The sequence below is a fragment of the Rhinolophus hipposideros genome (assembly GCF_964194185.1).
Source record: "Rhinolophus hipposideros genome assembly, chromosome: 20".
NCBI classification, from domain to species: Eukaryota; Metazoa; Chordata; class Mammalia; order Chiroptera; family Rhinolophidae; genus Rhinolophus; species Rhinolophus hipposideros.
In genome coordinates this window covers 26,887,549-27,019,317 of record NC_138066.1, presented here as the reverse complement: position 1 = coordinate 27,019,317, position 131,769 = coordinate 26,887,549, and the positions used below count along the sequence as shown (strand labels likewise).

General features: G+C 45.4%; 3 protein-coding genes across 11 annotated transcripts; 2 read left to right on the top strand and 1 right to left on the bottom strand.

The window, feature by feature from the left end:
* Positions 1-2,141: 2,141 nt before the first annotated feature.
* COIL (coilin) lies at positions 2,142-19,145 on the bottom strand. 3 transcript variants are annotated; one of them, XM_081027654.1, is made up of 7 exons: positions 18,873-19,145; positions 11,127-12,234; positions 10,916-11,002; positions 10,448-10,495; positions 8,499-8,568; positions 5,538-5,626; positions 2,142-3,761 (listed from the first exon to the last, which is right to left on the bottom strand). In XM_081027654.1, the coding sequence occupies exons 1-7, from the start codon at positions 19,115-19,117 to the stop codon at positions 3,678-3,680; spliced, it is 1,731 nt and encodes a 576-aa protein (XP_080883780.1). In that variant the 5' UTR covers positions 19,118-19,145; the 3' UTR covers positions 2,142-3,677. The 3 variants fall into 3 exon arrangements, 2 of the variants coding, with proteins under 2 accessions (XP_080883780.1, XP_080883781.1); XM_081027655.1 differs by having other exon boundaries at positions 11,127-12,156; positions 18,873-19,141; XR_013991876.1 differs by lacking the exon at positions 8,499-8,568 and having other exon boundaries at positions 2,817-3,761; positions 18,873-19,141.
* Positions 19,146-24,162: 5,017 nt separating this feature from the next.
* Positions 24,163-52,288, top strand: SCPEP1 (serine carboxypeptidase 1). Its single transcript, XM_081029249.1, has 13 exons — positions 24,163-24,299; positions 26,774-26,922; positions 29,785-29,874; positions 33,377-33,532; positions 33,884-33,958; positions 38,369-38,441; positions 41,910-41,947; positions 42,459-42,587; positions 43,376-43,469; positions 44,418-44,531; positions 46,548-46,685; positions 47,696-47,859; positions 51,535-52,288. Exons 1-13 carry the CDS (start codon positions 24,227-24,229, stop codon positions 51,595-51,597), a joined length of 1,356 nt encoding a protein of 451 aa, XP_080885375.1. The 5' UTR covers positions 24,163-24,226; the 3' UTR covers positions 51,598-52,288.
* An 8,646-nt stretch (positions 52,289-60,934) lies between these two features.
* Positions 60,935-117,478, top strand: AKAP1 (A-kinase anchoring protein 1). Of its 7 annotated transcripts, none has more exons than XM_081029247.1 (11): positions 60,935-61,200; positions 103,845-105,450; positions 107,984-108,117; positions 109,758-109,884; positions 110,461-110,588; positions 111,820-111,997; positions 113,542-113,692; positions 114,145-114,212; positions 115,597-115,670; positions 115,872-115,934; positions 116,475-117,478. In XM_081029247.1, the coding sequence occupies exons 2-11, from the start codon at positions 103,869-103,871 to the stop codon at positions 116,547-116,549; spliced, it is 2,580 nt and encodes an 859-aa protein (XP_080885373.1). In that variant the 5' UTR covers positions 60,935-61,200; positions 103,845-103,868; the 3' UTR covers positions 116,550-117,478. The 7 variants fall into 7 exon arrangements, with proteins under 7 accessions (XP_080885373.1, XP_080885368.1, XP_080885374.1 ...); XM_081029242.1 differs by having other exon boundaries at positions 61,006-61,431; XM_081029248.1 differs by lacking the exon at positions 60,935-61,200 and adding an exon at positions 69,290-69,452.
* Positions 117,479-131,769: the final 14,291 nt, after the last annotated feature.

Below are 131,769 nucleotides of genomic sequence, written 5' to 3'. Positions count from 1 at the left end.
GAGCTGCTGTTCAACGGGTATAAAGTTTCAGTTATGCAAGATCAGTAAGTTCTAGAGATCTGCTGTACAACATAGTGACAACACTGTCCTGTGCACATGAAAAAATGTGTTCAGACAGGAGGTCTCCTGCTAAGTGTTCTTACCACAAAAACAAAACAGGGCACGAGGAAGCTTCTGGGGGAGATGGATGTTTATTACCTTGATTGTGCTGACGGTTTCACGAGTATATGCACATGTCCAAACACATCAAACTGAATACATTAAATATGTGCAGTTTTTGGCATATTGACTACACCTCAATAAAGCTGTTTAAAAAAAAATTTTAATCCAAACAAAAAATAATAAACTTTTAATTAAGAAAAAACTTAGTGGTGAGTAGACAACCTGAAGATGGACAACACTGAGTCATGGGGGCAGAAAGGTAATCAGAAGGTTCACGTTTCCGAGGATAAAGGCAGCAGTGGGGAGGTGAGAAGCAAGGGCCCCACAGCTATTCCCACGCAGACCAGGACAAAGCCACTTTAGGGGTAGTCACCAAAACATCCCAGGGGAAGAATACTGCTCAGAAAGTACACTAGATTCTCCCTCTTCTAGTTGGGTGGTCTTTGGCAAGTTATTCCATACTGAGCTGAGAGAAGTTAGATGAGTTACTACTTTACGCCCATAGCACAATCCTATAGTAATCATAGCTGGCATCTGAGTACTTGCTGTTTCCCTCAACTATAACTGCTTCTGGACCAGCCCAGGGGCTGTGAGGTAAAGATTTAGGCCCTGGCATGTACCTTTTGCCTAACACCTTTGTTTTCATCTCCCCTCTTCTCTCACTCCTGGAATAAATGGTATAGTTTAGAATTTCCACATCTGACAATTATAGCTCTGATTTTAAGCAGTAAGAAATACATTTACAGTTTACATACCATGTTTCCCTGAAAATAAGACCTATCTGGACAATCAGCTCTAATGTCTTTTGGAGCAAAAAGTAATATAAGACCCGATATATTACATATTATATCATACCATATTATATTAATTATATTATTATATATTATATTATATTATATTATATTATATTATATTGTACTATATTATATTACCTGGTCTTATATTATAGTAAAATAAGACCAGGTCTTACACTAATTTTTGCTCCAAAAGACGCATTAGAGCTGATTATCCAGCTAAGTCTTATTTTCGGAGAAACACGATAGTGACCCAATACACACATAGCTACATGTAAATTGTTTTGTAAAGCAAACTTAAAATTTCCTGGATATGGTGCACTATTTATTGTTCTCTTCTTTTGTATTTTTTATCTTTCAAAATGCAGGCCATGACCCCCTAAATTGATATCATGACCCTTCTAGTAGACTGCTATTTATAGTTTGAAAAACACCACTATTGAGGAAAAAGGTGTCATAAAATTGGTTATAATCTGAGGAAAACACACCCGAGTTCAACACTTCCCTTTGGCCGAATCAATGTTTATTTACTAGTTTTGTTTTTTGGGGTTTTTTTAGGTATAATCAACATACAACATTGTATTAGCTTCAGCTGTACAACATAATGACTTCATATTTGGATACATTGTGAAGTGATCACAATAGATGGTCCAGTTAACATCTGTCACCATGCAGCGTTCCAAAATTTTTTTTCTTGTGATGAGAACTTTCAAGAGCTACTCCATTAGCAATGCTCAACTACAAATACAGTACTATTAACTATAGTCACCATGCTGTATATTACATCCCCAGGACCTACTTATTTGTATACAAAGGTACAAACTGGAAGTTTGTACCTTTGACCCCTTTCGCCCGTTTTGACCACCCATGACCAATGGCAACCACCAATTAGTCTCTGTACCTGAGTTCAGTTTTTTGTTTTTGTTCTTTTAGATTCCACGTGAGATCTTATAGTATTTATATTTCTCTAACTTATTTCACTTAGCAAATGCCCTCAAAGCCCACCCATAGTGTTGCAAATGGCAAGATTTCATTTTTTTATGATTGAATAACTACATATATATAACAAATTTTTATCCATTCATCTATCGATGGACACCCAGGTTGCATTCCATATTCCAAATAGTCCATATTTACAATAATGCTGCAATGAACATAGGGGTGCATATATCTTTTTTTTTTTTTGCATATATCTTTTTGAATTTATGTTTCTGCTTTCTTCAAATAAATACCCAGAAGTGGAACTGCTGGATTATATGGTTCTATTTTTTAATATTTTGAGAAACCTCCACCGTTTTCCACAATGGCTACACCAACTTACATTCCCACCCACAGTGTACAGGGCTTCCCTTTTCTCTACATCCTCACCAACATTTGTTGCTTCTTGTGTTTTTGATGATAGCCATTCTGACAGTATTAGGTGATACCTCACTGTGGTTTAGCTTTGCATTTCCCTGATGATTAGAGATGTTGAGCACCTTTTCACGCACCTGTTGGTATTGACTAGTTACCTTGTTTTCCAAACCCTAAATAGAAAGTGTGCTGCACAAGAACCCTAGTGCCAAGATCCCAACATTCATGTTAATCTTGCTCTTTCTGGAGTCATACTTCTCTTTACAAATAGCCACATTTCAGTCCATCCACATTTTGATACACATCAATGTCATGTCAGTTAAAACTGGACAGCATCTTCATTGGTCCCACAGCTCCCAGATCCAACAAACTCCATTTGCCTAAACTTTGCAACACCAGACTCTTGTTCTGGCAAGCCTTCTTGGTCCAGAAAACTTGCATCTCTCACATTATTGCAAAACAAGACAGTGACTTGCAACACTCAACTAAATGTGATGACTCAACATGGAAATTTAGTTCAATACGATTTTATTTAAAAATCTGCAAAGCTGAAGGAGGGATCTGATCTTTTGTTAGAAGAAAGTAATTTTCACAGTATATATTTAGCCATTTTAGCTTTGTGTTGAATAATAACAGAAGAAGTTTCTGTTCAAGATCCTCACTCCAGCACACTCAGCCAGGTGCTTGGGAGCTGATAGCAAGATAACACATTCCCTGGTCTGAATTCCTAGCAAATCCTCTCACCCAAGTGCAACACCTGTTCTCTCCCAGGCACACACACCACAGCTCTTATTTTCACTGCTCTATACAGAGCACTGAGAATCTTGTAATTTAAAGTTGAGAAAAATGTTAAGGGATTTCTTAATACTCGTTATTCTTGACAATTAGAAGTATAAAATACTTGAAATTTGTAAGATGTTCCACATTTAATAGAACAACTCAAATGTAAAAAATTAGTTCAAGTAACATGCTTTTGTGTTTTAAAATGGTACTTAATAAAACTTACAGAGACAAGATATGCAGCACTTTTTTATACTTGGTATTATAAACTCCTACTGACAATGGCTACCTGATGGTCAAAAAAAAAGGAGAAGAGAGAGAGAAGAAACCATACATACTGGCATATAACAATGCCTGCAGGGAATGTCATGTTTTAAATTTTGTTACTGAAATTAAACCTGAAAAAAAAGGTCTAGAAAGGCAACACACCCATATTATTTTAAATGATGAGGTAGACTTTTTCCTACGCAGTAAAGTGAAGATAAAAAAATGCATACAACTTTCAAATCTTTTTTTTTTTTTAAAGTTCAGGTTATAGTCACTTTCACAAACAAGACATTTATAAACTATGAGGTGGCGAGATCATACTCAGGCAAGCTCTGTACTTGATTTGTTACTCGGAGATTCGACAATCAGTCTTGGATCAATCAAATCTCTCCAAAAAACAGTGATCTAAGGAAAAATACAAAATATTCAGTTTAGAGACTTCATTTTGAGGTCACATAGGTTTTAAACAGTTAAAAACCTCAGTCAAGTAAATTTCCATTTGTGTAGAATGATTGAAGACCTGGAATCATTTGAGTCCCAATAAACTGAGTTTAATTAAGCTATAAAAACTTGTTTACCTCCAATGCAGCTAAACTTTACATTAAACATAGTTCACCTTTTTCTCATTTAGAGCAGGGGTTGTGGAGGGTGGGGTGGGGTGAGGAGTAGCTGATTACAAAGGGTCAGGAAGATGTGCCCAACCAGCCTCTGTGGACAGGCAGCTTGCAGACCTCTTAGGAGGCAGATGAGGCCCAGAAGGTTTAGCACTAGACTGTTGCTACCCTCTTGGGCAGCTCTGTAGTTCTTATCCTATGTTGCCTAAAAATAGGGGGTATTCTACACTTTACCAAGAGAAAGCAAACTCTAACACTTGGTGGTATGGATGAATGATGAGGGCCAACTAGTGTCCAAAAGGTCCCTTACAGGCTCTGCTTCAGGCCTGTTTAAAAAGGCATAGCCTGGGAAGTCCGGTTAGCTCAGCTGGTTAGAGCAGCTGGTTAGAGCACGGTGCTGTTAACAAGATTGTTGGTTCGATCCCCACATGAGCCACTGTGAGCTGCGCCCTCCACAACTAGATTGAAACAACTACTTGACTTGGAGCTGATGGGTCCTGGTAAAACACACTTAAAATAAATAAAAAATAGTTTTAAAAAAAATGAAACCGAATTTTTAAAAAAAGGCACAGTCCTCAAGGTTGGATTTTCGAACACAGTTTCCAAGAATACATTTCAACAAAAAAGTGGGGCTGAATATATTGCAAATAAAGAAGGACAGGAGACTGTGCCAAATCTGCTGATCCTCCACAAACCCTAAAAATGTGTTTTTGGAATAAATCCCTAAGAGTCTCATCTATCTTAGAGACAAAGAAAAACACAGCCTCGTTAAGGTTTCTACATTTCGGATACAAACTGTGAATTTGCGATACTGAAACTTAGAGGATAATCATATCCATAACATTTCAAATATAAACACCTTAAGAGAAAGCACTTTTTAAAATACAAATTCTATTTACTTGAACGCTAGCAACAGCCTAATAAGCCAGCCATTGGCAGCAACTGTGGACGTCTGGCTGCCTAAAAAGCTCTGAGCCACACAGTTCCCAAAATGTCAATGTAAGGATTTATACAAAGTCAAAAGACAGAATCATCATTTTATGTCCTTCTTCCACACTATCTATGCGGTTATAAGCCAGAATCGTGGTTAACGTCTGAGGGGTAGTCGTGACTGCAAGACATGATGGAAATTCCCGGAGGGGGCTGTTCATGTCCTCCATCTGGGTGCTGGTTACACGAGTGCGTTCATTTCTGAAAAAATCATTCAAGCTCCATACACTTATATGTACTTTCCTGAAATGCATACATCAACAAAAGGCTTTTAAAATAGGCTCGTCTTTGCTAATAAAACCTTTATAGCACTATTTTATGCCAACGTTGTATTCTTAAAAAAGAGTGTGTGATCTGTGTATCCTGTCACGTAGGCTGTTGGAAGTCCAAGGTGGCGCCCTAACTTGGTACTCAGCACTGATCCTGCCACCTGTACGTAGGTCCCCCGCCAGGCCCAGATCCTCCATGATTTTCACATAGGTGGCTCAGGAAGCTGCAGTGCCACCTTCCAGACCGCCAGTAACCCATCGAGAGCGAATGGCGGACCAAGCAACCCCAAGAAGAGAAGCGTGCCTACCCTCTTCTCCTGTGTCACAGCGTACTCCACTACCTCAGTTCCATTTTCGTTGTGATAAACCAGATCAAATTTCCCAGGTTCTTTCACGGCTGAAATCAGACAGCAGGGAGGAGAGACGATAAGTCATTTCCCAGGAGTAAAAACGTCCCTCTACAGGGAATTTATATCATTAGAAAACCAACTACAAATTGGCCATTGATGTGAAGGTTGGGTACACACATGAAAGCACAGAGTGCCCAGTGACAGGAGACCCTGAGAAAACCCTGCACCAGCAGACAGGAGCGTCTTGGCCATTTAGGAGACACGATCTTTCCTTCATCAAAAAGAAATGAACTTGATACACTCCCACTAGCACTTCCTCAAATGAATGTACAACCACAAGCTAACCTCAAAAGATAATTGATAGGTTTCAACAAGGGAAGGAAATCTGAATTCTGCAAAATTCTAATATCATGCTCTGCCCTCAGAAATCACGCACTTACTACATGCTAATGCAGCAGTCCTCACTTTACACAGTAGTGTGGGACCACAAAAATGACCATGCAGGCTGAAATCATATAAAACAATCTTAATAATCAACGGGAAAAATTATGATTGTTTCACAATTTTTTAAAAAATGTGTCAAAGCATTAAAACCTTTACTGTACAGGGAAATGGAAATGAAAAAAGTAAAACTAATATTTATGTAGCATACTATAAAAAACTACAAACACTGAGAATTAAAGTCTTCTATTTCTTTGTAAGAAATTTACCAAGGGTATTTTGAACAAAATATGCCTTGTCAGACAACAATGATACAGAGACTCTTTCCTATGACCTGCAGAACTGTCATACTCATTTCTAAGTTTGAAATAGCTCTGAGAGTTTGTTTCTTTTTCACAATTCTGGGAAATTTTTTGCTGATGTCATCTTCATTTTCCAAGACATCTTCATTCCTTTCGTCACAGCCACTTTCCTCATTTATGTCAAGAAGTTCTCGTAAAGCTCAGTGTCAACATTCCCATAGTTAGCTACTAATATTTCTTCTATAATTTCACTTAAACTTCATTTGGATGTCATTTTTTGTTTCTTTGTTGTGTTTTCATCTTTGTTGGCCAATTCCCTATTTCAATGATCCATTTTTGTAAAATGTCGTGGGTTTATCACTGAAAGACCAGGAAGCAGCACAACTACACACTCTACTGTGTGTATGGGAACTGAGTTACAGAAGTACAGTGACCACGGGGCAGCCAGATGGCTGTTGGTTAGAGGGCGAGCTCTTAACAACAGAGTCCCCGGTTGGATTCCCACGTGGGCCAGTGAGCTGCGCCCTCCACAAGTAGATTGAAGACAACGAGCTGCCGCTGAGCTGCAGCTGGGACAGCAGGATGGCTCAGTGGGTTAGAGCGCAAGTTCTCAACAAGGTTGCCAGTTCAATTCTCACATGGGATGGTGGGCTGCACCCCCTGCAACTAAGATTGAAAACGGCGACTGGACTTGGAGCTGAGCTGCGCCCTCCACAACTAGATTGAAGGACAATGACTTGACTTGGAGCTGATGGGCCCTGGAAAAACACACTGTTCCCCAATATTCCCCAATTAAAAAATTATTTTAAAAAAGTACAGTGACCAATTACCAAGAGACTTGGAAAGAAGTGGCATGATTGGTCACTGTTCATGATGGGCATCTGTTAATATGTAATGATTTGTGGACTAAAGAGCTGGCAGTCCTTACTGCCATTACTCATAGTTAACAGTTAATATACCCAATATCATTGGACGACTGGTGTTACTTAACTAAACTGTGGTAACTGAAGTTCATGTATATCAGAACCATGCAAAGCAAGGACTACCTGTATTTCTATCAGAAAACAGATAAAGCCATTTCTTGATGCCCCAAAGAAAAGTTCTAATTCCATGTCATCACTGTCAATCACCTGAGAAGCAGTGCTGAGGCTATGGCCCCGGAATTTGACCATGGACAAGCTTCTCTGTCCACCATTCCTAAGAGGGATTTCTTCAAATGAAACCTAATCAGAATAAAGCTGGAAAACCAATGTAGGTTACATATAATCATTTACTTAATAACATAAAGAGACTTTATTGAAAAACCCTTTTGGCTAACTTCTGTGTACTGAAGTTTTGATTCTTTTACTCACTACTTTACTTAATGACAAACAGAAACTACTTAATTGCCTTAGGGTCTGCTAGAGAAAAAGGGATCTCCCCTGCTTTCTGGCCAGGGACCCCTACGACCCAAATTAAGCCATATACAGTAAAAGTCCTCTCTTCAGGATTTCAGGACCAATAATGGGTGGAGTGAATCACGGATAAAGCAGAATGTGTGAGTATGCATACACACAAATACTTCCGACATTTTATTTTGATGTAACACACAAATATGTTCATTTGTCAATCTTTTGAAATAGAACAGAGTAGATATCATGAGTACACCGATTAGAGTTGTCTTTCTTTTATAAACCATATCCTTAATGTATGTCTACAATTTGCACAATTTTCCAGTTTTGAGGTTTTTTTTGTTTTTGTTTTTTTTAAAGTTTTGCTAGAATGCAAAAACTAGCCTGGCAATCTAAGTGCAAATTCCTCCCAATCTCTTACAGCTGACCCACTGACCCATAACTCAACAGCAACTTTTTTAGTAAAACTCCTGAGTCAGCATTCAACTTGGGTTTCACAGAAATAATTCTTTTTGCAATCAGTTTTCATTGGTTTGTGTAATTTTTAGAAATTACGTAATTACAGTAATAAGAACAACTGGTCTAACAGCTTTGGGAACAAATTCGACTACTCTTAGCAGACACACAACTGTGCTAATGGGAACACAGGCCCCAGCTGTGTGCTAGCAGAGGTCGTGGAGAAGGCCGGCTACGCATGGAGGCCAATGAACACAGCAGCTCCTGTTTAGAAACCAATGCAGATATAAGAGCCTAAAAATTTTCAAATTCTTTTCTAGAACACTCACCAGGTAAAGATGAAAGAATTTCTATATCTACTTGCTGGGTCTCTGGATTGTGGCTTAATATTTTTCCTTCCTTTCAAAAATAAAAGTCCAAGTCAAAAATCAACATGTGAAACATTATGAATACACTAAAACCACTGAATTGCACACTTTAGTGAAAATGGTGAATTTTATGTTACGTGAATTTCATCTCAATAAAACATGTTTTTAAACAAATCAGCATATAGGGGAAATGAAACTCCCCCACACCAAGCCAGTATTTCCCAGGGTCTGACCTACCCAACGGTCAGGTACCACAAAACTAGAACAGCCCCGATAGGCCAAAGCCTGCTCATTATTCAAACTAGCCTACCCTAAAGTGTATGCCCCACCCTGCCGTGCCTATCCTCAGGAGACCCCAGTAAAGGCTCTGGCCTAGGCTTTCTCCTTATCCTGCTTCTGCCTCCTGGCCACACCACGTGCTTTCCCCTGCACCCCTCCTCTACAGAAATGTAAGTAATACATTCCTCTTTCGATAGCATTGGCTTCTCTATGTCAGCACTCAGTCACCTCCATTAATTAATCACATGGGAACAAACACGACAGGGTCAGATGAAGAGACTACATTCTTTGACGAGGGATCCGACAAGTTTAATGAACGAAGCCGGTGATCAAGCAGGGTAAACAGCACTTGCAGTCAAAGCAAAAGGTGGGGCCTATTTTCTCTCTCAAAATGGTCTTGAAAGCAATTTCAAAAAAGTTCTACCAGAATATAAGGTAAGCAAACCGCTTTCCAAGGTAATAACTATGATGACCAACATCCATTTAATGTGAATTTTTAAAAATGTATATCATTTAGAATCACAATTTGTAGAGGCTGTGGGACGTATCAATTCTATATTTCCATTTCCTCATATATCACAAAATGTAATTCGCCATTTATGGTAGAGTGACAAAACATCCTGGTTTGCCCACGACAGGTCCATTTCTATTTCCTTCCAGTATAATTATCAATATAATATTAATTCTTTTCACTCACAAGTATCTTGATTTAGTGATAAATTATATGGTCACCTATAGTAAGGGGCTAAGAAGATGAAAAATATGATAAAATACAAATTATCCAGAACTGACCCACCTAATCCATTCGTGAACAGATACTTCTTGGAGTCTGCTTTTAAGGAAAGGCTCTTACCAAGATTATAAAAGTCTTCCAAGGTATCAACTCAGATTAAATCAAATTTCCTTGTACTTTATATTTCACACTATATTAACATTACCAATTATTACCTTTAAAATGGACTTATAGTCTGTATCTTATTACATCAAAAATATGAAAGTATGCATTTTAACAAGATTTTCAACAACATTTTGAATGAGTGAAAAGGGAAGGAAACATGTGATTTTGTAATCCCATTGACTGAGGCAAGCTTTTACTAAACTGTGGTAAAGCTCAAATGCCAATGATGACCCATGTGGACGTTAAGTGAGTAAATACCCAGAATATTAGTGAATTATCTGCGATTAACTGATAATGCAAAATAAACCATATTAGACCATAATAACCAGCAGTCATTCACAAATATATAAAATAGATTCTTATGATGAAAATTACCAAATTTTCAGGTGGAGAGCTATTCAGTATTTTCTTTGAAAGTTTAGGATCATGGGGGAGGTGTACTCAAATAAGTTTGTGTCAAATACGTTTGTGTGTCAAATAAGTTTGTGTCTGATTACAAAAAAAAAAAATTAATTCATCATTCTCATTCTCTGATCTTCCCAAGTGTAAGGAAGATCACACTGGGAGACTTCACAATAACGCTATTAACAGGTTTATATTTTGGTCATGTTTTCATTTTCTACTTTCTGGCATTATTTACTCAAAAAAATCTACATTATCCATAATAACAGTATTAAACATAACTTTAGCTTCTTTAATATACTGACAATTATTTTTAAATAAAAAGCCTTACCTTGTAGTCAGAGACATCAGGAGAATAATCAGATGTTAGTTCCAGAAGCTAAAAAAGAAGAAAAAGTCCACAAATAAACAAACCCTGTGGCTCCTTTCCCCTACCTCTAAGAAAACATGCAGAGCCTAACCATGAACCTGTGGCAATACAGGGGTTCCAGTGGAAAAGGTTTTCTTGTTTTTGTTTGGTTTTTTAGAGGGGAGGGGTGATATGTATAGTCTTCTTTTACTGTGCACTTACTATGTTCCAGACACCAGGCTAAGCAATTTTTATTCATTCAGAAAACAATGACTGGGCACCTACTACATGCTAGGCACGAAAACACAAAAGATATAATCCAGAAAGGGTGTGTGTGTGTGTGTGTGTGTGTGTGTGTGTGTGTGTGTGGGTTTGTGGGTGTGTACTGTTAACAAGTAAGTTTATTTGGAGGGGGAATAATCTTTTTGTTGTAGTTGTTTTAAAATATACCTTAAATGCAATCCTTTCTCCAATTTGGGGGGCAGCTGCTAACAGCGGTAACAGGCTGTAGTCCTTCTTGTGTGTCTCTACTGGATTCTGAAAAACAGTAGTAAGTCACGTGACTTTGTTACTGGTGAGAAAATGTGAACTGATGACATCATGTCCAGACACGCGATGTGGGGAAAGGAGAAACGGTAAACACACAATAGAGACTACTTGCCTGGATGATAGTAGAGGAGTTTGTTACCATTTCATTTAAATGCTGCTGCTTCAGATATTCAGCGTTTCTGTTTAAAACATAGGGAACAGCAAGCCCTCGTCCTCGACCTCGACCCCGCATGCCCCGACCCCTAGCTCCCTTCCAAGAAAGAAGGTCCTCTCCTCTACCGCAACCTCTTCCCAGACTGGTAGGGAGAGTCACGCTGGGAGGAGGACCAGGGGCCTGTCTGCCACCGTTGGAGTCAGAATGCTTCCATCCAATAGCATTTAGAGTCTTTGGTGACGGTCCTGGACCTACACAACCTTTTCCTGCAAAGAGACCCACTGTCTTTAAGAAACCTGCAGGCCGCTCTGGTGTGCTCTTTGACATCACGCATTGGTCATCTAACTCCGAACTAGAGTCTGAACTAGAAGATGATGTTCTGTTTGTCTTGTCCTTGATGGAGGTGGCGTTAAAGCCAGTTTTTGTAGCCACTTTGTTTGCAACTGTGTTTTTTATGGTGGGTCCTTCCTTTGATAAAGCAGCTGATATTTTCTCTGAGGAATTTCTGACCTCCAAGATGACATTGCTGAGACCATCGCTGGTTGACCCATGATAAGATTCAGACTCTGAGCAGGAACTGGGACTATCTTTTGCATGCATGTCCACACCACCTTTCCTTTTGGCTTTCACAAGGCTGCTTCTAGCAGGAGAACCTTTTGGAGGACCACACTTCTGGACGGTCCATTCTTTCACTGGCTGTGCTTTAGAAGACTTGGAATTCTTTGTCTGTTTTTTATATTGACATTTCTTTTTCTTTGGTGATTTTCTTTTGGTCTGTTCGTTGTCATCATCTACACCACCACAGTTGGCTTTGTTTTTCCTCTTGTTTTTTTTCCTCACACTCTGATCTGTGACAGCTTTTGGTTCTCGAGCCAAGATAATCTCACTGTGGTCGTTCTCTTGCCTCTTCAAATGCTTCTTTGAATTTCTGTAATCTAGTTCAATTTCTTCATCCTCTTCTAACTTAAATGACCTCTTCTTTGCTTTTCTAGGTAAGAAATGAGCACCGTCACCGTTACTCACTATTACAGGATTCTCAGCGCCTTCTCTCTCTTCTAATTTAACTCTATGTCAAAAGAACGAGAGAAAAAACTAGAGTGAGTAACTATGTCTCCTGCTCACAGTAACATATACTGAAGTGATTGCAAGCAGCTGTCACTGCCACCAGTCAATGAAAAAAATGTTAAATCATTTAAGGACAAAAGGTTCTTTTTTGACAAAATGGCTTACATGGCATCACTTACACTCACCTTTCAAATGACTGGTTTTATTTATTGAATATCTACTGCATCCCAAACATTTTCTATACATTTTCTCTAATCTAAACACCATCATGAAGTAGGTATCTCTCATTTTAAAATAAATCACAAAATTACTTCAGAAAAAAACTTGCCCGAGATTCACTGCTAATAAGCAGCAGAAATGGGATTCAAACCTTAGTTTGTCTAACTTCACAGACTTTCCACTCCATTATGTTGCCAACCCCACCCAGCAAATATGCCAAGTGTCCATTTTTGTTTTTAAATGTGGGCTGCTTTTTTTAAAACCAGATTTTAGTTTTATTTTGTTTACATTTAGGAAAATACTGAACAATGTATGTTCTCTGGGGTAGTGACAGACATTGTAAAATTCCACATTTTGTGATTAATTTTATATGTCAACTGGATTGGGCCATGGGGTGCCCAGATTTTTGGTTAAACATTGTTCTGGGTGTAGCCGTGATAGTGTTTCTGGATGAGATTACCATCTGAATCAGTAGGCTGAGCAAAGCAGATCGCCTTTCCCAAAGTGAGACGGCCTCACCCAATCCATTGACGGCCTGAACAGAATAAAAGGCTGAGCAACGGAGAATTCGCTCTCTTCCTGACTAATCTTGGAGCTGGAACACGGATCCTCTCCTGCCTGAGGTCTCAGACTAGGACTGGAACTTACAACGCTCCTGGTTCTCAGACCTTAGCACGTGGACTGGAACTATGTCATGAGATGAGATTTCTTAAGTCTCCAGCTTGGATCTTGGGACCTCTCAGCCTCCATCATCTCAGGAGCCAATTCCTTATGATAAATCTCGTATCTATATCATCTCCTATTGCTTTTGTTTCTCTGGACAACCCTAATACACACTTCATCCAAAATCATTTCACCGTAGAAAAGGCATTCTGGTCCTCCATGAACTGGCAACAGTGAATTCTAATACGTGCAGCCTGATGATGGAAAGCTGAGTGTCGCCAACGTCAAGCACATAGTGGATGTTCAAAACTGCCTGCTAAACACACGATACTTCCAGCTACATATTTCATCAAGTTTTTGTTGTTGTTGTTGTTTTGTGTGTGTGTGACAGGGAACGATGCAGACAATCGTATTTGAAAATAAAATACAACTGGTGAATGAGAAGATATAAGCATTCTATAAATTTTTTTAAGCTATAGTAATCCTGTGGATTTATCTTGATGTGGTAATTGAAAAGCATCCTCAAGTATCCTTCAGGATACACGAATACACAGACCCATACAAATCAAGGTAAAAGAAAAGCTACTGATACCGGGAATGGGACAAAGAGAGACACAAAACTCTGAAAGATCAGGGATTTAAATTATGAAAACACATGACCCTCTCTTCTGAGCTGTGGACGTCAGCATCAGGCAGCAAGGAAGTATTCCTTAGACGGCAAAAGTTAGCTCGGCACCCTGTGAATCGAAGACTTGCTGGGGAACTTCTAACATATCAGACCGTCCCTTGTTATTCGTGATCAATTTGTTTTCACTTAACAGCAATGTTATGATTCAAGTTTCCAGTCTGAGATGACTAACTAGGACCAAACTTCCCATCAACTTTGAAAATGGCTGCAAGACTTTCTGTTCAGTCACTGTGGTTTATTAAAATCACTGGAACACAGCATGTACTGCATCCACTATATGCAGGATCCCTGCCTTTCAGAGGAGCTTGCAATTCTGCCGTGCTTTCCAAAGCAGCCCTTGGCATCATTTCACCTGTTTTGAAGACAATGGATCTGCGCATGAAGGTATGGCCTGTGATTGCTGCAGTGTGTTCACTATCTGCTATTCCTGAAGAGAATAATCTCAGTTTGGAACATATTAAGATTGAGAGACAAAACACCATCCAGAGAACAAGAAATGGTTCATTGGGGTCTGCTCACTTACCATTCCTTTCAGGGTGTACACTTTCCCTGGCAATATTCTTCATTTCTCTGCTTGGATCACAGACAACAAAGGTAGTTGTCCTTTTACAAAGAGAAGTGAATTACCTGCATGACTGGCAATGAAAGAGATTTGATTCCAAGAAATATTTAAATAGACTCTCCACTGTTCATTCAAACTCTTTGCAGGGCAAACTGGGAAGTAGTAACAAAATGCAATGTATTTCCCTCAAATCTGCAATTTCACTTCTAGGATTCTGTCATACGGAAATACAGATATAGGGCCGGCCCAGGGGCTCAGGTGGTTGGAGCGCTGTGCTCCTAACCCCGAGGTCGCCAGTTGGATTCCCACATGGGCCAGTGAGCTGCACCCTCTACAGCTAACATTGTGAACAACAGCCAACGTGAGCGGCCATGAGCTGACCACCAATGACTGGTGACCGAAAGCCTGGGGAGGGGAAGTGCAAGGCTCATAATATCAGCATGGGTGAGGGAGCTGTGTCCTGCACAACTAGACTGAGAAACAACGGCTTGAACCGGAGTGGGGGGGAGGCAAAAGGGGGGGATAAAGTTTGTCCCTAAAGACACGGAGAAAGTTCAGGGGGGGAAAAAAAAGAAATACAGATATGCCCATCTACTATGCCTGATACTTCCACCAACTGCCTGCTAAGGCCAAACTTGCTGTTTGGGTTCAAATTTGCCACTTTAATTAAATGTTTTAAATAACATGACCTCAACCTTTCTCATTGGAGATGTGGTAATAACTATAGTACATATGTTATGTATTATATGTATCTAGAATTAGAGCAGTGTGGGGCTCAGAGCAAGTGTTAGCCAAATGTTAGCTCTAATTTTGATTAATACAATGAATGTTGTTAGTCCTCAGGGCAGGCGTGGTGGGTTTTTAATGTCATGTCCCATCAAATGAAGGTGGAATTTAGTAAGGAGGGTGAAAGGATGGACGTGCAACCTCTTTGAGTCCCATCTGTTCCCTGCAGACTCCCTCCTGTCGGGCTGCGGCTGGCAGTGGCCTGCATTATCACTTTCAGAGAGGTAAAGTTACGTGACCAAGGGCACACAGTTACAATCATTGAGCTAAGATTCAAACGCAGGGTTCTGACTCCAGACCCTGAGCTCTTAGTCACTCTGCTCTATCACCTTTCATACAGTAGTGAACAAAAGTAACGTATATATTCTTGGCATAAATACAGACCCGTACAACTTTTCTGAAGACCAATTTGACCAAAGAGCACCTCCTCTAGGAATGTATCCTACTGAACCATGGCTTAAGTACACAAAAATATACAAGAGGGGCCAGCCCGGTGGCTCAGGCGGTTAGAGCTCCGTGCTCCTAACTCCGAAGGCTGCCGGTTCGATTCCCACATGGGCCAGTGGGCTCTAACCACAAGGTTGCTGGTTCAATCCCTCAACTCCCGAAAGGGATGGTGGGCTGTGCCCCCAGCAACTAAGATTGAACACGGCACCTTGAGCTGAGCTGCCGCTGAGCTCCCAGATGGTTCAGTTGGTTGGAGCGCGTCCTCTCAACCACAAGGTTGCCGGTTCGACTCCCACAAGGGATGGTGGGCTGTGCCCCCTGCAACTAGCAATGGCAACTGGACCTGGAGCTGAGCTGCGCCCTCCACAACTAAGACTGAAAGGACAACAACTTGAAGCTGAACAGCACCCTCCACAACTAAGGTTGAAAGGACAACAACTTGAGTTGGGGAAAAAAAAAATCCTGGAAGTACACACTGTTCCCCAATAAAGTCCTGTTCCCCTTCCTCAATAAAATCTTAAAATACACACACACACACACACACACACACACACGAATATTCACCATAGCATGTTAACAGTGAAAACCAGAAAATAACTGCCATGGAATGTTTATATCCCCCCAAAATCCGTATGCTGAAATGCTAAGCCCCAATGTGATGGTATTAGGAGGTGGGGCCTTTGGGAGGTGCTTAGGGCACGAGGGTGGAGACCTCGTGAATGGGATTAGGACTCAGAAGAGACCCCACAGAGCTCCCTAATCCCCTTCGACCACCTGGGGACAGTGAGAAGGTGTCATCTATGAACCAGAAAGCGAACCCTCACCAGACACCAAATCTGCTGGCCTCAACTGTAAGAAATAAATTTCTGTTGTTTAAGACACCCCATCTGTGGTATTATATCGGCGCCAAGAAAATGGGAGCACTTCCTCCTCCCAGGAGAGTTGGAGACCCTTCGGAGCTCACTGTCAGCACTGTCGCTGGAAGCCGAGAATGGGCAGTGAGGAAAGGGCCATGGCATACAAGTGTGAAAATGCCTCTCTAGCCTCTATTTCCCACATTGGCTCCTGGCTCCACTTTCCCTCATTAGACTTCTCCCAGCAATCCCAACAGGATCTTTGCTACAGAATCTTTGCTGCTCAGACTCATCTCTTTATCAAGTCAGGCTAGTTTTTTGTGTGTGTGTATGTGTTTTTTAATTTTTCATTGGGGAATACTGGGGGAACAGTGGGTTTTTCCAAGACCCATGAGTTATTGTCCTTCACTCTCGCTGTGGAGGGTGCCACCGTTTTCAACCTTAGTTGCAGGGGACACAGCCCACCATCCCATGCGGGAATTGAACCGGCAACCTTGTTGTTGAGAGCTCCCGCTCTACACAACTGAGCCATCCGGCCGCCCCAGCGGCAGCTCAGAGGCAGCTCGTTGTCTTCAATCTAGTTGTGAAGGGTGCAGTTTACTGGCCCATGTGGGAATCCAACGGACAACCCTGCCATTAAAAGCTCGCGCTCTAACCACTGAGCCATCCGGCCGTCCCAAGTCAGGCCAGTTTTTGCCTCCACAACTGTACTGGGCCATCTAACATTTCCAACCCCTCCTTTAAGGTACTGCTCAATTCCTAAGCATTTGTATTCCATGATGAACTCGCCTCTCTCAACCACCTCCGGCACTTCACAGCATACCCTAGTGTCATCATCCAGTCTGCCTGCCTGCATCACACAATACACCGGAGCACGAAGCTCGTTATTTTGATCTACTCCGACAACATTAGGTAACTTTGAGAAAAGAGACTGTTTTCTTCTGTAGCTCCGAGGAAAAGTGAGTCTGTCAGGGGAAGCCAGAGAATGACTGGGGACATGGCACCACAAAAACATACAAAACTTTTACCAATTCAATTGTTCCCTAAGTTCAGCCCCCTGTACCGCCGAAGCCAGCTGCAGAGGTTATTTCCTGCCATACGACATGGTGCATTTGAAGCATTTAGGAGGCATTCTACCTGCTGGTGTGCTGTAGTTGTTTCTTATAACAGCTTTCATCGTTTGTTTTGTTATAGTGTTACTGTCGTTATAAAGAGCGTAACTCCCAGATGACTCATTCATTGAAGCATAACTGCAGTTAGCTAGTAACAGGTTATTAATGATCCGGCAGGAGCTAGAAAGGAAACGTAACAAGAGAAGATGCAGTCCTTACAAGCGTAACACTATTTAAATAGCCGCCGAACTGGAGAGAATGGCGGTCCATGTCACGGTGAATAAAAAGGAAAACCACCAACAACTCTTTGAAATCTGGGCTACTTCCAAGCTGTCGTGGGAAACAGCTAAACATTAACAACGTTTATTAACAATCACCGCGTTTCTGATTTGAAGAGAAACGCACACAGACACACACACACACACACACTCTCCAAGATGGAGAAATCGTGCCAAATTCAAGTCCCTGATGTTCCGAAGAAATGTCATGAATCGGGCAGGCCCCGGGGGAAGGACAGCCGACCGAGCGGCGAGCCAGAGCGGGGCAGCCTGCTTCACAGCCACGAGGTTTCCCCGCGGCCAGGAGCAGCTTGGAAAGGGGACTCTGCACGAAACCACTCCAAGGCGTGCGTCCCCGTGGAAAGAACCAGGCCAACGTTTCACTGAGACAAATCAACCCCATGGGGGCCGTTCCTACCCCAATTGCTCCTCCGTACTCCGTATCACTTTTTTTTTTAATATCCAAAGACACATTTAAAACTATTTTGTTCCCCAATGGACAGCCCCCCCCCCCAGGTCCCAAACCCCCGTCTCCCGTGAGCCACGAGCCGCCCAGGTGAGACACAGAACGACCCCCATCAGCCTCAGGGGATGTGGCAGGAGCGCGGAGGATGGAGCGCCTGCACCTCACGGAGGAAACGAGCCTGTGCCTGGTCGGGGCCTCCCGCCCCCGCCCCTGCGAGCCGCCGGGGGTGGGGGTGGGGGGGTAAAGGGGGCGGGTCTCAGGCTCAGCTGCAGCCAGCGGACGTCACTCGGTGCCCAGCTAAACACTGGCCCCGCCCACACACGGGAGCCCGAATAGGGCTTTTCCAAGTTTGCACCAAAGCATCCGAGGAAGGGCGCTCGTTACAATGCAGATTCCCGAGCCTCACGCCTGACTAGCATCTCGGGGGGGTGACGAATGAGCAGTTGGAGAGTCCCGCCCCATCCCCGCCCCATCCCCGCCCCCACTCGCGGGGCCCGGGGACCGCAGGCGCGTCCCCGGCCCGCCGCCGACCTCGGCACCCCCGCACGCCCGCCCCGCGCGCACCTGAGGCAGTCGTTGTCGCGCACTAGGCGCGCGCTCTCGCCGGGGGGCAGGAGCCCCTCCTCCAAGTAGAGGCCGAGGGGGGCCCCAGAACTGAAGCCGAAACGCTGGCGGATGAGACTAATGAGATCCGTGACGACTCGGCATCTGTTCAAGTCGACCAGAAGCCAGAAGGCCGTGCAGTGCGGGGTAGCTGGCGGCGGGTAATCAAATTGAAGCCGTAGCCTAACCGTCTCGGAGGCTGCCATCTTGCTCGGTGCTCAACGGAAGCCGAGAGAGACCACAGCGCTCCCGAGAGGCGTGCCCCGGCGGCCCGCCCCCTGCAGCCTTTCGGCGTGTGCCCCCTATGGGTGGCGAGGGGCTACTACAGGAGCCGTGATGGAAAGAGCGCGGAGCGAGGCTGATGCCATCCTGTTCGTGACTGGGCGAGGGAGGAGGGCTTAGACATGAAATGCCTTTATTCCTTTCCTGCTGAGCGCTGTGTAGGGTCCGAATTTAGGCAACTCGCTAGATAGACAAGCAGTTCTCAACAGTGGTATGTAAGACATTAGCTTACATACGTAAAAGAATAAAGAAACTCCCAACACGTTTAGTTGACAAAATTATTCCTGATAAGGAGTTGCAAAAGATGTCATTCCTAGTGTATTGTACATGCTGACATTTTAAAAATTAATCACTCTTAAATGTATTCAGTGTAATTTAAATACCTTAGCAGTCTAATACCTGCCACCATCCACATTAAAATATGAAAAGAAGCTATTTTATTAACCCCTGGGTAAGTAAATCAGAAATTCCAATTTCCATTCCATTCTCCCACATAATATATTAACTCCTTTAGTTTTCATGCCAAAGGTATGAATTACGAACCCTTATTCCCATTTTGAAGATGAAAAAAAACCAAAGTTCAGAGAGGTTAAGTAACTTCCCCAAGGTCACGGGGCCAGTAAGTGGTTGATACCCTGGAGTCAGCAGACACATTGAAACTTTTTAAGTTTTATTTTCCTGTGACCCTAATACTCTAGGTCTTCCAACTGAGTTATCATTACTATTATTAGTGGTACACAATTGATCAAAATAGCATAAAACATCACATATTTTGGTGCATAATTATTACACGGAAATAAAGTGGACATGGAAACATCTATTAAGGAAATAAATGTAGCTGTGTGTTTGTGTTTTTTTAATTAATACAAGTCTCTGTGGATAAATATTGCTAAATAAGACAGGGCTCCCCATCAATTCTGGACCTATTTTTTGTTGTTGTTGTTTCTATAAATGTAAGGTCCTCAGAAAACTTGTTCATTCATATAAGGAGATAAAAACAGAGGATTTATATTATTGACAATGTCAGTCGATTTCCTTAAACTCCTTCCAAGTTACGTGCTAAAATCACCTAGAGATCTTTCTTTAAAATTTATTTTCAATACTACATCAGCCAAAAATTCAGTTAGGTTTAATAATGTTAAAAACAAAGAATTGGGAATCACCTGACTTTCAAAAGGAGTGTTTACCCACTCACCCGAGTTTTTCACTTTCTCAGTATCTGGGAAGGCTCTACTAAGACTTAAGTGATTATTATACCACTTACTCTTACATTTAGAGATGCCTGGTTGATGGAGCTAAAATTAGATGAAACTGGGGTAAGAAATGACAATTCCATAAAAGTGGGGATTGTGATCAAAGTCCTGAATATAAGTGAAAGATGGCTAACGAGATGAACATTTGTGAACTGTTATATACAAATTTATTAGCAATTTAATCTGATAGTTGAAATCAATTATGTTTATTATTACACAACAGAATTGGAAGAGTAAGTATATCAACATCTAAGAAAGAAGAGTTAATTCCCTAAAATGCGGCTGTTTTCTCAAGTTCAGAGTATTGCTAGATTTTGTATATCAATGATTGCTGCTATGTGCCTTACAGTAGAAGCCACTATATTTTCCCTTAAAGTTAATTTAAATTTAATAATATCTGGTAGAAACAAATAAACCAGTGAGGTAGTTGCCAGTGAAGCTATGTAGATGAGGGGCAGGGGTAGAGAAGAGATGCATTTCCTTTTTGGAAAATAAAAACACACACATTCTCAGGCAATCAGCTTTAGGAAAGACAAGTGAAAGAAAGAAATGTGGAACTCAATTCTCTTAAAACCATTCATTCCTGTCTACCCTTAGAAAGTGTTGGAGTACTCCTCAGGCTATATTTACTCCCAGTCTGAAGACTGCTACTCCAAAACATGGCAAGTTACCTAAGCAGTGAATGGTTTCTAAGTGTTTACCTATCTATTCTTGTTTCCTTCCTTAGAGAAAGGCCCTGGAGGACAAAAGATTACATCTAAACCACAAATCTAAGAGTCAGATCTCATGTAAAGTCTGATTTTAGATCTAATCTGATTAGGTCAAGTTTAATCTAAGAGTCAGAACCAAAGTGTTAATAGTATTTTAATTAGGCTGGGTGGTAGGTACACAATTCTTTGTGCTTATCTGTATTTTACAATATTCATGATTGCCAAAATTTCTAGAAAGGATCTATTCTTTGTCAAATGACTCTTTAGAGACCTCTAATGGGTTATTTGGCAACATTTGACTAAATTATAAAAGCATGTACCCTTTGGGGTCCGGCCAGGTGGCTCAGGCAGTTAGAGCTCCATGCTCCTAACTTGGAAGGCTGCAGGTTCCATCCCCACATGACCACAAGGCTGTCAGTTCAACTCCTCGAATCCTGCAAGGAATGGTGGGCTCCACCCCCTGCAACTAAGATTGAATTTGGCACCTTGAGCTGAGCTGCCGCTGAGCTCCCAGATGGCTCAGTTGGTTGGAGCATGGGTTCTTAACCACAAGGTTGCTGGTTCGACTCCCTCAAGGGATGGTGGGCTGTGCCCCCTGCAACTAACAATGGCAACTGGACCTGGAGCTGAGCTCCACCCTCCATAACTAAGACTGAAAGTCAACAACTTGACTTGGAAAAAAAGTCCTGGAAGTACACACTGTTCCCCAATAAAGTCCTGTTCCCCTTCCCCAATAAAAAATCTTTAAAAAAAAAAAAAAAAAGCACGTACCCTTTGACCTAGCAATTCCACGTGTAGGCCAGGATGCTTTACCATCTCTTGATTACTGTCAATATATTCATGTGACGTGTTTGTGTCTTGTTTTGGGTAAAGACTAATTGCTAATGGGAATCTCAGAAGAAAAAGCCACGAATACTGGTGGGGACAGGTAGAGCACCTCCCAAGCTCCGAGAAACCCAAAGGCTTAGCTAACAGAAGCGGGATACTTTATATCTAAAGAATTGAGCTGGCCACCTTCCAGCACACCTGCTTATTTTATATCTAACAACTATAGTCCCAGAAGTTGCAGATATCTATAGCAAGACAGCAAAGTTTTACTAAAAACAACCTAGGCAACAACCCCAGACAGCAAACCAAAACTGAAGTGCAGTTTTCCACCTATTCCACGAGTGTGACCCTTAACCAGTCATTCTGAAATTTCCTATTTAGAAATGGTGAGGCAATTGGCATGATAAAACCCCTGTGTCCCTCTGTCTGAGCTACCCTTGCTCCTAAGAATGATTTCTAGTCTATTCTTTCTCCCACATTTTCCTGTCCTCCCTCAGCTTTGTCAAGCACATTTGCATCTTGCCTCCTCCTTGCCCCGGGTCTGACTGCTGTCATCCTATTAGTTTGGGTACAGTAATTAGTTGCGAGGCAATTAGCTTTGAAAAAGAGGCAGGACACTTTCATTGTACCAAAGTAACAAAACTGAGGCACAGATCCAGTCATGTGACGGTCTGCCCAATTCTCTTCCCTGGATTCACGTGACTTGCAATGAACCCTAAATTGCTAGCATGCCAGCGGTTGAGCTCAGGATCCCACATTCTGGTCCAGACTGGCCCAAGTCCCCTTATACCTTATCCTTCATTTCTTCCCCCATTTCTTGTAGCTTCCCGAATATGCTGGGGCCTCTCAGGCCCTGCACTGCACATAAAAGAACAGTTTATCTCAAACTTGGAAAGAGGCAAAATGATTTGCTTGGCTTTCTGATATCATGGTGGAGCGTTGTCCAATAAGCCTACGTGGCTCTCATATATTCTCAAATACGACGTTGTGGTTGTGGTCAGGGCAACCATTCCAGGACAGCCTGATCCTCAACTTCACCGAGTTCACAGTTTAGCAAGGAAGATAAAATCAGAATAATCACAGAGGTCATTATTTGAAAACAATTATGCTGAGCATCAGGAAGGAGAGGGACAGCATGCAATTAAAACCATTAAGAGGTCCCAGGTTTCACCTAGGCTGCACTGTTGGGAAAGGCTTCCCCGGGAAGGGACATGTAAAGAGACAGGTTCGATAGTAATTAGCTAGGTGCAGAGGGCAGAAAAGGTGGGAGAGAACTGTCCACGCAGGTGGAACAGCACGTGTGAGGGCACAGAGAAAGACACAGGGAAACTGGTGTGAAGACACAGGGAGAAGACCGCCCTGGAACATCAAGGATCGCTCCCAAGCTTCCACAACGGAAATTCTCTGGAAGCGCCTCTAACGAGCCCCCAACCAATCTCCATCAGCTTCTCAAACCCTTCCTACAATAAACAATTGAAAAAAATCATAAAGAAGTTTTGCAAATACCGTTTGGAAACGAGTTCCCCAGATCTTTCTTCCAATCCTATGGCCTTCCCTAAAGCCCTATTCTATTTTTTTATCTACCCCCAACAGGACAAGCTTGCATTACAGAAACGCAAACAAGTTCAAATTGAACCCCAAGCATCACCTCTTAAGAAACGTTCTGTGGCCCCTCTCTCATCAAGTTTCCACTGGCTCTTCCGCCTTGGCTCTTTGGCTGGTCTTTCTCTCTACACAGCCCGCCTTCTCCTTTTTCTCTATATGCTTTCCTCTTCTAGGAGCAAAACAAATTCTTCCCCTAGTCCTGTGCAGCACAGTTTAGTAATTCCTTGTTACCTGAGCTGACGCCTTGTGCTCAGCTCTCATCTCCTAATCAAGGAACCAATACGGTATTTTTCTTAAAGACCATTCCAATTCTTAAGAGGAACTTCGCCGTCAGGATAATAAGCTTTCACCTTTGCTCCGTCCCCAAAATGGCAAAGAACAACGTGGTGGATGGAGTAGATGGAACACGTTGAGCACTGTCAGTTTCAGGGGTCCTGCTTGGCCCGCCCGGCAGAGGGCGCCCGGGACACTGCCAGTCACTTCGCTCGCCCCGCCCCCGCCCCCGCCCCCGGGCTGTCCCCAGATCTGTCAGGCCCCGCCCCGCCCTGGCCCCGCCCCGCCATGGCCCCGCCCACCGCCGTCACGTGGTGGGGCTCTGGCTCCAGCCTGTTGCTGATGCTGCGCCGCGGTATTCGTCATGGAGCTGGCGGCGCGAATCTCTGCGCTGCTGGCGCCGCTGCTGCTGCTGCTGCTTCTCGACCTGAGCACGGGTAGGTTCGGGCAAAAGGTGTATGTATCCGCGACCGGTACCTCCTTGTCTATCCGGGGATGTGAGTCTGTTAGTGTGTTTGTGCTTTTTAAAGCAAATCTCTTTTCCCCTGTGTCCACCTTGCGTAATAATTATATTGCTTGTGAACCTCACTGGGGTTTTGTTGTTGTCTTTTAAATTAAAAGTGCTTTTAAATTAAAAGTGCTTGCACTGGGAGGGCTGGTGCTCCTTTTTCCCCTAGGTAGCAGCAGTTGTGCGAAATGTATGATTTGGAGAAATTGCTGACCCACGAGGTTTCCCCGATCTTAAGGCCACCTCCCTTTTCCTGCCGTCGTTGGCTGCGAAGGGGGATTATGAGGTCTTTACATTTTGAGCTGAAACAGACGGCCCCAAAGAGCCTGAAAATCGTACCAGAAATGGGATGTTCCATTGGGAGAGGGCCTTTTCCCCCTCGACTTGAGGGGAAGATAATGTCTCCCCTTACCGAGGTCCTTTTTGTCAAGAACAAATTCGTGTTTAGTAGGATGACTTGCAAATTGATTTTCAGTCTTTTATTTCTTTCATTTCCTGGTCTGAATCAAGAAGTCAGAATTCCAACTGGCCACAGACGTGCTTTGTGATCTTAGGCAAGTTGCTTAACAGTTGTTGTTTTCCCTTTTGTCAAATGAGGATCATCTGACACTTCAGTTTGTGTCTGGGAAGTGTTGTCAAATATGTTGCACCCCAAATTTTAACAGTGATCACTACCAGGGAAGGGAAGAGTGACAGGGGTTAGGTCAAAAGAGACCCAACCTTTATGTGTCATTTTCAAGGAGACCACATTCTTGTGTTACTTTTATAGAGAATCTCATAACCACATCGATAATATTCTAGCCGTTCTGTTTTTCTCCTCAAACCACTTTTTGGTTTTCTTAATCTCCATCCTTACCAGTTACAAACAGCATTGTCTCCTCATCCACTCCCTTTTCTTCTTGAAACCAATTTTCTTTTACTGGAGGGAGTGAGTTGAAATTTATGAAAGGAGGAAGTAAAAGGCAAAAAGAAAACTCCAGTCACCAAGGCACATCCCTAAATAACCTTTTACCATCAGCCTTCTTTTCCCACAAGGTGGTATTAAAAAAAAAAGATACTGTAACTTGAATGTTGTTACTTTAGCAAAGGTGACCTAGAAAATGTATTTAACCTACTCTTTTCCGATACATATGTTGCAGGTATTGGAAAAGTTAACTAAGGAAATTGGAGTTGTGGGATTAAAGGAGACACACACACACACACACACACACACACACACACACACACACACACGGCTCTTGATATATTTTTTGCCAAAATGCCTCCCTAATAAATTATGCCAGCGCATGCTCTTACCGTTTTACCAACAGAGCTGAGGGCCACTCTCCTGTCTCCTGTGGATAGTGAGCAAGTGTCATCATTTTTTGTCTATCAAACAAGCAAAAATTTTTTTAGTGACCTTACTATTGCTTTAATTTTTATGTCTTTCACTATTAGTGATGTTAACCATTCTTTCACATATTTATTATAGACATTCATATTTCCCTTTTCATAAATTATTTCCTCATGGCCTTGATCCATTTAACTATTAGGATCTTCTATTTTTTAATTGATCCACATGAGTAACAAAAATTACCCATTTTCTTATTTGTTGCAGATCTTGCTTTGTTGTTTGCCTTATCATGTTATTTTTGATGGACAGAGGTTTTGTTTCTGTCCTCAACTCTGTTGATATTTTTCTTTATAGTCTCTCTTTTCTTTATAAATGATTTCTTTATAATTGTTTCCCCATGCAGAGGTCAGAAAAACCTTCCACTGTATTTTCATATTATTTTTAGTATTTAAATTTTAAAATTGAAATTCTTGATCAACTTCAAGTTTATTTTGGTTTATAGCATTGAGAAGACCTACATAGCTGTTTTTTTCCCCTTCAAAAAATTAACAGGTGGCCCAGCATGATATGGTGAATAATCTTGGTCCCACTGTTTGTGATGCCTCTTTAATCATATGTTAAATAAGATATAAAACCCAACATGTTGCATTTTGAGGTTTTTCTCTTTCCCAAAAATGTAAATCTCTTTTTAAAACAGAATTATAAAAGTGTTTCATACTGGGCCGGCCCGGTGGCGCAGGCGGTTAGAGCTCCATGCTCCTAACTCCAAATGGCTGCCGGTTCGATTCCCACATGGGCAGTTGTTTCATACTTATTGTTAAAAATCCAACATACAGAGCATGTAGAGGAAAAAGTGGAAGTCTCCAGCCTCCTATTAAGTTTGGTTTTTTCATAACAGGTTCTCGCACCCTCCCACCCCCCGCCTTATTTTCACAATATATTGGAGTGAGTAACTTGCCTAATATATAAACCAAATCATCTCTAGTCTAGCATGGCCATCTCTACTGGGCTTGGAATTTACCTAGAAGTTACATGTTTTTCAGGTAAATCAAATTGTGCTTCTGTTTCAGGAGCCATCATCGACCGGCCCACAGAAGAGGGCAAGGAAGTATGGGATTATGTGACTGTCCGGAAGGATGCCCACATGTTCTGGTGGCTCTATTATGCTACCAACCCCTGCAAGAACTTCTCAGCACTGCCCCTGGTGATGTGGCTTCAGGTAAAAGTGGCTTCTCTGCCTGGCCAGGTTTGAGGCCAAGTTTCCCCCACTTAACATTTTGCTTGCTTCTAAGGGCTCACAGCTCAGCAGTGGTGAAGGACTGATTGGTCCAGTAGCCAGCCAGAGGTCTCTAGGCTTGGGGTTTGGCATTCTTCTAGGGAGGCGAAGGCAGTGATATACCAAGGAGGCCAAATCAGAAAGGGAGGGGTTCCAGCCTTTTGCCCCCCCCTTTTTTTTTTTTTTTTTTATTATTGAATGCAGGCAGTGCCAGGAACTTTTACCAGAAGCTCCTAAAGACATATTTGACTACATGCTGACAAAAAATGTTTTGGAAGCTTCCAAAGCAAAGACTGAGGTGCCCTAACCATACGTTCCTCTTTTCATTGCTCAGTTCTTTCCTAGACCCTATCTTCTTGCCCCGAGGAAAACCTGATCTTTCAAAAGGAGTCAGCCTCTTGTTTCTTAGTATTAAATGTTGGGCCCTATCCTTCTCCCTAGATGTGTTTGCATTTTGACCTTGAGCTCTGCTTGTAGAATGGAAGGCATGGAACTGGGTAAGAGGTATTTGGGGGCAGGCAGAGGATCCTTTCTTGCATTCCTAAAATATCTGCACAGAGATGGCCCATACCCACCTAGAAGACCAATCTCTAGGGAGGGTTTCAGTTAGGATGGTCTTGCTTCAGCCTCTGGAAACTATGCCTGGCCCAGCTGGGGCTCCACGTTGCTCACCAGTAAATAGAACCCCCTGGTACTCACTTGCATGGGATGCAGATGTCACTTCCTGCAAAAATGTCAATATGCATAAGCAGCCTCGCAGAACCCTGGGCTTTGCCTCCCCTGCGGACTTTCTGGTGAGGGAGAGAGAAGAAGGCCTTCTTCTCTCTTAGGATTATCAGAGCAGCTTCTTTGATAAGTTGGAGGTGAAACTCAGCCGGGGGTGCAGATAGGAAAATGCTGCAGAAGAAGAACCCATAAATCCTGCCCAGGAAACTTCTGTCCACCTCGGGCCTGTCAGAGAGAACCCTGCAGATGATAAGCCCAGACCAGCCAGTTGGGGACCTGGGTCCTCGAGGCCTTCCTGCCACTTAGAGCTATGCCAGACACTTTTCTTTTCTGGACTTTGACTTTCTAAGCTAGGGGATTTTGTTATAATGTTCCATTAAGTAGCAGCACTTTTCCACCCCCCCAAATGAAAACGTACAAACAGAGCCAAGGCTGAAGAAAGCAGAAGTGCTGAGAGTGGGGTACAGAGTCCCACCCATTCAGCCTCCTCTACTTGGTCACATGCTACCATCAGGCGCTTTCTGAGCTTTCGGGAATACAATTTGAAAACCACTGGATTTTAGAAGTTGCAAACCTTCCTTTGGGTTAATTGCAGAGCTGGATGGTGGTTTTATTTGAGTAAGTTGCCAACATTTAAAAATCAAGACATTGCTTTCCTCTTTGTCAAAAATCAGGAGATGTAGCAACTTAGTGTCTGAATTCACTACCCCAAAGCTGAGAGGTGGCGGTCCCCTTTCAGACTGGGCAGGAGCTTCGGGGGGAGGGGCGTCCTCGGCCAGCACCTAATTTATCTGCATGGTTCACAGTCTAGTTTGTGACCTTTGGTTAGGTTAACCCTTTGATCTGAAATGCTGTTTGAAGGTTTTCAGCTGGCTAACTAACCTGCTGTTCATTTCTTCAGAGGCCCAAGGTAGAAGAAAAAGGATTATGATTCAGGAAGAAATAATTACTAATTTAGATTAAAAGGAGATCTATTTGAGCAGCCTACTGAGGAAACGTGTACTGACTTCTCTGGGTGGTGAGAATCCAGGTCACGTTGTCTAAGCGGAATAGTGAGCTATTTTAGGTACACTTTCAAGCCATTTCAGCATGTCATTTGGCTCACTGACACATTTACCATATTTCAGAGTCACCGGATTGCACCCAGCCATGACAGCACCCCATCCCAAAGTTTAAGACAAAAAAAGATTTTGTAGGAGGATGTTCTCAAATAGAACAGAAGTATCCTCCAGCCAGCTGCTCATTGCCCTGGGGTGGGGTGGCCATCTGCTGCTGCCAGAAGGGCTTGTCAAAAGCAGAGCGGGGTGAAATGGGCAGAATGGGCAGTACCCTTTTATTTGAGGCCCTTGGCCTGTCCCCTCACCTCAGCTGATAATTCTCTCCTCATAACCTGCTGGGCTCCGCTGGCACACTAGGTTTTGTCCAGAAAAGCCCTGACACCCTTTCCTCCAACCATCTCCTAAAGGGCCTCCTCCCCTCTTTTAACCCACACAACCCCTAGAATCTGCCTCTCACAGTCTGGGACCCCCGCTGCTGAGCTTCGATTCAGAATCCTGCCTGTCTCTTGTCCCTGGATGTCACAGTACCCAGTGCTCCCTGCCCCGGGGCTTCTGCATTTGCTACATAGTATCCAGCGATCCGCTTGATCAAAGTATCCCTTAGTCTGGGTCCCTTGTCAGTCCTCAAGGACACTGAGGAGAGGGTGATGTGGTGGAGTGTCACAAGTCCCCAGGTCCAGTCCTTGCCACGTCCCCTCCCTGGGCCTTATTCTTTGAGGGAAGGGTTGGACAAGGAGACTTAAGGTCAGTGAGCCCCACATCGGGCCAGTGTTCAAGTTTGGGGAATTAGAGGTGGGAAAGTTTCCTCTGGGGGCTCTTAGCCCAGATCTGTTCCCTTTAGAAAGATTTCAGCCGTTACCAGGGGCCTCCGTTCGTGCAGAAGTCCCTGGTTCACCCAATGAATCGTGACACAGCCATCACAGAATCATAAATCATTTATCGTGAATGTGGCCATCGATGTAATGATTAGATTTAACTAACATTTTCTTTGCTTCATTTTTGTTTCTTTTCTCTTCCACAGGGTGGTCCAGGTGGTTCCAGCACTGGGTTTGGAAACTTTGAGGAAATTGGGCCCCTTGACAGTGATCTCAAACCACGAAGAACTACCTGGGTATGGTGAGAATGGCCCCAACTGAAACTACCATGTGGCCTCTCCAAGGCTGAGCCCCACCCGGCCTACCCCATTCTGGGTGCAGTCACAAGTTTAGCAGCACTGCCCCTCCCACCCCGTCCTTTCCCCCACGGTCTCTCTTGCCTTTAGTGACCTTTCTCTCCACTTGTCTGCAGAAACCTACTCTAGCGGGCACCGTGGACCTTGTCCCACATTTTGGCTGTCTCTGCAGTCTGATCCAGGGTGCCACCCTCCAGCCACAATTGTCTATCCTTTCCCCTCTCTCCTCTTTTCCTGCCCTGCTTCTTGAGTTCTTCAAGATTTCCAGCCCTTTGTTCTCCATCTTTGTCAGGTCTCTGGTCTCTGTCTCCACCCCTGTTCGTCATTCCTGGCTGCACTCCCTCCCCTAACCCCTCTCTGGTCAGCCTCCTTACCCCCCAACCCCTGGCTCCCTTACCCTTCTCCTTCTGCAACCTTGCCACACCCAACCTTGAGTCAGTCTCACTGTCCCCCTGCCCGGCCCCTACCCCCAGTCAGCCAAAGACTAGAGAGCAAAACCACACTGTCAGGAAGGTGAGGCTATTGCCCATGTGTTGGCTTTGCTTCAGGCCTGTGGCCACACTCTGCTCTGTGCTTCTGCTCTGCTCCTGCTGACAGCACCTTCCTCCCTCACTGGGAGTTAACCCGTCTCACTTCCTCACCGAGAGAACAGAAGCCCTCACACGTAACCAGCTATTTCCTGTCCTCACCAATCAATGTATTTATCTTTCTGCCCCTGTTACCATCCTCCTGCCCATCTCAAAACAAGTGAGGCCCCTCCCTGCTGAGGTCACTTCCCTCAAGACTCCACTTCCGAGGTTACTATCTTTCTATATCTTTATATTCTCTCAAGTCTGCCTTTTCCTGGGGGGGGAGGTGCAAACATACACAGGTCTTTCCCAACTGAAAAACAAATTATCCCTTGACTATACAAGTCCCTCCAGCTGCTACCCTTTCATATAAAAATTGTTTGTATTGGCTGTTGCCAGTCTTTACCCAGAGCTTATCCTGAGTGCTGCAATATTGATTCTGAGAGCTGGGGGTCGCAGACGGGAGACAGTGGGTGCTGGGAACCCAGTGCATTCACTCTAGAATGCAGCGCATGTGGTATTTCCTCTGAGGTCATGACAAAGTTGGGAAGCACGGCCCAAATCCTCGGTAGTCTGTGCCCATCCCTCATAGAGCTGTTGTCACCACGGGTGTACAGGCTTCCCCATTCCAAGTCCATTAGGTCCTTCTTGGCATCCATCTTCGTTGGACTTTTTTGTAGCACTGTTGGCCATGTCTTACATGTTGCTATTTCCGAGCACTCTGTCCTTGGTAACTCTTTCTTCTATGTGTCCTTTGGGCAGCCCCGTCCTGCCAAACTGCTCTCATGACACATAGAAGGTGATGACTCCCAAGTCAGTGTCTCTAGCTGAGCACTTTCTCTTTTGCCCCAGAACTATTTTGCCACTTGCCTCGTGGGTATTTCCATGTGGACGTCCCTCGTACATATTTGACATATCCCAAAGTGTGGTCATTATTCTGTCTCCTATACCAGACCCTCTGTCCACAAAACCAGACAACTTCCTATGTCCCTTGTGGTAAACGGTACCTCCATCCACTCAGGTGCCTGAGCCAGAAACCAGCGAGCCATCCTCACCTTCCCCTGCCTCCCTTCCCTCTCATCCAATCACTTTAACCTAAAGAGGAATTCTTAAAAACAACTTTATTGAAATATAATTTGTATACTATACAACAGAGCTATTTAATGTATACAATTCAATGGCTTTTAGTACAGTTAGAGTTTTACAACCATTATTACAATCCATTTCAGAACATTTTCATTACCCTCCCACCCCCAAAAAACCTTATATCCCTTACTTGTCATCCTTCAATCCCTCCTCAGGCAACCACCTTTGCCTATTTTGGACATTTTATAACAATGGAGTCATACAAATATGTGGCTTTTGGTGTGTGGTGTCTTTCACTTAGCATAATGTTTACAAGATTCAGTCAGGTAGCACTTCATTCTTTTTTAAGGCTGGACAATCCTCCACTGTATACATACACCACATTTTGTGCACCCGTTAGTCTGTTGATGGACACGTGGGTTGTTTCCCCCTTTAGGCTATTGAGAATAGTGCAGGGAACATTGGTGTACAAATGTTGGTGCTCCTATATTCAGTTTTTGGGTGTATATGCCTCAGAATGGGATTGCTGGGTCATATGATAGTGCTATGTTTAATAACCAAATTTTGTTAATATTCATCCATCCCTTTTCATGCCCACTGGTGGCTGCTTTCAAAGTACCAGCCCCCTCAAGGCACTTTCCACATGCTGCTTGAGTGAAACGCTCCAGTGCACATCATTACATTCCTTCGTTTAACATTTTTCAGTTCCCTCAAAAGATCAGATCCAGGTTCCTGGGCATAAGCTGGCTTCTGCTTACCTCCAGCCATGTTTCCCATCATCTGTCCCTGTGCATTCTACCTTCAGGCCTTTGCATGGGCAATTCTCTTGGACTTCATTCCTTTGGCCACCCATTCATACTTAGCTCACCATATTCACATCTACTATTCTTTAAGACTTAATGCAGGGTCATCTGTTCCTTAAGGTCCCCTCGGAGTCCTTTGGTTCTCTTGTCTGTCTCCACACTGCTCTTCCTTAAGTGCATTTTAGTTACCCTTGCCTTAGGGTCTTTGCACATACTGTTCAGCCTGGAACATTCCTGTACTCACTGCCAACTGAAATATCACTTCCACTTGCAGTCGCAGAGTACTCCCACTGGCTTGTCCCCCAAGTCTCCGAGAACTAAGAGGAAGAGGGTAATATGACCGGGGCAGGGAGCCTGACTGAGGAGTGAGGAGACCTATCTTAGACCTGAGGCGGCCATTATCTGTCTAACTTTGTGACTTTGGACAAATCCTGGACCTTTTCTGAGCTTTCATTTCCTGATCAGTAAAGCACATGGTGGACGGTGTCATCACACAGGATCCTTCTACGTAGATGTAAAATTGTATAACTCAGGCTGCTTTGGAGAAGGTGTTAGAATAAGTTCTGTTCTTGTAGGGTACGGGGAAGCCAGGCCATTGTGGAAATTGGATTCATCTTGAAGACAACTGACGTGATATTCAGACCTTTGATGTATTCGCTGCTTCCAGCTATTGACACTGCGTGGTTCTACCTGCTCTCGTGTATTACATTTAGGACATTTGTATCGTGGGAAAAGTGACAGCTTCGGTGCCCTTGACCCCCATATATATGTTAATCTTTCCTTCTTGCCTTTCTGTTTTTTTAACTGAAGTAAGTAGTCTATGTTCCTGTCCTTTGTTTTTTTAAAATCCCTTTTAGCAACAGGATCATAAGCACACTGATACTCTTACATGTGTAGTTTTGTTGAGCTCATACAAGATGATCAGAAGATAATGGGTGACTGACTGACTGACTGTGACATTTGATTTCCCTCTGTGGCACGCAGCTCCAGTCTGCCAGTCTCCTGTTTGTCGATAACCCTGTGGGCACTGGGTTCAGTTATGTGGACAAGGATAACGCTTATGCCAAAGACCTTGCCATGGTGGCCTCAGACATGATGGTTCTCCTGAAGACCTTCTTCAGTTGCCACAAAGAATTCCAGGTAAGCAAAGCCTCAGGAACAGCTAAGCGAGGGGCTAGGGGTAGTAACACCATATCCACCAGGATAAATTTTCCCCAAGAGTTTGATGCCCAGCTGATTTCAGAGAAACCTTTTGATGCCTAAGATTTTTATATCACCTCTTATATCAAGGTGGTTTTTAGTTTGAAAATTAAACCACTGGGGTGGGGTGGCCATCTGCCACAATAATCTGACATAATAAACAGATAAGGGGAGGGACAAAGAAAAGTAGATTTGTCCTGCCATCCCATGCAGTAGAAATTTGAAATTAATCCGTGTGAATTAAAAGGCATTCAGGATGTTTAGTTTTTTATTTATTCCTTTCCTTGCTAGACGATTCCATTCTACATTTTCTCAGAGTCCTACGGAGGAAAAATGGCTGCTGGCATTGCTCTAGAACTTCATAAGGTAACAAGGAAGATGACTGTTGTTTGGGTTTCAGACAGAAACTGATTGTGTTACTTTTTACACTCATCTGTTATTGAATATACTTTGAACAGCACCTTGTACATACAGAGTAAGGGCAAGTCTGTAATAATAAGCATGAAAAGCTTCAAAAGGCCACCCACCACCCTACCAGATATCAAACATACTATAAAGCTACGATGAGTAAAACAATGTGGTACCGGGATACCAGCAAACAAATAGGTGAAATGCAACAGGATACAGAATCTAGAACAGATTTAATATATACTTGTATGCATACATATATGTATGTGTATGTAGCTGTGTGTATGTATATAATACATACACATATATATGTATCACATGTATCCATATGGTCATATATAAATAAGATAGCATTTCAAATCATGGGGGAACAGATAGAATATTCAATTAATGGTATGGAGACAAATAGCTATCACTTTGGAAAATAATAAAGTTGAATTCTTGCTTTGCATAAAATATCAATTCTAGAGAGATTAAAAATCTACACATAAAAATCAAAATTATAAAAGAACCTGAAAATATAGGAGAAAAGTTTTATAATCTTGGGTAGGAAAGCTTTCCTTCATAAGATGAAACACCCAAAATCCAAAAAGAGTAAGTTTGACATATTTAAACCACATATAAATTTGAAACTTCTTTCATAAACGATTTAAAAAGATATCTATCTATCTATCTATCTATCTATCTATCTATCTATATATATCTTTTGAAATTATATGTATGCACACACAAATATATAATACACAGAATTCACATCAATAAATCCATAAAAATAGGGCAATATCCTAGTAGAAAATTGGCAATAAATATATACAAGCAATTTAAAAAGATATATATGTACATACCAATAGTCTGTGGACATTTTTCATATGTCCACAGACTATTTGTACTTTTTCTATATGTACATATATTCCACAGACTATTTGTACTTTTTCTATATGTCCATATATATCTTTAAAAAGATTGCTCAATTTTTATTAGTAACTCAAATCTGTGAGATTTGAAAATATTTAAAAGATAGGTAACATGCAGTTTTGGTAAGAAGTAGGAAAACAAGTGCTCTCATACACTTTTGGTAGAAATGGAAATTTGTAAATCATTTTAAAATGGCAATTTGGCAGTATTTATCAACTTTTAAAATGTATATGATCTTTGACCCAATAATTTCACTTCCAGGAATCTGTCCTAGGGGATACTTATACACATGGGAGTGTCAGCTGATGTTTAGTACACTATCACTTCATAAATTGTTCATAAATTGAAAACAAGCTCAATGGCTATCTGTAGGATTACATACATAAAATAGGTGTATCTTTCCATGTTGGAACACTTCGCAGCCATCATAAAGAACGGATAGGTGTATATATATAAATGTATGTGCATGTGGTTGTGAAAGCAAAGAAAGGTATTAGAAGGATACTTATAACATGTTAACTGTGGTTAACTAGTGAGTGTGAGCATGCCAGTGGGGCACAGGTGAGAGTTTTTCCACATTTTCTCCTGTCTCTTTCTGTGTGTAAATTTTTTACAGTGAGCTTGTATGAGTTTCATTTTTTTAATATTTATTAATTATTTTTTAAAAGATGAACCTTTAATAAGAAGCTGTATATGTGCATAACAGAAAATTAGAAAATACAGCAAGCACAAATTAAAATTTCCCCTTCTCACCAGATAGAGATCACCGCTGTTAACACGTTAGTGTATAACCTTTAAATCTTTTTCTGTACCTTTATAATTTTAGCTAATAAGAGACCGTGTTATACATGATTCCTACAGACTGTTTTCTTCAATTGCCAGTCCTCATCTTCCCATTTCAGTAAACTTTCAAATATTCAGTCTTCTTTGATGATCTCAGGGTGTCCTTTGTAGCTGATTTAATACCTACTCCAGATCCATGAATACTGTCTGGCTGTGGTATCCCTAAAGTCTGTTTTCATCTAGCGCAGTCCCTTTTTTTTTTTTAAGGAGGGCGCAGCTCACAGTGGCCCATGCGGGGATCAAACCAGCAAACTTAGTGCTACCAGCACTGTGCTCTAACCAACGGAGCTAACCGGCCACCCCACAGTCCCTTTTTTATGACCATAATTGTGTAAAGAAACCAGACTACATACCTTGCAGAATGTCCCATTTTTCTGGATTTGTCTGGTAACATCCTCAGGGTATTAGTTAGTCCATTCCTCTCCTTACTGTGTTTCCTACAAAACTGGAAGTTATATCTAAAGGCCTTAGGCATTCAAGGTGAAAGTTTTGTATGGAATATATACATATATTTCATAATCAGGTTTCAAGAAACTATGGCTCATAAGTCAAATTCAGCCCACCACCTGTTTGTACACGACCTATGAGCTAAGAATGGTTTTTACATTTTCAAGTAGTGGGACAGGGCAGGGGGTGCGGATTAAAAGAAGAATAATATTTCATGACACATAAAAACTACAGAAAACTGACATCTTAATGTCTACAAATAAAGTTTTATTAGAACTCTCATTTATTTATATATTACGTGTGGCTGCTTTAGCAATAATACAGTCAGAGTTGAGTAATTACAACATAGTCTATTTGGTCTAAAACCTAAAATATTTACTATCAAGCCCTTTATAGAAAAAATTGTGAACCTCTGATATAGGTGGTGGTGTGCAGATGATTTTGCTTCAAATCAGAAGGCACATAATGTCCAGATCTAGTCTGATCCCTCCATTGAACTCTTACACCCTCCCCCTGGACAGAAAGTTATTTGAGTGGTGTTATTTTCAGACTATATGGAGGTCCAATTCTTTTCTTTTTTTTTTTAAATTAATTTTATTGGGGTGACAATTGTTAGCAAATTTACATAGATTTCAGGTGTACAATTCTGTATTACATCGTCTATAAATCCCATTGTGTGATCACCACCCAGAGTCAGTTCTCCTTCCATCACCATATATTTGATCCCCTTTACCCTCATCACCCACCCCCCAAGGTCCAATTCTTAATCCACCTTTCACCTAATGGCTTGAACATCCATTTGTTTATTCTCACATTAAGTCACTAATTTCATTAGGAGCGTCAAAACAATGTTTTTCTCCGGTCATTTCGTTCACATCTCTTAGCTGTTATTCTTCTATACGTGAAATTTTCCCTCATCATCTGGGACTGTTTACGTAATTTAAAATAAGTTCCTTCTGGAAAAACCAGATAAATGCATAATTCTTTCTGTTTAATTACCAGTGTTCAGTCAGGATGTTCATTGTTTTCTTATTTTAGATCTCTGAATAGCTTGTGCATCCCCATAATTCAAAATTCAAAAAATATAAAAGGTATAGTGTAACAGTTCTCCCTTTTGCCTCTGTCCGTCTCTCCTAAGGCAACCTCTGTGATTAATTTCTTCTGTATCTTTCCACAGGTATTTCATGCCGATAAAAGCTAATTCACAAATACGATCTTTTCCCATTTGTATATAAATAATAGTACACACTACACACTAGTCTATAGGTCTCATTTGAAAATTTAACAGTATATCTTGGAGATCTTTTCATATAAGTCCATAAAGAGCCTTCTCATTGTTTTTATTGTGTTTACATTTTTTAACTGGGGGGATATTGGGGAACAGTGTGTTTTCCTAGGACCCATCAGTCATTGTCCTTCAATCTAGTTGTGGAGGGCGCAGCTCAGCTCCAAGTTCAGTCGCCGTTTTCAATCTTTAGTTGCAGGGGGCGCAGCCCACCCTCCCATGTGGGAATTGAACCGGCAACCTTGTTGTTAAGAGCTCCTGCTCTAACGAACTGAGCCATCTGTTTTTTTAAGTTGCATCATGTGCTGGTGTGGAAATAACTATAACTCATTTAGTCCATCCTATAATATTCAGATTGTTTCCAATTTTCTACTACTATGTCACTGTTAAATGAAAAAAAGAGCAGAGGGGCATGAGCGCCTAGTCCTAAAGCCTCACCCCACCCCTGAGGACCTCCTGAGGAGTCCTCTCAGCCCTTCCATGACTGCAGCATGGGCAGTGAGGGTTGTATCCAAGGAGCCCACTGAGCACCTTGTGAGAAATCCAACCTCGGGGGGGGGAGGGTTGGCAGTGTTTCTCCTAAAGAAGATAGGGTCTGCGTCAGACCCCACACATGTCCTGCCAATACCCTGGTGAAAAGAGTAGAGAGAAACTCAGTAGTTCCTACTCATTTTACAAATGGCGGCAGGAAAAGGTACTTTTGCTCTCTTCTGGGTATCTGAGGTCTTCGGAGACCTGGGGAATCTTGGAAAGGGTGGGCAGAAGTATTCCTTGCTCAGCAAAGGCTATGTATAAAGAGTAGGCTCCTTTCTGTTGAGGAAGGGATGGAGGCCCCTGGATCCCCTTGACAGAATGTTTCTTGGTTCCTCATCTTTCAGGCCATTCAGCAAGGGACCATCAAGTGCAACTTTGCCGGGGTTGCTTTGGGTGACTCCTGGATCTCCCCTGTCGGTAAGTACACAATTTTCAGATATTTTTTTTACTTCCTTTCTCATCTGTCTCTGGGACTCTGGGCTGTGTCATCCACTTCAAAGAACAAGGCAATGGAATGTTTTGAGTCCTTGGAAAAGTTCACACTGAAAGTGTTTTCCCTGGGCCCGTCTCATAATGGGGATGAGAACCCACTTACACAGTACCGACCACGGGCTGCTACGGGCTGAACCGAATTCTTTTATTCGAGTCTCATAAGAAGAGAATCAAATGTTCCAGTCGAAGACATTCTAAAGACTCAGAGAGGTGGTGGAATTTACCCTCTGACGTATAGAATGAGTGGCTTGGTCAGGATTCAATCCCAGGTCAATCGTCTTGTGCCCTCCGTCACCCTGCTGCTAGCATGAGCATCTGGGATAAAATTCCCATTTGCTGCTCATGTTGATGATGAGACGAGGTTACCATCAGGTCCTGCGACTCAGAGGTTCACAGTTTCATAACTTGAGCATCCTTGTTGGGAGGACAGATAGAAATTGTTTCTGTTGCAAACATCTGGGGCGTGGCTTCAGGCATCGGAAATAGTCACCTTGGTGGGGTTGACTCGAAGGCAGTATTCTAAACCTCAGCACTTTTGACAGTTTAAGTCCTCTAAGTCTTTGTTGTCGGGGCTGTCCTGCGTGTCATAGAATGTCAGCAGCCTCTCTGCCCTTTAGATGCCAGCATTTACCCCAGTGTGACAACCAACAGTATCTCCAGACATTCCCAAATGCCCTCCGGGGGACAAAATCACCCCCAGTTGAGAACTACTGCTCTGACCTAACAAAAGGTGACTTTTCAGGCAAAACCTAACTAGACAGAAATCAGAAGTGAAGTTGCCTATGGAGGATGGAGGACGAAGGGGGATACGCGGGAATGGGCCAGGAGGAAACTTTTTAGGCTTTCGGTGCTCTCTGTCTTCATTGGGGTGGTCAGTACATGCATATATATGCATTTATTGAAACTCTTCAAAATGCACCTTTATGACTCGTGATGTGTGATTATGCCTAAGTTTTTACTAATAGCAATTTATAAAAGGTAGTATTTTCCCCCTAAAAGATAGGGATTTGGCTTGTGACAGAGCCAGGGCCCTAATGGACTTGGGATACGCTGCTGCTACTTGGAATGGTTATTCCTTGTCCTCCTTGGCATCTCCAACGTAGGATGGAAATGGCATAACTGAGAGCTCTGAGTCATTGAGAGAAGGGCCGCTGCTTGTTTGTCCTTCCTGGATGAACCTCCTAGGACGTCACGAAGCTGCAGATGCCTTGTTCAGAGAGGCAGGAGAGTCCAGCAGGCCTCTTGCCAGATGCCTCACTCAGAATTACAGCAGTGGCTTTCAAACTTCCTGCTGGGGTCTCCTCACAGTTTCATAACAACACTTAAGCATTTGGCATGTGTTAATTCACTCCTTACAACAGCTCCATGAGCTGGATGCTGTTATTATCCTGATTTTGGAGATGATGAAACAGACCCAGGGAGGTTAAGTAATTTTTGTTTAGAGTCGCACAGCTAAAGCCAGGCCTCAAATCCAGGTACCAGATACTGGAAGCCATGGTCCTACCCATTACACTACACTGTCTCCAGAAGACTAGTAAGTTTCACCTCGTCACGGCTTTGCAAGTGTTATTCATCCGGTCCAAAATCTTTTTCACCTTGTCATGACCCACTTCCCCTCATGAATCTTTTTGACCCAGGTCTGACTCCCTCCTTCCAGATCCACTTTAAGTATCACCCCTCCATCCCAGAAGTATTCCCGTTTTGAGGGAGAAGTACTGTTAATTTTCATGAACAGGTTTTAATGGCTTGCTAGGTAGTAGGTATCGTGTTAGGTGTGAAGAAATATATACAAACATGGCTTATAGGAGATCTGCACATTTCAATATGGTAGCCATAGCCACATGTGACGACTTAAATTTAAATTAATTAAAATACAATAAAATTTTCAACCTTTTAATTGTACTATGCAGATTTCAAGTGCCCAGTAGTCACATGTGGCTACTGACTATTGTTTTGGACTACCCAGATATAGAGCATTTCCATCATTGCAGAATGTTTTACTGGACATCTCACGTGTACATCATAGGTCAGCAGACCATGGCCTACGAGTCAAGTGTGTCTTGTTATCTGCTTTGGTAAATAAGTTTTTTATTGGGACACAGTCACGCCCATTTATTTACATATTGTTTGGAGGCTGCAACAACAAAGTGGAGTATTAGAGCAGCTGGCCTGCAGAGCCAAGAATATTTACTATTTATCCCTTTACAGAAAAAGTTTGCAGTCCCTGGTCTAAGTCAAGCAGGGAATGGGATGCACTGGAGAATTACAGACAATTCTGTATTTCAAGAAACTGAGGCACTGGCTTGAAGGTTAACTGGACAGGGAAATGGGTAGCTAGGTCCAGGAGGACCTGGTATACCTGCACTTCTCAGGGTGTACTGAATACCAGTCCAATGAAGTGTTATACAAAGGGCTCCGTGGTCAAATAAGTTTTGGAAGTGCTAAACACCGGCTCCACCTCCTCAAGGTTTCACAGGCACGTCAGAGGCTCTGAGAAGTCCCGCAGTAAAGAAATGTGTCATATTTTGCATAACCCCAAAGATATTTCACCAAAGAATTATTTTTTCTTTTAATGCCTACATTAAAATCCTGCAAAACCGAGGTTATTTGAAACATACTTTGAGATGCTTGGCCCGAGGGTACCACGGAAGGCTTTTAAGCAAAGGAGCAGGTATATCCAAATGTACTTTGTAACTTGTGATCCTCCATACTCCGTTGGCTGGCACATGTCTCATTGGCACTGGCCTAACCTGGTGTCTTGGTAATTGTGAACTTGTCTAAACCAAGCCCAGCTATTCTCTTTGAGGGCAGACATATTTATATCTCACAAACCTCCTTACTGGCTTCAGGCCCTTAGTAAATTCTCAATATATTTGTGGAATGGAAGTGACTTGATTGGCAGTATAGCCACAGACACGTGAATTACGAAATCATTAGTCTTCTTCCTTAATTAGCTCCTTGGCAGAAGCTAGTGTCCCCAAATTAGAGGAGTAAGCAGGAAGCAGAGCAGAAATGTGAGGGCGGAGAAATATTCAGAGCTGTCAAAAAGCCTCGAAGTCTGCGATAAGAGCCTCCACTGCACAAACACAGCCTGCCTGTGGAGATGCCATCCCTGACAGTGACTCACTCACTGGGCCAGTATCCGGCCGAATTAACGTGCCATTAGCCCTGAGTCAACAGATATGCCCACACACCTTTGTCCCACCTCCCAGCCACCAAAGACATTCGCTTATTTCCTACCTGGGCACTGGTGAGTGAAGGAGCCTGCTGATCCAAAGCCACCAGGTTTCTTGCTTCTGTCTCTTTCTGCTTTGGGAGGGAGGCTAGTTAGGTTTTTCTTTGGAAGGACGGAGTCATGATAGACTTATTTTGTACATATGTGGTTTCCTTTAGATTCGGTGCTCTCCTGGGGACCTTACCTGTACAGTGTGGTAAGTAGGTGGGGCCTCACCTCTGCACTCTCCATGGTCAGCAGCCCAGCTGACCTCTTCTGGCTCTGACCTCAGGAAGGAGAAAGCTAGCCGAGTGTGCCCATGTGGTTGACCGTGCTCCTCAGGGACGCTTAGTCCACTGCCAAATTGAAGACCCTAAGCAACAGCTGGCCTCAGGGTCAATTTAAAGAAACATCGGCCCCGTTATCCCATTTCTCTAGGTCCAAGGAACAATTTTTTAAATCCCCCAACATTCTGTTATAAAAGTTTTCAAATACGTAGCAAAGTTGAAAGATCACTGTGAACACCTATATACCCACCATCTAGACTCAGTTAACATTTTGCGGTCTTGCTTTCATAATAAATACGTGACTTGTACATAAGATGCTTTTGTATACAAATTCCCCTTTCTACTTTTCATTCTTTCTGTTACCCATCCCTAACTGTAGCCATCAATGCGAGATATGTTTCTGAACAAAAGAGGCCTTTTTGTTCTTGGTTTGCATTCCAGTCTCTTCTGGATGACCAAGGTCTGGCCGAGGTGTCTCAGGTTGCAGAGCAAGTCCTGGATGCTGTTAATAAGGGTCTCTACACAACGGCTACCCAGCTATGGGGGAAAGCAGAAATGATCATTGAACAGGTAACAGGACAGGCTTGGAGGTCATTCCAGTTGGCTTTTTCTCTTGGATGATGGGCCCCTGGGTGGTGGTGTCAGGATTGGGGTCTATCCCGAGACTCTCCCAAAACCATGCTAAATGATAAATCTGACGGGTCTAAGCACTGATCAGAAGCACTGGTCAGAAGGCCACCCAGCCCTGCAAGACTTGCTGGTCCCTTGACTGACTGTATGGATTCCATAAGAAACAATATGCGTCAAATATATGGTGATGGCAGGAGAACTGACTGTGGGTGGTGAACACACAATGGGATTTATAGATGATGTAATACAGAATTGTACACCTGAAATCTATGTAATTTTACTAACAATTGTCACCCCAATAAATTTAAAAAAAGAAATGTAAAATATAAAATAAAATAAAAAGAAAGAAACAATATGCCTTGCCTAGGTGAGTGTTTGGATTCTCGGCAAGCAGTATTCTGAGGCCAGTGACCCAGAGGGAAGAATGAATGGACTGAGGACGCAGGGTGTGGGACCCTCTGCAGCTCTGTTCTCCCTGTCAATTAACACATAAGCTCATGGTTTTCTCCTGCGGCCTCTGCGCTCCACTCATATGGTCTGCTCGCTAACCCCAGGAGCCTGGGCTGACACTGTTGGTCTCTGAACCTGCAGAGCGGCATTTCTTTCTGGTCCGAGCAGATTTACAAAGATAAAGCTGCCCTTGGATAAGATGCAGCTTGCCTTTCCATTTTGCAACTTTGATAATGGACAAATGAAACAAACAGCCAAAATGTACTTCTGTATTTCAGAACACAGATGGGGTGAACTTCTACAACATCTTAACCAAAATTGCTCCCAAGTCTGCAATGAAGTCGAGCCTGGAATTCACCCAGAGCCACTTAGGTGAGTGAGCCTTGAAGTTGCCAGACTGTATCATGGCCTCCGTGCGACATGAAACCAATTTCTTTTAAAAACCTTACTTTATTTATTTATTGTTTATTTTTTCAAAAGTGTAGTTGACATACAGTATCAGCCTCAGGTATACAACCCAGTGATTCAACATTTGTATGCCTTACAAAGTCATTCTCACAGTAAGTCTAGTAACCATCTGTCACTGGACTAAAAAAGCTTTATTGATGTATAATTTATATACCATAAAATTCATCCATTTTAAGTGTATAATTCAATGGTAGTTAGTACATTCACAGAGTTATGCAATCCTCACCACAATCCAGTTCCAGAACATTTCCATCACCCCAGAAAGATTCCCGCATGTCTGTTTGCTGTTGATTCTCATTCCCACTCCCAGCCCCCGGCAACCACTAATCTGCTTTCTGCGTCTCCAGACTTGCCTTTTCAGAGCCTTTCATAGAAATGGCATCGTGCAATAGGTAGCTTTTTGAACATCTGGCTTCTTTTACTTAGGCTTGTGTGTTTTAAGTTCGGAAACCAGCTTCTGCAAGCTGGATTACAATGCCAGCCCTTCTGCAGGCTGGCCTGGGTTATCTTTCAGCTGACCCAGCTTCACTGCAGGGGCCAAATGCTGACATGCTCCCTCCGGAAGAGGCATAGAAAGGCTGCAGGAGTCTTCCCACATCTCAGCTGATTTCCTTTGGCCATGCTCAATAATCTCAGTGGCCCCATAGTACCTAAATTGCAGCAATCAAAACTAATAAATCCTCTCCACCTTCAACCTGTTTCTGACTTGCTTCCTCCCTCTGGGATCAATCCAGGTGACATTTTCCAGCTGAAAACCCCCTTCTTAGGCACAGATTTGCCAGCAGCGTGGAAAAGATGTCCTCTTGGTCTCATTTTCACTCCTTGGACTCACCCTGTACCAGTTTCTTGTAGTTCATCTTTTCCAACGCCACGTGAGACACCTACATCAGGACTCCTTAAATCAGCTCATGAATGGTCCCATCCGAAAGAAGCTCAGAATTATTCCTGACGATTGCTCCTGGGGAGGTAACTTACGGGACCTAATTCAGTGCCATGTGTAGAGTTGGGGGGTGAAGAAAGGTGCAAATTCAAAGGCTTTAATTTGTAGAATGGGTTTTGGCTGTGGTGATGGTACATTGCTGGTACAACAGTATTATCCACGTTTTATAGATGAGCAAACAAATATAGAGATATTAAATAACATGAAAATTTGGTTCAGAATAAGGGGTTGGTTGGGAGAGAACTGAAACAGTTGGTTACGAGTGGGTAATTGTTGAAGCCAGTTGTGGGTACGTGAGGGGCATCATAAGCTTCTCTTTACTTTTGTATCAGGTTGAAATTTTCCATAATAACAAATTGAGATTTTAAAAAGCCATGTCCAAGGCCAATTGGTTGCAGGTGTGACTTCTAGACAAAGGTCCTCGTGGACAGGTTTGACTAGTTCTCTCTGGCCAGCCTCCCCATGCCTTCTGATTCTGGATGTGGCCCAGGTGTCTACTATATTCTGGCCTGAGGGCCATAGTGAGGAAATACTGGATTCCTCAAAGACCAAGGCCAGGTACACATCTTACGTAAGTCCCTGTTTAGTCCTACAGAGAGGCCTTCAGCAAGTGGAACGCCCACTCTCCTGGAGGGGGAACACTCCAAGCTGAGGAGGGTTTCGTTTGTGTCTAAAATACCTTAAAGTTGTGATCTGGAGGCTTTTGTAGGTTGGCTCCTTGACAGATGCTGAGAAGCTAAGACTTGGTGGCCTGGGCTTCCTCAGGGAACACGGGCCATGCTCCTAACCTGTATTCACCAGAGGACTCATCCTAGACCTGGTGTCTTCATTTCCCCCTCATCCCTTAGAGTTTTCTAGAGATGAAAGGTAAAAGTTAATTAGATCAAATAAAAAGAATGTGGTGTCAGAGCTATCAGGGATGGGACCAACGACGGGGATCTGTCGTGACACTGAGAAGAGGGGGTGATCATCGTGGGAGGAAAGTCCAGCTCAAGCCCCTGAGAGCACAGGTTTTCAGCCCAACTCCCTCATTTTGTCTTTATGATAGTGTTTGCCCACCCCAGCCTCTCTGGTCATAGCAACCCTTCCTCCCTGCCCAGTGTGGCTGGATGGGCCAGGTGACTACATGTTTGCAGATGGTGACTGACAGAGAAAATTGTCTTTGGCTCCACGTGTGTCTATGTAGGACCTGGGTGTCCTTGGCCGGTACCCCCAGTGTCCTGAGTTCCAGTTTGTGGTTAAACCTACATACTTTGGAGTCAGCCAGGCATGCGTTCAAACCCTAGGCGTGTTTCTTAGCTTCTCTGAGCCTCATTTTCTTTAACCCATTGCACAAGTTAAGGCTCCTTACCTCTCCCAGGGTACTGCTGAGGACACAATAGGTTGTTGCTTATAAAGTGCTTACTTAGCACAACGACTAGCAAATAAAAATAAATGGTAGCCACTATTGACCTTGTCGTGGCTCAGTATTATGATGATTGACGGTGGTCAGGAATCCCGCGGGAATGCTGTAGTAACCGGCTCATCTCTTGCCTGGGGCTCATCCTCCACCAGGCTTTACTGAGGGCTGGCTCTGACTGGGTCTGGGTCTGACGTGGTGTGTCGCTAGGGTAACCCCACTTGTTCAGCACTTAAAACGTGACCCTGGTATAACTCAGGAAAGGAGGAAGACTAACACTGGCCCGGAAGTACAGGTTGTTCCCTGAGAGGACCAGCCTAATGAGCGTTTTCCAAGCCTCCCCGTTTCCTTGGGCACTGGCTTTCTCCAGGTTTCAGTTCCTCATCACAGATGCCATTGCTGTCACCAATAGCCCTTGAGTGAATCGAGCACATGTGCTGTTTATGCTTCCCTTCTGCATGACCAGCTCTGGCCACAGATACCCAGGCGGTTGGTGCTTGTTGGCAAAGCATCTGTGTGTTCGGTCTTTGTACTGCACAGGGGTTATGTCTGGGTCCCAGAGGCCAGGATGCTTTGGCCTGAAAGGGGCCTCTTGTTCTGGCAGATTCCAAGCTGCTGCTTCTTTCTCCTTCCTCCTGTGTAGGCCAGGCTAACAACGTCTTCCTGAACATGGAGGAGGACTTCATGAAGCCGGTCATCAGCATTGTGGACGAGTTGCTGGATGCCGGGGTCAATGTGACCGTGTATAATGGACAGCTTGATCTCATCGTGGACACCATGGGTAGGAACCCACTCAGAGGGGTGCATGGAGGCAGTGTTGTGAGTTAAGCTAGAAGGGAACTGGCCTCGGACATGTCAGTCTTGGGTCTGTGACATTGAAATGCCACGAGGAAGGCCCTGTCAGTTTAACATCCATCCACCCCTGACCTTGACTTTTTGAAGAGGGTGGAGCTGCCTGAAGCTGTGACCACCTCCCCCCACCCCGCCCCCAGAGAATCCTGGGCCCATCCAGCTTTTGAGGCCCTTAGGTGTATAATTAAAGAAAAGAACAGTACCCACCCCCACCACAAAAATACAAAAGGAGACATTTTCTTGACCGTTGGGCAAACAGATTACTTGATTGAGGGAAAACCTTGTTTTTGAGCAGTGTCACAGTAGATGGTAAGCACTGCAAAGTGAATTAAGATGAAACCCTAATGGCTCTGTAATCCTGAAGACCCAGGGGAAATGGTCTTTTTGGAGTTCCTGTCACATGGTGACAGTGCTCACTTCTGGTTTCAGTAGAGCCAGGTAGAGGCGCAGAGGCAGGTTCTACGAATAGGCAGGCAATGAAGGCACAAGGTCTGGTGGGTGTGATGTGTTTCTCAAAGTCAACAGGATTGAATATTTTTGTGTGACACGTCAGCCAAGGGTACTAAAGACAACATGAAAAGTTTGTGTTTCTTCCAGAAACTGCTGCTGGGCAATCCCCGTTTCCTACCCTGAGACTTCTCATTCCTCCTGACAAGAGCTCCCCGATTTCTTTCCTGCAGAGCATATGGCCATGGGAGAGTCAGAGGCAGAATAGTCAGGCTACACAGCTATTAGGTTTCTCCTGGGTATCACTGGGGGCTTGCTAGAAACGCAGAATCTCAGCCCCTCCCCCACCCCCCCAGACCTACTGAATCAGAATTTGCAGTTTTATAAGGGAGAGTTTTATGCACGTTACACTTTGGGAAACACCAAGACCTAGATTTTGTTTCTACTCTACTTAGGAGTTAAAGCTGGGCCCTTCTTTGTCCCTCTTGCCAGGTCAGGAGGCCTGGGTGCGGAAACTGAAGTGGACAGAACTGCCCAAATTCAATCAGCTGAAGTGGAAGCCCCTGTACAGCAACCCTGAATCTTCTGAAACGTCTGCTTTTGTCAAGTCCCATAAGAATCTAGCTTTCTACTGGATTCTCAGAGCTGGACACATGGTGAGAGTTAACTTTGGTCCCAGACTTTTAGTTCTGAGCAGGAAGCCACAGGGAGTTGAGGGCGTGGGTGCACTGCCTGGTTTGGTCTTTGTTTTAAGCTTGGGAGTGTTTCGAGGTCTCTGACAAAATTCTGCCATTAGAGCTTCATTCCTTTCAGTCTAGAAATTCTCATTTAAAAAAGTAAATCTTCCTGAGAGAATTAAGTTCGGCTCTCTGTCCTTTACTCTTTAGTTTAAATGAATTTAATGTTACTTGCCACTTACCAGTTTGTCTAAAGGAACAATTTGTCCTAGGGTAAGAAGGGAGAAATTGTCTTTCCTTGACATTTTCAGGGAGTAAAAAACCAAAGCTTGGTGCTCTGTAAAGCTGAGCCGGCAGTGCATGGTACTTGGTGGGTGGAGTGTCTTCGAGCAGTGATGGCTCCAAGTGGCTCCAGAATTTCACTTTGGAAGAGACTTTGCCTGCAAAGATCAGCCGTGAGCCTATCACACTCCTGTTATTTGCAAAGCGAGCTCACTCTTTTCCCTCAGGTTGTCTGTTGGTTGAGTGGCTTTCTGTGGGTCGATGGAGATGGTGGAGGGCTGAATCTACTACATAAACCTATGCCCCTGCCAAGTTGCCAAAGGGAGGAATACCAGCAGGCAGAAGGGCCCAGGTGCTTCCCTCATGATTACACTTTGGTCTGGCCACTTAAACACACGGTCTCTCTTCTTCACGGGATTATGGTTTCTTGTCAGGTATTAGTTCGGAGGGACACTAAGGCGTCCTCTGGCCTGCCCACCCCCCGTGGCTCCCATGTGCCCAGGACAGAAGCTCCATAGAGAAGGGACTGAAGGACAACCATCTGGCAGGACAGTGCGCCTAAGGCGACTGGTCTTAAAGCTCTGTTGGCACAGGAAGCACGAAGTGTGTTTACTTGGATGGCTGAGGAGGTGTTGAAAGATTTGGGGGACGGGCAAATTCTCCCTCCCACAAGCCATTCCTTAGGGTCATTAGTGGTTCTCAGTGGGGGTCAATTTTGTCCTCAGGAGACTCTGGCAAGCTCTGGAGACATTTTTGGTTGGCATAGCTTGGGAGAGGGTACTACTGGTATCTAGTGGATAGAGGCCAGGGATCCTGATAAATATTCCACCATACACAGGACAGCACCCCCAACAAGGAACTGTCCATCCCCAAATATCAGTAGTGTCAGGTTGACAAACCCTGATACAAAGGAATGGGAATTGAGGTATCTGGTAGACCTGGTTTCACAATATTTATTAGTTGTCTACAGGCAATGTAGTCTTAACCTCTCTGACCTTTAGTTTCCTCTTAACGTCCCTGAGGTGAAGATGCTGAACACTTTAAGAGAAACCAAAGTTTCTCTTTGGCGTTCTTTATTTGTTGAACAAACATTTGAGTGTCTCGTGACTGCTAGTCACCGTGCCAGGTCGTGGGACACAGATGGATGGTGCACCTTCTCTGTCCTCAAGGAGCTCACAGGCCAGAGGGGCAGACAGGCAGAGAGACTCTAATGACATGGCGTGAGAAATGCTAAGATGGGCATTGACGCAGGGAAGGGGGCCCAACTCAGGCATGGGGGTCTGGAAGACTAGGCACTAAACGATGGGCTGGAGTTACCTAGGTGAAGACGAGAAGGTATGCAAACAAGGACCGTGTGCAGGTTCAGAGGAGGCTTCAGACAACTGAGGCCTCAGGGGGCCCTGGGGAGAAGAGACTGGGAAGGGAGCCTTGGCACATCACCTTAAAGACCTCCAACAGGGTTACCATTGAGGGGTTTTAAGCAAAGGAGTACAATTTCTAGATTGTCTAAGAAATAATATTCTAGCAGGGACAAGGCTGGGGCAGAGCCAATCTAAGAGGCTTTGATGATAATCCAGAAGGGGGAGAGGTGGAGGGTTTTGATAAGTGTTAGAAGGGAGAATGGGCAGGACCTAGTGACTGTTTGTCTGGAGAACAGAGAGTGGGTTGTCCATAGGCAACTGGACATCTGAACTCTGTATATGTGAGTCTGGAGTCAAATGTTTGTCCTTGGAGACAGAGATTTGGGAGTCGAATATGGAAAAGGCCGGGGGGACAGGGCCCCGGGTACCACCAGTACTTAAGAGATAGGAGGCAAAAGAAGGACCCGCAGATGAGACCTGAGAAAGAAGCAGCCAGAAAAGCAGGAAGGAACCCAGAGACATATGGCATTCTCGAGCAGAGAAGGGCCAGTGACATCAAATGCTGCTGACAACCCAGATAAAAGACTGAAATGTAAGTGATGATTTGCGTACACTTGATACCATCGGTGACTGTGGCAAGCATTTTCAGTGAATGGCTCCAAAGCCAGCACGGAAAGCTTGGGGCAAATGAATGAGCAGTGAGGGAGAGAAGACAACAACTTCCTTTAAGAAACTGGAAGGAAGAAGTAGCCCACTTCATTCTAAGAAACAAAAACTCATGGACACAAACAACAGTTTAGTGGTTACCAAAGGGTAAGAAGGGAGGGTCGATGGTAGAAGATAAAGGGGGTCAAATATATGCTGATGGAAGGAGAACTGACTCTGGGTGCTGAGCACACAATGTGATACATAGATGATGTATTATAGAATGGTGCGCTTGAAATCCGTGTAATTTTACTAACCATTGTCACCCCAATAAATTTAATTTAAACACACACACACACACAGAAAAACACTTGATCTGAAGAGAGAATGAACAAGGCAGCAGGACACAGGGTTACAAGGGCATTTTGTTACATCTCTGAGTGTCGGAGTGTCGGAGACCCGTCAATGTTGAGCACACATTGTCTGTTAGAGCACAAGACTGTGTATTACTTGAGAGGGGTCCTTGCGGAGGCAGGTAGGAGGCAAAGCAGGAAATCACATGCTTGCTAGCTGGCTGGTGAGCTGGAGTTCAGGCCCATTTCCTCCTGGTTTGTCACAGAAAGAAAAAGAGATCAGTTGGGGGCAGCCTTAAAATAGCTCTTGGAGACTGTATTTAAATCACCCCCCAACCACTTCCCCTCCAATTGATTAAATGTCCTTTTGGTAAACCCCTGCTGCTCAGGACAGTCAGGGACAGGGGTGTGCCACAGAGAACTGTGGAGCTGTGGAATTTCAGAACCTGGAGCCATTTACTCTACCCCAGTCTGTGCAGAGGAGAAACCCAGGCCTCTCTGTCCCTGCCTTTACATGGTGTGTGGGAAGGAGTTTTTTTTTTTTTTTTACAGGAATTATTCAAAAACTCTTAAGGGAGAAACAAAACAAAGTAGAATAACAGTACAAAAGCAATGCGACCCAAACAAAACGTCTTGTTGGCTTGTTTGTATTTGTTCACAGCTTTACTGTTAGCTTCCCTCTCCAGCCATTTTTCTACTCCATTCCCAGTCTGGAATGTTGCCTACACAGTGAATTCCATAAAATGTTTAGAATCTTCCCTGTTCCTCAAATAGGCTGGGTCCTAGTACCATAATAAGTACAGACAGCCCATATAAAGAAATCAATGTATCAGCCCCAAATTTAGGAGAAGGTTCTTTTCCTAAACCCCAACTTCTCCCAGAAGAGCTTTTGTCCTTCCAGGTTCCTGTCACAAAGCGGGCACTCTTCCTGGGAGTGAGGTGTCAGGATATCACCCCGGAACTCAGCCCCAGGAACAGTCACGAGCGCTAACGCAGATACTGCTTGGTTCTAGGTTCCTTCTGACCAAGGGGACATGGCTCTGAAGATGATGAAGCTGGTGACTGGGCAAGAGTAGGATGGAATGGGCTGGAGGTGAGCTGCATGGCCTCGGGGCACGGAACTTGTAGGAAACACCATTCTCCCCCGGACTCTCACTTGGGCTGTGATCGGGAAGGTTGCTGCCGGCTTCCGCAGAGAACAAACTCTGCCTCTGTGGCAACTTGGAAATCACTTCTGCTTTTGAAAACAAAATAAGATTTTTTTTAATGGATTTGTTTTAATCAGAATGAAGGTGTTAACTACATTAACTTTTTCTTATTACAAAAGCAAATTATGTGATTTATGGGGCGGGGAGGGAAACAGAACAAAATAAACACCCATATATTCCCTCCCTGGGGATATGCACTGTTACCACTCCTGTGTATATCCTTGGCAGTCTTTTTTTTCTATATATACATATATTTTTTTTACACAAATGGAATCATTACTATGTAATTTTACTGTCTACTTTGTTCAAATATCAGTATGTCCAAAACACCTTTTCATGTCAATAAATGTTCTTCTGTAACATTTTTAATGGCTGCGAGGATTCCATTTTATGGATGTACTATAATTTATGTACCAAATGCCCAATTGTGTCCTGTAAGCAATTTCTAGTTTATCGCCATTATAAACAGTGCTCTGGTGATTCACCCTGAGTGTTATATTTTTATGTACATCCTTACTATTTTCTTAAAATAAATTCCTAAAAGCATAATTGTTTAGTCAAAACAGTACAACATTTCTTTAAAATGTAAACGATGAGTTTGAGACTTTGAAATTTTAATTCCCGGCTCAGAGTCTGCATAAGGAATCTGATAGCTTCTATGATGGCCCTGAAAGAAACACTACCTCTTCAAGTGTGGGGCTGAGATTCTGAAAACCAAACAAAGTCTGTTCCTACAGAATGTGGGGAGTTAATAGTAGGTTATACCTTCATGACCACCAGCCCCTTCTGGCCTAAGACTAAAATAGGCTTCCTCGGGCAGAGGCACTGCACACTTTCCCTGTGGTTCAGCGTGGGAGACAGCATCCTGTATGCCCTTGGACAATAATGTGCCCTTGCACAATAACATGAGAGGCCTGGATTGGATTCCCCTGGACTCCCTCAGTGCTGCTTCTGCTGGGTATCCTTTGCTGGAAACAGTTTAGCTGTGAGTATAACTAGTCCCTGAGTCTTGTGAGTCCTTTGGGCATTGGTTTACAACACAAATTGAGTTTCCAACCTCACAGGGTCTCTTTTGTTAGAAGTCAGGGTATTGGTTGGAACCGAATGCAAGTGTGAAGATTAGGATGGGTCATATGGGCAGATTCCAAAGAAGTTAGGGATCTCAAACCTTTTTTGCCCCTAGAGGCAGCCCTTCCATCCCTGCCTGAGGAGGTGAATCTCTTGCCCTAAGATCCTGGAACCAATTCCCAGACTGGCCCAGGGCTCCTCTTCCTTTCCCATTACATTCTCTCAACCCACACCCATGCCTTCGTGGGGAACTCCCTGTGATCCTTGACTGAGGAAGAACAGTCTCAGGCTTGATTTACAGACAGTTCTGTATGATCTGCATGCATCGCCCGAAAGTGGAGAGCTACCGCAGTAAAGCCCCTCTCCGAGAGCCGTGAAAGGTGGTGGTGAAGAGAAATCCTTCCAGTGGACAGAACTTGGAGCAGCGCACATGTTCGTTCATTTTGCCTGGAAGGAGAGATGGCCAGAAGGAAAGGGGAGGGTGGCATGCCCTGAGAGGGCATGGAAGCTCCAAGCTTCTCCCAAAGCTTGCCTTATACATCTCTTCCTTCCATTTAACTGGTCCTGAGTTGTGTGCTTTATAATTGTTTTTTTTTAAAAAAAAAATTCTGCTGAGTAAATTTGAAGATCTAATTGGCTTTATTAAGTGATTCATGAATCAGGCTGCTTCCCATCTAGCAAAAGAAAAGAAAGGATTGTTTCAGTCTGGGACATCTTTTTGGGTTAAGGGAACTGTTTATTATGCAAATTACTAGCTAATCAGGAGGTTTCAGATGTACTGTTTAAAGGACATATTCTTGGGAGAGGTTGAATACTGTAATTAAGTTTTGGTTTGCTGTTGGTGGGACAAAATGACTCCATTCAGGTCTGTTATTTTTTTTTTTTTAACATAGTAAAGCAGTAATAGTAAGTAAAGCACTTTTCCTGAGTGAATTGCTCTACTTAATTATCGAATCTTGGAGGGGTTGTAGTAGCAACCCCAGAATTCGTAGCAAAGTTAGGCAGAAGTGTGGGTATACTGGCCACCCCATTTGGGATTAGTGTCTGAAGGGAGGGCAGTCTTGTGGGATTGAGCCCTTAAACCTGTGGAGTCTGATGCTAACTCTGGGTAGTTGTAATCAGAATTTAATTGAATTGTAGGACACCTAGATGGTGTTAGAGTCACAGAATTGGTTGTTGGTATGGAAAACCCACACACATTTGGTATCAGAAGTACTGTGAGTATTAACACCTCTTTTGGTGTCAGAAAATGTGGGGTTTGCTCATGGCCCTTGTCCACTGAAACGTGGTTTGGGAAGATTAAGAATGAAAGGGTGGGACATAAAGAACCTTTGATTCCTGGGTGGCCACGTGGTCACCCAGGGTATGGAGGAGAAGCTGTGCAAGCTACGTTGTTAACGGTAAAAATTAGCAACCCCCAGGGAGTTGTTTTACTGAATGCATATGAAATGCAAATGATAAGAAGGACGCAAAATACACAATGCCTCGGTCATTGTTATCTGTAATAGCTAAAATGAAATTAAAAGTTCTGGGTCAGACTTTGACGCTGAACCAAGCTCAGATTTCTATCAGTCTGAGCTTCACCCATTGGCCTCAAAGCTGTCCCCAAGAGGAAGGATTATGCAGGGACAACAGAGACTAACTCTAATACCTCTGGTCACCAAGAAGGTGGTCCACGTTAGGGAAGGGCAAAACCAAGAAACTTGAAACCAGGGGGTACAGTGCGAAGGGTCTGTCTCATTTTGTGTGTTGGTATCATCCGTTCCTGAAGAACCTTTACTAAAACGGACTGTGAACGTGACTAATGTAGGGGCAGTGTCTTTGGTTTTGAATGGTACAGAGCAGAAAAGCGTGTTTGGATTGATGTGGGACCCACAACTCACTATGGAACAATCACAGGTGACTACTGGTCAAGAGAGAACCACAGGCCCCAAATGGAGTCACTTGTGCTAAAGCCCCTGACACTGAACCTAGACGTAATACCTGACCTAATTGCAGTTTCAACCTTCTTCAGGAATGTAATCTTTGTCAGTCTGTAATTTTCTCGTCAATACCAATGAGGTCATCTGTCAAGGAGGCCCTGTCCTTCACTCAAAGGAAGCTAAGGTAATCTGCCTGATAAGACACCCCCCCTCCCTTCCCCTAAGAGAAGGTAGCCTTGGCTGAAACAATCTTTTCTTTTGCTAATAATGTTCTTGTCCTGCCCCGTTTCTGCCTATAAAAGCCTTCCATATGGCACAGTTTTTCTGGAGCACCTCTCTACTTGCTAAATGGGGTGCTGCTTGATTCATGAATCACTCAAGAAAGACAATGAGATCTTCAAATTGACTTGGTTGAATTATTTCTTTAATAGCTGTACAAGGTCCAGACACCTAGCCGGAATTCCCAAGCAAACAGCCAGCCTTATGGATTAAATGAAAGCCACTGTAAGGTCTGTTTATCTGAGAAGGGGATTGTCTGACTCCCTATAAGTACCAAGTGAACACCCCACGTGAAGCAGCCGATATGCCCCATATGCAAGTCATGTAGGACTGGCTTTGTGATAACCGGGATAGTCATCCACTGAATATGCCTGTTACCCAGGTCATGACAAATGCTGTGACTGGGGGTGGGTGGGGCTCTTCCATGGGTACCCTATGTAAACGAGTACTGCTGGTTTTGCATCAATCAGAAATCTGACCTAGAATAACTTGGGGCAATAGTTAAGCGGTTCACCAAGATAAAGAGTGTTAATCAGACTAGCCCCAAGTTGGAGTCATTCATGCTAAATCCCATGTCAGCAAACCAAAACTTACCCTGTTTCTAGGCTGGGTTCTCCCAGAAAAGGAAGGCCTAGGTCAATCAGTGCTTCTCTGCTCAGTCTAAGTGACCTGACCCAGCTCGAAGACTTACCTTTGCTCAATATGAGGAAAGTAACGCTACCTTAACCAATCAGCAGATGCCCAGAATAACTTCCTTGTTCCTGCTCCCTTCTGCCTATAAAAATCTCTGTGGAGCTCCTACATATCTGCTAGATTGGATGCTCCCCAATCCATGGGTCTCTGAATAAAGCCAATAAGATCTTTAAAATTTGCTCAGTTGAATTTTGCTCTTTAACAAGACTGACAAAACGGCCAGCGTCTTTAGGTTTATCCCCTTGCTGAGGACCCAACATCTTACTTACTTGAGTGGGTAAAATGATCAGGGAGTGAAAAAGAGTTTCTGGGACTCCTTGACATGGGAGTCCCACGCACTGTGGTTCCGTGTTTCCCCGAAAATAAGACCTAGCCGGACCATCAGCTCTAACGCCTCTTTTGGAGCAAAAATTAATATAAGACCCATCTTATTTTACTATAAGACCCAGTCTTATAGTATAATATACTATAATATAATACCAGGTATAATTTAATAAATATAATATAATACCAGGTCTTACATTAATTTTTGCTCCAAAAGACACATTAGAGCTGATTGTCCAGCTAGGTCTTTTTTGGGGGGGAAACATAGTATTACAGTATAATTACTACAGCAGTATTGCTAACGATAAAAATTACACTTCTGTCACCTCACCTAATTATCTTTTTTTGTGTGAGGAGAACAATTAAGATCTAGTCTCTTAGCAACTTTGACGTTTATAACGCAGTACTGTTGACTATATTTACGATGCTGTACACTAGATTTCCAGAACTTACTTATCTACTGGTTGCAAGTTCGTATCCTAAAACACCATCTCTCCAACCCCCGGCTCCTGGTAACCACCATTCTACTGTTTTTACTTGAGTTCAGCTTTTTCAGGTTCCACATACAAGTGACATCATACAGCACTTGTCTTTCTGTGTCTGGCTTATCTCACTTAGCTTGAGGTCCTCAAGTCCATCCATGTTGTTGCAAATGGCTAGATTTCCTTCTTTCTCACAGCTGAATAATATTCCACTGTGTGTGTGTGTGTGTGTGTGTGTGTAAATTTTCTTTCTATTGGGTTCTTAAATTTGTCAGGGTGCAATGTACCCAGTTAAAGATTCTCCTCTGACTGCTTGCTAGGAACGGCCATCTCTGACCAATGAGACGTAAGGAGAAGTAGCTGGACAGGAGTTCCAAGAAACTTTATACAAAGGGATAGATTAGACGTGTGTGCATTTTTGTCGTTCCCCCATCTTCCTGCTTTGACCATGAACTTGAGACTAGAGGGAGAGCATCTATTTTGTTACGTAAGAAGAGTGTGAGAATGAAAGCTGTAGGTGAGGACGGTGGAGAGAAAAAGCGGAGGGTCCCTAGGACCTTGATGACATCAAAGAGCTGCTGTGCCAGCCCCGGATCATGTATTTTTAGTCTTCCTAGAAAAACAAGCCCCCGTTTGGTCACGCTAGTACAGTTACTATTTCCATTATATGTAGTCAAATGCAAGCATAATAGTGGTGGCTGAACCCAAGGGCTTTAATGAAATGACCGAGAGAGAGTCCAGACTGTGAGAAGACAGAAGGACCTAGGAAGAATCCTATAGGAACTTGGAACAAGGAATGGCCAGGTAGAGGAGGCCCACTGCAAGGGACTTGGAGCAGAAGGAAGAAATCTGAAACCAGCGTTTAGAGAGGAGTACTTGAAAGCATCTCTACGACCAGGAAGCAGAAGGGCTCCTGGATTCTATCCTGGCTCAGGTAGCCTTCGGCAAGTGGTTTCACTCTTCTGTGCCTCAACTTCCTCGTTTGTAAAATGGGGATAATAATAGGGTTGTGATGATTAAATGTGAAGCAATATAGTAAGCTTTTAGCCGGCATTATCTGCTATTATTGTTAATCGTTCTGCAGAAAAAGGAAGTTTTGTTTTGTTTGTAAAGGCTATTCCCTTGGGAACCCTGAAAACAGTGTTATCCTCCAGGGGATGAGCAGACATTAGTCATCAGACAGGCCTAATGAAAGACAATTCTCTCTGGGGTGTCTCAGCGTTCCTCCTCCAAGTCCACCTGGCTGGTCCTATAGTTATGCACTGGCAAAAAGTTTTCCATTCTAAGAAGCATTTAGACATGTTTGTTGAATCCTCTCCATGTGTAAGAACTATGTTGGGTGATGGTGGTATACAAAGATGCATGCAATATAGGGTGTGCACATTTGTGTGTGTGTGTGTGTGAGAGAGAGAGAGACAGAGAGACAGAGAGAGAGAGAGAGTTATTTAGTTCTCTGGGCACCAACAGCAACTGCTACCCTCTTGTTTCTGCTGGGCTTGAACCAGGGCAGATGTAAACCTGAGGCCTGAGAATGAAGCTAACTTGGCAAAAGGCAGAGCCAAACGATGGAGAGAAACAGAGCCCCAGTGCAATGACATGTTTGAGCCCTGGCTCAAATAATATCTGAAGGAAGAAGTATTCCTCTGGAAGAAGGAAGAAGAAGTATTTCTCTGGAAACTTTACATTTCCAGCATCCGACAAATTGCTTAAACCAGTTTGAGTTAGATTTTCCTTCACATGTCTCTGAGACAGCCCTAAATAATGTAAGTGATAACTAAGAAACCAGGGTCCTTGAGCATTTTGATGAGTGGAGCCACCATTCCACTTTTCTACCATTTGAAGATAAAGTTTGCTCTTAAGCCACCTGTGCTGTGGATTTTCTACAATATGTAGCCACACCTAATTCTAACTAAATATAGTGTGGCTTTAGAAACTAAGAATGGCATTGTTACATCTTTTTCACAAACCCAGAGAAAATGAGAATTACTGCCATGGGGAAGCGTTTCAAATGTACTTTGAGACCCTGTTTTTAGGTTTGGCTTCTTAATTATTCCTGATCCTAACACAAAATACAACTTTAGTGTCAGGAGCAGGAAATTCCAAGTAAAACTCTAGGATTCATGACATCCAACTTCCAGTTTAGTTGCCTCAAGTGTAAAGGAAAAGAAGGAAGTTGGGTCAGGGTCAGGTTCTCCCAGTTTATCTTGTTTCCATAGTTTACCATCCCTGCTGCAAGAACTATTAAAAGGCTCTCTTGAGACAATTGCAAACAAAATAAAGTGGCATTTGACATCTCTCTGAGAACACATTTAACTCTGCTCTTAGAAGAATAACCTGTTTTAAATTGCTAAAGCTCAAGTCAAGCCCTGAGAAAGAAACCACTGAGAAAATGTTGTAAAATAAAAACGCCAATCTAAAAAGGAAAAACAAAATGCCAAATTAAAAGAAAGTAGTGTTAGAATATACTTTGGTTACAATAAATCAAATCTGGGGAAACCACAGATGTTTGGGGGCTCAGATCTACAATACGTTAGCATTGGGGACTCATTTTTTCGTTATTGTTCCTCAGAAAAAGTGGTCATTTCAGAGGGGCAGTGAAGGGAATGCAATATTTTGCTGTGATGTTTACATGCAATGCTGCCACTCTATCTTTCCTGCCATTAGAATTTATCAGCAGTCAAAATCTGGGTCAGACTCAAAAGCAAAAAGCTAATTCCAGGTAACTTTCTCCAGAATTAAATAGCATCATCAATGACGTAGCTTAATTTGAAGACCTTTGATGTACAGAACTCCCCCTGGACCAGATCTCTCCTCTCACCACCTTCTCTGCCAAACCGTGTGTGATGGCTCTGGTCAGTTTCTCCAGCATTCCCCCCTGTCCCCTTAACTCACCCTGGTTGAAAGCTTCAGGTGCTTGCAGAGTCATCTTCAAGGGAGCTGAAGAGTGGCCATCCAATTGGTGATGACACATGGCAAGATGTTAATCCAGGCCAGCTTCGTCTTGCCAGTCTGCACACCTCTGGAATACTCTAGTTGATGTTCACCTGGGCGGAGCAAACAAAGGTGAGTGTTGTTTTAGGCAAAGCCTAACAGAGGTAGCAAATCTGTTTCAAAAATAATAATATTATCATAGGGCCGGGCCGATGGCTCAGGTGGTTGGAATGCCACGCTCCTAATGCCGAGGTTGCTGGTTCGATTCCCACATGAGCCAGTGAGCTGCGCCCTCCACAGCTAAGATTGTGAACAACAGCTCTTCCTGGAGCTGGGCTGCGGTGATCAGCAGGAGGAGGTCGGTGCCGGCTGCTGCCATGAATGGCCGGCAGCCAGCATGAGTGGTCGGCAGCTGGCGACAGCTGCCGAGAGCTGCCATGAGCTGCTGTGAGCGGCCGACTGACGACCGGCTCCCGACTGCCTCATCCTGGGGAGCGCAAGACTCATAATACCAGCAGGAGTCAGGGAGCTGTGTCCTACACAACTAGACTGAGAAACAATGGTTTGAACCGGAGTTGGGGGAGGGGGGGAGGCGAAAGAAGTGGGGGGGAAATCATAGAGTGCATCCCACAGCCAATGTAATGAAAAAGAAACTTGCACTCACCCCTCAGCCATTCTATTATTATAAAAAACAATTAACCGTCAGCAGATCACATTATCCATTTTCGTATGGATTTTCAGGAGGTTTCTGATGTTTTTCAGAATAACTATTTCACCTTTAGAGTAAAGGAGATGATCGTAGAATTCAGCAATGAAATCTATATTATATACTCATGGGGGGGAAAAAGTCCTGTGTTTAACTTTAATCGGTGATAGGTTTTAACATTATATTCTAGTAACAGGTCATTATTACCTTGTGCTTTTAAAAGCCTGCTGCCACAGCACCCAGAAGGTTGCCTTTGTTCTTGGCTCACTTTCCCTTTAAGGGTTGTTAGGGTTTCAGCTGGTAAAGTTCCAAGTGCCCTCTGGACTAATTGGCACGAAGTCAGAATTTTCCAATTTGGAAGAGAAAGAGGCTGTTCTCCAGGGAAGGCTCTTCAAGGTAATTGCTTTCTCAGAGATTCCAGCCACCACCTTTGGCAGCTTTCACCAGAGATAAATCCCTCTTGCTGTTAGGAGGAGCTAGAAACCCACATATGGAAAAATAGGAGCTCAGGAGAGACTTGCTGAGACCTTTGAAACCAGTGACCTTTCGAAAGGGAGGCAGTGGGGGAAAGACCAGTACAGGCAAAGGCAGCTAAACCTTCCTCCCTACCCGCCCTCCCGCCGCCCCACAGGCACAGCAGCTCTGGCTACACATTTCCATGATCTTCCTTTTTCTAAAGAGCTTCAGCAAAGGAAGGCATTGGTAGAGGAAGCTAATATATTAACCAGATTCCAAGCAGGAGGAGAATAACACTTGAGTATTTGGAACAAATACTTAAACCACCTGAGCTGGAGGGAGGCACCCAAGGACGTGCTGGAGAAAACATATCTAACCTGGGCAAGGCTCCAAGGGCAGTTTGTGTATGTCCAGGGAGTGAGTGGGGGAGAGTGAGAGGAAAGACACAGAGAAGAAGGAAGTTCTCCTTGGGTCACCACCTGCCAAAGGTGGTGGTGGTGGTGACAGACAGATGGGTGGCTGACGGGAAAGAAGCACTGAAGAATCAAACGGAATTGTGTTCTGTGAGCACAGCTCTGCTTTGAAATCTTCTCTACGGTTGTGAGTGTGGGTGAGTGCTTTCTCTCTGGGGAAACTGAGGAGGTGCTGAGTTCTGTGGTCTGTTGACACGGATGGAAGAAAAAGGGGGAGCAGTGCTGGACACGAGATCGGAAAGCCCCAGCGGGGTTGTGGTACTTTCGTTCCTCTGCGTGTTCACATCACCATCCTGGAAAATGGCAGAAAGGAGACGACAGCCAAGGTTGTTTTGGGGATGAAGAGGTGGAGGCTGGAAGCGCTCAAGGTGAGGTCACCAGGTTAGGTGTGAATTTAGTACTGCCTGACTCCAGAGCTCACGCCTGAATTATCAGGATAGTCGTGTCCCTCTGCCTGCCCCTGGACAAGGCTTTAGAACTGTTGTAATTAGTGGCTACGAGCGGCTGGCCCCCATTCTAGGTAGGAGGAGCATAGCATGGGGCATAAAGGCATGGGTTTTGGAGTCAGACTCTCTGAGTTTGAATCCTGGCTCGGCCATGTACTAGTTGTGTGACTTTGGACAATACATTCAGAGTCTCTTACCTCAGTCTCCTCATCTGCAAAAGCAAGACAATAATAGCACCTTCTTTATAGGGTTACTAGGGGGAGTAAATGAGGTTATGTACACAAGAATCTTAGCACAATGCAATGTTAGTTGTTATTTTCATTATTTTCTAACAACAACACAGGACCATGCCATGAATGGCCCTGAAGTTCAGCAGTGCTGATGCTATTCTTCTATCTGTCTATCCTTCTATCTGTCTTTCTCATCCCCAAAAAGACTTCAGGCTCTGGAGCCAAACATCGTCGTTCCAATCCCAGCTCTGCCCCTTCTGGCTGTGTCCCTCTGGGTAACTTACCTAACCTCCCTGTTGAAAGAGGTGAAAAACACCTCACCTGTGGTGCGGGGTTGTTGGGAGGTGAACTGAAATGAAAATTACCTGAGCTAGTCCCGTCCGTCTGGTTTGATCAGGAAATAGTCCAGTGGCTCCCCTGCCGTAGTCTGCTTTACTACACACATATTAAACAGCTCTGGGGGCTTCTAGGACATCAAACTTTATCCATATTCAATTAAGTGTAGCTGGAGTTAAACTCACCTGGTGGGAATGGTTCCCTCTGTGTCGTCTGGAAACACAGGTGGCCTTGCTGTTACCGGAGAGTGAGTCCTTCTCGGCGCGATGTCCAGGTTCTTGGTGGCTCGAGCAAAGAATTGAACGAGACACCGAAATAAAGTGGTGAAAGAGTAGTTAATTAGAAGAGATAGTACACTTCAAAGAAATTCGGACCTGAGCGGTAGAGAATGGCTCAGGCCCCGACTAATGAGGCCTTGGTGGTTTTTATCTTTTCTCTCAAATGGGCTGTTCCTTTTCCGGAGTGGGACAAACTGATTGACGCCTGTGATTGACAAGACGCTATACCTCATCTTTTTTAAACTGCGCAGGTGTGAGTGGCTGGTTTGATCTAGTTGGGTATCTTGTACCCATTTGTTTACAACGGAAAGGGGAAAGTTTGGACAGAGAGGGGAGGTCTTCTGGGCGGTAATGTAAAGACCCGATGCCTATCTCTAACTGTTTTTCCCTTGAGAGATGGGATCCTCATAAAATCTCTATGGGAAGTTGAGGGACAGAAGGTCTGTTCTTCTGTGTCTCCTTCCTGTTGGGCAGGGGCATAGCGCTGTCCCTACCTATAGGGGCATTCACGGAACTCTTGCCCTACCTGATCTCAGATGAGAGGAAGGGGTCTCGGGACTCACCTGGAAGACAGTGTTGGCTTCTTTGGTTGGGACTGGCAATCTTGCTGAGGTATCCTCTGCATCCCCAAGGTCCCTGAATGAGAGAAAATAGATTTTAATAAATCTGTTAGCTCTAGAGCCTGTGGACATTGAACCAGTCATTTAAGTGGCTTCAATTGTCCCAGAGCTGGGCCCAGAATGGGTTGGAAAGAACATTAGACTTCAGAGATTACAGCCCAAGTATACTGGCCTGGGGGAATGTTAAAACCTATTTGATTTCTGGGATGGCCAAGAGTTAGGTCCCAAATGGCTTGGGGGGATGTTGGGAAGTCACAGGCTTTTAGGTAGTCATTTGAGGCAGGGGTGAGAAACATCCTGTGATTCAGGAGCAATCTTTAGTCTAGGATTCAGAACTGATTAGAAGAGTAATCAAAGCCAAGGGCTAAGGAGCTAAGAAACTAGGGAAAAGGTGACTTAAAATTTCTGTAGTGAGGGAGCCTTAAAACTTTTGTAGTGAGGGCGCTCTCCCATATTATTACCTTAGCATCTTGCTGGGCAGGTTGGCTGAAATATGACTGGGTCATTTATTTCAGCAATACAGGTTGTTTTGAGAATTACTGGAAAAGCTAAATTGACTAAGATGGAATAAACTAAGTCAAACACATTTATTATGAGCCAAACGTTTCCCCTTTCCTTCCAGCTTTGGGCAGATCTCCATGTTAGCTGCCCTTCCCCTGCTCCTGGGGACCTCCCCAAAGACCTTGTCATTGAATGCCACCATTTGTAATGTTTACTCCTCCTATGATGCCAGGCCCCATTACAGCTCCTCCAGGAAGCTTGATTTCCCTTGGTGTGTTGCTGGGGGACCAAGATGTTTTGTTTGGCTGATGAAAGAAAGAGTGACCACAGAAAGTTAAAGGACTTAGGAGCATATGTGGCGAGAGATGCATTGAAAATACCCTAGAAGACTATATCTAAAGGCTAACGGTGGCTTTCAAACTGTGGGGTAGCATAGTTGTTGTTGTTTTTATCTGTACTTTCTCATCTTTTCTACAACAACAAGGTATCGATGGCTTTTGTAATAGGGGGAAAATAATCATTAGAGACAAAAGTGACACTCTTAGCTAGAAAATTCACCTAGCACCAAGCCTGTACTGTAGCCAACACTGGGCTTGGCATTGGGTGTACAAAAGGGATAAGACCCCTGCACTTAAACAGCAATGAAGTGAGGGAAACTTTCACTAAACAAATAACTAGGTCATGACAAACAGGGATGCGTGCAACAAAAGAAATGACCTGGGTGCTGTGGTTGAGAGTAATAAGAGGAGGCCGTGAGTGATGACACATAATTTAGAAGGCAGTTAGCTGGTGCTGTTTCTGCTCAGCCCTGAAGGAGAAGGAGCCTGTCTGGGAACCCAGCTGGCCTTGCAAAGAGTGGGCAAGGAGAGGTCTAGACATAGGAAGTGCCTGAGGGATGGTCCTAAGATGAGAGCATGCTTGACACATGGCAGAAAGTATTGGGGAGTGGAGGGGAGATTATAGGAGGGGCAGGGGCCAGCTCATATAGAGCCTCTAAGCCTTGATAAAGAGTTCGGTCTTTATGCTAAATGCAAGAGGAAGCCAGTTAGGAGGCTCTTGAAAGAGAAGAGGCTGGGTGCTAGTGGAGATGGAAAGATGTGGGTGGATTTAGGGCATTGTCTGAAGGGAGAACAAATAGAAAAAAACATAATGGATTGGAGGTGGGGAATGAGAGAGAGAGAGAGGTGCCATGGATGGCTTCCAGTTTTCTGTGTGGAATTATTTATCAAAGTGAGGTAGACTGTGGGAGGAACAGGTTTGGACATGTTAAATTTCAGATGTCTGGGTTTATTAAAAGGGTGGCATTCAGAGATGACTGAGCCCTCTGAAGTGATAAAGTCCAAAGCAAACAAGAAACAACTCACCAAGTTGCTTTGGCATAATTTAACAGCTTTATAAAGTTTTTGTTCTTTATTTATAGAACTGTTAAGGATCTAAAAGAGTCATGTAGAATTTTGAGTTGTATTTTATTTTTTGGATGATAGTATGTGCTATGGTGGCATTTGGTAGTTTGGGGTTTCATAAATATAATCGCTATAGTGCTCGTGAATGTCAAAAGTCTACTGTAGATATAATAGACAATGTATTGAACTAATTTCCAATAAAACTTTATGAAAAATGTATAGTGGCTAGTTGTTATGTAGTCAGTGGAAAGATAATAATTATCCTTTACCTAGGACTTACAATGTACTTTGCATTCTGTTATACATTCTTTAAATATCCCATTTGAGCCCTACATTTTTTATTATTCATTTTACATATAAGGGGGGAAAAAGTCTCAAAAGGGTTAAATAACTTGCACAGAGCTAGCAAGGGGCAGAATCTTTATATGTCTGAGCTGACTAGAAGACTTGGGCTTCCAGTATGAAGCAGATGTCCTTGATTACAAAGTGGGTTATCTGGGAAGCACAGGTTAAGATGAGGTTGAGAATGGAAAGGTTTATTGGGGAGTGACACTCATGGACAGACAAGCCCCCAACGCATACCTGTCAAAGTCTCTGCCAGCCCAACATGGAGTCCTGAAGGAAAGACCCTCCATTAGAGGGGTCCTGCGATGCTCCTGGCTAGGTCCTTGTAACGCTACCTCAGCTCACCCATTGGGTTGGGAGAGCACTCCAAGAAAAGCAAGATCTCAGCCAGCTTGCAAGCTAGGCTGATCCCCAAAGGCTGTTAGTTAACTGTACTCCTTGTATCTGGGCAGGAGTCCATCTTTAAATGGGGATCTGAACAGTGTATCTCCTTGCCTGCCACATGCTCTAAAAATTGCCAACATTCCATTCATCGAAGAGACAGTGCTTCAGTTATCCACTGCTGTATAGCAAATTGTCCCAAATTGTAGTAGCTTAAGACAACACTTATTATCTCACAGTTTCTGTGGGTCAAGAATCTAGGCATGGCTTAGCTGGGAGCCTCTGGCTGAAGGTCTTTTGTGAGGTTGCAGTCAAGCTGTAGCTGGGGCTGCAGTCTCATCTGAAGGCTCAGCTGGAGGGGTAATACACTTCCAAGCTCCCTTACGTGGTGTTTGGCAGTCCTTGGTCCTTTGTCACATGGGTCTCTCCACAGGACTACCTCATGACATGGCAGCTGACTTCCCCCAGGGTGAGCAACACAAGAAACAGTGAGAAAGAGGAGCCGAGGTGGAAGTCATGGCCTTTTACAATCTAATCTTGCAAGTGACATCCTATCCCTCTGTCTCATTCTATTAGAAGTGAGTCAATGAATGTAGTCCATTCTGAGGGGACATACAAGTACAGGAATACCAGGAGGTGGGGATCCTTGGCAGTCATTGTAGCGGTTGCCTACCACAGGCAGATGCCTATTCAAATAAACAACGCTGATAACAATGACTTTAGCTACACTCGCTATGAATCAGTATTGCATTGGGTCCTTACATGCATCAGCTCACCACAACCCCTTTATTCACTCAAGGTTCAGCAGGTATCAAGCCCTCTGAGCTGCTGAGAACAGAATGACTTCTTTCTCTTGAGGTGCTTGTGTCCAGAGGTATAATTGGTTTGAATTTCACAAAGGAGGAAAAGACAAGTTACCCAGTTAAGAAGTAAGTGGCTGAGCTAGGAGGCCAAGGCTGGTCAGTGTGATTTCAAGGCCAGGATATTTTTGTGAAGACAACATACTCCTGAATCCACAAGCCTGAAAACACTGCTAGTCTAAGAACAACTTAGGAAGAACATTGCTAGTCCTTCCTGCCCCTGTGGGGAAGGAAGAGTCACTAAGAAGATATACAATGTAATTCCATTTACATGAAGTTCAAACACAGGGGCTTGTGTAGCAGCACATATATAGCAGTAACACTAAAGAGAAAAGCAGGGAAATGATTTCCACAAGTTAAGATAATAGCCATCTCTGGAGGAGGAGGGTTACGTGATGGGGGGTGGTACACAGGGGCTTCTAGGGGGGCTGAGTGCTCTTCTAGACGTGGTTGGTGGTTATATGGGTGTCCAATTTATAATGACGCATTAAACTGTATACATATGTCTTATTTACTCTTCTGTATGTATGACATATGTCACAGTAAATACAATTACAATGAAAACAATCGTGTCGTTATTTGCCAGGTGCAGGCACCTGTGATGGCAGGTAAAGAGCTTTTTCCGAAACACAAGGAGCATAGGTCTTTTTGCCTTCTGCAAACCTCCCACAAAGTTGGATTCGCAGCCTGGCTCACCAATATGTTCTTCATATGTGTTATCCCCAAAATAAATTCTGAGTAAGACAGTGCTTGGTGACATCATATTGCCTGACACAACGGGTCTGAACAAGTTGGCGGTTTTTTCTATTCCTGGAAGGGCTGCTGAAGAATGAAACCCAATTCACACTGTAACAACTGCCAATAACAACGGCCAGTTAAATCCTTACAACGCAAAGAACAACTTTGCACAAAAGTGCCAGGGAAAGCTCACTCCTGGGTTCCTCAAATTCATTTGGCTTCAACCTATTCACTTTCAGAACCTGTCAAAAAAGCAGAGTGGGGAAAAAAGGAAAAAGAAAAAAAGCAGAGGGGACTTTTAGGTTGGGTTCTGCAAAGCCAGACATGCTGGAAATACATGAGAGGGATTCAGAAGTCAGCCTCTGTCCACTGAGAGGAATGGGAGGGGATGGGTGGGGTGGGGAATGGGAAATGTCCTGTCTCTTTGGGGATTTTGAGCTCATTCTATTCTGTTTCACGTTGGTCAGATGGAGCTTTGCTTTCTGACTTACCAGCCCTCTAGATGCCCCTGGTTGGTGACAGTTCTGTGTCTAGACTTGGGGGGTGAGGATGGGGACTACCTGTGCCTGAGGCAGGGTCACATGGAGCTGAGGTATGTTTTAGAGCATCCTACCTGTATGAATGGGGGATGGGGAAGGTAGGGTTGCCAAATAAAGTACTGGACGCTTTGTTAAATTTGAATATTATCTGAAATTCAAATCCAACTATTCAACTGAACATCCTTTGTTGTTATGTCTTAAATTTGGTAATGCAGGGGGGGGGTACTCAGCATCTAGCAAAGGGAGAGATAACTGTGTACAGGGAAAGGACAGGTTTGTTGATCGGCTCACTCCATTGTTCTCCCTTTCCATGGCCCTTCAGGATGTCCACCTGTGTGCTGGCTGTGCACCTGCTCTGTACCAGATATTTGATAATATTAAGTAATTATTATTTATGTTGTATGATAATAGCATTGTGGTTATGTTTTTTAAAGGTAGTCTTATCTCAGAGATGCATACTAAAACATTTATAGATAAAATAACTGACATTTGCTTCAGAATAATATGAAGAGGGAATACATACTATCCCAGGTGAAAAAAATAAGTGGTTGTCAGGGGCTAAAAAGGAGCAAGAAGTAAAATGAATAAGTGAAGTACAGGGGTTTTTTAGGGCAGTAAAACTACTCATGTTCTGTCTGATACTGAACATGACATTCTGCATCTGTCAAAACCCATGGAACTGTGTGAAAAGTGAGGCTTAATGTAAACAATGGACCTCAGTTAATAATAATGTATCAATACTGATTCATTAATTGTAACTACTATATCATCGCACTAATGGAAGGTCTTAATGATAGGGAAAAGTGTGTACAGGCGGGAGAAGGGGTGTATGGGAATTTTCTGTACTTTCTGCTCAATTTTTCTGTGAACCTAAAACTCCTCTAAAAAAAATAAAGTCTGCTAACTTTTAAAAAGATAAAAGAAAAAGAAGGAAAAAAGGAAGAAAAGAAAAATCCAAATTAGATGCTTTGGAATTTCTCAGTAAAATGGAGTTGCTATTAAAAAAAAAATCACTGAAATAAGATTTGGTTGAGATAACTATGACTGACTGGAAGAAAATGATTACCATCTAAGATTGTACCTTCAGATTTCCTCTAAGTGACGCCAAGTTCTCACTGCGCATTAAAGAGAAGAATTGAAATCCTGAAAAAATAAAAAAGACGAACAAAAATACAGGATCATGTGACTCAGCAAATGTGCCTTCCCATCTTTCTCCGTTTTTGTCCAGTAGCATTTTCGCACGCAACTTTCCTATACTTGCTGCCTTTGTTTTCTGGTTCCAAGGGAGGGTGACTCATATTCACAAAGGGGGGTTATGCAGGGCGGCCCTCTGGTAATTTGATGAAAATGAGGGGGAACTTTGAAATATTAATTCAACCACAGTAACAACTGCTGCTGATCTGATGGGCATTGCCTCCGTGGAGGTTGGGATACTGTGCTGTTAAAAACCATCCCCCCTGCAGGGGTGGCCTCGGTTTTATTCTTAACCGTTGGGAACCAGCTTCCCGCCAAGTGTCTGGGAGGACACACCCAGTTCCCAGCTCTGGCTAGATGTGAAAGTGAAAGGTTCTGACTGAACTCCGCTGGCTGTGAACTGAGCCACCTGTCAGGAGGAAAAACAGGTCTCAATTAACACGAGGGTGCTCCCAAGTGGCTGTGGACCAGCAACGGTCCCCTGCAGAGAGAGGCAAGCCGTGTCAACCAAACTGTATGTAAGTACTGATACATGGAGAACACGGAGAAGGCTGGGATACAGAATCCTTGACTGTAACTTCCACTAATGGGTTGGATCTGCTAGAATCACAGGGGAAACCAGTATATTAGAACAAAAAGTATCATCATGCTTGATTCAAAATTGGACACTAATATTATTTTATAAGAACACCCTACATTGTATGAGCACATAATTTTTCTCTGTCAAGTATTATTTTTGTTTTGCTCTTTATTTAGTCTTTTCAAAACGAATTCTGGTAGTTCCATATGTATTTTTTGTGTGTAAGTGATGTCTCACTTTAGTCAAGAACCTAAATGTTTCCAGACACAAACAGCTTAATGGGCCCAAACTGTCCTCAGGATTGGTTGTAAAACTGTCACAGCAGTAACAAAATATTTATCTTTGGGATTGGGATATAAAAACATATAAATCCATTTCGACAATGTCTTTCTCCATCTAAGATAATTTTGCTGTAAAATTAAATACTAAATTTTCTGCCATGCTCGTGCAGTGGAAAAATTGTAATCATTAATTTGAATTGGGTTGCATTTTCTGGGGACTTATTTACACTGTCAGAAGGATGTGACAGCCATTTTTCAGGATCACTATCCAATAAGCATCGTAAATCTTAGAGGATTTTGGTTTTCACATTCAGCGGCAGCTTTTATAAATTCAGTTGTCTTCATATGCTAATTGACAGGCCATCCTGAATTTAGCTTGCATTTGGCTTTCTGAGTTATGACTTTGTTATGAATAATTCTTTGTTGTTCTCATTGTTTTAATACACAATTAAGTCTTCATTTAGTGAAGACTATAAACTGGCAGGAATTTTATCTGAGGTTTTTAAAATGTGGGTTGGGAGATTTTTATTTGTTCATTTTCATTTGATTAGTAATGTAATCTTTATTAAATAAGGAACTTGAAAGTCCTGTCTTCAAATTTTATGTGGGTCATGCGCAGGAGAAATCGGCTCACTTTCATTGTTTCCAGTTTTTAGAAATTTAAGCACACTGCTTTCTATTTCCTTTTTTTTCAGCCTTTTTTGTCTCTGAGCTCCACATTTGTATTATCTCTCTCTGTGATGATCTTGACTTCTACACATTTTCACAATTATTTAAATAAAGCTGAACGCTATATCTAAATTTTTGGAAAATCCACACATATTATTAAAATGTTTATTAAAATTCATAATTCTAGCATTCAATGTGCGTCTAGTTGCCACTGTATTTCTCCATTTAGTTGCCAGTTCATATGTTTTGTGACTGTTGCATCTGATACCGGTTTAAGAGGAATATTAATTATTTAACGTTGAAAAAATATTTTGGGGCTGTCACTTGCAACCATTGCAAACACCAGAAGGATATATCACTGGAAAAGGATACCTTGTTATGCAAGAACCTATTGCATTCATGCCGAGAGGAAGGATTTGACAAGTTAATTGGTTTGTCTTTTTCTTAAGTGCTTCCTCCTCCTTGTACGCTGAAGCAGTGTCTAACTCTATGTTAGCAGTAGCACAACTGAAAAATCTTCAAGGCATTTGGACTCAGTCCCTTTGTTTCAAGGACATAGGGCTAGATATGTAACAGAGCAATTTCTGGGGACCTGAACAGTGTAAGTCATGAGAACTAATGCTTAAGGTTTATGAATTGTGCTATGCCAGCACTGAGTGTCAAATGTCAACTGATGGGCACCCTTCCATTCCTTAATGTACCTATCTATTGTGTTCATGATACGTGGGGTCCTCCAAAGCTCAAAGCCGGGGTGGGTCCTTTTTGCCTGGGTTACAGGCTGTGGTTGTCACTTTGGATGTTGTCTTAGGAACTCGTGAGAGATCTATGGGGAGTGGGATTCCTGGCAGACTAAAGATTGGAAGAAAGGAGCCCCCCCAGGGGAGATTTGGGAGACAGGGCAGCAGCAGATTAGGCTAAGGAGACTAATGAAACTTCCGCTTCAAGGTCCCTCATTCACACAGATTGTTCCAAGATCCATGCCTCATTTTGTGTTCTTTTTCTTAAAGCTGGACCCAACCCACACAACTTAAGTGTGAACAGACTTAAGGTGGGGTACCAGGGCCCAAGCCAGCAGGTTCATGTCCCCTTCCAGCGTCACCCTGGAGTACTCGACAGGAACCAGAGGCATATAAGATGGAAGCAGAAGGCCTGGGCCAACCCAGTCAGGTTTCGCAGTAGTGGCAGAATCTGTAGTAGTGAGAGCCATCCAAATCTCCAGAGCAGTGCTGATCAATAGAAACATAATGCAAGTCATATATGTCATTTTAAATTTTCTAGTGGCTACATTTAAACATGTGAAAAGAAACAGGTAAACGCAATTCACACAATGTATTTTATTTAACCCAATGTATCCCACATATTAAGGAAGTCCTTAAAATCTGGTGTGTTTTATATTTGCAGCACATCTCAATTCAGACTAGCCACATTTCAATTGCTCCATAGCTACCCGTGTTTGCAGGGTCATCGTGTTAGTTTCCTATTGCTGCTGTCACAAGTCACCGCATATTTCATGGCATAAGACAACACAGACTTATTCTCTTACAGTTCTGAAAGTCAGAAGTCCAAAATGCGTCTTACTAGGCTAAGATACTGGTCTTCTATCTGGGGAAACTGTTGTCTTGTCTTTTCCCGATTCTTGAGGCTACCCACATTCCTTGGCTCATGGCACCATATCACTCCACTCTCTGCTTCCATAGTCATGTCTCCTTCTCTGACTCTAACCCTCCTGCATCCCTCTCATAAGGACCCCTGTGATTATCTTGGGTCCATACAGATAATCCAGGATCTCAATAATCCCCCCTTCTCAAGATCCTTAATTTAATGATGTCTGCCAAGTCCCCTATAACATGTAGGATGGCATATTCGTATGTTCTGGGGATTAAGATGTAGACATCTTTGGGAGGGCATTATTTGGCCCACCGTGGGTGCTTAAAGAGGCTGAGGATTCGGGGGAAAGACACCAGGGCCTATAGCCTCAGTAGGGTCAGAGAAAGAAGAAATGCATCCATTTTGTCTAGAGTAGTGCAAGAACGAGCTCAAATTCCATAGGAAGAAAAGTAGGGGAAGCTAAAGGTGTTGAATCTTTGGCGGGAAACCTGGCTCAAGGTCATGTCAACCAGCAGGCTCCCTGTTTGTTTTGCCATTTAGGAAACTTCTCAGTTATCAGTCCTAGAACAGAGCTTCTCCAAGGATCATATCCATTCCACGCCATCCCCTCCCTCACTATCTGCTACATACACATACCCCCTCAGTGCACAAATCAGAGGCAGAATTCTCATGACACTCTCAGTGGTAGAGTGGATCATTTAATAATTAAAATATTTATTGAATGAAAAATAAATATATACTTCATTTTCTCAAAGGAATACTATTAAAGTGGGACAGTGGGCTCCTGACCACATACTCAGTGCTAAATAAGTCAGAGATGTGGCCAAGATACATCCTAAGAGAAAAGGTTATAAAATCTATAATCCCCTAGAACAATAAAAGCGTGCTGCTTCAACTTCTATGAAAGGGACTCAGATGTACTTTATACCATGATGACACAGGAGTCCAGCGACTTAGAGACTGCATGAAAGTACCATTGGGTCACATATTTGAACCATAGTCTAATTTGATGGCTATAATGTGGTCAAATGATAATCTTGCTCAACTTGTTAGAGTTTAGGATGACTCGTGAGGTGATTTAATAATCCAAGACATCTCACAGATGCCTTTATTTTTCTCCTGGTATATGTGCCTGGAGCAAGCAGAGGTGTTTTACACTATTTCCATGAGTCAGTATAGTCAGTGCTCGATTTGTCATTGGCGATGGCGGTCATCCTAGCCAACCTGACCCAGAGCATTGAAGACACGAGGTGTCCTGGAAGGGGTGAGGACCTGGCATTGGACCCACCCACCTAGGGTATGCATGCCTTGGGATGGTAGCTCACAGGTGTGGGTGCTGGGAGGTTGTCCAGTTTGGCAGGCAGAACACAGAATCTGAGGATAAGCAATTGTTTAGTAAAATAAGAGGCATGAGGGTCATCTGAAATGACAAGAGATGGATAGAGGGTAGCAACAGAACAGGTAATAAATTATCTCCCTTGGCATTGTTGGATGCCAGTCACCACTTAAAATACTTCTGAGTGATCTCAAAGATACATGACATGCAGTCACCTGTCATTTTGCCAGGACAAACATCTTAAACACCTGAGTGTGTGGGAACTAGTTGAATGAATGACCGGTATTCCATCTCCCTGTGAGTCTGTGGTTCTTTGCTCATGGCTGTGTATGCAGAATCTTTTCATAGGTAATTAACAAATAACAATAACCACAATGTTTTTTTTTTCTTTGGGAAAAAAACAGTCTGCTGCTGATGCTGGCATTAAGCTAAAGAGAAACTCAGTCAGAAAATGTAGTATAACTAAATGTCAAACTCAGCTGTGCTGGGCTCAAAGGGATGAACAGGTCCAGTTCAACTCTATACAAAAAATACTCCAAAACACTGAAAACGCTGTCTGGGTATGGCACAAAAACTGGTCATCAAGGAGAGTGATGTTTTCGTGAAAGTGGAAAAGGAAGGGAGTATGACATGAGGCTATGCACAACAAGCAGGTGACCCTTTGATTCTGGAGAATAGTCACCTGTACAAACAATTAAGGGTTCAAAATGGCTCGGAAGGGTATTGCTCAAGCCTGTCATGGGTTTGCTGCAACTGGAAATGAAACTTGTAGGAGCTGGTATCAGGAAAGCATGTTTGCAGGTAGCAACGGCTGCGTCCATCTGGAGTTCACAGGACGAACCTGGGTGGGGCGTGGGTAGGGCCAAAGCAAAGCAGGGACTTAGCTCTGAGAGGTTCGGAGGGAACGCTCAGCAGATAATCAAAAGGGCATTTGGGGCTCCAGGAGCAAGGCAGAAGCCAGACAACAGAACTTAGGACAGAAGGGGCAAGAAGTCAAAGCTGATTTCAGAGCAAACTGAACTTTGTGCTGTGTCCCTGAGCAGCAAATTAAACATCCTTAATCTTCCTTTTCTAAAGTTAGAATTGGTCCTAAAAATTGTGACAGGTCTGAGCCTATGGATTTGGGAGGAGGATCAAAGGCTCTCAGGTACAGTGAAGAGGGCTGCACAGCTAGGGACCTAGAAGGTGTGAGAAAAATTGCCCTATGAGAAGAGTAACTGGAGGTTCAGGATCAGACTGTTGCAGAACCCCTGGTCAAGTCAAGTTCCCCTTCTTTACTGGAGAACCTCCACCTGAAGTTCTCAATGTGTGGCTGCCAGGGTAAAAGTTAGGACAATTTGCGCTATGCCCATTTGAATAAGTTGGAATCTACATTTCCCAGAATCCTCTTCTCTATATGGCTCCAGGTAGGCGCTGGCTGAAAGGGGAATGTGCATGAGTTTGTAAAGTGGAGGTGAAATACCCTCTGAAGGTTGTAGAGGTCAGAGGCAGTTACAGATAAATGCAGAGGTGTCTGGTTTCCAGCTGGTCGTCGTTCTCCTCTGCTTCCGATCGCTCCTTACCAAATGCTGACCCTGTTGACTGACAGTGGACCCCGACTCACAGCCAGGTGCTTGACAGTAAACCACAAAGACCATAGCTACCCAGAGGCACAGCCAGTTCCTCCCACCTTGGTGTAAGTTCTCCTTCCGGTAATAAATTCCCTATCCCATAACTTGTAGCATTCCTGCTTTCCTGAATAACCTCGGACTGCATGTATTACTAGCATCCTGTGTAGATTCTAGAGAAATCGGAGCACTGAAGCTTCCACCGGCTTACTTATTGTGAAGATTCTTTGGTTGCAAGAGACAGAAAGCCACACCAAACTAAATTAAGGAAAAAAGGGTATTGGCGCTTATCTTCAATCCATGAAAGTGCCGGGGTAATTGGAGCCAGAGGTTTAAAAACTCAGTTTCTTATCTCTTCTGTTCTTTTCCTGTTAGCTTTATTCTTTCCTCCATCGGGAAAGATTAATCAACCCAGCCTGGGTTGTCTGTCCACCTCATGGTCCAATTACAGGCAAGAGGAATGAGGCATAATTGACCCAGCCTGTATGACTTGCCCACCTCTGTGTCTTGGGGTTGAGTCTATTATCAGAGGAAATGTAGCACAAATGTGGCCACTGGGAGTATTGTTGTGAGCCAGGGAGCTACCTTCATTTACATCTACTGCACCCCATTTAATAAATTAAACTGGGCAATTTTGAGCACAAGTAAAACCCCTTCTAGTTAAGATATCCAAAGATATATCTAGTGTTTGGAAGACAAATAAATTGGGTAGGCCGCTCATAGAATCTGGTATTATACTGATACGCTTTAAACCCGTTTTGCACTATACTGGAAACCTTACAAATAACTACCAGAATGTTATCGGGCATCTTTAGATGGACTGCTAAAACATGACTCACTAGAGGCTTGCTAAAACAGGCAGAAGACATTCTGACAATGAAAGAGCTGATATTTTCTTTGTTTTTGGACATTATAAGAAACGAGAATAAAAGGGCGAGAAGAGAAATATGTCTTAATTAGGATGCAAAGAAACTGAAAGATGGTAAGTGTTCTGTCTTTACCACATTGAGTCTCCCCAACCACAAACATGGTATATGCTCTCTCCATTTGTTCAGGAATTCTTTTACGACTTTCAATAAAGACTCTAAGTTTTCTCCATAGAAGTTTTGACCATAGTTTATTAGATTTCTTCCTAGATAGAATGTAGATTTTGGTCCTATTATAAATGCTATTTTTTAAATTAAATGTTGTAATTGTTTGCTATTGGTGTACAGGAAAGCAATTTTTTTAAAGGATCATATGTCCAGAAACTTTAGTGAACTTTCTCATTAATTCTAAGGGTTTGCCAGAGAGGTTCTTGAAATTTCTATATCTTATCTCCTAATTTTCACATGAAAATATATTTTCCTTAGGTGAAAAATCCAAATTAAGTCATGGAAACCTAGCACCATAATACCCTGTATTAATTTTATATGTTTTACAACTAACATTTATTTAGCTCTCCCTAGAAATCGTATGGTATATGGCAATGTTTTGTAAAGTATGTTTCATCAACAAGAGAAGATTTTTACATCTCATATTCTTTCCTTGGAGACTCACAAAGGTCCTAAGAAGTTCTGCAAAGAAACCTCTCTAACTTGGTTAAATCCTGCATTCAAACTTATTTCATCATGGAAACTTTTTTAGGTTTATTTACATATTTTTACTTAAGTATAGTTGGTATATGATATATAATAGTATATTAGTTATATTAATTTCAGGTGTATGATATAGTGATTCGACATCGTGGAACCCTTTTTCAAGCAATACCATCTAGCCTTCTGAGGAACTACTTTTTACAAAGAGCATACTTTGGGAAATGATGGCTTTAGGAAACATAGTCATCATGAAAACTAGTTAACTCCAGGATCTTCTCAAAGAAACTAAACTACTGTCTCTTTCTTTATACTCTATGGAAGCTAAGCTAGGTAGAACAAGACTCTATTTGGCTTTTTCGGTTTCTACTCTTCAGTCTTTAACAATAACTTCCTACAATTAATGCCAGCATTATAAAAGAAAGAAAAATATGCATATTAAATCTCATGAGACTACCCACTACTTCTGTCCTCAGGCAAAGGCCACAGCTGGTCACAGCGGGAGATTGTCCTTGAAATTCTGTCAATATCTTTTGACTGATATGGAGATGAGGTTTTATTTTTTGCTCCTATTATTCTTCTGTGAAACCCCAGGCCATCAGCTCTTATGCCTTGTTTCTTCCCTTAGATTTCACAAAACCACAGATTCATCAAAAGCTGTCTGTTCTGTATTCTGGATTATGTACACAAACTACAAATAATTAGAGTACAACTAAATATATGGAAATGGAAGAGGCCCACCAGTAGGAACATATTTTATTAGGAATAAAAAGTTCTAATTATGTAAGTTTTCTTTGTATTGCTATTTCTGATCAGACAGAATGTTTATGAGATTTATGTTTGAAAAGATAATGATGAATGTCTGTCTCAGTGGGTCTCACCCTGCTGTACATCAAAATCATTTGTGGAACTCTGAAAAAATATAAAAAACTGGGCCTTATCTGGGACCCTCTGAATTAGAATCTCCAGGGAGAAGGTTAAGTACTTGTATTTTTAAAAGCTCTGCAATTTATTCTCTGGCATTTATTATGTGGCCTTTCCTTTTTAATAAACCATTTTTTCCATATAGCCTTACCTAAATACCTAAATTTTTCTCCTGATTTTGATTTAAAATAACAAACAATATTTTTTAAAAATAAATTAATTCCAAACGCACTTTCCAAAGACCAACAAATGTTTTCTTGTTTGTTTGTTTTTTTCCCCATGTCTGGCTCTAATCTTTGTCCATGAAGAAAAATCTTTGAGTTCTGAATTTGTCACTGAGCATTTTATTTTTAAAAATTTCCATGCTACCACAGGGTGATAATAATTGTCATCTTAGGAATTATATAATATTCCAGCAAGTATTTATTTGCATCATAATTTAGTCCACCATTCCAGTACTATTGGACATTTAAGCTGTTTCTCTATTTTTAGTTGCTCTAGAGAAAATGGCAATGCAAAACTTAATATATATGGATTTTGCCTTTCTTTTGAATCAATTCCATGGGGATAATTTTCTGGAAATCTGTTTTTTTTTTTTATATCTGGAAATCTGGGTCAAAGGATATGAACGTTTTTTTATGACTGTTGTTAATGATTACTCAATTGTCTTCCAAAAGGTTGAACAAATTTGCAAAGCTATGCCCCTACTCCATGGCAATAATTGCTGAGGTTTTCAGGGAGGGGCAGGCGATACTAGAGGTCTGCTGGGAGATCCCATGACAGATGAAAACAATGCCTCCAAATGTGCCAGTCACATTACCTTACTTAAGAAGAAAGGCAGAAAACCTGATACCAACAACAGTGTTAGAGCACTTCTCAGCTCTCTCACCTACCATGAGCCAGCACTGTCCTTGCATTTTCTCTAATTCTCAGAATAACCTTGGCAAGTTAGATCTTACTGCCCCTCATGTTACAGAGGAGGAAAGGGTGGGAAGAGAGGTTTAATAACTTGCCGAGGGTCATATAGCGAGTTAGTACTGAAATGAGGATTTGAAGCCCGTGTTTTACGACTGCTGTACCACACTGCATGTCGCAGCACTGATATCTGAAGCAGCCACAGCATCTCACCAGTTAGATACCTCCTAAGTCATAAATTGGCTGTAAAATGGAACATGATGTAATAGATGTGATAGGTTAAACATACCCACAATTCTCTACCTCTTCTCTCACCTAAAAGTGGAGACTAATGAATGCTTTCCTTGAATCTGGGTTGACCTGGTGACTTCTTTTGACCAAGAGAATGCAGCATGTGTGATCCTGCCTAGGTCTGGGTCTATGTAGAGAGGTCCAGCTTCCTTGCTGGAGGCCATGAGGAGAGAGAAATAAATGCCTGGCCAGCCTAGCTGTTCTGGCCATTGAAGCTGAGACACTAGACATGTGAGTGACGCCATCTTGGATCCTCCAACCTCAGTCAAGTCACCCAACTAACAACATATGAGCGCAAACAAAACATCCTGATAAGCTAATAATCAGTGATTATTTTAAGCCATTTCAGTTTTGGGGTGGTTTGGTATGCAACAATAAAATAACCAAAGCAATACATTTTATTTTGGTGAATGTCAAATGCAGAAAGCGAACCAGTGCTACACGCACACTTCCCTAACTGGAACACAAGCAGAATGGAACGCCTCACATTTACCACTTCTCATCTCATCTCTGTACTTACTTCTGTCATAGCACTGAGCCCGCTGCATACAGCCTTTACCTATGCTCGTATCTGCCTTCCCTACCAGACTGGGGCTGTCACCTTGGTAACCACAGCGCCTTACACAAGGCCTGGCACAAAATAGCTGTTAATACATATTTGTTGAATGAATCTGGACTTGCTCTTGATTGATTGATGAAAGCATTTGAAATGGAATGACAGTTTTTCATTCTCGGGCTCAGCACCATGCCAAGTATCTTATATGGATTATCTCATTTAAATCTTCACAACCACCCCATGAATAGGTCCTATTACTATCGTCATTTTACAAATGAGAAAACTCAGACGCTAGGTTAAGTTAACTTAAGGTTACAAGTGTATTTTTAAATACCAGTGCTGAGCAAGGCAATACTCTAGGCTGTGGCAAGCACTTAAATGAATGAAGCCATTGCAGTGTCATGCACAAACCCCCCAGAGGTCTGTTTGGCTGACTGGGTCATGGTAGACAGCACTAGCTCTGTTAGGGCTCATTCCCAACGGCAGGAATGTCATGGAAGTTTGTGCAGGTCATGTCCTGCATGACGGCATCCAGCCCAAGGGCAAGTAGGGGCTGAAATCCAGGCTGTGCTGTTGCATTCTGCTCACATGAAGCCTGGCACAGAGCTCTGTCTAGGGGAAGGGACACCTGTTGCCTAATTTGCACAAGGCCACTGTGTCAGCTAGTGGCAGTCCTGGGTAGAACACATTAGTCGGTGGGAACCTGGAATGCCTGATCATACAGAAGAAAGAGGTTACTAAGCAACTTGCCATGTTTTAGAATGGATAGCGGAAGAAAATGGTTCCAGAGAAATGACAAAGGGTGTGTGGAGGTTGGGGACAATGGAAGATTTGGGTGCAGTGTCTGAGCTCCCATATTGCTATGTGCTCTGCTCCATCACTCCTAGAGGTGGGTCAGCTTGCAAAATGTCTCATTCCCAGGGAAGTTCCTGTCTCCTTGCAGTTATTTGAGATTTCTGGATCTTGCTGTCTCAGACCATTCCAGCTGCAGTGGTGCACAGAAAGGTATCTAAACTAACAGAATAAACACTGCACGACAGATTATGAACCTCACTGAAGTTTTCTTATAGAGTCCAAGCAATTCAAACATCCATACACAGGCCCCCAACATGGTCAGGTGGCCTCCTGGGAAGATCCCAACCGTTGGCACAGAAAGAGATACTCCCATGATATAAAATGAGGTAGGTAAAAATTTCTGATGGTTTAATTGCTGCTCTACATGCGTGAGTGTGGTTATAGTAGAAGAACCTAAATTGGTTTTGGTTAGAACTTCACCCTGCCTGAAGTAGTTTGCAGAGTTTCTTAGACTCCACCTCCAAACGGAACTGCCATTGGAAGAAGCTGGTAAGAGGAGAGTGGGTTCTGGGAAGTGGTTAGTCATATTCCTTCCAGCCACCCACCGAACAGACCCAGAATTAAGATCTTAAATACAGTATAGGGCTGGAAACTTCCCAAGAAATGCACGATAGTGATGGTGCTCAAGCGTGGGCAGTGCCCCTCTGAGACCCCCTCATCAGAGCCACTGGCTGGGGCCTCTGCTTTGGGAAGCCATGGCTTCTGGGTTCCAGAGGGGAGGAAATAAACAGCTTCTTTTCCTCACAAGCTAAATGACCTCACGTTCCCTTTTAGGGCTTCTGGAACAAAGCACCACAAACTGGGTGGCTTAACACAACAGAACTCTTACAGTTCTGGAGGGAAGTCCAACATCAACGTGTCAGCAGGGCCCTGCTCCCTCTGAAAAGGGTAGGGGAATCCTTTCTTGCCTCTTCCTCGCTTCTGGTGGTTTGTTAGGAATTTTGGCATTCCTTGGCGTATAGATGCATAAAGCCAATCCATGGTCTTCACATGGTATCGTGCCTGTGCTTTTTTGTCTTTACATGGCCATCTTCTTGTAAGGACACTAGTCATACTGTATATTAGGGTCCAATCTACTGCAGTACGACCTCAACTTCACTACCTGCATCTGCAACAGTCCTATTTCCAAATAAGGTCACATGCTGAGGTACTGCTGCGGTGAATTCAACGTATCTTTTTGGGGGGGGGGCAGGGGCACACAATTCAATTAATAGCAGGTGTTCCTGCATAAAACTGCTCCCTGGATCTCTAGGTCTGTCTCTAGCAGCCGTTTAGTGAGTTGGTGAATCCATGGGCTCCGTATCAGATTTCTTGGGTTAAAATCTTGCCTCTGCTGCTGTGTGACTAAGGGCCATAAAACGGAAATACAATATAACAAGAGTCTCTAGCTTTCGAGGTTGGGGGAGGGTTAGGAGAAAGTACTTTGCACAGTGCTGGGCATTAAGCGCTCATGAAGTAGTAGCTGCTAGTGTTCTTATTCCCTACCTCTTTCCATAGATTTCTGTAGGAGTAGATCACTTACTCTTCCCTGCAGACACACGTGGTCCTGGGGCATCACCCAATGCTTCTTCAGTTGAAGAGACTAGGAAATGTAGTGGAGAGGGAGCGGGGTTTAGTTTCACCTGTTTATTCAGTTAAACTAAAGGAGTAAAGACACTCCTTCATTATTTGCTCCTATTTGTTAGCACTAAAAAAATTCCTTCTGTAGATGTTTCCAGTAGGAAAGGCAGAAACTTTCTCAAATATGTGCCCCTTGCAGGTGCTGCCAAAAAACAACTGGCTGAATTTCTTTTAAAAGATCCTCACAAGATGGTGTTCTGATGAAATTCCCCGTGGTCCTATAACAAGCCCTCCCTCAGCTTTATGACAGGTTCAGCAACTTCATCATGTCCGGGTGCCAGAATTGAAAGCTGACAAAAATGTTCACAAGATGTACAACTGTGTTTCCCCAAAAATGAGACTTAGCAGGACAATCATCTCTAATGCGTCTTTTGGAGCAAAAATTAATATAAGACCCGGTCTTATTTTACTATAAGATCGGGTCTTATATGATATAAGACCCGGTGTTATATTAATTTTTCCTCCAATAGATGCATTAGAGCTGATTGTCTGACTAGGTCTTATTTTCGGGGAAACAGGGACGATGTAGAAAACAAGAGGGCCACTGATGTAATTTACAATGACAAACATCAACCTGTCAGATGGACCATTGCCTTCCATAGGTCCAATCACGACTTCTCTCCTTAGAAAGAATTATCAGGTTGCTTGGTGGCAAAGGAGTCAGGATGAAAGGCATGAGTTATAGGATCTAAAGGAATAATAGCATCAGGTTCTGATCTGACGATTTCCATTCATCAGAGAGAGCAGCTTCTTCCACTCATTAGATTGGATTGGGTGCCTTCTCCCTTAGGTGGGCACTGCCCACTTTTCCTTCCTGTTTTTTTTCCCCCTCATCTTTGGGTGCTTTATTTTTCACCTCCTCCTTCTGGATGATATACTCCTTTTTTAGATACAGTGTTACCTTCTGTCTTGTTCTATTAAACAGATTCTTTTTTTTTTTTCTAATGTCAGGATTAGAGAATCTGAGAGGAGCTCTCCATAACTATTTCCACAGAAAAATGCCATCCTTATAAAACCATGTGAGCAATTTCAGGGGGTTCGTGGATGTCTTTGAAGCCGTTTTATATAACCTAGGTTAAAATCCTTGCCTTTAAACAGACCTTTGCCCATCTGGAGTTGATGTTCAAGTTTAAGTCTTTCTAATAATGTAACCTTATTTTCCTCAAGGCCAACTTCATAGGATTACCTTCCATCCTCACCTCCCTTCTCATTCCTCCACCTTTTAATCTTATACGAGGGACACACTGTGACCTCTGAACTGCCCTGACCTGTGGCCACCTCTTCAGCCACAGCTGCTGGGTTGATCTTCAGTGGTGATTACAATTAATCCTGTTCTCACCTTTTTCTCTGATTTGTGGCTTGTACTTTCCCTAGTATTCCAGTTATCCCACTCCTTTGTTCTTCCCTCATTCTTTTTATCCTGGCAGGCTTTGCCCACGTGCCAGCTCATGGGATATGACTGTCATACCGATCTCATTTGTCCCCTTTTCTTGTCCCTCCTTCTCATAACCATACTCATAGCCTCATCTACCTCTTTCTTCTAACCCTCCCGCTCCCCATTTTTTCCTACTGATGCTTCCAGGGCTTACCCCTTCTCCCCCATCATTTTCTCAGTTTCTTCCTCATAGACATTTCTTAACTCCACCAACATCGGGACATTTTCTTTAAAATATCCACTTTTACATGATTTTCAATACGTATTTGTATTTCTCACTCAGACCAATCCTCTGAGCTCTAGTCTTGCACATTCATCTTAATTACTATTTGCATTTGGATGTTACAAAACAGTGCAAACACAATGGGTCCAAAATGAAACTAATGATTCTCTATCAGTTAGCCCTCATCTCAATAAATTGCACCCCATTTCACACTGTAACTCAAGTCAGAGGAAGTATCGCTCATTGTACCATTTTCCGTACCCCCAACATGAGAGTCTTGTTGCTACTACTTCCAAAATATATCTTGAGTTCAAAGCAGTCTCTTCATACCTACTGTCATGACTCTTAGCTCAGGCCAGTGTCATTTCTCACCTGGACCACCGCAACAGCCTTCCAACTGGTCTCCCTGCTTCTATGCTGGTCTTCCTCAAATCCGTTCTTTCCGTAGTAGCTATAGCTCCCTTTTAAAAACAGAAATTATATTGTGTTACAATCTTTACTTAACCCTCTGGAATGGCTTCCCATTTATTCACCAAACACATTTTTACTGAGTGCCGTCTATGTGCCATGTACTCAATAATGCCTCCTGTCATGAAATAAATGTATATAGTATGCAGATAGTGGTAAGTGCTATGAAGAAAAATAAAGAAGGTGTGATGGGTAGGAAAGTGTGTGTGTTTATAATTTTAAATAGGGAGGGATTCCAGGGAAGGTTTCACTGAGTAGGTGACTTTGAGCAAAAGACTTGAAAGAGGTAAGGAAGTGAGCTCTGCAGAATATTTTAGTTGGAGGGAATAGCAAGTGCAAAGGTCCTGAGGTAGAAGCATGACCAGCTTTGGGGCTGATCAGAGTAGAACAAAATCCAAACTTTACTGTGGTTTATAAGGCAGCCCAGTTCTCCCCCCAAAAACAAAACAAACAAACAAATTAAAAAAAAAAAAAAACCTCAACCCTTCTCCCTTTACTTCTCCAACCCTTTTTCCCAGCCCTCCCTCCCTTTCATATTCCATCCACACTGATCTTTCAGTATACCAGAAGTTGTTTCCAGCTTTCGCCTGTGTCGTTGCCTTTACTGGGCACACTCCCCAACCATTATTCCCGTATACAATTTGCAGGACCATCTCCTTCTCATACAGTAGGTTTGTTTCCATTTCTCCTTAGGCCTTTTCAAACCATAGGACCTAAAATAGGTATCTTCTTATTTCTTTTCTATTTCAGCTTCTTCTTTGTTTTCCTTCCCTAATCACACCACACAATTGGAATATTCAGAAGGTACCAAGAAAATGTATACACATTTTAAGAAAGGAAAACTGTATTAAAATGGTAATACTCAATGTATACGGATAACAAAAGAGGAATACAAGTCACGTTTGACTTCTGCCATTAATTATAAGAGGTGCTTAGAGTGGTTACCATCAGCGTCCAGACACTTCTGATTACGGTGAACTACTGCTTCAGCAACATTGACCAAAGTGTCCACTTGTATACATTTTTTGGCACCCTGGATGTGTGTGTGTGTGTGTGTGTGTGTATGTATGAAATATAAATATATTCAATATATATATTTATATTTATAAATATTATATATTTATATTTATAAATATTATATATTTATATTTATAAATATTATATATTTATATTTATAAATATATATTATATTTATATATAAATATATATTTAATATAAACACAATATACATAATATATAATATATATGATATTTAATATATATTATATTTAATATCATATTTATTATATTTAATATATAATATATTATATTTAATATCTAATGATATTTAATATATAATATATTATATTTAATATTAATTATAATTAAAATTTAATATCTAACATATAACATATATCATTATATATTATATATTAAATATAATATATTACATATTATATAATATATGTATATTATATGTTAAATATAATATATATTATGTTAAATATATTTTACATATATATGAATTTATATTTAGAATTCAATAGGTAAATGATTTCTCATTATCATTTAAAGTTGCATTTGATCACTAGCGAAGATTAAGCATTTCCCCAAGTAATGGTTTGTTCTTAGCAAATTTCCCAACACATGTTCAAGTCCACACGTCTTAAGGCTGGGAGGCGGGGCCGACCGTAACACCACCCTGTCCACTTGCTGGGGGCAATTTGTCTTTCCAAATTTCCTACAGGAGTCAGTGACTCATGGTGGCTAGCTATTGGTAGAAATTAGTCCAAAACCCAAATCCATTTAGAAGAAAGTGTGTTTCACTTCGACATGACCAAGTTGTGAAAATGGGCAAGAAAGTTGCATTTGAGCGGTGCCAGGTACTCCCATTATGCAACTGAGCAATTATTATTGATGGTCACCTGATCATGCATTACAAGGGGAAGCAAGGGGGGGCCCAGCCCCACCACCGCTCCCTCCGCCTTTTCCGGGGCGTGCTCAGCGCCGAGGCAGGCAGATGGTCTAATTGACCCCTCCAGACCCGCCAGAGCCGAGGCGGGAGTACACGCGCTGGGCTTGCGAGGCAGAGCTTCGAGGTCCCCTGGGCATCGGAAGGCTTGAGCCAGAGCCCTCTCCCCATCCCGCCGAGATTACCGCTCATCTCGCGAGAGCTCCAGCAAGGCCCGGCTGCGGGCCTCGGCGGCGGGATGCTGGCGGAACGCTCCAGACCGCGCCCCCTCTGGCGCAGCTGGGAGAGGAGCGGGAGGGAGCGGCCGGCGGCGCGCACGCGCAGGTGAGCGGGGCGAGCGCGGGGGCACGAGGGCGGGGGGCGGGGCCTTGCGTCGCGCCGCGGGCACGTCTTTGCGCGTCCTCAGTATTTAATGTCTCTGTGTTCCACCCTCCGGGGCGAGCACGTGGGGGAGCGGCGGGAGCTCAGGGCTGCAGGGCCCGGCCTCGGGGGCAGAGGCGGGGGTCGGGGGGCGGCGGTGGGCGTGGACGCTGCATCCTGACGGTCGCCGAGGAGCTGGTAAGTTGGGACCGCTGGGGGCGGCTGGCCTGGGGGCCACCTGCTGGGGCCCCGAGGGCGACGCCGTCGGGGTGATGAGCCCGTGCTGCAGGTACGGAGTGCGACGCCCGCACCTGGGGTCCCGTAGGCCGGAGGCTCCCGAAGCCGAGTGCGGGTGCAGCGGCTCCGGCCCGCCGCCTGCTGTCAAGCAGGCCCTCCTTTCCCTCGCGCCGCCTGTGCGCCCCCTCATCTCCCCGGGTCTGGGTTGTCTGCCCGCCGGCTCCTGCTGACAGATCGCGTGTGCGTGGCTGAAACGGCGCTCTGCAGCGCGGTGCCCCCCACGCGCGTCACCCTCCTCGGGGGCGGGCGGTGAGGACGCGACGCCCCAGCCACCCCTCCGCGGCTTAACTTTCCCGGCGCGCGCACAGCCTCCGGGGAGACAATCGTGAGCGCGTCCCACCCAAGGTCGCCCAACCCCACACGCGTTTACTTTTCAAAGGTCGTGTGTACCCGGTGTGAGAGGCGGCGGCGGGGCGGGCTGTGGGCAGGGCCCGGTGCTCACAAGGGCAGGAGGCTGCTCCCCGGCCCGCGGGCACCCCGTCGTTCCTCCGAAGGGGTTGGGGTGGAATTGGTCACTCCAGGAACCTCACCCAACTTCTGAGCCCCTCTAGTGCGCCCTGGGTTGCCCCCCTCCCAGGCCGGGCAGGGGCAAACTCGGCCTGGGAGCCCGGCCCAGCCCCTGGGCGGTGCACCGGGGGAAGGGTCTCGGTTTGCGGAATGGGGAGGATGGGCTCGGCGACCTGTTGGGATTGGATCCCTGTTTGGGGCGTAGGGACCGTGAGAACCGACTTAGGGTCCCGAGGTCAAAGTGTCTCTCTCGAGGACTGGCACTTGCAGCCCCTTACAGGGTGTCCGGAGAGGCCGAGGCCGTCCAGTCCTGCCGCGTGTGCCCACTGACTTACTGCTCCGGGGCGCGAGGGTCACGTGCGGCCTACGCCCGCATCCCCGCCCCCACCGGCTGGCGTTCTGGAGGGACCACGCTAGTTTTGCGGTTACGCGTCCAAAGGTGTTTGGGAAGGCTGTGTTGGGCGCCTCGGGCTGGGCTTTAACCCGTTCAGCTCTTTTGTGCCTTAGGGTACGGTTCCTCCCGGGTTTCCTCCGAGGGAGGTATCCCTATGGGGCAGAAAGGAGCTGTTGGTCGTGCCTCCCGGGACTGCGTGTAAGCCCGGGCCTTGCGCGATCTTCTCCAGCGGGGATGCCCGGGTTGGCTGGCGCCGGTCTGCCCCTCCGCCGCTGCTAACGCGAACCCGGTGCACTTCGCTCCAGGTGTGAATGGAGGCCTCAAGCTGGATAGGGTGCATAGGCAGGGCAATTAGATGAAACTAGCTGTTTTTCCCTGACTGAAGTGCAGGCTGTTTGGGGTTTAAATTTATCTCGTGTAGGGGAGTCTGGGGCTGGACACCTGGTACAAACATATCTTGATTGGTTTGCTATTACTGCCTCCCCCCCTTGTCGCTATTACTGATGAACCGTTTACAATAAGCTGTTAATTCTGGCAACCAGTAACCTTACCGTGCTCTTGTAACTCAGCCCTTCCCAAATTAGTTTTTTTTTAAAAAAAAAAAAACTATTTAGAAAGCAAAACTTGGACTCTGAGTAAGCACCACCTCTTTGCTCTTAAAGGTACAGAGCATCTTTGAAATGAGAGGGCCGCGTGATTTGGTCATATACCAGATTACTCTGTTCTTGGTATTCAGGTGGTTCGCCTGCTGATCATTTAAGACTTTGAGCACTGGAAGCATGTGAGGTTGTATTTTGGGAACTTTTTGCTTGTGTTGAACCTTTCCTCTTTTACCTCTTAACTAGTTTTGTGGGTTCTGAGTAATGATTTCTGTGTATATTCTCAGATGACATTGTCATTAGGCCAGAGGAAGTTCTTTGGATCCTACAGGTATGCAAATCACTGAAGCTTCAGTGCCTGCCTGGATTAAATGGACTCTATTGTCTTGCGTATTGTTAGGTGATGGCCCAGAATGTGCAGGTAACTGATCTGGTCCAAGCCTGTGAGTGCGACAGGTCTAATGGATTTGTTTTGCTGGAGCTCTGTATGTAACTATCAGTTCCTCCTTTTAGCTGTTTCTAGGAAATACATTCACACTTGGCCACTGCTGGGTGACAGGGTGTCTGTTGTAAGTGGCCTGCACAGGTGCCAAAAGGATGTGTCTCCAGTGTAAGGTTGCTGAGCATCAATATTTTAAAGCATTCTGTTTTGCTCCACCTGGTCACCAAAATTATTCTTGGGCTTTGGACCCAGGCTGCGTCCTAGCCATCGGTGTGGGTGAAGGCTAGTTTAGTCTTGACTGTGTTCCCCCATCTCATCCTAAAGACAAATTGAGATGGTACTTGTGAGACTTGGCACTGCGCAGGATGAGAGCTCAAGCATTGTTTTTATTCCCGACTAGGTAATCTCGGAGACTGACATTTTCTCTTGAATCACTTCAGTGATTGGAATTTTATTAGAAGTACCCTTCCCTCAGCCTCTGACCTGGAAAGTTGGTTGGAAAGAAAAGGAAAACAAATTGGTTTCCCACACTCTGCCAGCCAGCCTCCTGGCACTAGGCTGCAACAAACACGACTGGATTGAATGCTCGTTTTGGGTTTTTGAGGAGCGGGCACCCCTTGTGCCTGGTGAGCTGGTGCCTTCCAGCCCATTCTCCCCAGGCCAGACCGCTTCTTCCTAATCTTCCCTGTGAGTTTAGAAGGAGAGGACTTTTCTGCAGCTTGGTCTGTTGTGGGGAAGTCAGCAGTTGTGTGTATAAGTGAATACCTTCAGCTTGCCGTTCTGAGATTTCCTCTGCTCTGGGGAGGTGCTGGGTGGTCTGGACCTCTCTTCCCACTTAAGTCGTCTCATATTGTTTGAGTTGCTGCTCAGTGTAGGATGTATTTTAATCCTAATCTTTGCTTCTTAGAGCAAGTTATGTTTCTTCCACATCCCTTTCTGGTGTCATGCCTCACACCTTTATGGTCATTTAACATTAAGTGCCCATCATCCTATGTGGCATTCCACTGAGCAAACCTGCTGGCCTTGGTATCTCATTTTAAGCTTGGGTTGTGGAAAACATGATCAATGACAATATTTTGATTAGGGCAGAGTGGCTGGAGAAGTAACTGGTGGGGATGTGGAACTGAAATTTAAAGGATGCCTTCTCTTGGACAGTTACTGTGTTAGGTGAGTTGTGAGCAAACGCCTCTGTAATCCTTTAATCCTCAGACCTCTGAGGACAGTTGAGGAGGGTGAAACGGGGGGTCATTCTGGATTGTTTCAGTAGCTAGTAGAAATACAAATTGAGGGGTAGAGAAACTGACAAGTGTAGGTTTGGATTTAAACTAGGTCCTCTGGAGAGCGGTTGTGAGAAGAACTAAGGCATAGTCAAATCGATGGGCTTCTCTCCTAATCTTTCTGTTGCTTTCTAAGCAGATCGTTGCAATGAAGCAGTGTGTGTTCTTCAGCATTCTGAAGATTGGCTTCCAGTAATAAGTAGCTGTCAAGATGTCTTTTTCCTTAAACTTTCTTTTCTTCCTACCAAATGGTCTTCGTTCTGTCCAGGTCCTCACCATTTGAACATTTCTACAGCTAGGTTGATAGTTTGCAGCAGTCGATAGTAAACATTCTGTCCCCATCTGGTGATACTGGCTGGCTGCCTTCACTTGGCTGGGTGTCACTGAGGCCCATGCACTTAGGAACACAGCAGGGCCCCAGGTGAGTTCTGGAAGTATGGCTTGTTTCACCACTGGGCTTAGCTGGCAAGAGCCCTGGAAGGGGGTGTGAGGGGGTGGGGGGTGGGGTGTGTGTGTAAAGGCTTGGTGCAGCTTTTCATGGATGAAACCTGGCTGTGGTTCTAGGCAGGTCTCTTGGCTGTCTGGAATCTGTTTCTCCAACTGGTAAAAGAGTTGGTCTACATCAAAGGTGTTCAGTTAATGCCCTTGGGAGCCCTTTTAGTCTAAAGTGCCTGGGGACTGCTGGAAGGCGGAGTTGCTTGCAGGGTTGTGTATGGGGCGGGGTGGGGTGTATGTGGGCTAGGGTGCTTGGTTCAGTGGATGGTATAAGTCAAAGGCTTGAAAAACCCAATCCACTGTTCAGGGGTATCTCAAGTTCTCTAGCTCTAAGGTACTACTGTGCTAAATATTTTGATTTTTTTTTTGCTGTCTCTTTATTCTCATCTCCTAAATTGATCCTTAGGGGAGGGGAGTCTTCAGCTGCCTTGTCCTACAGAGTAGCAGCTAGCCATGTGTAGCTAATTCAATGTAAACTTTTTAAAGCATTAAATAAAATTTAAAAGTCAGTTCCTTGGTGACATGAGTCACATTTCAAGTGTTCAGTAGCCTCCTGCGGCTCGTGGCTGCAGTACTGGACAGTGCACGTCTGGAACATTTTCATCCCAGAAAGTTCTGTTGGACGGCACTGGTCTTAGTTCCTTTCTTTGCCCAGCTCTAGAAGCTTCATTGCCTCATCTTGTAAAGCATCGTGTGTTTGGGCTTCATCTTCCATAGCCCCCAAACCCAACAACTTTGGTGACAAATTATTTATAAGCTCTCTCCATGGCATGTTAAGAAGCAAGTTCTGGACTGCCAGTTTGGAGGACATTGACCAATTATGAAACAGTTTGAGAGAGGAGCATCCTGAGCAGTCTGGGGGCGGGCGCGTGCATTGAAGGGCCAGACGCTAAGCCCTTGGAAAGCTGTTTTGGTTTGAGAGCCTGTTTGTTGTCATAAAGGTCCTTGCGACAAACAAATGAGAAACAAAAACTCATAGACACAGACAATAGTTTAGTGGTTACCAGAGGGTAAGAGGGGTGGGAGTGGGAGAAGAGGGTAAGGGGGATCAAATATATGGTGATGGAAGGAGAACTGACTCTGGGTGGTGAACACACAATGGGATTTGTAGATGATGTAATGCAGAATGGTACACCTGAAATCTATGTAATTTCACTGACAATTGTCTCCCCAATAAATTAAAAAAATAAATAAATAAAGGTCCTTGCAAGTTCTCCAAGGCCTGTGCTCACTGTCCTTGGTTTTTAGATGTCAGCTGACCTATTTCGTCGCCCTCCACTCACCTGAATACTTCTCGCAGGACCCCATTCTGGGCCCTCGCTGCGAAACCAGGTACCTAACAAACAAGCATCATTTTCATTCCCCCCGTCCAGTCCATCTCAGTGCTAGGAGGCCCGTTTCTACAGAAGGCACTGGGGAGTGTGTGGCACAGTGGGGATCCTGAAGTGTTGGTGTGGGGCTAGCTCTGGGGAGAGGCCCCCTCATCTAGTCCTGGGCGTGCTTAGTTTGAGGCCTGCTAGACTGACCTTTGTCTTATAACGTGAGAGCTGTCTTTTTTTTTTTTTTTTTTAATGTTTATTGGTGTGACAATGGTTAGTAAAGTTACACAGGTTTCAAGTTTCTGTAATACATCGTCTATCTATCACATTGTGCGTTCACACCCAGAATCAGTTCTCCTTCCATCACCATATATTTGACCCGCTTTGGCTACCCTCCGGTAGCCACTAAAACTATTGTCTGTCTGTGAGTGTTTGACTGTCTTGTTCCTTTGAGTTTTATATCCCACATATCAGTGAAATCATATGGAAAGCTTTCTTTTCTTGGAGCCAGACTGTATAAGATGCATAGCAGACATGTACTGAGCACCTACTGTATACGTGGCATCTTAGGAGGTTTTTCTAAATTGTTCCCTTTTTATTTTCTCTCAACCCTATGAGGTTAAGTATTTCTAGTTTGTATATGAGGAAACTGAGGCCCTGAGAAAGGTATACTGATCCTAGGATGCAGGGCAGAGCTAACTGTGGACCTAGGTCAGGGTTCTGTATCTCTAGCTCCGTGCTTAGAGGCTGTTTCTTATTTACTGCCCCATTTTCCCTCCGTCCTCATCCAGAAAATGACATTGTTTTTAAAAGACTAAAATCATTCATCCCACAAGCTGAGTCAGACTGTTAGGTGATTGAGGCATTTCAGCTTCATTTCAGCCCTGTAAGGGAGGTATTCGCATCCCATTTTACAGGACATGTTCATTGTACAGGAAACTGAAGTTCAAGATCCTACTCTTTTATGCTCTTATATTTCCACAGCCATGTTTTATCATCAGAATTTTGCTGCCATCCGGTGCCTTTCAGCTGCACAAATAATGACTGTGACTAAAAAGCCTAAGTAGACTGGCTATAGCTGTGTCTGAGGGCCTGGAAAACGGCTCTGAAGACTATGGTTTGTCTCAGTCGCCTGGTGGACAAGACAACCTTGAAGTCACTCATTCCCTGGCTAATAATAATGTGGCTTGTCAGACCTCACATGGAGGTCACGAGACCATCCCCTGGCCCTCATCAGGCTGTCTGTCGCCTGGGAGTAGCTTGGTCGTGGTTGGAGGTGGCAGCAGGATCTGTTCAAGCCCAGCCCTCAGCCCCACACTGCGTTGCACTCCCACCCCTTCTCCAGCCTCGGCTCCAAACAGATGTGAAGGACAGTTCCGTCTTTTGTAAATCTTCTTGCCCCTCCTTCTTGTCCCTCCAGAGAGAAAGGAGCAGGAGTGACTTGCCCTGAATTGCCTTGGAAGGAGGCCTTCACTCTGATGTGCCTTGAGCTCTGTCTGGTGAGAAAAGTCCATGCTGAGAATACCGTGTTTCCCCGAAGAAAAAAGACCTAGCCAGACCATCAGCTCTGATGCATCTTTTGGAGCAAAAATTGATATAAGACCCAGTCTTATTTTACTATAATATAAGACTGGGTCTTATATAATATAATATATAATATGATATAATATAATATAACTGGGTCTTACAGTAATTTTTGTTCCAAAAGACGCATTCGAGCTGATGGTCCGGCTAGGTCTTATTTTCCGGGAAACACGGTAGGTAACCTCTTTTGTCCTTTGACTTTGGTGAGGCCCACCTGGCCAAGCGTGTGTTATTTTTGGCAGGTGGTATCCTTTAAGAGGGCCAAGTGTGTGTGGCTTCAGGGTACAGGGCAGGTCCTGGGGCTGGAGCCGCTGCTGCCTCCTGATCAGGGGCAGAAGGAGAATAAAGCCACCCTAGAAACTGTCATGAGGTGTGTGTGGGGGGTGTGGCTGCTTAAGAGGTCCCTGGGGCTGCCTTTTCTATTCTGGATCTATGGCAGGGGCCCAAGCCTGCCTCCTGGGCCAGGCAGGCATGTGACCGAGGCAGCCCAGTGAGCCCCAGTGAGTGGGGCAACTCAGGACGGCTGTCCGGGGAATGATACCCAGACCCGTTGTTGCCCCAACGCCAATTTCTCAGGAAATCACATAATCCCATTTTCATGAGAAGTCACCCAACCTAAGGGCAGGCCACTAATTGGACGCTAAAAACTCTGTAAAACTATGCATCTGCTGGCAGCCTCGTTACCGGTGTCTTCTGGCTTAAACCAAAATAAAAACATGAGAGGAGGCAACGCCATGACCCTCAGGAGAAATTCTGACTCGCAAGCCATTGAGGCTGAAGAGATTCTGACAAAACAAGTTCTGTTTCAAACCACCATCCTTTTTTTCCTCCCCCCACCCCCCTTTTTTTTCGTTCCTCCTTTCCTCTAACTCAGAGCTGCCATCTCCGGCCCATCTATCTGTTTCTGGTTAAGAAAGCTCAAGCCATATAAGGCCCTCTGTTGCCTATGGTTTACGTTGGCTGGAGAGCGAGGTTGCTTTTGTAAAGCTTGTTTCAAAGAAGTCGCAAGGGCTTTTGTGAAGCTGAGTGTGTGTGTGTCCAGTCCTATTCCCACTATTCACCTTCTTCCCTACCCCAGGCTAACAAGTGGTGTGACCCCCAAGACTTCCGACAAACGCATTTTCTCAGAACTCCGAAGTAAAAAGTGAGCTCGGTGACTCACACAGTACACGTACCTGTCATGCTGCTACCAGCCACAGAGGCACCCTGTTTCTGGAGTAGATTCTGTAATCAGCTTCTGTTTATTAGTTTAGAAACTTACAGTCTCAGCTAGTGGGGCAAGTGGGTTTGCCTCTCTGGAGGAAGTTTGGTGACCCTGTACCTCTGGGTTCTTGACCTTCAGCCTGTTTGCCCAGTGATGTTGGGGAATGATTTATCTGGCAGTCGCCTTCCCAACTCCTCTTCACTTCCCTTTCTTGCTTCTCTTGAGTGAGCCAAGCTTGTTGCTGCCTTAGGACTTGGGCACACGTTTTCCCTGCCTGGAACTTTCTCCCCCTCTCCTTTCCCTGCCCTCCCAGATTTGGGCATGGCTGCTCCTCACTGTGTCAGCTCTGCTGCCGCCTCTTCAGAGAGGCATTCCCTGACTGTTCTATCTAAAGCTCCCCTCTCTCTCTCCCACACGCTCTTTCCCCCGCCTGTCTCTGCTTGGGTTCCTCCTCTAGACGACTGAACCCAGAAGATGACTGTTTCTCAACTCTCCCAGCTAGTCCCATTCTAGATGCCCGGGAGTATCGTTAATTCATACGGTACAAAGGGATGCCTAGGGCTCAGTTCTTGGAGTCGGTTGAGAGGCCGTGGGTTTCTGACGATTGGGTGCTGCATCTTGGCAGTATCTTGAGATTTGAAATGTGACTCGCTGCCCACCCCACCCCTCCACCTTTGCTTCTGAGGGCCCTTGCATGTCCAGCAGAAGAACGCGGTGGGAACTCAGCTCCACTAAATGACCAGGCCGGAGGGACCCTGCTGCCAGGTGCTGGCTAGACCTCAGTGGGGCGGGGGGCCCGATGCCTTCGCTCCGAAGGGTCTACGATAAGCCTGTTGTCTCTGTGATGATCGCGGTTCTGTCAGCAGGGCAGTTGGGTGGTCTCAGAAGCAAAATTGGCGTAAATTATTACGGGAAAATAAAGCGTTTTTAGTTTGTACATAAATGAGTCAACGCATATGTAGTGACCACGATGGTTAATGAGAAACATAAAGCTACATGGTAATAGAGCATCCACTGCTGCTTAATACTTAAGCATGTCTTAATTTCCTGTGAAAGCATTGCTTGTAGGAAGTTTCGACGTCTGACTGTGCACAAGGTTTTAAAGAACAGTCGTTTGCTCTGAGTCCTCGCCCTCCTGTCCTGTTCTCTTCTAGAGGCAATTGCTTTCAACTCCTCTTGTTGTCCTCCCTCCCTATTTCTAAATAGTATTCCTTCCTTTCTCATTTTCTCTCCCTCCCCTCCCCCATCGATCTTTCTTTCCTGCCTTTTTATATTGTCTGATTTGTTTTTCTGCTCTGGAAGGATAAGGATTTGGCTCGTTCCTACACTTTTTCTTTCCTCATCCTCTCAGTATAGAGGTAGTGTACATTATTAGGGTATAAATTTTGCTTGTGGCTGCAAAGTTGTTAGTTTTCCGTATTTCCTTTCTTGTCCCCCCTTCCTCTCCTCTCCTAGTTAATTTTCTTTGTTTGTGGAGCTTAGTTTTCTGTCTCTCCCCAGTTCTCTGACTCTCCCCTGGGCCTCAGCCTTTGCTACTGAGCGTCTGTCATTGTGCTTGAATATACTGGGTACTAAGCGGTTCCACTTTGCTCCTGAGATGCACCTCTGTCCCCTGCTTTCCCTTCATCCCGGGAATTCCTTCTCCCCTTCTCATGTTGCCTCATGGATCAGTACCCCTTCTTTTTTGGTTTACTTCCTTGTTTCGGTGGAGTCCATCCTCCAATAGCTTGCTGAGAAAGTGTGCGAGGGTGGGCAGCCAACCAGGGGCAAGCTGATTCATGCACAAGGACAAGCCCCTTTGAAGGCACAGGATGGGGTGTGGCTGAAGAGGGAGGGACGGTGAAAAGTTGGCCAAGACAGCTCGTCCCCCAGCTCCCTTCTACTGTGCCGGCAGAAGGTCTGCCTTTACTTTAGGGGTAAAATGTGAGAGCGTCTGGATTTGGGCACCAGGTAGTGGAGAAAACGGGTATTGAATGCAAGTCTGCATATTGAGGGGTGGCTGGTTGGCTCAGTTGGTTAGAGCGCAGTGCTCATAACACCAAGGTTGCCTGTTCGATCCCCACATGGGCCAGTGAGCTGCACCCTCCACAACTAGAGAGAAAACAATGACTTGACTTGGAGCTGATGGGTCCTGGAAAAACACACTGTTCCCCAATATTCCCTAATAAAAATTTAAAGGAAAAAAAAAAGTCTGTATATTGAATGGGGCAACCCACCCCCCCTTGGCTCCCACAGTGTTGGCATTCAGGCTTCTACTGTCCTCTCATCTCCCATCATCTCCCATCCCAGGACATTAGAACATTCTAGTCTGGGGAAACTGGCCGCCTGGTTCCTGTTTGTCCCCCACCCTTGCCAGGACACTTGCCTGACTCTAGGACCAAACTTGTTAGTTGATCAGTGGTGTAGGGTGGTAGTAACAGACCCAGTAGAGAAGTCATTTGCTTTGCCCCCGAGGTGGTGCTGTGAAGGGTCTTTGCCGAACGCCAACATCTGTTCTGATTCCTTTTGAGGGCGCGTGTCTTTTTTTTCTTTTTTCTTTTTAAAGGAGGGCGCAGCTCACAGTGAACCATGAGGGCATCGAACCGGCAACCTTGGTGCTGCCAGCACTGCACTCTAACTAACTGAGCTAACCGGCCGTCCCCACGTGTCATCTTTATTACCCTTTAAGTAAGCTTATTGTCTGATCAAGCGTGGTACCTTTCGGGCAGTCTTGTAGTGCTCTGTGGTGATGGGCACGCACTCCGAGTACGCAGGAGCACTTTGCTGACGCCTGCTTTATCACCATAGTCGTTAAAAAAATTTTAAATCACATCACTATCCCCCAAATGAAGCAATGGGAAGACTTGTAGGAGGTGCTGTTTTTTTTCCCTTTATCATTTGAAACCTAATGAGATGACCTTCCATGAGTAGTCAGCAGAGGAGAGAGGCTGGGCAGTTCAGCCTTGTGTGGCTTCCTTTTTTACCGAGTTTTCCAAAGTGAGACTTAAATTTTAAGTGAACTAGAAGAGGAAGAGCTCTTAATTTGAGACCATGCCCAGAGATGGGATTTTTCACTTCTGGCTCTTCTTACCTGAAGCTCCTGGTACTCGGCTCTGGGCTTCCACTTTGGCTGGAGAACACTTCACTGAGCAGGCGCTCCCACCCAGACATTACTGGGGGAAGCCTCCAGTCTCCTGGGAGCAGGCCGCCAAGTATGGGGAGTGGCGGCCCTGGCTGCCCTGTGGGGCTATCACAATGGAGGGTGTGGGGGACAGCCCTGCACAGGACCTCACAGCCCTACTGTGAGCTAATTTGGAATCTTGAGAGTGCCACCATGAGTCACAGGTCGCTCGGGCACCCTAAGGATGAAGGTAACAGCCCTGTGAACACCGGGACTGGGCTGAGACCAACATACCTGACGCATGGCTCCAGCACCCTGATTCCTGGGCCCCCCAGCCATGCTGCTGAGGGTGAGTGGCCCAGTTTACCATCGTCCCCCACCCTCAGTGGCAGCATCAGACATTTCCAGTCAAGGTAGGCGCTGGCCGTCGCAGCATTTATCCAGCTCTTGTCTTTCCTTTAGATCTCCTGGACACCCTTTAGAACTATGCTTTCCACCAGCTGCATGTGGCTATTTAAATTAAATTAACATTAAATAAAATTTACAATTCATTTCCTCGGTCCCACGGGTCACGTATCAGGTGTTCAGTAGCTCCCTGTGACTAGATGGCTGCCAATATTGGACTGCAGTTGCCACTTGGGGATCACCCAGGCCTTTGCCTCTTGTGACCTCCTCCGCTTTGGCCATGTCTCAGCTGCTCATTGCCTTGACAGTAAAGGTCAGACTCCTTTTGTCTGGCCCCCCGCCAGCTCTTCAGTCTCTGCTCCCAGGACGTGTTCCACTCTCCTGTGGGACCAGCTGCCCCATCTCATCCCCAAAGACATCTCGGCTTTAAAACCTTTATTTATGTCATTAACCCACCATTGCAACCTACGGAAACTCGGGCCTTCTTTGAGACAGCCTTTCTTGTGGTCTCCTTGCCTAGTTCTGAAATCAGGCTCAGCTTGGTACAGCGGTGGGGTGTGTGTGTCAGTGAGACACACACTGAATCTTCCATCTGGGTTGTGAGCTTCTGGTGGACGTAGCTTTTTCTTGCAGACACTTCAACACATTTGAATGTGTGTGCATAACCTCAGCCTGATGAGGAATTAGGTACATGCGTCCTATACAAACAAAGAGGCACGCTTGTGTTCCAGCAGACCCGGGGGTTGGGATTGGGGTTGGGGTTGGGGAGAAGAGGGAGGAAGGGGGCCTTGGCCTGGCCCACAGCCTGCTGTTATTCTCTGAATGCTGTGGCAGCGAGTGTGGGCTTGAGGTTCTGCATCGTGCCCTGTCCTTGGAAGACTCCCTTCACAGGGAAAAGCACCCCCTCAGCTAGAACTTGACGTGCAGGGTGCGGTAGAGAGGGAGTGTCTTGGGCCTCCTCCTGTTAGTGAGCTCCCAGGGACAGTCTTTGGCAGTGTGAACACATAAGCCTGGAATAATGGAAGAAAGTTCAAGTTGCAACTTCCAGGGTATGTCAGAGTCCATTCAGAACACAGTGGATGTGACTTCACTGACCAGACCCAAGCCCAGACTGGACTTGTTAGGCTCTTGGCACCTAAACTCTTGTTTTTATGATGGACTTTCCCATCAGTTAATTACATACAGCTCTTTTTCCACAATAAGTGCAGCCAAATGGGCTGAGTCACTGGGACCAACACTCTGCACCATTCCCGGAGATTTGCTTTCTTGTTTAGCAGAAGTCTCTAGATTGCAGTGACTCGGCTGGCCCTCGGGGTTGGGAGTGAGGTCATTACTTCTCCAGAGGTATGCTGTTCAGAGAAGCTGCAGGTTCCTCTGGGAGAAAGAAAGAAGGCATCCTTTTAGCACCTGGAGTGAGCAGGTGGGCACTAAGTTCCTGGGGGGCTGTGCCACGTGCCTGCCTTCAGCTCTGTGTGACCACTGGGCAACCAGCCAGCCTGCATCTATTCGGGGTAATGGACCTGCTAAAAATAGCAGGCAGCTATTTCATTCCAACAGATTCAAAATAGCTGACTCTCCTCCCCACCAACCCTGGGCCGGGGCTGTGCTTCCTTTTCGCTGACTGGAGGCAGGCCTATCTGAGTGGCCTGGGCCTCAGGAGGGGGGGGTGGGGACATCTTTAAGTAACTTGTGAGTATGAAGGCTTTTAGACCCACACGGTAAATGCCACTTGTATTTTGAGAGGTTCAGGTTTAAAAAAAAAAAAAAAAAAAAAAAAAAAGAATGCCCAGAGAAGGAAGCCTTGTAAGGCTGCCGTTGTGTGTGTACGTGAAGGTGGCCCTGTCTGAGAATTCAGGAAAGGTTGGTACATCCGACACTACCTGTCCAGGCCTATTTGACCACGTGAAGCAGGGAAAGGGCACCTGTGGAGTCCCAGGAAGTCTGTTTCACTGAGGTGAGGTTGGCTCTAGTAGGACTCTTGGAAGTGAAGGGCTGAGGAAGGGGGAGATTTTTCTTGACGGGTGGGAGGAGCGGCTTTAGTCCCCAGACCCCCCTGTGAGGTGCTTCCAGTGAAATCCAACTAGACTGTGAACACGCCACCTTTGGCTGGGGTGGCTGTTGATTCCAGGGGCCCTGGGCTCTGTTTTTGGTGGAGATGGCTCATATCTCTAATCACAATCCCCGGGTAGCAAGGGAAAAAAATAAATAAGCCATTTCATCCCCTCCTATGTGGAGATCTCATAACTCTTATCTCAAGTGCCCGGAGCACGGCAGTTCCTGTGCAGGGCAGTTTCTGTCCCTCCTAGTCATGGAGAGGAGGCCTTTGCCTGGAGGAGGAGTGGCCCCTGGCTTCTGGTTCTCAGCATAGGGTCCCGCAGCTCTAGTCCAAGGGTGAGTGGTGGGCCCTGGGGATCCAGGTGGGACATGCTCAGGATTCTGTGGGTTGCGTGACCCCACTCCTGGGTAGCAGGAAGTAAATGCCTTCTGAGAGGTCCTCCAGGCACCACAACAGGGGCACCTGGCTTGGAAACGGTGCAGTTTTCTAAGCTGTAATTAGCAGAGTAGCTACAGCTGCCTGTCTGTAGGGGGCTGTAGATGGTGGGTGCGAGGGCTTAGAGCAAGGGTGTCCAAACTTTTTTCAACGTTTTTTACCAAGGGCCATATGCTGTAAAATACACAAACAGCTGGGCCACTCACTCAGGGTGAAGTATGTATTGCCTCACCTGGTTTATTTAAGTAAACTAAATATATTTTTGGAATGTGCTGCGGGCCAATAAAAAATGGATTGTGGACCGCAGTTTGGCCCGCGGGCCGCAGTTTTGACACCCCTGGCTTAGAGCCTCCATCTCTGGGAACAAGCTGGGCTGGGAGGGTTAGGTGGGTGAGTGGCAGCGGTGTCCCTGTGAGCTACAGAGCAGCAGGCAGTGAGCACGTGTCATGGCCCCAGGAGGCTGGTTCTGTGTTCAGTGTGAATGAGGACTGGGAACAGAGCAGATGAAGGGGTGGGAGCCCAGTGACATGGGGCCAGGGTCTGGGTTGCGGTGTGGCTTTCCTGGGGTGCAAGATCAAAGCCACACTGGAATGTATGTTTGAGTATTGGGCCTCTCCCTTACATAGGCTCTCCAGTGGTGGGGTGGGGTTAGCTGCTGGACCCCTTGGATTAACTTTTAGTTCCAAAGGGGTGGGGGTCGAGGATTTCCCTAGCTGTTTTGAGAGACAGTTTACGTGTTGGATAGCAACTCCCCCCTTGCACACAACCCTCCACACACCATTTGAGTTTGTGGCCTTGGGCCCTTGGTGTGTAAAATGAGGAGGCTGCCCCCTATGGGTTGTAAAGACAGAGGAGTCTTTTTCTTCCTCTACCCCCTTCCCTTTCATCTTTTCCCTGAGATCAGAGAATTGCTAAATAATACGGGATCACAACTATAAACCCTGCTGAAATGGGATTGTCTAGTCAAGAAGGAATCAGAATTTAAATTTCCCGACAAGAATGTGCTCGCTTCGGCAGCACATATACTAAATTTCCCGACAAGAAAAGATCTCCTGACAGCAGATCTTTGGCATCGTACCTTATCCCGAGAGCACCCTTCCCCCTGCCTCTTTTCCTTCTTAAAATTGTATTTATTTTTATGTGAAAGGCATTGAACACAAAGCAAATAGCCCATAACCTACCGCTTTTTTTTGGCTGTGTGCAAGTTGTTCCAGAACAGCACTTCTCCAGCTTGACTGCACAAGGGCGTCACCTGGATGAAAAAACTTGGTGCCTGGGTCTTACCCTCAGAGATTCTGGTTGAATTGATTTGGGTGCCGCCTTGGGATTTTTAAAAGCTTCCCAAGTGGCGCTAATGTTGGAGAAGCACTGAGAGAGAAACTGTACAAAATCTCTTTTCCCAAAAGGAAGGAGGGAGACTGTTTGCAGGTCAGGTCCCGGGTTTTTTGTGGGATCATGTGGACACAGACATCACGTACACGGTGGGCTACAGCTTTTATTTTCTGGATCATGACAGTTTTTCGAGTCAGTACATAAGATCAGCTTACTTCTCTAACACTGGTGTCCAGGGATTCTGCGATATATTTAGCAGTGATTCCTCTGACTTTTGTTTCAAATGATACCCCAGCGAGCATTCTCATATAGATTTCTGCCTATGTAGGTTTGTTTCAGTGTTTGTTTTTAGGAAAAGATGCCAGGGTGTGGGATTTTGGGGTCATAGGGTGGGTTAATTATAAAGTTTTAGGAGCAGTACCAACTTTTTCCTTGGCCCATATAATGCCTGATCCCCGCAGGCACATTAAGTAGTGGATTCCAGATTTAATGTGAGTTCCAATCTCTTGGCTGTATGACCTTGAGTTATTTTAACCTTAAGATGGAAGTACATTCCAAACCAGATGTTTGAAGATTGGATGATGTAAGAGAAAGTATGTATTGAGCTGAGTTTCCACGTTTGAATCTGAAGTTATAAGGCAGGAGCATTGAAGCTTTCTGCTTGGAGGGATTAATACAAAACCTTCCAACCCTGGCCACTGCTTAGTTCTACTCTGTATTCTCCAATCCCATTGCTTCATCTTCACATATTAGCAGGAAGGTTTATCTTCAAAGATGGCAGTGCTTTCGGAACATGACCTCCTCCGCAGCGCGTCCCCCACCCTCCTCACTTTGGGGGCGGAACACTTTTCCTCGCATCTTCACAAACAATGTGCTTGTGAATCCTCTGGAGATCTTGTTGAAATGCAGCTTGTGATTCAGTAGGTCTGCAGTGGGGCTGAGATACTCTGCTTCTGGCAGGTGCCCAGGTTATACTCAGTGCTCTGGTCCCCAGACTGCGCTTTGAGAAGCAGCCCTAGTGCAGCGGCTCCCAGCTGTGGCTGAACGTCAGCACCACTCAGGTTGCTGTAGGCTCTGGTTTTGCCTGAGAACATTTATGTAAGTAAATAACACCAGTAAGAGGTGTTAGAGCATTTACATTTATGTCTGCAACTAAGCACAAACCCAAATTAAGGTGTAATTCACCATGTCAGTGGAGGATTCGGGGTCTTAAGAAAACTTACATTTTTTGCATACAAAATGAAACTTGGCATGGCCACACCGGATACAAGCATTCTAGAATAAATCCGCCACATACCTCTAATGAGAGCTAACCCTGCTTCGCAAAGCACTTACTACATATCTCAACGAATGCCAGTCATCCTTATGTTCTTCATCTTACAGATGAAGAAAATTGAGTTTCCTGTCTCCTTTACATGTCTACTGCCTTCTTCTAGGCCCTTTTCATTTCTCCTTGTCTGGATCTGACTTATGTCCCCAGATTCCTTTCGCTTATTATAATGTTTCTCCTGTTCCCAGAATCAACCCGAAAATAGTGTGGTGTGTAGGCCTTGCAGACCTGTGCGGGTTCTCTGGTGTCTACAGGATTTAGTCTACACTCTGCAGGGAGGTCCCAGGACCCTCAGTTGAGCTCCTTAAATGACTTGGTTCTCCAAGCATGCCCTGTATCTCCATGCCACTGTGTGTGTTGCTGGTCCCACCCTGGAGCGTCCCCTGTCCTTTTAGAACTTTTGTTCTGGCTCTTGCTGTGTGATTAATATTTCCTTGACTCATGGTTTTGTGGGTACATGTGAGGGACATGTATACCTGTGGATTCCATGGGTGATTAAAAATGCTCCAGTGCCACCTGGATTAATAAGCGTTCTGGGAGTTTGGAGAACTAAAACACCACATACACGTAACTAGCTCCTTGGGGGAACAGGGAGAATGTGGCATCGAGAAGTGAGAAAGGAAGGGATTTGTTCAGGAGAAGGCGCAGCTTAGTTCAAGGGCACGTGTGTGGGTGAGGGAGCAGAAGGTGTCTCTTCCTGCCCATGGTCCTCCTATGGGTGGCCCAGAGTCACGGGTATGAATGTGTGGAGGGCGCTCCTTTCAGGGGGAGGGAAAGGAAGAGCAAACAGCTCAGCTATCACCTGCTGATTGGCTTTCCTCTGCGGTTGTATCAGGGTCCTTTTACCAGGCTCTCATAGCATCCCTCTCCTTCTCTTCCAGGTACAGTCACTGCAAGCCTCCAGGATGGCCATCCAATTCCGTTCACTTTTCCCATTGGCATTGCCTGGAATGCTGGCACTTCTTGGCTGGTGGTGGTTTTTCTCTCGGAAAAAAGAGCATGTCAGTAGCCGCGACAGACAGGTGGAGGCTCGCACCGTGGAGCTGAGGGCCGACCCTGCCATTGAAGCTCTGATCCCAGCGGCAGAGGCCTGTCCTGGAGTCGTGTCCACACCTCCCGCTGTCACCCAGTTACCAGAAAAGGAGCTGGCCACGGCGAACAGGCCTTCTCCAGAGCCCCGAGCCCCGCTGTGGGCACGTCCAGCCTGTCGTACATCAGCATCTTCAGGCAATCTTTCTAACACCACGGACACGAGATTTCCACCAGGAACACACAAAGACGACAGCACAAGGGTGGAACTAGCCCTGATGGGTGACGAAGCCAAGTCTGTTCCTCTAGAGTGTTCCTTCCCATCCCCAAAGGTTGTTCCGTTCCCCCACGAAGCAGCTGAGGTGTGCAAGCACGAGGCAGAGCGGGACCAGCAAGGTCAGTCTGCAGCCCCCACAGAGAAGCATGGCCCTGGGGCGAAGGCCAGAGAGACAGGTGGGGCCGAAGGCACTGGCGACGCAGCGTTGGGAGAAAGGGTGCTGGAAGAGGGTGTGCTGTCCCAGGAACATGGCTTTGAATCACAGGGCAGCAAGGCCCCCAGCCTGGCTCCCCTAGGAGGAGGGGGAGAGGCAGGGAAGAGCAGCCTGCCTCAGGTGGAAGGGGACGCGGTAGGGAAGTTGCTGAGGAGCTTTAGCGAATCGCCGCACACAGAACTGGCCACGGAGGATGAGGCGCCGGCAGCCCAGGACAGAGCCTGGGGCGGAGATGTGTCAGGAGAGCTGGGCACAGAGGAGACCTTGGATAAAAACGAAGAGCTTGAGCAGGCTGCCTTCCAGATCATCTCCAAAGTGATCTTGGAGGCGACGGAAGAAGTGCTGGCCACCACCATGGGGAAGATTGCCGATCGCGTACATCAGGCCTCAGCCAGTCAGCTCCACGGGCAAAAAGAGGAGAGCTGTGCCCCGGTCAGCCAGAAAACTGCCCCAGGGCAAGATGCTGCAGAGCCCGCTCTGGCCACAGCCGAGGCAGCCGTGGGCCCATCACGTGCTGCCCTCCCCTCGCCGGGCCTGCCAGCAGAGGACCTGCCACCACCAAAGACCTACGTGAGCTGCCTGACCAGCCCTCTGTCCAGCCCCACTAAGGAGAGGAAGCCAAAGAACTCTGTGCACCACCTCTCCCTGGCCCCCTGCCCACCACCGGCCGCCCCCCTCGGAGAGTCACTGCACAGCTCAAGCGTCCTAGTGGAAGATGCCTGCGTGTCGGACAACAGCCAGGGTGTCTCCTCAGTGGCTTCTTCCGGGCAGTGCTCCGATTCCGTCAGTACTTCAGGGCTTGAAGACTCTTGTACAGAGACCAACTCGAGCCCCAGGGACAAAGCTACCACCTCGCCGCTGCCAGAAAGTACTGTGCCGTTTAGCAACGGGGTGCTGAAGGGGGAGTTGTCAGACTTAGGGACTGAGGATGGATGGACCATGGATGCGGAGGCTGATCATTCGGGAGGTAGGAGGGTCGTGGGCGTTCGTCACTTAGAGAGGCGGCCATGGGGTTTCCCTTGATTCATAAGAAAGGCTGCCAGTCTGCCTCTCTCTGCTAGTTCTGTGTTAACGGTGCTCTTCAGCTGTGTCCCAGCCGGCCTGCAGAAGGTCGGGGCACAGCGGGGCGCTGGCAGGTAACTGAGAAGTTAGGCTGCCCAGAACCCCAAAGCCATGCAGCCGCAACTTGGTTTGGGGCAGCCAGTGACCCTCCCCGGCCCATCAAAGTTGGGTTCACCAGTTAACCTAAGTGTGCCCCTTTTCCTCTTTTAAACACCAACCTCTTCATTTTTTTCTTTTTTTTAAAATGGAGAGAGGTCTCCTTAGCTTAAATTCCCTTGAGTACCAAGAATGAGTATGAGCTTATTTAATGGTTTATTTCCTTTTCATCGTGTGCTTGTTCCCATGTCTTCACCTGCTTTCCTTCTGCAGAAGCTCTTTCCTGGTAAGTACCCAGAGAATGGCTCCAGCTTTGAGTATGTGGGGGAGGCTCGTGCTTTCTGCGCGGTTGCTGTCACCTATACTCCTTTGCAGAGCGCCTCTGTGCAGCCAGGAAAGAGGGCCACTTTGGTAACGAAGTGTCCTCTGGTTTTTCGAATGCTGAGCCCCCCACATAGACAGTTCAGATCGCTCACTTCCAGATCAGCAGCTCCTGACCCTGCTTTTGCAGCTACCCCAGGGTATTTTCATTTATCTTGTGGAAAGAGACCATAAATTCCCTGCTTTGGTCTTTGACTTGCTTGTCCTGTAGCCATTCCCTACCATTTCAGCTCCAGGAAGGTTGGGAATCTTTCGTGGGAATTCTACTTTCAGCAGCACCTGGTGGGTACCACACACTACGTTTTGTCCCCTCTAAGATACACTGATTCAGACACTCCTGTTTTTTATGTACCCCTAAAGGAAAAAAAAAAAGGCTGCAATCATGAGTGCAGAAGGCCAGAGACTGTAAGATGCCCCCGAACTTCAGGGATGTTAAAATGCTTTTTTTTTTTTTTTAAGGCATCTTAAAATGGGTGAAAATCTTTTTACAATAAAGGGGTTTCCCTTTGCTTGTTCCCTTCAGGTTAATTAACAAGCCCCCTGACCTTGTCATGCCAGCTCTGGATCCACAGTAGTGGCCCTCAGATGTGTTGCAGGCTTCCGAGTGTGGGCCACGCAGAAGAGAGGCCATGACTGAGCTGTGGTGACCAGTGGGGAGGCGTGGGCATGGCACCTAGAGGCCTGGGAGGACCATTCACCAAGCACCCAGTTCTGCCCAGCACCAGGCTTGTGCCTGACATGTATTCTCACGGTAGCCTTGCCGTGTACATGAGGAAGTGAAGCTTGGGGAGGGCCAGCGAGTGCCACACTGAGGAAACTGGAAGCTGGCCTTTGAGTGCAGCCTGCTAGGGTCCTGGTACGGTCTGAGCCACCTGTGGGTGTCATCGGGGCGGCAGGTACCATCCAGTCCTGCTCTGTTGGGCAGAGGCTGGGGGCCCCTTGTGTTGAGGGAGGAGGTCACTTTGAAGGTGACTCTTCCTTAGCTGCGAGGGAATCTCCTCCTCGTAACTTCGTCTACATCATGGGTTGCTTGGTAAATGATTATGCCCACCCAGGGTTTGCAGAAAACATGTGCAAGATAACCTAATTAGTAGAATCTTAGGAGTGGTCTATTTCTGACAATTGAGTCATCCATATTTAAGCCAGAGCCGCTTCTCTTAAGCTGGTCTGGCCACCTCGTTTTTCTGCAGTGGTCCCTTTGGCACATTCTCGATTGAGAGTGGAGCAGCGTGGGTGCCAGAGCCCTGCTGCTCACTCTGTCCTCTTGGGAGTGAGCTTCAGCCAGAGGGTTCAAGACCCGCCACGAGCCCAGAAGAGCATTCAGAGTTGCACTAGTCGGGCCTAAGCAGAAGGAAAGGAGGATCCCATTCCTTCATCCAATTCTGGCCGAGCCCTGATTGGGAAGAATGGGGCCCTCAGACAAACCAGCGAGAGAGGACTCTTTCTAGCTCTGCTTGGCTGAAGGCCACCACCTGTGAGCCCAGGCCTGGGGCCTTGGGGCTAGGGACCCTTGGTCTGAGGTACTAGCACAGTCGGAAGGGTTGTGGAGTAGTTCTGACTTGTGGGTCTCCATCTCCGGGGATGCCTACACCCTCCTGAGACCATGTGAACCTGTTGGCCTGTCCCCGTCCCCCGCCCCATGGACTCCCCTTCCTGGGCCAGCGTCTGTTTCTTCCCAGTTCACCACTTGTTTGCTCCAGCAGCTGTGGCTGGGTGCGGCTGCCAATTAAGCAAGTGGGACTGTAAGTGACAGGCTAAAATTAGGTGTATCTACACCCCCAGCCCTCCTTTCATTGGGGTTGTTCTGAGCCCTTCTAGACTGCTAGTTGACAGTCACCTGCCAAGCTTGAGGGGGGTGGGGGCAGGGGCCTCCAGGGAATGTGAGTTTGGGAGTTGTACCTTATTAACTGCTCTGAGCCAGTGTCTGGGTGTCGCTATACATGCTGCTTCCTCCCCTGCAGGTTCAGACGGGAACAGCATGGATTCGGTGGATGGCTGCTGTGGCCTCAGGAAGACTGATGGTTTCCAGAATGCCCAGGCAAGCTCCAATCCTAAGAAGGTTGACCTCATCATCTGGGAGATTGAGGTGCCAAAGGTAAAGGGCTGCAAACTCAAAGTTCGCCCCTGGCCCAGGGTCATCGGGCTTAGGGACAGGGCTTCCAGGGCGGGACAATCAACCAGGAGAAGCCCCTCAGTGAGCCAAAGGCTGGAGGGAAAGGCAATGCTTCATTTTGCCAAGATTCCGAGAGTTCCCGCAAAGTGGAATTCCTCCAGCTGTCGCCAGGAGCCTCCTCTTCTCGTCCTCTTCAAACTCCCAGGCCTGCTCGCCCACCCTGGGCTTTTCTTGTATGTCAGGGCTCCCATCTGCTTGGAGATGCTCGCGAGACCAGACAGAGGACATGGGACAGCCGGCAGTCCCTTCACTGAGCTCTGCGCAGGCTCTCCAGTGCAAAGGATTTGATAATTGAGCACAGCATAAATCCATATTTTAGAGAACTCGAGAGGTGTAGAAATGTATGAAGAAAATAAAAATCAGCTTTAATCCTCCCCCCGAGAGTGACTGCAAAGACTTTTATTCCCTTCTTGTCTTGCACCCTGTGGTTTTTAAACAAAACTGAGATTATGTTGCTTTAATTAATGCTTTTAAATATTTAACGATTTAATTTGCCCGTGCTATTCTTTGAAAATGTAATTTTAACTGCATTATTCATTGTGTGAATGTCAATTTACTTCACCAGTCCCCAATTCCAGGGTGCTTAAGTGGTTTCTAGCTTCTTGCTGTTCTAACTTAACAACTTATTAGCTTGGTCCTGATGTTTATCTCTGGGGCTCAGAAATAATTGGCTGACTGCATACTCCCAGGGCACTTAGCTTCCTGCCAAATGGAGACTTAGCTTGGTTTGAACTCTGGGTGAAGCCGTCAGCCTGACCTGGGGTGCTGGCTCTCTCGGTTATTTCCTCCCCCAGTGACCCTGATAGCTATCCTGCCCTCTTGTCCTTCAGTGGATGCAAAGGGCATTCCCAGGCAGCTCTGGGTGCGGAGGGGACCACGTCCCAAGTAGCTCCGTGGGGTGTGGGGTCGTTTGGGATCGATTCAGAGCTTGTCTTACATCATGGCTAAGTTTGGCTGCTGCTGTCCGCCTTGAACTATGGCATGCTGGGCACTTCTGCGAGCCTCGGATTCTGAAGGCTCCAGCCTGCTGTCAGTTGGCAGCAGGAGCCCAAGGGTTATTTCTCAGACCTGTATTTTCAAAGTGAGCCCCTTTACCTTCAATCCTGAGTAGATTTGAAGAAATGGAAGAGTCGTAAATTGACCCTTGTGCTAGTGAAATGACCCTTGTGTTAGTAAAACACCTCATTTTGTAGATTTGGGAGGAGAAAATGCTGCCTTTGCAGCGTTTTGGATTTGGGTCACGTGGTCAGGGATGAAATGGGAACTGCTGAGTCCTGGAGCCAGACTGTATTATTCAGCTGCTTAGTAGCTGTGTGATGTGGGGTGAGTTACTTAGCCTCTCTGGGCTTGTTTTCCTTATCTGTAAACGGTGATAAAGATAACCATTTCAAAAGCACTATAAATAAATTCAGGTGCTTAGAATAGTGCTTAGCAAATGAGTGCTGACATTTTAACAGTTGATAATATGTTGGAGTTTGACCTTTTGTATAACAAAGGTAGGACTTTGGGAGTGTAGGGAATTGATTTCCCGTTGACCACTTCTCTTTCTCTCTCTCTGTCAGCACTTAGTCGGTCGGCTGATTGGCAAGCAGGGGCGGTATGTGAGTTTTCTGAAGCAAACGTCTGGGGCCAAGATCTACATCTCCACCCTGCCTTACACCCAGAGTGTCCAGGTCTGCCACATAGAAGGTCAGTGGCCGCTGCTGCCCTGTGCTTCGTTTTCTTACCTGAAACGTAAGCACATTGAGGTATCTGAGTTCCACTGGCTCCCCTGTTGGAATCTACATCTCTGAAGAGAAAACACTGCACACGTCAGGTGACGGGAGCAATGCATATCTTCCCTTCACCCCTCATCTCCAGTGCAGGTGCTTGAAGGAGAAGCGGGTCCCTCCCCAGATGCCCTGGCCAGGAGAGGCATGGGCACTCAGCTGGGTGGGTCAGGGTCCTGGGTTAGAGTGCCCACCGCCCCACATGGCTCTCTCACAGCACAGCCGGGAGATACCCCTCGGGTCTGGTCGCTGAGGGCCAGGCCTTTCCCCTCTGCTAGCCTCTTACTGGAGTCAAAGCACAGGTGTGATTTGAACGGTCAGGGGGTTTCAAGTCTCTTTAGATGCCTTTCTTCCTAAGGCAAAACTTACCACTTTGACACCTTAAAGATACACTTGAACTCCAGGAGAAGTCCTTCGGAAATGAGTGTGTGCCTGAGTTTGGCTTTGCTGAGTTTGTCTTGCTCACTGACTGCGTCCTGCTCCAACCCCCATTTAGGTTCTCAGCATCATGTAGACAAGGCGCTGAACCTGATTGGGAAGAAGTTCAAGGAGCTGAACCTCACCAATATCTACGCTCCCCCACTGCCTTCACTGGCCCTGCCTTCTCTTCCAATGACTTCCTGGGTGAGCATGCCCCTGGGGGACCAGGACTTCTGGCGCCCCTTTCCCCTCAACCTGCCCCAAACAAATTCCCAGACCATGGCTTATTAAGGCCAAGAGCTCACTGATGACTGGGCCCTCTCACTGCCGCATCCCCTCGTCAGTTCTGCTTCTAGCCTGTGACCTCGGGGGAAAGGTCAGGCTAGCGGTGGAGTGCTGGTAGGAAGCCAGAGGCCTCTCGGTCCCTGTTTGGAAGGACCACTCTCCCTTGGCTCTGCCTCTTGGATACCCTTTATATAAAAGGCATTTATTTGCCCCTTTTCTTTCCCATGGAAGCTGAAGCCCACTCCCTGTTTCACTTCTGAACCAGAGTTTTCCCCGGGAAGCTTGGCTCCAGACCCACTCTATTTTTAAATAACTGAGTGGTTAGTGTGGCTTCCTTCCCTTGCTCTTGGCGTGGCTCAGTGGGACTGGAGACGGGACCCCAGTGCCTCTCACCCAGGGGGAGAGATGGAGGCCCTGACTCTTAGCCAGAGACTCTTCTTGGGCCATCTGGCTGGAAGGTGGCCTAGATGCTCTGCTGGGTTAGGTGTTTCCTGTAGCGTAGGTTCGGGAAATCTAGTGTCTACGTACAGCTCCTTAAAGACCACGGCCTGGAATGTGCCTGGCCACAAGCACACTTATATTCCAAACCCCAGAGTGGGAATGAGTTGGGAGCGTGTTGATGGAGCGTAAGAATAGACTGAATGAGACGCTTGCAGACCTTAACAGTGGACTCTGGCTGGTAGGAAGGCAGAGTAGAGAGATGCTGTCGAACCTTAAATTCCTAGGGTCAGCTGCAGGCCGAGGGCCTGGCTGAGGGCCTATGCACCTTGTTCTTAGTGGCTGCTTCGTTTCTCGCTGCCTCCCCTGGGTCTTATAGACTCAAAAGAGGTTTGGGGAGGGGAAGCTCTGGCGGATGGATGCTGCCCAGATCAGTGAGGCCCAGCAGTACCTCCACAGCTCGCTCCTGGGAGACTCCCCACCCAGCCCTGAGCGGGGCCACCTCGTGGTTCTCACGGTATGGCAGGGAGGGCCACAATGGTGTGGAAAAACCCTTCCCATGCGAAAGTAAGTTTTCCTTGAACCCCTGCCATCAGGATGCCATGCTCTTTTCAAAGCTGTGCCAGTTCAGAGACTTGACCCGGGGCGTGGGGGCTTAACCCAAACATGCGAAGGATTGCTGCAGTGCTCACTCCCGTCCTGTCCCCTGCAGCTCATGCTCCCGGATGGCATCACTGTGGAGGTGATTGTGGTCAGCCAGGTCAACGCCGGGCACCTGTTTGTGCAGCAGCACACGCACCCTACCTTCCATGCCTTGCGCAGCCTGGACCAGCAGATGTACCTCTGCTACTCGCAGCCCGGAATCCCCACCCTGCCCACCCCAGTGGAAAGTAAGTGCTTTGCTGGGCGCTCTGGCCAGGCCACGCGGAGAAGTCGTGGGGGTGGCTTGTTCTGTCCCCGGTCTTGACCCGGAGGAGGCTGTGGTCAGAACCTTCATGGGACCCGCCTCCTTGCCTTCTTGCTGTTGGCATAGGGTTACTCCGGGCTGAGCTGCCTGGCTCGCCCAAGTGCTGTTTGCATTGGCTAGTGGAGCCCTGGGGTTGGAGTGGAGTTTTGACACATGGATGCGCATCCCAGCTCTGCCCCTTACCTGTTGAATGGAGCTGATGCCCACTTGTTCCAGGAATCGGGATTGGATGCTGTATGTGTCATATGTGAGGTTCCTGATGCAGATCACGGTCCCACAGACGTTCCCCGGGTGCATCAAACCCCCGCAGTGCGTTGGGAACCTCTGAAGTCACGTGACTTGCCCAAGTCGTACCTGAGCAGGAGGTGGGATCTGAACTCAGCTGGAACCTTGAGCCCATTCTCTGTCACTATTATCTGTGTTGCCCTGTTGGCTGGGATCGAATGTCCGAACAGCTCTCCACCCACCCCCGTCAAGGACTCCAAACTTACAGTCCCCCAGTGGGCTTCAAGCATCAGGAAAACTTTTTTTATTAGTTTCAGGTGCACAAGACAAAGTAATACTTAGACGTTTATCATTGATATCCCTCACACTGTGTGAACCCCCCTTCCCCCAAGTCAGGAAAACTTTTGAAATTAGCTATAGCATTTTGTTTGGTTTTCTCCTGGAGGAATAAGGCTTTTGGTTTTTGTCAGAATCTGTAATGTTGCCTCAACCCAGCGGGAAAGACCAAACTGGAGGCCAGCAGGTGACTGCACCAGGGGCTGCTTTTAAGGGTCAAGACACAGTGTGGCCAGCTGTGTCATAGGCCCTCATCCCAGCCAGCCTGGGGCAACTGCCAGGGGTTCTGCTGGGCGACCTCCCCACGATTCAATCTGCCCCGTCCTTGCTGCTCCAGAGTGGGGTTGGCGACTATTGGGGTACTTGCTCTCTGGCCTTATTGGCTGCCCAGGGCATGTGTGCCTCGGCAAAGGTGAGAAGAAGTGGGGTGTAGGTCTGAGAACCCCCATCTGATCAGCCCTGGGTCTGATTGTCATGGGCCGCAGCAGACTCTAGATACCAAGCCACTGAGGTCTGCTGCACTTGGAGTTCTTGAGTCTTTCTAGGACGTTCCCTTAAGAATATAAGTCCCCATTCCCTGAATTTTGTGTTTTATTTTTTGTTTCAGTTAATCCGTGTTCATCTCAGGCTTCAGTAAGTTCCAGAGTAAACAGATCTAAATGAATGCTTTTTGGCCTGGATAGTTTTGTGGGTGGCACACGTGCTAGGCTGAATTTCCCAGCCTAGGTCCTTCTGTTGGCCAGTCTTAGGGGAGGCTTTGGGGATTCCTTGCGGTTCCCGTCCCCTGTGGCGTGGAGGTACAGGCCTCTGAGAAGGAATGTAGGGAGGTGGGTAGTGATAATTACGTGGCCCTTGGTGCCCCGCCCTGGGCCAGGCTTGTCCACACGCTCTCTTCGTGCCCTGCAGTAACGGTCATCTGTGCTGCCCCCGGCGTGGATGGTGCCTGGTGGCGAGCTCAAGTGGTGGCCTCCTATGAGGAGACCAACGAAGTGGAGATTCGCTACGTGGACTACGGTGGATATAAGAGAGTGAAAGTAGATGTGCTCCGGCAAATCCGGTGAGTCGAGGCTCCTCGAAAAGTGCATGCCCTGCGTGTGAGGGGCCTGGGAGTTCTGCGTAAGCAATTCCCCAAGCCTGGGATGTGGGTGAAGCCTTCCTGCTGCTGCCTGCTCTGCTTTAACAGAGGCTGATAGAAGCAAATTCCATGGCTCGCCTCAGCCAAACTGAGCTAGAGAGGCCTGTCTTAGGGAAGAATTCCCCCATGTGTCCTATGGCAGAAGGGAAGCAGGCCTCTTTTTGGGTGTGTGATGCAGGAAGTCCCTCTGAGGTCAGGCTTTTGCAGCAGGGCGGGTGGCCTGCATTCAGCTGTGAGGGCAGCTGAGGCTTACTGCCCATCATGGGTACCTCAGCTTTGCTTCCTGCTGGGTTGCAGGGGTCAGGGCACTAAGCAGAAGGAGTGGAGTCGGCCTTCACGTCCATGTTCAATGTGTTCTTTTCTTGTTTTTCTAGGTCCGACTTTGTGACCCTGCCGTTCCAGGGAGCAGAAGTCCTTCTGGACAGTGTGATGCCTTTGTCAGGTAACAGCTGGGGGCCTCTGGCTGGAAGGGCGGGGAGCAGTTGTCGGGAGCCTCATTTTCCCTTGGAGGACGGCGCGTGTTAACGTGGACTGCTACCACTCTCAGTTTCTGACTGATTGATAGCCTTGGGCTGAGGCCTGAGGGCTCCTATTTCTAAGTCTCGGGTGACGCTAGTGCTGCGGGTCCATGGACCACCTTTCAGGTCTGCTGCTCTAGACTTTATCCAGACCTCCAGCTCAGGGAGGCTGCCGACACAGGTGCCTTCCAGAACACAGTGGAGACCCACAGGGCCAGCACCCCGGCGAAGGGCCGGCATTGGGGCCCTGGCAGTGCTTCGCGGGGCCTCAGCTCCTGGGGGCGCTGTGCGATGGCCCTCACTGTGACTACATTGCCGAAGGGAAGGGGACTGGCAGTTTGACCTTGGGCAAGTTACTTAGCCTCGATTTCCCCCCTCTGGAAAATGGGGTGGTACCTATCTTTCAAGGTGGCCAAGGGAATTACATAAACCCAGGAACTGGGATGTGGATGTTGGTCAAGTTGCAGCTACTTACGACGAGTTTTATATCCGTGGCGACTAGTCCATTGGTTCCATCTCCTTCCGCCCCCGGTTTGCCCTTTCTAGTCTTGCTCTTGTCGAAAGCAGTGTGACGCTTTGGAAGCACTATAATCTCGCTGCAGTCAAATGCTGGGCAGGGGCTTCGTGTTGTTTTCCTTTATTGCTCTTGCCCAACCTTCCTCCGTTTCTGTCCATCTCAACAGTCTGTCCAGGCCCAGCTGAAACGCTCCCTCCTCCATAGGATGTTCCCAGACCTTCGTAAACCTGCCTCTCCCCTCCTTACCATCTTTTGCCTTGGGTGTGTTCTTGTACGTAACTTTTATAATCTGATGAAGAATGCTGCCTCAGGGCCCTGCCCGCTGTGGGGTGACTGCCCGTATTGGGCTGTGTGGCCAGCTGCCTGGGTTTAAATTCCACCTGTACCACTCGGAGCTGCTTGAGCTTTGGCCATCCACCTTTGTCTCCTGTGTTCTTACCTGTAACGTGGGGAATAACACCTGTTACCTCGTAGGGTGCTACTGATTGAGTGGAGGGACGTGCTCAGCCCAGTCCTCCCCAAAGAGGTGGCGGTGGTGCTGTTCCCATTGAAGGCAGAGTTTCTGTCCCTTTGGTCCTCTGTTCCTCTGTGGGTAGTATGTAGCAGGGATCCTGAGTATATGACAGGCCTGGGCTCTGTTCCTGACGTAGGTGGCTCTCCCAGATGAGGTTCTCAAGTCCCATGCTAGCCTCTGAGGGCTTCTACTTGGCATACACCTGGAAGTGGTGTACGTGACAAGAGTGCCTGCCTCAGTGAGCGTCTAAAGGCTGTGTTTCCTTTTCCTTCTAAAGATGATGAGCACTTCTCACCCGAGGCGGATGCAGCTATGAGTGAGATGACAGGAAATACAGCACTGCTGGCTCAGGTGTGTGGCTGGTGGGCGGGAGGTGGGGCAGGCCGGGCTGGGTCTGTCCAAGGAGCCTCCGGCCTCATCCGGGCTTCTTGGAAACTGACCTTTAAATGCCTGCCTTCCTGTGGCTCTTCTGCCCTCGTTTGGCCAGCAGTCTTTAAGGAGAGGGGCATGGGATAAATTTTAAACATGCTTTTTGTTTTGTTTTGTTTTCAGGTGACAAATTATAGTCCGACTGGCCTTCCTCTGATTCAGCTATGGAGTGTGGTTGGAGATGAAGTAAGTTCTGTCCTCCTTTTCCTCCTAAGTTACTGGGCAGCAGTAATGGTTGATGTGGAGCTGGGGCTCCTCTTGAGCTAACCAGAGGATGTAACTATAGACCCCTTCCCCCCAGGGGACAGTTAGCAATGCCTGGAGACCTTTGCGGTTGACATAACTGGGATGGTGACACCAGTGGCATCTACTGGGTAGAAGCCAGGGGTGCTGCTAACCATCCTACAGCGCACAGGACAGTCCCCACAAAGAATTATCTGGCCCAGAATGTCAGTGGGCCTTCCTGGACTTGGTTCAGACCTTCCCGAACCTTCTGTCCTTGGAGGTTTGCTCTCTTCCATCTCATGGTATTAAAGCTTCGATTTCTTTGGCACATTGAAAAGCCTGTCCTCAAGCCAGTAGAACATAAGTAGATGCCCGGAAAATGCGCCACGCCCCCTCCCTCCATTACGCTTGTACCTGTTGCCTGCGGTGGTGGCCTGGGACTGTGGGAGGGAGAACCCTGAGTGCCGTGGGCATAGCTCTCAAGGGAACTTTCTTTTCTAGGTGGTGTTGATAAACCGGTCACTGGTGGAGCGAGGACTTGCCCAGTGGGTAGACAGCTACTATACAAGCCTCTGACCCCCCCGCCCCCCAACAGCCACTTGAGTCTTTTTTGCACTGTTGAAATTGGGCTTGGCACTCAAGGCAAAGACTTTACATCAGAATAACAAACGTTGTCTTCCTCAGAAAGTTCTTTTTCTCTGCATTGTGCTCATGTTGAGAAGATGGTTCATCTCTGAGACAAGGAAGGAGCTGTGGGTGTTTTTCAAAGCCATAGATGGTGTGTAACAAGCCTGTCGGCTTAACCTGGTTATAATCTATTAAAAAAGAAAAAAAGTGGAAGGAAAACTACCCCCCCTCAGACTGTCCCTAGCCCCCTCCTTTGCATTCCTCTCTCCTTCCTTCCCACTTCCTCCCCAACCCCAAACCAAACCAATTATAGCAAACATGCCAAGGGATGTGTTGCTTGCTTGAGAGGGTTTCTTTTGCTTCCAAGTCTTTCTTCAGGGAGCAAGACATGAACTGACTAATTGGTATCGATTACTTGTACAGCTGACATATATGAATTTATGATCTTTAGCCAGTTTTTATAAACGTCACCTAGGTCTCTTAAGAAGGCAAACTTTTTAATGCATATGTAAATACAAAGCAATCAAACCTCTGGCCTTGGTCAGCGGGGGGAGGAAACTGTTATCTCGCCAAGCCTGGTTGTAATTTGTAACCATTTTCTATTTGTGCAAACTCTGTAAATATATGTTTAAAAAAATGTAATATTTTGTACAAGACACTGGAGAACAAAGGGAACTCAAGCTTTTTCCACACCCCGTGTCATCTGTGAGCAGAAGTTACCTCCGCAGAGTGTAGCTGCCTGTCCCGGCTCCTGCTGCGGGCCCTGAGTTGTCCTGCCTACCGAGCAGGGTGACTCGATGGTGTAGATTGTGATCCGGGGATTTCTTTTTTCTGTACAAATTTGTTAAAAAAAAAAAAAAAGCAAGTCATTGAATTACCTTGCAGTGGTGTGTTTGATTCTTTTTTTAGACTGGTTCCAGCATTGTACAATTTAAAATAAGTAACGTACGCTTATATAAATCATGAATTGTATACATTACAGATAAAGCTTTGAGTTCATTTTTCCATGATGGAAAAGGTTGGGGAGTGAAGAGGCCCACTGTGAGGATGGATGGTGGGCAGGACGGTCCCCCTAAAAGAGACCCATGGCTGTTTGATGATAATGTAGCCAGAAATTTCCATCTGGCCTTTCTCCCTCCTTGCCCCACAAGGTGGCAGCGGAGCTTCCTCTGGCTTCCCCCAGTGAGTATCTCAAATAGCTAGGCTTGAATTTAAAGCACTGGTTTCAGAATCCTTTGGTTGTGCATTCTTAATAGAGCTGTGAAGCTCCTTAATTTACTGCAGCGATAAGAGTGATGTAAAACATGCATACATTTACATGGTGAGAGCAGATACTAAATACTGCAGATGCTAAATAGCTCTTTCTCTTAAAGGTAGGCTCAGGCCCGTTAGCCCAGGCCTCCAAGCCTGCCCATCCATTTGGGGGTCTCTAGAGAGCTGAGGGTCCTTCCCACTGAAGTTCTCCCACAGAGCTGTGGGTAACAAGGAGTTAACAGTCTCAGTGTCCCTCGTCTGTAGGGTCAGATAATGAATGGTACCAACCTCGTAAGGCAATGAAACGAAATCATGGAAATCTCCCCTGCTTGTACAGAGTTGGCCCACAGCGAGCTACCAGGCCTCTTAGCTGCTGGCAGCCCAAGTCCCTGTGGTAATTGGTGTGACTTCAACCAAATCATGTTACACCCAGGTCTCGGCCTTTTCTGTGTAGCTCGCATCGCTGGAGCAGGAAAGGGTGTACGGGGAACCTTCAAGCTAGTTTGGAGAGAGCTCGCCAAGCCTGGTGTACAGATTTGGCTTTTATCTTTGGGAGCCATTGAAGGGTTTTAATGGAGGGGGAAACCACACGATTCTGGTGCAGGGAGGAGGATGGGGGAAGTGGATGAGCAGAGAGACCAAAGCCAGGATGGTCCAGATGGACACCGACTTCCTCTGGGATGGCTCCTGGGTGACAAGTGATGCGGTCAGGATCCTTGGACAAAGCTCAGGATGGAGGGAGTGGTGGGGAGAGCAGTGGGGATGAGAAGGTGTGCTGCTTTTGTGTCTGAGGTCTCTGAGTCTTCTGGGATGTTCCCTTAAACAGGGTTTGGTACATGGGAAGACGCAAGTTGGAGGTTGGTGAAGGGCATGTACTCTTCGAATAACGGTTCTTGGATTGTTGTTAGCTTTTGATTAATTTCCAGAGTTCTGAAAAGTTGGTGTTGACCATTTTGCCAGTAATCATGTTGCCTTTCCGGAGGAGCAGGTCTAGCTCCACCATTCCGGGCGAGTACATTTTAGACTTGCTCTTTGAATTACCTGTGGGCCTTTCAGGGGACAGCTTTAAAGTGTGAGTTTGGAAACTCACGAGAAAAGCCGGCACTGGAGTGAGATCAGGTAATCCTCCCAGTCTCACTGGGATGCTGGACACAGTGGGGCCAGAGCTTCCAGCCTGTTGTCACTTCAGGCGTTTGTGTCCACGACCCCCTCTGGTCCTTTGGGCCCTGCCCGGTACGGGAGGGGTGACTGGTCCTAGTAGGGTGTCAGCATGGGTTCTAGGGTTATGCTACACCTCATACACAGCCTGTTATACCACTTAGAGGTATCTCTAACCATCACAGAATTCAGATAAAACAAGATCAGTAGCCAGAGTAGGACCCTGGAGATAGGAGGTGGTGACTTGAATAGCTTTGGGAGGGAGCAGCTCATCTGAGACTCAGCCAGATTTTGCCCAGGCCGTGTTCTTTTGACCATGGCTCCTCTGAAACGACGACAGGAGGACCGTGCCTTGTGCCATCTCCCCAGATAAATGCCACAGTGGTTAAATGTGCCCATAGGAAAGATCTGAAACTTAGAATGAAAAGATACTAGCATGGGAGAGGTCAACCATTTTGTTTATTTGAAAAAGTGAAATTGAAGTAATTAAAGAAAGCCAGGAGAAATTTGGACAAAAGGGTGAACATTTTTAAACTATGATGATCTCAAAGGAAAACTTAGTCTCCATTGGAAAGTGTCATAAAGTAGAGATGGGCAGAAAATGGAGACTCAGGGTCTGTTTTAGGCCAGCGCTGTCCAATAGAAAGCCATGTGCCTGCCATATGTGTAATTTAAAATTTTCTAGGAAAACGAAACAGGTGAAATTAATTTAATAATAGGTTATTTAACCCAACATCTCATTTCAACATATAATGGACATTAAAAATATTAATGAGATATTTTAGTAAGTCTCTGAAATCTGGTATGTGTGTTTTACACTTCAGCCTTTCACTTTTCAGACTAACCGCAGCTCAGGAACTTAGTAGCCACAGGTGGTCTGGGACAACCACACTGAACAGCACAGGGTGAGGCTACGCCTTTGTTCACCACCGCACAAATACGAACAGGCTTATATATCTTCCATATTCAAAACATTCTAGGTTTTTTTGCACATTTTTCCAGATGGATTTCAGAATGATTTGTGGTGGGAGGGGATCATAGTAAATGTTCTACCGACGTTTGAAAATAATGCGTATTGTTGGTTTGGGACAAAGCTTTATGTAATCTATTAAATTGGGCTTATAAATTATTCGTATCTAATGTTTTTCTTGTTTGCCCCATCCCTCTACCCTTTTTTACCTGTACTATCTGTCCATTTCTAAGAAAAGCACATTAAATGATTCTGGTATTATCACGTTTTCCAGTTTTTTTTAACAGCTTTTGTAAGTTTCAGTTATGTTGCTTAGTTTGAAAAAGCTCATGAAAGGTATTTCCTCATCAACATAAAATAGCTTTGGTATCCTATTTGGCGCTTTTTGTTTTGAATTTTAAATGCTTTTTCTCTGTCACTTAAGTTTAGGTGGGTGGCTTGTACACACATTGCTATAATTTTTTTTTTTTTAGTGAAATTTGGAAAGTCAATAGGTGACTTTAACTTGTTTATTGTGATCACTGTTGCAATATTATTTGCCATTTAGTTCATTTTCCTATTTTCTAATTTTCTTTTTTGTTTTTCTCCTTATTTGCTTGATTAAAATTTTCCCCTGCAGTAAATTTAGCATTCAACCTCTTGTTTCTATGTTATCGGTGTAACTGATATTGGTGGATGTCAGTTATCTACTGATAACTTTCCATTTCTCTCAATATTGCATATTTAAGGCCTCCTTTCTCCCTGAATAAGAAACTCAGCAGAATGTCCTATTCCTGCCCTTTTTCCTACAAGTGGGCGCACATGCACGCGTCATCTGTCTCCTGGGTTTTGCTGGAACATCTAGAATACAGTTCAGAATTACAAATTTTTCACATATGCCTCTATATCAGAGGTCTTTTAATGGTGACATTAAACCAGTTATCAAAAAATATTTTGGTTCAACCCCCTTTTTCACCAGCTTCATTGTTTGTTTCTTACGTACTTGTTCCTGAGTTCTTTAGTTTGATTTGCTTCAAATTTGTTTAGAGTATTTCTTTGAAGTTTTTTGTTTTTAGAACATGTGTGTCCTTGTACATGCAAACCTACATTTCTGTCCCGACACACCGGCAGCTGTTAGCTGGGTATCCCTGATGGAGTGGATGTCTCCTTGCCAAAACTTCCATCCTCTCTCCCTGCAGTAGGATTGTCCATCCTAGCACTTGAGTTCAGACGTCGTTGATGACAGGTGGGTACAGGTGACGTGTATCCCAAGACAGACACTCTTAAAAGCCAGCACATGATTAATTTTTCCTCTTCCCTCTGGCCCAGTGTTGGCCACGTTCAGGTGGAGACTCATCCATGCACCTGGGTCCTGGTGTGAAGCTGACGTAGAACAGAGCTGCAGCCAACCCGATGGATGTATGCTGTACAAAGCAGCAGGTGTAGTCACCGAGGTCTGGGGGATATGGGTTACCTGTTGCCTGTCCTAGCCTATCCTGATCAATGGGATCGTTCTGGGTTTCAGACCTTTCCTCTGACGACTTGGAGCTCTGGCAATGGGGCTTGGGGCAAGTTCCTTGCTCTCTCTACCTCCCTTCACCCCCATCTGTAAAATGTGGGGGTGAATTAGATGAGCACTAAGGTTTGCCAGATTCAACTTCATACTGATCTGTTCTTCAAACAAGGACCTTCCTGAAGATTCCTCTTAATGAGGCTGACTTATTTTGTATTTTTACAAAGCAAATTATCCGGGGGAGGCCTTGGCTGTTTGTCACTAGAAATAGATCCAGTCGGCATCTGGTGGGGACAGATGGCATTTGAGAAGCTATGGAAGACACCGGAATCTCCTACTGGAGTGGGGATGGATTTCTTGTCTTTGCCCAGCCTTCCTTGTCTGGTGATAACGCAGGAGCTCTGCTCTCCCACTGACCCGTTTCTCTCCGTTGAGTGCCTGCTGTATGCCAAGTGTCCTGTTAGGGGGCTGCAAGGATGAAACACACACTGAACCTTCAGGAATTGTTTCTATTTGGGGAGGTGGGCTCGGTGATCTCTATGCAGATGGTGCTTTCCTGTGGAGCTGCCTTCCCTCACTTCCTAATGGGATCCTGGCAACTGCTGGTGAGGTGGGCAACAGGCTCAAAATCGGGGAGCCAGGACTAGAACCAGGGCCTTGTAGATTACAGATGTATTCAGTAGATCTGCTATGTCTCTCAGTCTTGGCCGGGTGGCCTGGTATAGTAGGTGTGCTGTGGGGCTCTGGCCCAGTCTCCCTGGTCACCTGCTCTCGGTGCTCCTGGAGTGTCCCTTGTGTGGGTTCTGTGTACCCTCCTGTTACAGTTGAACCTTGATTGCTATTGGCACATCAGTGGGTGGTATTGACCCTCAGGCTGATTGGCTGTGGGGTTTATGTCCACAGCTTATGGGCTGCTGTGTGGGGAGCTCTGGTGCCTGTTGAGATCGCGCTTTGCATATGCCGCTTATGGGGCTAATTGGGCTGTGTTCTGCTATGGTCTGAAGCCAGCCTCCAAAAGAGTGCATTGTGGGCAGGGCTGGCTGCTCCCGAGAAAGTGCCTCAGGCATTTTGGGAGTTGGGTGAGGCGGGGTCCCAGCAGAGCTCACCAGGCCAATCAGATTCAGGTTTGGCCTATGGGAGTGGGCTCAACAGGAAAGATGGCGCCTGCCTGCCGGCTACACCAGTGGAGGACCTTTCGCAGGGAAAATGGTGACTGTCCTCCAGCCTGCACCACGAAGCCACACACCTCAGTCTGCCCTCCGACAGCCTCCCGAGCACCGTCCTCCACTGGAGCCCAGGGTGAGTGCCTGCGAGCAAATGAGTCTGTGCGAGGGCCGTGTAAGAGGATATTTGCGTTTCCCAAAGCCTTCCATCCCACCTGGATGGTCAGAATACCCACTGTTTTTCACAGCCAGATGTTGTGGGGCCCCTCTCTCTGGCACTCTGGGAAGAGGGAGTCTGGTGGGGGTGGGGTCCCTCGCCCCTGGGGGCGGGGGGAACCTCTGCGGCCAAGCTATCCCTCCTGTTTCTCAACTGCCATGGGGAGGTTTGGGGCCCGTTCTGCATTTCTGCCCCTCCTGCCAGTCTCAGTGTGGCTTCTTTATATTTTTAGTTATAGGACTACTGTTCAGCTAGACTTCAGATGATTCTCCAGGCTGATTGTTGTATAATTTAGTTGTAATTTTAATGTGTTCGTGGAAGGAAGCAGGCACAGTGTTTATCTAGTCTGCCATCTTGATCTCCCCATTGCTTCCAACTTTGAATTGTTTAGACTTTGAAAATTACAGCATCTTCAGTTTCCCTAAGGTTTTCTGTGGTGGGCAGTTTTGTGTCATGTGGACTCTCTCCTGGAAGAGCCTTGTTCCTGGCAGGGGTACCCAGCATAGAACACCCACCCGCATAGCCTGGGCACAAAACCCGGTGTAGCCCAGAAAGCCGCTCTTGGTGTTCTAGCCTAGTGTGGTCTACACACCCACAGTGCTGGCAGCACCTGGGAGCAGAAGCTCAAGCCCCACCCTTCTTAACCCACATCTTGATTTTAACGACACCCAGGTGATTCTTGTGTGCATCGAAGTTTAAGACGCACTAAGACAGAAGTAGTCTCCCACCGCAGCTGCCTATTGGAATCGCTCCTAAAATTACCAATGCCTGGGATCCCTTCTCACAGATGCAGATTTAATCAGTTTGGACTGCGGCCTGGCAGTGAGATATACATTTTTTAAATTATTACCTTTGGAGTATAACATATATACTAACGCACTTCGAGTGCACAAATCTCGAGTGTAGAATGTCAAACATTTTTACACATATACACACCTCGGTAACCATCATCAGCTGAAGATAGGGGAACATCTCCTGGACCCCAGGATTTTTCCTCAAGCCCTTTTCTAGTCAACACCCTCTCCCCAGGGAACCAGTAATCTTTCATTGCTCTAAGAGTCATTTTGCCTGTTTTGGAACATGGGAAGAAGGGTCACGTCCAGTAAGGACCGTTGCAGCTTGCTGATTCACTCACCATGATGTCTGGGAGGGTATGTGTGTCAGGAGTTCTCTTTTGATGTGTGTAGTCCACTGTAGGAATATGCTACAATATATTTACCCAATCTTTGATCATTTATGTTTCCCGTTTGGGGCTGTAATGAATATAGCTGCTGTGATTCGTTCTTGTGATTTTGGTGGATGAACATATTCCTTTCTCTTGGGCCCCTATCTGGGAGGGGGACTGCTGGGCTATGGGTAGCAGTGTTTTGGGCTTCAGTAGTTATTTGTTTTTTGAGATGTTAAGAGGCTCACCAGGTGACTCTGATGTACTGCTGGGATTGAGAATCTTGCTCCAGAGACTCAGCTCTTTATCTCTTGCTGCCAAGCTGCCCTTCCGAGGCTTGTTGTTGAGTTCTTTCAACTGCTGTTAGGTTCCCCAGTTGCCCTCTAATCAATCCCGACTCCGTGTCTGTTGCTTGCCACCAGTGAGCCCTATCCAACCACACATATAGTTCCAGTCCTACTCTTGCCCCACCCCTGACTCTGCTTCAGTATTGAATTCTTTTCCCCACCGTCTCTATTGATTGGATGCCAGCCTTGAACCAGTATCTCCCCTGCCGGAGCCCTTAATACCTGCCTCTGTGTCCCAAGGACACTAACATAGAGCTCTACATTGGCTAACAGGCTTGACATGAGGCTGGACGGGCAGGAAGCACTTAACAATAGGGCCTGGAGGAAAGTGCTCAACAGTTGATGCCTGAATACAGATAACAGGACATTTCCATCATCGTTCAAAGTTTTAATGGACTGCTACATTGAGAGCTGCACTGTTCAGTAAGGTAGCCGCTGGCCACATGTGGCTGTTGAGCACTTAAAATATGTCTTGTCCAAACTAAGATGTGCTGTAAATGGAAAATATACGCTTTATGAGAAAAAGAATGATTACAGGTAGAAATAATATTTTGGGTATAGTGGGTTAATAAAATACAATCAGTCACACCTGTTTCTTTTTACTTTTTAAAGGTGGTTAGTGGACAGATGATCACTCACCTGGCTCGTGTCGTTTCTATGGGACGGTGCTGGGTAGAGGAAATGCCATTGGAAGAGGTCACACCCTTTCAGGTAGTGTTTCTCAAATTAGCGGGCTCAGGTCATGTGCTTTGAGATTGACCTGGAGTGCTTGTTGAAAATGCAAAGTGCTGGGCTCTACCCAGAAACATAAGAATGGGTCTTGGAGTCTGCATTTGCAATAAGCCTCCAGCTAAACTCGTGCCCTCTTAAATTTGAGATTCACTGCTCCTAGCACTTGGGGCAACTGGATTTTCCTCTTAAACAGGTACGCTTCCTTGCTTTAGATAGAAGATGGAACTTTTATTTCCTACCCTGACTGGACTTGCCAGGAGTCTGCAGGAACTAAGTTTGGGGTTAAATAAGGGTTTAATTAGTGTGTGACCTGGGTGGCTAGTTTGCTGTCTGATTAGAAGTCTCTGGAGGCTAAACCCTGTGTAGAGTTTCTGGCCTCAAAAGACCTGTCTCATGGGTTTCCGGTTGCGTGGAGACCACGTCTGGGTCCTACCCATGGAGTAGGAAGCACTGCATGATTCGGCCATCCTGCATTTCAGTGTGATCTCTAAAAGAAAAAGAAAAACAAAAACAGACCTGCCTCAGTCTGCCCTGTAGTTGTTCAGAAGGTGAAAAGCGATCATGTAATTTCAATAAAACTCTTGCCTAAAAAACCCGAGGTAACAAAAGCGAACGCACTCCCCGCAAGCCATGAAGGTCAGCGGTCTGGGACCGCTAGATGGCGCCACAGCACCGGTTTATGGGAGTATGCCCTCCCTACACCGGTCGTCTTAGACCCGTGGCTCTCCGAGGCTGGTCTCATTCGTAGCACGGAACCAGAAATGCACGTTCTCAGGCCCTGCCCCAGACCTACCGAATCAGAAACTGTTTCAGCACACCACGCAGGGGGTGTCTGATGCACACTTAGGTTTGAGACTCGCTGTCCTAGAATCTGCCTTGGGGTGGCTTGGGTAAATGTGAGTAGGAAGTGTGGGGTAGAGGGCTTGCTGGAGAGGGGCCAGGGGTACAGTGGGGAAAATCTGGGGGAGGGGGAGAGTGAAGGTCACCCTACAGGAACAATTCCAAATTGTCCACGGCTCATACAAATCAGGGAGCAGTTATGGGACAAGAGACTGGGTGGCGGTTTTGTAGTTTTCTTTTTAGGTAAGGCATATCAAATGGTGTCAGCTGGGTGAAGGGAAAAGGGGGTCACTGGGGAACCCCCACGTTAGGTGAAAGGCCCTGGACCAGTAGCAGAAACAGCTTGGCTGAGTTCTGCAGGTGCCCTCCGCCAGCCTATGTCCTCGCTGTGGCTGTTTATTTCTGCCCATTCTGAAATTTCACCAAAGCACTACTGTGTTAATGGACTAAATTCTTGCAACTCTCCCAAAATGATCCAGGAAAATAGGTGCTCAGAAATCAAAAAGAAACTTGCGAGTAGGTGGGAAAAAAATCACTCGTGAATTAAACCCTTATTTCTTCCATCTTTTCAATCCTATCTGTATCCTAAGGGGAAGCCAGTGCCAGAATAAATTCATATCTTTTTTTTTTTTTTTTGACACAGGCAAACATTCCTTTTGCAGGTGGCTGCTGAGCCTTCCTAGGGGCAATGCATCATGCAAATAATTTTTTTCAGCTATGACGTGTACAGTTTAGTTTGATTTATTTTTGATGTCAGAAACAAAATGGAAAGTTTACACTTTAAAAATGAGCGTGGCTGGCTGAATAAATAAATAATATGCTCCTGGCCAGAACTTGCCTGTGCCTCCTTAATTGCCCATTGATTGTTTAATTCTCTGCACTTTAACATCTTTGGAAATTAAGAGGCCACGGAGCTTGGAGATGTCTTTTGTTAAACAAATTAATAAGGAAGTCGGGTTTGAGAAGGTATAGTCCTTTCTCAGCTTTGCCCTAGCATTTAAAGGCAGGAGGACAAAAAGCCAGGTGCCCTCAGCAATTGTCACTGGAGCTCGGCTGGACCTCACCTTGTTTTTTCAGCCATGAATATTTATGGCACGTCCGGGCCTGAGAATATACAAAACACAGAGCAACTTAGCGACAGGGACGTTGCACATCCCTCCTGTGCTTTCCTGGGGCATCCGGAAGCGGCCTGGTGTGGTCTTCCTCTGAGGATGATGATGCTTGTGTTTAGAACTCTGCAGACTAGCCGGGGAAGACCAGGCCATAAGGTCCTGGAGGGTCTCCTCCATTTATTTTAAGGAAAGTAACACTCCCCAAGGTTTCTTTTATCCCATTTTCAGGCTGGATGGGGGCACCAGCCGTTCTCACCACCCTCAGGGGAGACCACTGGTGCAGTCCCGAAAGGCTTCGGATCCCCATGGGCCTCCAGAGTCTCCCCGCTCACCCCCACCCTCGGACTTCAATGCTAGTCCTTCCAAACTGCAGAAAGTTCTGTGCATCTGTGAGGGCTGTCTCTGCTGCTGGTTCTCCCTTCTTCCCCTAACACAGAGAGGTTTCCCTCCTCCAGGAAGGATTTCGGAACCCACATCTCCAGCTTCCCTCTGTGGGATGGTAGCCCACCTGTCCCCAGAGTACACCTAGTATCCGTTTGCTGTGCCGTCACCTCCTGATACTGAGTCCCTGAGAGCAGGACGTCAGTTTTATTATTTCTGTAACTCTAGCATATGAAACATGATAGGCCGTCAAAAATATTTGGTCAGTGAATAAACGATTGAGTTCCTTTGCCCTTTAGAAACTCAGTTAACAGAGAATGAAATGCCCAAAAGGAAATTCCATGACTATTTCCTTGTCTTTTGTGTCCTAGCCCCTCACACCTCTGTGTCAGGAAGTCCTTCCTCATATCCCCTTTAAGCCAGGTAGAGTTGGAGGAAGTTAAATGAGAAATGCCTGCAGAGCATGGTTGCGTGCGTTCCTCCCACCAGTGGCAGGGAGGTTTGGGACAAGAGCCTATCTTAGCCTCTGGTGGATCCAGGCTAGGTCTGGCAGGACAGGTGTGAAGTCATATGGAGAAAAGGCCATACCCTGCTGGGTTTTAGACCCTTGAACACTATGTATGTGCCACTAAGACTGAAACCTCCCCCAACTTTCAAAGGCAGCCTACGTGTACGGACACCTCTGGGTTGGTATATCGGCTAAGAGCTGTGTGAGTTCAGGGAAGTTACTTGAACTCTCTGGGCCTCGGTTTGCTCATCCATAAACTAGGATCAATAGTAATAGTGCCACCTCAAATTGTGGGAATTACAGGTAAAGCTTCTGGCATCCAGGATGCATTTGATAAATATTTTGTTTATGCTCTTCTAGGTGCTGCATGGGGTAGGTGTGAGGACAAGAACATCTGCTGAATGTTTCTCTGTAGAAGTTTCTCAGGCAAGGCCATCTTTTTCTGCTTCTTCTAGGGTGAGGTCTGCCACTTTCTAGGTCGAGGGTGGCCCTTCATTGCCTTCACATTGAAGACCCAACTGCTGGTCCCTCCTTCACTCACCCCCTGGAACTCCCATGGAATGCCTCCTTGGCCACAATTAGGGCTCCAGGGTGATGCCGCCATCAAAATAGCTGCTGCCCAGGCCCGTGCTCCCAGATGTCCTTTCCTTCTGAGCTGGGCTGGGGGGTGAGGCTGAGACCACTCTCCAGGCAGGACCCCAGCTAGCTGCCTTCAGGACTTCTCACCGCCTCTCCTCTCAGTCCCAATTCCCCTTTCCATCAGCATCTTCATTACATTAGAATTCTCGCCCTTCTACTTATCAAATCACATCGCACCTGCCTGTCTCTGCCACTGTCAACATCCCTGCTTCTCGTGTCTCCTGCAGCCTGGCGCCGGGCGGCTCCCCTCTCTCTGGCAATTATGATTCCTTCCCCAGCTCACGTCGAAAGTCTTTGTTCTTCTCCCTGAACGTTCAAGTTAATTTCTACCGACTGTTTATTCAGCCTTTGTACTGGCTGGCTTGCTACTTACTCAGGAAATGCAGCCCCCAGAGGGAGAGTGGGGACACAGAGCAACAGTTTAGGACAGGAAGGAAAGACACTTCAGAGAGTGAGGGGGAGAGGCAGGAATTCCGAGGGCCCCCGGGAACTAGGGCGTGTTGGGGGGGGAAGGAAGCAGGAGGGGGAGGCTGGCCAGTTCTCAGGCTCTGCTCTTTGGATTAGCATCTTGGTAGTTCTTTACCGTGTTAAGTATGCATGCAAATGCACACGGATACTTATGCACGTGGAGTTACAAACCCATGTATAATGCAGGAGGCAGGAAAAAAATAACTGTCAGTGGCCGCAACTAACTCTCTGTCAGCCTTTTGTTCTGCTGAGCATTTGGAGTGTTTGGGAGGAGTTGCTGGGCAGGCAAAATCGCCCTACTTTGAAGAGAAGAATTTGGGGCAGAGAAGAAGGTGGTCCAACAGGGAGGAGTCAAAGAGAGGTTGATGGGGGAAGGGGGGAGAGCTGGGAAGGGAGGAGGGCTGGGTGGTGTGGCTTAAGAGAAACCCCCACCAGGGTGGCCTGAGGAACACCGTGTCATTCTAAGCTGTTTGCTCTGAAGTGCTGCTGTGACTCCCCAGTGTTCATGGAAAATTCAGTTTTTAGGCATCAGTTTTGTATTTGAGGTTGCTAGGAGTGCAAGAGGGAAGAGATGTGTGTTTCATTTGTGAACTGCTGCCAGGGTGCAGATAAAGCCACATCTAAGAGATGGGTCCCAGAGCAATGTTAGGGGGAGGCTGGAAGTCTAGAACTTCAAACAGCTGGGAATTTGGAGAAATCTTGGCTGGAGCTTTGACCTGTGGAATGGTGGGTATGAATCAATGTTACCCCTCGATTGGGACCCAAGAGACTCCAGCTGACATCTAAGCTTCTCTATATAACCGCACAGACATACGCACACACCACACACAAGAATACATTCACAATATATAAAATGTAGAAATGCCAAATTACATATAACTATGTATAAATTATATACAATATGCTACATATATTTATAAAAGTACAAAATCACATAAGAGAAAATATGAAATATAAAAATCAAACATATTTATATAATACAAATACAATACATAAAAGGATACGTTGTAGCGTATAATGTATATAATTATAAAATGTAGATGTAATCATGTTTTAAACATATATCAATTTATATGTACATAAAATAGAAACATAATCTTAGGACACAAAATAAAGACACATCTTTTATTTTTCCCCATTCTGGCAATCTCTGTCTTTTATGTGGAATGTTTACTTCGTTTACATTTTTTGACTTGACTGATAATATAATCGGCATACAAGTTGCACATATTTAAAGCATGTAACTTGTACGTTTTTGGTGTTTTTTTTTAATTTGCAAGCAGGGTTTATTAGTGATACAGTCTCAGGGAAGAGAATGGCTGAGGTTGGAGAGAGAGGGAAAGGGGGGGAGAGAGAGAGAGAGAGAGAGAGAGAGAGAGAGAGAGCCCTTGTCTGGAAGACTTACATTTTGCTGGGTGGGTGAGGGAGTTACTTATTGATTTGACAGGAAAAGGGGTGCATGCTCTTCATGGGAGGGTGTGACCCCCAAAGATGGGTGGAGGTCCGTTGACTCAGATCCTTACCTTGCTCCAGACCACCTCTTGTCCTCTGTTGTTGTAAAAACAGATCTGTGACTGGAGGCAGTTAAATCAAAGCTAGTTATGGCCTTTTTCTGTAGGCACTATGGACCCCCTTGCCCCCCCTCCTTCACCGACATTTTCTAACTTCTACCTAATGTTTTCCCCCCTCAAGCGTTAGGAACCCAAATCTTTGGGGACTTTGAGGCTATAAGCGCTCTGGCTGCTTCCTGCTGTAAAGAGACGTTGAAACGTCCTTGGGTTCCGTCTGCTCGCTAACTATTGATCGGAGGAGGAGGAGGGAAGTGTCGGGTCCCAAGGGTCAATAGTTGTTCATGGCAGTCATTTGCAGCTTTAGAGCCCCTATTTACATTCCAAACAGCTGGAGACAAAGGGTGCAATCCGAGCCAACCCACCCAAATGTGATGGGAGTCTCCGGTCCATCGAGTTCCATCGCTGTGCAGTGAAGAATCAAAGGTCAGCAAGCTGATGAGTATGCAAGCAGGCTTTATTCTCAGGAAGAGAACGGGCCTAGCCAAGGTGGGGGGGGGGGAGAGGGAGGGAGGGAAAGAGAGAGAGAGAGAAAGGGGAAGAGATCGAGGGCCAGAGAGAGAACAGCTTGTATGTTTTGACATGGTATGTACACATCTGTGAACCCATTACCACAGTCAAGATAATGAACGTGTCCATCACCCCAAAAAGTTTATTCATCCCTTTGTAATGCTTCCTGTCTCTCCCCACCTTCCTTCCATCCCCAGGCAACCAATCATCTGCTTTATGTCACTGTAGATTAATTTGTGTTTTCTGGAATCATATAAATGGACTTATACAGTATGAAATTTTTTTCTGCATGACTTCTTTCACTCAGCATAATTTTCTGAGACTCATCCATGCATGTGCCAATGGTTCTTTTCTTTTTATCGCCAAGTTACATTGAATGGATGTACCACACTTTGTTTATCCAGCCACCTATTGAAGGACATGTGTGTTTAATATGCAAATGAAAACACCTCCAAGCTCTCCATGCCATGAAGTACAAGAAGTTCTTCTTCCTTCTCAGGTTTCTCCTCATGTCTCAAGAGCCTCACGGGCTGCAGGGTTCATGTCTCTGTGGGTTGGGAAGTTGAGGCCCTGCTGTCAGCACAGGGGCATTTACCCAATCTGCTGCTCTGGGCTGTGCCGCCTCGCTCTGCCCCCACCGGCCCC

Excerpts from the sequence above, each read along its gene's own strand:
- COIL (XM_081027654.1), bottom strand. The coding sequence starts at position 19,117 with ATGGCAGCCTCCGAGACGGTTAGGCTACGGCTTCAATTTGATTACCCG. Across the intron at positions 12,235-18,872 it reads CGCGACAACGACTGCCTCAG|AGTTAAATTAGAAGAGAGAG; the intron begins GTGCGCGCGGGG and ends CTTTTGACATAG. Across the intron at positions 5,627-8,498 it reads AATTCTTTCATCTTTACCTG|CCGTGAAAGAACCTGGGAAA; the intron begins GTGAGTGTTCTA and ends GTCTGATTTCAG.
- SCPEP1 (XM_081029249.1), top strand. The coding sequence starts at position 24,227 with ATGGAGCTGGCGGCGCGAATCTCTGCGCTGCTGGCGCCGCTGCTGCTG. Across the intron at positions 43,470-44,417 it reads ATTCACCCAGAGCCACTTAG|TTCATCTTTTCCAACGCCAC; the intron begins GTGAGTGAGCCT and ends AGTTTCTTGTAG. Across the intron at positions 46,686-47,695 it reads TCTCATCGTGGACACCATGG|GTCAGGAGGCCTGGGTGCGG; the intron begins GTAGGAACCCAC and ends CCCTCTTGCCAG.
- AKAP1 (XM_081029242.1), top strand. The coding sequence starts at position 61,402 with ATGAAGAGGTGGAGGCTGGAAGCGCTCAAG. Across the intron at positions 109,885-110,460 it reads CCAGGTCTGCCACATAGAAG|GTTCTCAGCATCATGTAGAC; the intron begins GTCAGTGGCCGC and ends ACCCCCATTTAG. Across the intron at positions 115,671-115,871 it reads ATACAGCACTGCTGGCTCAG|GTGACAAATTATAGTCCGAC; the intron begins GTGTGTGGCTGG and ends TTTTGTTTTCAG.